The 144,179-nt window shown below is 47.1% G+C and overlaps 1 protein-coding gene across 14 annotated transcripts; it reads right to left on the bottom strand.

Annotated features, from left to right (window-relative positions):
* Positions 1–28,753: 28,753 nt before the first annotated feature.
* On the bottom strand, positions 28,754–140,149 carry STK33 (serine/threonine kinase 33). 14 transcript variants are annotated; one of them, XM_088482781.1, is made up of 16 exons: positions 139,974–140,149; positions 139,336–139,361; positions 132,422–132,463; positions 106,347–106,431; positions 70,837–70,953; positions 59,101–59,214; positions 58,443–58,547; positions 56,267–56,405; positions 50,589–50,677; positions 44,060–44,147; positions 41,634–41,709; positions 37,953–38,065; positions 36,801–36,886; positions 33,385–33,624; positions 31,783–31,866; positions 28,754–29,716 (listed from the first exon to the last, which is right to left on the bottom strand). In XM_088482781.1, the coding sequence occupies exons 2-16, from the start codon at positions 139,356–139,358 to the stop codon at positions 29,531–29,533; spliced, it is 1,587 nt and encodes a 528-aa protein (XP_088338907.1). In that variant the 5' UTR covers positions 139,359–139,361; positions 139,974–140,149; the 3' UTR covers positions 28,754–29,530. The 14 variants fall into 14 exon arrangements, with proteins under 14 accessions (XP_088338907.1, XP_088338908.1, XP_088338911.1 ...); XM_088482782.1 differs by having other exon boundaries at positions 33,400–33,624; XM_088482785.1 differs by lacking the exon at positions 132,422–132,463.
* Between the last annotated feature and the right edge of the window lie 4,030 nt (positions 140,150–144,179).

The raw sequence follows: 144,179 nt of genomic DNA, 5'->3' as shown, positions 1-144,179 counted from the left end.
AACCTCTGCATCCATTCTACACCTACCACTGCATCCATTATACACCTACCTCTGCATCCATTCTACACCAACCTCTGAATCCATTATACACCTACCACTGCAAGCGCATCCATTATACACCGTCTCTGCAAGCGCATCCATTATACACCAACCTCTGCATCCATTATACACCAACCTCTGCAAGTGCATCCATTATACACCTACCTGCATCCATTATACACTTACATCTGCATCCATTCTACACCAACCTCTGCATCCATTCTCCACCTACATCTGCATCCATTCTACACCTACCTCTGCATCCATTCTACACCTACCACTGCATCCATTATACATCTACCTCTGCATCCATTATACATCTACCTCTGCATCCATTCTACACCTACCTCTGCATCCATTCTACACCAACCTCTGCATCCATTGTACACCTACCTCTGCATCCATAATACATCTACCTCTGCATCCATAATACATCTACCTCTGCATACATTATACACCTACCTCTGCATCCAATATACACCTACCTCTGCATCCATGCTTCACCTACCTCTGCATCCACTATACACCAACCTCTGCATCCATTCTACACCTACCTCTGCATCCATTATACACCTACCTCTGCATCCATTATACACCTACCACTGCAAGCGCATCCATTATACACCGTCTCTGCAAGCGCATCCATTATACACCAACATCTGCATCCATTATACACCAACCTCTGCATCCATTCTACACCAACCTCTGCATCCATTCTACACCTACCTCTGCATCCATTCTACACCAACCTCTGCATCCATTCTACACCAACCTCTGCATCTATTATACACCAACCTCTGCATCCATTCTACACCAACCTCTGCATCCATTCTACACCAACCTCTGCATCCATTCTACACCAACCTCTGCATCCATTCTACACCTACCTCTGCATCCATAACACACCTACCTCTGCATACATTATACACCTACCTCTGCATCCATTATACACCAACCGCTGCATCCAATATACACCTACCTCTGCATCCATGCTTCACCTACCTCTGCATCCACTATACACCAACCTCTGCAAGCGCATCCATTATATACCTACCTCTGCATACATTATACACCTACCTCTGCATCCATTATACACCAACCTCTGCATCCATTATACACCAACCTCTGCATCCATTATACACCAACCTCTGCAAGCGCATCCATTATACACCAACCTCTGCATCCATTATACACCAACCTCTGCAAGCGCATCCACTATACACCTACCTCTGCACCCATTATACACCAACCACTGCATCGATTATACACCAACCTCTGCATCCATTCTACACCAACCTCTGCATCCATTATACATCTACCTTTGCATCCATTATACACCAACCTCTGCACCCATTCTACACCTACCTCGGCATCCATTCTACACCAACCTCGGCATCCATTCTACACCAACCTCTGCACCCAATATACACCTACCTCTGCACCCAATATACACCTACCTCTGCACCCAATATACACCTACCTCTGCACCCAATATACACCTACCTCTGCATCCATTCTACACCAACCTCTGAATACATTCTACACCTACTTCTGCATCCATTCTACACCTACCTCTGCATCCATTCTACACCTACCTCTGCATCCATTCTACATCTACCTCTGCATCCATTCTACACCAACCTCTGCATCCATTCTACACCAACCTCTGCATCCATTATACACCTACCTCTGCATCCATAATACACCAACCTCTGCATCCATAATACATCTACCTCTGCATCCATGCTTCACCTACCTCTGCATCCACTATACACCAACCTCTGCAAGCGCATCCATTATACACCAACCTCTGCATCCATTATACACCAATCTCTGCATCCATTATACACCTACCACTGCAAGCGCATCTATTATATACCGTCTCTGCAAGCGCATCCATTATACACCAACCTCTGCATCCATTATACACCAACCTCTGCATCCATTCAACACCAACCTCTACTTCCATTCTACACCAACCTCTACTTCCATTCTACACCAATCTCTGCATCCATTCTACACCAACCTCTGCATCCATTCTACACCAACCTCTGCATCCATTCTCCACCAACCTCTGCATCCATTCTACCCCAACCTCTGCATCCATTCTACCCCAACCTCTGCATCCATTCTACCCCAACCTCTGCATCCATTCTACACCAACCTCTGCATCCATTCTACACCAACCTCTGCATCCATTCTACACCAACCTCTGCATCCATTCTACACCTACCTCTGCGTCTATTATACACCAACCTCTGCATCTATTATACACCAACCTCTGAATCCATTATACACCAACCTCTGCATCCATTCTACACCTACCTCTGCATCTATTCTACACCAACCTCTGCATCCAATATACACCTACCTCTGCATCCATGCTTCACCTACCTCTGCATCCACTATACACCAACCTCTGCAAGCGCATCCATTATATACCTACCTCTGCATCCATTATACACCAACCTCTGCAAGCGCATCCATTATACAGCAACCTCTGCATCCATTATACACCAACCTCTGCAAGCGCATCCATTATACACCAACCTCTGCAAGTGCATCCATTATACACCTACCTCTGCATCCATTATACATCTACCTTTGCATCCATTCTACACCAACCTCTGCACCCATTCTACACCTACCTCGTCATCCATTCTACACCAACCTCTGCACCCAATATACACCTACCTCTGCACCCATTCTACACCTACCTCTGCACCCATTCTACACCAACCTCTGCACCCAATATACACCTACCTCTGCATCCATTCTACACCAACCTCTGAATACATTATACACCTACTTCTGCATCCATTATACGTCTACCTCTGCATCTATTCTACACCTACCTCTGCATCCATTCTACATCTACCTCTGCATCCATTCTACTCCAACCTCTGCATCCATAATACATCTACCTCTGCATCCATGCTTCACCTACCTCTGCGTCTATTATACACCAACCTCTGCATCTATTATACACCTACCTCTGCATCCAATATACACAAACCTCTGCATCCATGCTTCACCTACCTCTGCATCCACTATACACCAACCTCTGCATCCATTATACACCTACCTCTGCATCCATTATACACCTACCTCTGCATCCATTCTACACCAACCTCTGCATCCACTATACACCAACCTCTGCAAGCGCATCCATTATACACCTACCTCTGCATCCATTATACACTTACATCTGCATCCATTATACACCTACCTCTGCATCCATTATACACTTACATCTGCATCCATTATACACCAACCTCTGCATCCATTCTACACCAACCTCTGCATCCATAATACATCTACCTCTGCATCCACTATACACCAACCTCTGCAAGCGCATCCATTATACACCTACCTCTGCATCCATTATACACCTACCTCTGCATCCATTATACACCTACCTCTGCATCCATAACACACCAACATCTGCATCCATAACACACCAACCTCTGCATCCATTCTACACCAACCTCTGCATCCATTCTACACCTACCTCTGCGTCTATTATACACCAACCTCTGCATCTATTATACACCAACCTCTGCATCCATTCTACACCTACCTCTGCATCCATTCTACACCTACCTCTGCATCCATTCTACACCAACCTCTGCATCCATTCTACACCTACCTCTGCATCTATACTACACCTACCTCTGCATCCATTCTACACCTACCTCTGCATACATTATACACCTACCTCTGCATCCATTATACACCTACCTCTGCACCCATTCTACACCTACCTCTGCATCCATTCTACACCTACCTCTGCATCCATTCTACACCAACCTCTGCATCCATTATACACCAACCTCTGCATCCAATAAACACCAACCTCTGCATCCACTATACACCAACCTCTGCAAGCGCATCCATTATATACCAACCTCTGCAAGCGCATCCATTATACACCTACCTCTGCATCCATTATACACCAACCTCTGCATCTATTATACACCGACCTCTGCATCTATTATACACCAACCTCTGCATCTATTATACACCAACCTCTGCATCTATTATACACCAACCTCTGCATCCATTCTACACCTACCTCTGCAAGCGCATCCATTATACACCTACCTCTGCAAGCGCATCCATTATACACCTACCTCTGCAAGCACATCCATTCTACACCAACCTCTGCAAGCGCATCCATTCTACACCAACGTCTGCAAGCGCATCTATTCTACACCAACCTCTGCATCCATTATACACCTACCTCTGCATCCATTATACACCTACCTCTGCATCCATTATACATCTACCTCTGCATCCATTCTACATCTCCCTCTGCATCCATTATACACCTACCTCTGCAATCCATTCTACACCAACTTCTGCATCCATTATACACCAACCTCTGCATCCATTCTACACCAACCTCTGCATCCTTTCTACACCTACCTCTGCATCCATTCTACACCAACCTCTGCATCCATTACATACCTACCTCTGCATCCATTATACACCTACCTCTGCAAGCGCATTCATTATACACCGTCTCTGCAAGCGTATCCATTATACACCAACCTCTGCAAGTGCATCCATTATACACCTACCTCTGCATCCATTCTACACCAACCTCTGAATACATTATACACCAACCTCTGCATCCATTCTACACCTACCTCTGCATCCATTCTACACCTACTTCTGCATCCATTATACATTTACCTCTGCATCCATTCTACACCTACTTCTGCATCCATTATACATTTACCTCTGCATCCATTTTGCACCAACCTCTGCATCCATTCTACACCTACCTCTGCATCCATTCTACACCTACTTCTGCATCCATTATACATTTACCTCTGCAAGCGCATCCATTATACACCTACCTCTGCAAGCGCATCCATAATAGACCTACCTCTGCAAGCGCAAGTATTCTACATCAACCTCTGCAAGCGCATCTATTCTACACCAACCACTGCAAGCGCATCTATTCTACACCAACCTCTGCGAGCGCATCCATTCTACACCAACCTCTGCAAGCGCATCCATTCTACACCTACCTCTGCATCCTTTATACCCCTACCTCTCCAAGCACATCCATTATACACCTACTTCTGCAAGCGCATCCATTCTACAGAGATTGGTGTAGAATGGATGCGCTTGCAGAAGGAGGTGTATAATGGATGCGCTTCCAGAGGGAGGTGTAGAATGGATGCGCACACCTACCTCTACAAGCGCATCCATTCTACACCTACCTCTGCAAACGCATCCATTATACACCTACCTCTGCATTCATTATACACCTACGTGCATCCATTCTACACCTACCTCTGCAAGCGCATCCATTCTACACCTACCTCTGCAAGCACATCCATTATACACCTCCCTCTGCAAGCGCATCCATTATACACCTCCCTCTGCAAGCGCATCCATTCTACACCAATCTCTGCAAGCGCATCCATTCTACACCTACCTCTGCAAGCGCATCCATTCTACACCTACCTCTGCAAGCACATCCATTCTACACCTACCTCTGCAAGCGCATCCATTCTACACCTACCTCTGCAAGCGCATCTATTCTACACCAACGTCTGCAAGCGCATCTATTCTACACCAACCTCTGCAAGCGCATCCATTCTACACCTACCTCTGCAAGCGCATCCATTATACACCTACCTCTGCAAGGGCATCCGTTATACACGTACCTCTGCAAGCGCATCCGTTATACACGTACCTCTGCAAGCGCATCCGTTATACACGTACCTCTGCAAGCGCATCCATTCTACACCAACGTCTGCAAGCGCATCTATTCTACACCAACGTCTGCAAGCGCATCTATCCTACACCAACCTCTGCAAGTGCATCCATTGTACACCTACCTCTGCAAGCGCATCCATTCTACACCTACCTCTGCATCCATTATATACCTACCTCTGCATCCATTATACATCTACCTCTGCAAGCGCATCCATTATATACCTACCTCTGCATCCATTATACACCTACCTCTGCATCCATTCAACCCCTACATCTGCATCCATTATACATCTACCTCTGCATCCATTATACATCTACCTCTGCATCCATTCTACACCTACCTCTGCATCCATTCAACCCCTACATCTGCATCCATTCAACCCCTACATCTGCATCCATTATACATCTAACTCTGCATCCATTCAACCCCTACATCTGCAACCATTAAACATCTACCTCTGCATCCATTATACATCTACCTCTGCACCCAATATACACCTACCTCTGCACCCATTCTACACCAACATCTGAATCCATTCTACACAAACTCTGCATCCATTCTACACCTACCTCTGCATCCTTTCTACACCTATCTCTGCATCCATTCTACACCAACCTCTGCATCCATTCTACACCAACCTCTGGATCCATTCTACATCTACCTCTGCATCCATTCTACACCTACCTCTGCATCCATTCTACACCTACCTCTGCATCCATTCTACACCTACCACTGCATCCATTATACACCTACCTCTGCATCCATTATACATCTACCTCTGCATCCATTATACACCTACCACTGCAAGCGCATCCATTATACACCGTCTCTGCAAGCGCATCCATTATACACCAACCTCTCCATCCATTATACACCAACCTCTGCAAGTGCATCCATTATACACCTACCTCTGCATCCATTATACACTTACATCTGCATCCATTCTACACCTACCTCTGCATCCTTTCTACACCTATCTCTGCATCCATTATACACCTACCTCTGCACCCATTATACACCTATCTCTGCATCCATTCTACACCAACCTCTGGATCCATTCTACATCTACCTCTGCATCCATTCTACACCAACCTCTGCATCCATTCTACACCTACATCTGCATCCATTCTACACCTACCTCTGCATCCATTCTACACCTACCTCTGCATCCATTATACATCTACCTCTGCATCCATTCTACACCTACCTCTGCATCCATTCTACACCTACCTCTGCATCCATTGTACACCTACCTCTGCATCCATTGTACACCTACCTCTGCATCCATTGTACACCTACCTCTGCATCCATAATACATCTACCTCTGCATCCATAATACATCTACCTCTGCATACATTATACACCTACCTCTGCATCCAATATACACCTACCTCTGCATCCATGCTTCACCTACCTCTGCATCCACTATACACCAACCTCTGCATCCATTCTACACCTACCTCTGCATCCATTATACACCTACCTCTGCATCCATTATACACCTACCACTGCAAGCGCATCCATTATACACCGTCTCTGCAAGCACATCTATTATACACCAACCTCTGCAAGTGCATTCATTATACACCTACCTCTGCATCCATTTTACACCTATCACTGCAAGCGCATCCATTATACACCGTCTCTGCAAGCGCATCCATTCTACACCAACCTCTGCATCCATTCTACACCAACCTCTGCATCCATTCTACACCAACCTCTGCATCCATTCTACACCTACCTCTGCATCCATTCTACACCTACCTCTGCATCCATTCTACACCAACCTCTGCATCCATTCTACACCAACCTCTGCATCTATTATACACCAACCTCTGCATCCATTATACACCTACATCTGCATCCATTATACATCTACCTCTGCATCCATTATACATCTACCTCTGCATCCATTCTACACCTACCTCTGCATCCATTCAACCCCTACATCTGCATCCATTATACATCTACCTCTGCATCCATTCTACACCAACCTCTGCATCCATTCAACCCCTACCTCTGCATCCATTATACATCTACCTCTGCATCCATTATACATCTACCTCTGCACCCAATATACACCTACCTCTGCACCCATTCTACACCAACATCTGAATCCATTCTACACAAACTCTGCATCCATTCTACACCTACCTCTGCATCCATTCTACACCAACCTCTGCATCCATTCTACACCAACCTCTGCATCCATTCTACACCTACCTCTGCATCCATTCTACACCTACCTCTGCATCCATTCTACACCTACCTCTGCATCCATTCTACACCTACCACTGCATCGATTATACACCTACCTCTGAATCCATTATACACCTACCACTGCAAGCGCATCCATTATACACCGTCTCTGCAAGCGCATCCATTATACACCAACCTCTGCATCCATTATACACCAACCTCTGCAAGTGCATCCATTATACACCTACCTCTGCATCCATTATACACTTACATCTGCATCCATTCTACACCAACCTCTGCATCCATTCTACACCTACCTCTGCATCCATTCTACACCTACCTCTGCATCCATTCTACACCTACCACTGCATCCATTATACACCTACCTCTGCATCCATTATACATCTACCTCTGCATCCATTATACATCTACCTCTGCATCCATTCTACACCAACCTCTGCATCCATTGTACACCTACCTCTGCATCCATTGTACACCTACCTCTGCATCCATAATACATCTACCTCTGCATCCATAATACATCTACCTCTGCATACATTATACACCTACCTCTGCATCCAATATACACCTACCTCTGCATCCATGCTTCACCTACCTCTGCATCCACTATACACCAACCTCTGCATCCATTCTACACCTACCTCTGCATCCATTATACACCTACCTCTGCATCCATTATACACCTACCACTGCAAGCGCATCCATTATACACCGTCTCTGCAAGCACATCTATTATACACCAACCTCTGCAAGTGCATCCATTCTACACCAATCTCTGCATCCATTATACACCTACCACTGCAAGCGCATCTATTATATACCGTCTCTGCAAGCGCATCCATTATACACCAACCTCTGCAAGTGCATCCATTCAACACCAACCTCTGCATCCATTCTACACCTACATCCATTCTACACCAACCTCTACTTCCATTCTGCACCAACCTCTGCATCCATTCTACACCAACCTCTGCATCCATTCTACACCAACCTCTGCATCCATTCTCCACCAACCTCTGCATCCATTCTCCACCAACCTCTGCATCCATTCTCCACCAACCTCTGCATCCATTCTCCACCAACCTCTGCATCCATTCTACACCAACCTCTGCATCCATTCTACACCAACCTCTGCATCCATTCTACACCAACCTCTGCATCCATTCTACCCCAACCTCTGCATCCATTCTACACCAACCTCTGCATCCATTCTACACCAACCTCTGCATCCATTCTACACCAACCTCTGAATCCATTCTACACCAACCTCTGCATCCATTCTACACCAACCTCTGCATCCATTCTACACCTACCTCTGCATCTATTCTACACCAACCTCTGCATCCAATATACACCAACCTCTGCAAGCGCATCCATTATATACCTACCTCTGCATCCATTATACACCAACCTCTGCAAGCGCATCCATTATACACCAACCTCTGCATCCATTATACACCAACCTCTGCAAGCGCATCCATTATACACCAACCTCTGCAAGTGCATCCATTATACACCTACCTCTGCATCCATTCTACACCAACCTCTGCATCCATTATACATCTACCTTTGCATCCAATCTACACCAACCTCTGCACCCATTCTACACCTACCTCGTCATCCATTCTACACCTACCTCTGCACCCATTCTACACCTACCTCTGCACCCATTCTACACCAACCTCTGCACCCAATATACACCTACCTCTGCATCCATTCTACACCAACCTCTGAATACATTATACACCTACTTCTGCATCCATTATACGTCTACCTCTGCATCCATTCTACACCTACCTCTGCATCTATTCTACACCTACCTCTGCATCCATTCTACATCTACCTCTGCATCCATTCTACTCCAACCTCTGCATCCATAATACATCTACCTCTGCATCCACTATACACCAACCTCTGCAAGCGCATCCATTATACACCAACCTCTGCATCCATTATACACCTACCACTGCATCCATTATACACCTACCACTGCAAGCGCATTCATTATACACCGTCTCTGCAAGCGTATCCATTATACACCAACCTCTGCAAGTGCATCCATTATACACCAACCTCTGAATACATTATACACTTACCTCTGCATCCATTTTGCACCAACCTCTGCATCCATTCTACACCTACCTCTGCATCCATTCTACACCTACTTCTGCATCCATTATACATTTACCTCTGCAAGCGCATCCATTATACACCTACCTCTGCAAGCGCATCCATTATAGACCTACCTCTGCAAGCGCAAGTATTCTACATCAACCTCTGCAAGCGCATCTATTCTACACCAACCTCTGCAAGCGCATCTATTCTACACCAACCTCTGCGAGCGCATCCATTCTACACCAACCTCTGCAAGCGCATCCATTCTACACCTACCTCTGCATCCTTTATACCCCTACCTCTCCAAGCACATCCATTATACACCTACCTCTGCAAGCGCATCCATTCTACAGAGATTGGTGTAGAATGGATGCGCTTGCAGAGGGAGGTGTATAATGGATGCGCTTCCAGAGGGAGGTGTAGAATGGATGCGCACACCTACCTCTACAAGCGCATCCATTCTACACCTACCTCTGCAAACGCATCCATTATACACCTACCTCTGCATTCATTATACACCTACGTGCATCCATTCTACACCTACCTCTGCAAGCGCATCCATTCTACACCTACCTCTGCAAGCGCATCCATTCTACACCTACCTCTGCAAGCGCATCCATTCTACACCTACCTCTGCAAGCGCATCCATTCTACACCTACCTCTGCAAGCGCATCTATTCTACACCAACGTCTGCAAGCGCATCTATTCTACACCAACCTCTGCAAGCGCATCCATTCTACACCTACCTCTGCAAGCGCATCCATTCTACACCTACCTCTGCAAGCGCATCCGTTATACACGTACCTCTGCAAGGGCATCCGTTATACACGTACCTCTGCAAGGGCGTCCGTTATACACGTACCTCTGCAAGGGCGTCCGTTATACACGTACCTCTGCAAGCGCATCCGTTATACACGTACCTCTGCAAGCGCATCCATTCTACACCAACGTCTGCAAGCGCATCTATTCTACACCAACCTCTGCAAGTGCATCCATTGTACACCTACCTCTGCAAGCGCATCCATTCTACACCTACCTCTGCATCCATTATATACCTACCTCTGCATCCATTATACATCTACCTCTGCAAGCGCATCCATTATATACCTACCTCTGCATCCATTATACACCTACCTCTGCATCCATTATACACCTACCTCTGCATCCATTCAACCCCTACATCTGCATCCATTATACATCTACCTCTGCATCCATTATACATCTACCTCTGCATCCATTCTACACCTACCTCTGCATCCATTCAACCCCTACATCTGCATCCATTCAACCCCTACATCTGCATCCATTATACATCTACCTCTGCATCCATTCAACCCCTACATCTGCATCCATTATACATCTACCTCTGCACCCATTCTACACCAACATCTGAATCCATTCTACACAAACTCTGCATCCTTTCTACACCAACCTCTGCATCCATTCTACACCAACCTCTGCATCCATTCTACACCTACCTCTGCATCCATTCTACACCTACCTCTGCATCCATTCTACACCTACCTCTGCATCCATTCTACACCTACCACTGCATCCATTATACACCTACCTCTGCATCCATTATACATCTACCTCTGCATCCATTCTACACCAACCTCTGAATCCATTATACACCGTCTCTGCAAGCGCATCCATTATACACCGTCTCTGCAAGCGCATAAATTATACACCAACCTCTCCATCCATTATACACCAACCTCTGCAAGTGCATCCATTATACACCTACCTCTGCATCCATTATACACTTACATCTGCATCCATTCTACACCAACCTCTGCATCCATTCTACACCTACATCTGCATCCATTCTACACCTACCTCTGCATCCATTCTACACCTACCACTGCATCCATTATACATCTACCTCTGCATCCATTATACATCTACCTCTGCATCCATTCTACACCTACCTCTGCATCCATTCTACACCAACCTCTACATCCATTGTACACCTACCTCTGCATCCATAATACATCTACCTCTGCATCCATAATACATCTACCTCTGCATACATTATACACCTACCTCTGCATCCAATATACACCTACCTCTGCATCCATGCTTCACCTACCTCTGCATCCACTATACACCAACCTCTGCATCCATTCTACACCTACCTCTGCATCCATTATACACATACCTCTGCATCCATTATACACCTACCACTGCAAGCGCATCCATTATACACCGTCTCTGCAAGCACATCTATTATACACCAACCTCTGCAAGTGCATTCATTATACACCTACCTCTGCATCCATTTTACACCTACCACTGCAAGCGCATCCATTATACACCGTCTCTGCAAGCGCATCCATTATACACCAACCTCTGCATCCATTCTACACCAACCTCTGCATCCATTCTACACCAACCTCTGCATCCATTCTACACCTACCTCTGCATCCATTCTACACCAACCTCTGCATCCATTCTACACCAACCTCTGCATCTATTATACACCAACCTCTGCATCCATTATACACCTACATCTGCATCCATTATACATCTACCTCTGCATCCATTATACATCTACCTCTGCATCCATTCTACACCTACCTCTGCATCCATTCAACCCCTACATCTGCATCCATTATACATCTACCTCTGCATCCATTCTACACCAACCTCTGCATCCATTCAACCCCTACCTCTGCATCCATTATACATCTACCTCTGCATCCATTATACATCTACCTCTGCACCCAATATACACCAACATCTGAATCCATTCTACACAAACTCTGCATCCATTCTACACCTACCTCTGCATCCATTCTACACCAACCTCTGCATCCATTCTACACCAACCTCTGCATCCATTCTACACCAACCTCTGCATCCATTCTACACCTACCTCTGCATCCATTCTACACCTACCTCTGCATCCATTCTACACCTACCTCTGCATCCATTCTACACCTACCTCTGCATCCATTCTACACCTACCACTGCATCCATTATACACCAACATCTGAATCCATTCTACACAAACTCTGCATCCATTCTACACCTACCTCTGCATCCATTCTACACCAACCTCTGCATCCATTCTACACCAACCTCTGCATCCATTCTACACCAACCTCTGCATCCATTCTACACCTACCTCTGCATCCATTCTACACCTACCTCTGCATCCATTCTACACCTACCTCTGCATCCATTCTACACCTACCACTGCATCCATTATACACCTACCTCTGCATCCATTCTACACCAACCTCTGAATCCATTATACACCTACCACTGCAAGCGCATCCATTATACACCGTCTCTGCAAGCGCATCCATTATACACCAACCTCTGCAAGTGCATCCATTATACACCTACCTCTGCATCCATTATACACTTACATCTGCATCCATTCTACACCAACCTCTGCATCCATTCTACACCTACATCTGCATCCATTCTACACCTACCTCTGCATCCATTCTACACCTACCACTGCATCCATTATACATCTACCTCTGCATCCATTATACATCTACCTCTGCATCCATTCTACACCAACCTCTGCATCCATTGTACACCTACCTCTGCATCCATAATACATCTACCTCTGCATCCATAATACATCTACCTCTGCATACATTATACACCTACCTCTGCATCCAATATACACCTACCTCTGCATCCATGCTTCACCTACCTCTGCATCCACTATACACCAACCTCTGCATCCATTCTACACCTACCTCTGCATCCATTATACACCTACCTCTGCATCCATTATACACCTACCACTGCAAGCGCATCCATTATACACCGTCTCTGCAAGCACATCTATTATACACCAACCTCTGCAAGTGCATTCATTATACACCTACCTCTGCATCCATTTTACACCTACCACTGCAAGCGCATCCATTATACACCGTCTCTGCAAGCGCATCCATTATACACCGTCTCTGCATCCATTATACACCAACCTCTGCATCCATTCTACACCAACCTCTGCATCCATTCTACACCTACCTCTGCATCCATTATACACCTACCTCTGCATCCACTATACACCAACCTCTGCATCCATTCTACACCTACCTCTGCATCCATTATACACCTACCTCTGCATCCATTATACACCTACCACTGCAAGCGCATCCATTATACACCGTCTCTGCAAGCACATCTATTATACACCAACCTCTGCAAGTGCATTCATTATACACCTACCTCTGCATCCATTTTACACCTACCACTGCAAGCGCATCCATTATACACCGTCTCTGCAAGCGCATCCATTATACACCAACCTCTGCATCCATTATACACCAACCTCTGCATCCATTCTACACCAACCTCTGCATCCATTCTACACCTACCTCTGCATCCATTCTACACCTACCTCTGCATCCATTCTACACCAAACTCTGCATCCATTCTACACCAACCTCTGCATCCATTCTACACCAACCTCTGCATCCATTCTACACCAACCTCTGCATCCATTCTACACCTACCTCTGCATCCATAACACACCTACCTCTGCATCCATAACACACCTACCTCTGCATACATTATACACCTACCTCTGCATCCATTATACACTAACCTCTGCATCCAATATACACCTACCTCTGCATCCATGCTTCACCTACCTCTGCATCCACTATACACCAACCTCTGCAAGCGCATCCATTATATACCTACCTCTGCATACATTATACACCTACCTCTGCATCCATTATACACCAACCTCTGCATCCATTATACACCAACCTCTGCATCCATTATACACCAACCTCTGCATCCATTATACACCAACCTCTGCAAGCGCATCCATTATACACCAACCTCTGCACCCATTATACACCAACCACTGCATCGATTATACACCAACCTCTGCATCCATTATACATCTACCTTTGCACCCATTCTACACCTACCTCGACATCCATTCTACACCAACCTCTGCACCCAATATACACCTACCTCTGCACCCAATATACACCTACCTCTGCACCCAATATACACCTACCTCTGCACCCAATATACACCTACCTCTGCATCCATTCTACACCAACCTCTGCATCCATTCTACACCAACTTCTGCATCCATTCTACACCAATCTCTGCATCCATTCTACACCAACCTCTACTTCCATTCTGCACCAACCTCTGCATCCATTCTACACCAACCTCTGCATCCATTCTACACCAACCTCTGCATCCATTCTACACCAACCTCTGCATCCATTCTCCACCAACCTCTGCATCTATTATACACCAACCTCTGCATCCATTCTACACCAACCTCTGCATCCATTCTACACCAACCTCTGCATCCATTCTACACCAACCTCTGCATCTATTATACACCAACCTCTGAATCCATTCTACACCAACCTCTGCATCCATTCTACACCTACCTCTGCATCTATTCTACACCAACCTCTGCATCCAATATACACCTACCTCTGCATCCATGCTTCACCTACCTCTGCATCCACTATACACCAACCTCTGCAAGCGCATCCATTATATACCTACCTCTGCATCCATTATACACCAACCTCTGCAAGCGCATCCATTATACACCAACCTCTGCATCCATTATACACCAACCTCTGCATCCAATCTACACCAACCTCTGCACCCATTCTACACCTACCTCGTCATCCATTCTACACCTACCTCTGCACCCATTCTATACCTACCTCTGCACCCATTCTATACCTACCTCTGCATCCATTCTACACCAACCTCTGAATACATTATACACCTACTTCTGCATCCATTATACGTCTACCTCTGCATCTATTCTACACCTACCTCTGCATCCATTCTACTCCAACCTCTGCATCCATAATACATCTACCTCTGCAAGCGCATCCATTATACACCAACCTCTGCATCCATTATACACCTACCACTGCAAGCCCATCCATTATACACCGTCTCTGCAAGCGCATCCATTATACACCAACCTCTGCATCCATTACATACCTACCTCTGCATCCATTCTACACCTACCTCTGCAAGCGCATCCATTATACACCAACCTCTGCATCCATTATACACCTACCACTGCAAGCCCATCCATTATACACCGTCTCTGCAAGCGCATCCATTATACACCAACCTCTGCATCCATTACATACCTACCTCTGCATCCATTATACACCTACCTCTGCAAGCGCATTCATTATACACCGTCTCTGCAAGCGTATCCATTATACACCAACCTCTGCAAGTGCATCCATTATACACCTACCTCTGCATCCATTCTACACCAACCTCTGAATACATTATACACCTACCTCTGCATCCATTCTACACCTACCTCTGCATCCATTATACATTTACCTCTGCAAGCGCATCCATTATACACCTACCTCTGCAAGCGCATCCATTATAGACCTACCTCTGCAAGCGCAAGTATTCTACATCAACCTCTGCAAGCGCATCTATTCTACACCAACCTCTGCAAGCGCATCTATTCTACACCAACCTCTGCGAGCGCATCCATTCTACACCAACCTCTGCAAGCGCATCCATTCTACACCTACCTCTGCATCCTTTATACCCCTACCTCTCCAAGCACATCCATTATACACCTACCTCTGCAAGCGCATCCATTCTACAGAGATTGGTGTAGAATGGATGCGCTTGCAGAGGGAGGTGTATAATGGATGCGCTTCCAGAGGGAGGTGTAGAATGGATACACTTGCAGAGGAATGGATGCGCTTGTAGAGGTAGGTGTATAATGGATGCGCTTACAGAGCATGGTGAAGAATGGATGCGCACACCTACCTCTACAAGCGCATCCATTCTACACCTACCTCTGCAAACGCATCCATTATACACCTACGTGCATCCATTCTACACCTACCTCTGCAAGCGCATCCATTATACACCTCCCTCTGCAAGCGCATCCATTATACACCTCCCTCTGCAAGCGCATCCATTCTACACCAATCTCTGCAAGCGCATCCATTCTACACCTACCTCTGCAAGCACATCCATTCTACACCTACCTCTGCAAGCGCATCCATTCTACACCTACCTCTGCAAGCGCATCTATTCTACACCAACGTCTGCAAGCGCATCTATTCTACACCAACCTCTGCAAGCGCATCCATTCTACACCTACCTCTGCAAGCGCATCCATTCTACACCTACCTCTGCAAGCGCATCCGTTATACACGTACCTCTGCAAGCGCATCCGTTATACACGTACCTCTGCAAGCGCATCCGTTATACACGTACCTCTGCAAGTGCATCCATTCTACACCAACGTCTGCAAGCGCATCTATTCTACACCAACGTCTGCAAGCGCATCTATCCTACACCAACCTCTGCAAGTGCATCCACTGTACACCTACCTCTGCAAGCGCATCCATTCTACACCTACCTCTGCATCCATTATATACCTACCTCTGCATCCATTATACATCTACCTCTGCAAGCGCATCCATTATATACCTACCTCTGCATCCATTATACACCTACCTCTGCATCCATTATACACCTACCTCTGCATCCATTCAACCCCTACATCTGCATCCATTATACATCTACCTCTGCATCCATTATACATCTACCTCTGCATCCATTCTACACCTACCTCTGCATCCATTCAACCCCTACATCTGCATCCATTATACACCAACCTCTGCATCCATTCAACCCCTACATCTGCATCCATTATACATCTACCTCTGCATCCATTATACATCTACCTCTGCATCCATTATACATCTACCTCTGCATCCATTATACATCTACCTCTGCACCCAATATACACCTACCTCTGCACCCATTCTACACCAACATCTGAATCCATTCTACACAAACTCTGCATCCATTCTACACCTACCTCTGCATCAATTCTACACCTATCTCTGCATCCATTCTACACCAACCTCTGCATCCATTCTACACCTATCTCTGCATCCATTCTACACCTACCTCTGCATCCATTATACACCTACCTCTGCATCCATTATACATCTACCTCTGCATCCATTCTACACCAACCTCTGAATCCATTATACACCTACCACTGCAAGCGCATCCATTATACACCAACCTCTGCATCCATTATACACCAACCTCTGCAAGTGCATCCATTATACACCTACCTCTGCATCCATTATACACTTACATCTGCATCCATTCTACACCAACCTCTGCATCCATTCTACACCTACCTCTGCATCCATTCTACACCTACCACTGCATCCATTATACATCTACCACTGCATCCATTATACATCTACCACTGCATCCATTATACATCTACCTCTGCATCCATTCTACACCTACCTCTGCATCCATTCTACACCAACCTCTGCATCCATTGTACACCTACCTCTGCATCCATTCTACACCAACCTCTGCATCCATTGTACACCTACCTCTGCATCCATAATACATCTACCTCTGCATCCATAATACATCTACCTCTGCATACATTATACACCTACCTCTGCATCCAATATACACCTACCTCTGCATCCAATATACACCTACCTCTGCATCCATGCTTCACCTACCTCTGCATCCACTATACACCAACCTCTGCATCCATTCTACACCTACCTCTGCATCCATTATACACCTACCTCTGCATCCATTATACACCTACCACTGCAAGCGCATCCATTATACACCGTCTCTGCAAGCACATCTATTATACACCAACCTCTGCAAATGCATTCATTATACACCTACCTCTGCATCCATTTTACACCTACCACTGCAAGCGCATCCATTATACACCGTCTCTGCAAGCGCATCCATTATACACCAACCTCTGCATCCATTATACACCAACCTCTGCATCCATTCAACACCAACCTCTGAATCCATTCTACACCTACATCCATTCTACACCAACCTCTACTTCCATTCTGCACCAACCTCTGCATCCATTCTACACCAACCTCTGCATCCATTCTACACCAACCTCTGCATCCATTCTACACCTACCTCTGCATCCATTCTACACCTACCTCTGCATCCATTCTACACCTACCTCTGCATCCATTCTACACCAACCTCTGCATCCATTCTACACCAACCTCTGCATCCATTCTACACCAACCTCTGCATCCATTCTACACCAACCTCTGCATCCATTCTACACCAACCTCTGCATCCATTCTACACCAACCTCTGCATCCATTCTACACCAACCTCTGCATCCATTCTACACCAACCTCTGCATCCATTCTACACCAACCTCTGCATCCATTCTACACCAACCTCTGCATCCATTCTACACCAACCTCTGCATCCATTCTACACCAACCTCTGCATCCATTCTACACCAACCTCTGCATCCATTCTACACCAACCTCTGCATCCATTCTACACCTACCTCTGCGTCTATTATACACCAACCTCTGCATCTATTATACACCAACCTCTGAATCCATTATACACCAACCTCTGCATCCATTCTACACCTACCTCTGCATCTATTCTACACCTACCTCTGCATCCAATATACACCTACCTCTGCATCCATGCTTCACCTACCTCTGCATCCACTATACACCAACCTCTGCAAGCGCATCCATTATATACCTACTTCTGCATCCATTATACACCAACCTCTGCAAGCGCATCCATTATACAGCAACCTCTGCAAGCGCATCCATTATACACCAACCTCTGCATCCATTATACACCAACCTCTGCAAGTGCATCCATTATACACCAACCTCTGCATCCATTCTACACCAACCTCTGCATCCATTATACACCAACCTCTGCAAGTGCATCCATTATACACCAACCTTTGCATCCATTCTACACCAACCTCTGCACCCATTCTACACCAACCTCGTCATCCATTCTACACCAACCTCGTCATCCATTCTACACCAACCTCTGCACCCAATATACACCTACCTCTGCATCCATTCTACACCAACCTCTGAATACATTATACACCTACTTCTGCATCCATTATACGTCTACCTCTGCATCCATTCTACACCTACCTCTGCATCCATTCTACATCTACCTCTGCATCCATTCTACTCCAACCTCTGCATCCATAATACATCTACCTCTGCATCCATGCTTCACCTACCTCTGCATCCACTATACACCAACCTCTGCAAGCGCATCCATTATACACCAACCTCTGCATCCATTATACACCAACCTCTGCATCCATTATACACCTACCACTGCAAGCGCATCCATTATACACCAACCTCTGCATCCATTACATACCAACCTCTGCATCCATTATACACCTACCTCTGCATCCATTCTACACCAATCTCTGCATCCATTATACACCTACCACTGCAAGCGCATCTATTATATACCGTCTCTGCAAGCGCATCCATTCTACACCAACCTCTGCATCCATTCTACACCTACCTCTGCACCCATTCTACACCAACCTCTGCACCCAATATACACCTACCTCTGCACCCATTTTACACCTACCTCTGCACCCATTCTACACCAACCTCTGCACCCAATATACACCTACCTCTGCACCCATTTTACACCTACCTCTGCACCCATTCTACACCAACCTCTGCACCCAATATACACCTACCTCTGCATCCATTCTACACCAACCTCTGAATACATTATACACCTACTTCTGCATCCATTATACGTCTACCTCTGCATCCATTCTACACCTACCTCTGCATCCATTCTACACCAACCACGGCATCCATTCTACACCAACCTCTGCATCCATTATACACCAACCTCTGCATCCATAATACACCAACCTCTGCATCCATAATACACCAACCTCAGCATCCATAATACACCAACCTCAGCATCCATAATACACCAACCTCTGCATCCATGCTTCACCTACCTCTGCATCCACTATACACTTACATCTGCATCCATTCAACCCTTACATCTGCATCCATTATACATCTACCTCTGCATCCATTATACATCTACCTCTGCATCCATTATACATCTACATCTGCATCCATTCAACCCTTACATCTGCATCCATTATACATCTACCTCCGCATCCATTCAACCCCTACATCTGCATCCATTATACATCTACCTCTGCATCCATTCTACACCAACCACTGCATCGATTATACACCAACCACTGCATCGATTATACACCAACCACTGCATCGATTATACACCAACCACTGCATCCATTCTACACCAACCTCTGCATCCATTATACACCTACCTCTGCATCCATTCTACACCAACCTCTGCACCCATTCTACACCTACCTCTGAATCCATTATACACCTACCACTGCAAGCGCATCCATTATACACCGTCTCTGCAAGCGCATCCATTATACATCTACCTCTGCATCCATTATACACCAACCTCTGCAAGTGCATCCATTATACACTTACATCTGCATCCATTCTACACCAACATCTGCATCCATTCTACACCTACCACTGCATCCATTATACATCTACCACTGCATCCATTATACATCTACCACTGCATCCATTATACATCTACCTCTGCATCCATTCTACATCTACCTCTGCATCCATTCTACATCTACCTCTGCATCCATTCTACAGCAACCTCTGCATCCAGTCCACACCAACCTCTGCATCCAGTCCACACCAACCTCTGCATCCAGTCCACACCAACCTCTGCATCCAGTCCACACCAACCTCTGCATCCAGTCCACACCAACCTCTGCATACATTATACACCTACCTCTGCATCCAATATACACCTACCTCTGCATCCAATATACACCTACCTCTGCATCCATTCTACACCTACCTCTGCATCCATTATACACCTACCTCTGCATCCAATATACACCTACCTCTGCATCCATGCTTCACCAACCTCTGCATCCACTATACACCAACCTCTGCAAGCGCATCCATTATACACCTACCTCTGCATCCATTATACACCGACCTCTGCATCTATTATACACCAACCTCTGCATCTATTATACACCTACCTCTGCATCCATTCTACACCTACCTCTGCATCCATTATACACCTACCTCTGCATCCAATATACACCTACCTCTGCATCCATGCTTCACCAACCTCTGCATCCATTGTACACCAACCTCTGCAAGCGCATCCATTATACACCAACCTCTGCAAGCGCATCCATTATACACCTACCTCTGCATCCATTATACACCGACCTCTGCATCTATTATACACCAACCTCTGCATCTATTATACACCAACCTCTGCATCTATTATACACCAACCTCTGCATCTATTATACACCAACCTCTGCATCTATTATACACCAACCTCTGCATCTATTATACACCAACCTCTGCATCTATTATACACCAACCTCTGCATCCATTCTACACCTACCTCTGCAAGCGCATCCATTATACACCTACCTCTGCAAGCGCTTCCATTATACACCTACCTCTGCAAGCGCATCCATTCTACACCAACCTCTGCAAGCGCATCCATTCTACACCAACGTCTGCAAGCGCATCTATTCTACACCAACCTCTGCATCCATTATACACCTACCTCTGCATCCATTATACATCTACCTCTGCATCCATTCTACACCAACCTCTGCATCCATTCTACATCTCCCTCTGCATCCATTATACACCAACCTCTGCATCCTTTCTACACCAACTTCTGCATCCATTATACACCAACCTCTGCATCCATTCTACACCAACCTCTGCAAGTGCATCCATTATACACCGTCTCTGCAAGCGCATCCATTATAGACCTACCTCTGCAAGCGCAAGTATTCTACATCAACCTCTGCAAGCGCATCTATTCTACACCAACCTCTGCAAGCGCATCTATTCTACACCAACCTCTGCGAGCGCATCCATTCTACACCAACCTCTGCAAGCGCATCCATTCTACACCTACCTCTGCATCCTTTATACCCCTACCTCTCCAAGCACATCCATTATACACCTACCTCTGCAAGCGCATCCATTCTACAGAGATTGGTGTAGAATGGATGCGCTTGCAGAGGGAGGTGTATAATGGATTCGCTTCCAGAGGGAGGTGTAGAATGGATACACTTGCAGAGGAATGGATGCGCTTGTAGAGGTAGGTGTATAATGGATGCGCTTACAAAGCATGGTGTAGAATGGATGCGCACACCTACCTCTACAAGCGCATCCATTCTACACCTACCTCTGCAAACGCATCCATTATACACCTACCTCTGCATTCATTATACACCTACGTGCATCCATTCTACACCTACCTCTGCAAGCGCATCCATTCTACACCTACCTCTGCAAGCGCATCCATTATACACCTCCCTCTGCAAGCGCATCCATTATACACCTCCCTCTGCAAGCGCATCCATTCTACACCAATCTCTGCAAGCGCATCCATTCTACACCTACCTCTGCAAGCGCATCCATTCTACACCTACCTCTGCAAGCACATCCATTCTACACCTACCTCTGCAAGCGCATCCATTCTACACCTACCTCTGCAAGCGCATCTATTCTACACCAACGTCTGCAAGCGCATCTATTCTACACCAACCTCTGCAAGCGCATCCATTCTACACCTACCTCTGCAAGCGCATCCATTCTACACCTACCTCTGCAAGCGCATCTATCCTACACCAACCTCTGCAAGTGCATCCATTATACATCTACCTCTGCAAGCGCATCCATTATATACCTACCTCTGCATCCATTATACACCTACCTCTGCATCCATTATACACCTAACTATGCAAGCGCATCCATTCTACACCTACCTCTGCATCCATTATACAACTACCTCTGCAAGCGCATCCATTCTACACCTACCTCTGCATCCATTATACACCTACCTATGCAAGCGCATCCATTATACACCAACGTCTGCAAGCGCATCCATTCTACACCAACCTCTGCATCCATTATACACCTACCTATGCAAGCGCATCTATTCTACACCAACGTCTGCAAGCGCATCTATTCTACACCAACCTCTGCAAGCGCATCCATTCTACACCAACCTCTGCAAGCGCATCCATTATACACGTACCTCTGCAAGCGCATCCGTTATACACGTACCTCTGCAAGCGCATCCGTTATACACGTACCTCTGCAAGCGCATCCATTCTACACCAACGTCTGCAAGCGCATCTATTCTACACCAACGTCTGCAAGCGCATCTATCCTACACCAACCTCTGCAAGTGCATCCATTGTACACCTACCTCTGCATCCATTATATACCTACCTCTGCATCCATTATACATCTACCTCTGCAAGCGCATCCATTATATACCTACCTCTGCATCCATTATACACCTACCTCTGCATCCATTATACACCTAACTATGCAAGCGCATCCATTCTACACCTACCTCTGCATCCATTATACACCTACCTCTGCATCCATTATACACCTAACTATGCAAGCGCATCCATTCTACACCTACCTCTGCATCCATTATACAACTTCCTCTGCAAGCACATCCATTCTACACCTACCTCTGCAAGCGCATCCATTCTACACCTACCTCTGCAAGCGCATCTATTCTACACCAACGTCTGCAAGCGCATCTATTCTACACCAACCTCTGCAAGCGCATCCATTCTACACCTACCTCTGCAAGCGCATCCATTCTACACCTACCTCTGCAAGCGCATCCGTTATACACGTACCTCTGCAAGCGCATCCGTTATACACGTACCTCTGCAAGCGCATCCATTCTACACCAACGTCTGCAAGCGCATCTATCCTACACCAACCTCTGCAAGTGCATCCATTGTACACCTACCTCTGCATCCATTATATACCTACCTCTGCATCCATTATACATCTACCTCTGCAAGCGCATCCATTATATACCTACCTCTGCATCCATTATACACCTACCTCTGCATCCATTATACACCTAACTATGCAAGCGCATCCATTGTACACCTACCTCTGCAAGCACATCCATTCTACACCTACCTCTGCAAGCGCATCCATTCTACACCTACCTCTGCAAGCGCATCTATTCTACACCAACGTCTGCAAGCGCATCTATTCTACACCAACCTCTGCAAGCGCATCTATTCTACACCAACCTCTGCAAGCGCATCCATTCTACACCTACCTCTGCATCCTTTATACCCCTACCTCTCCAAGCACATCCATTATACACCTACCTCTGCAAGCGCATCCATTCTACAGAGATTGGTGTAGAATGGATGCGCTTGCAGAGGGAGGTGTATAATGGATGCGCTTCCAGAGGGAGGTGTAGAATGGATGCGCACACCTACCTCTACAAGCGCATCCATTCTACACCTACCTCTGCAAACGCATCCATTATACACCTACCTCTGCAAGCACATCCATTATACACCTCCCTCTGCAAGCGCATCCATTATACACCTCCCTCTGCAAGCGCATCCATTCTACACCAATCTCTGCAAGCGCATCCATTCTACACCTACCTCTGCAAGCGCATCCGTTATACACGTACCTCTGCAAGCGCATCCGTTATACACGTACCTCTGCAAGCGCATCCATTCTACACCAACGTCTGCAAGCGCATCTATCCTACACCAACCTCTGCAAGCGCATCCATTATATACCTACCTCTGCATCCATTATACACCTACCTCTGCAAGCACATCCATTCTACACCTACCTCTGCATCCATTATACACCTACCTCTGCATCCATTATACAACTACCTCTGCAAGCGCATCCATTCTACACCTACCTCTGCATCCATTATACACCTACCTCTGCATCCATTATACACCTACCTATGCAAGCGCATCCATTATACACCGTCTGCAAGCGCATCCATTCTACACCTACCTCTGCATCCATTATACACCTACCTCTGCATCCATTATACACCTACCTATGCAAGCGCATCCATTATACACCAACGTCTGCAAGCGCATCCATTCTACACCAACCTCTGCATCCATTCTACACCAACCTCTGCATCCATTCTACACCTACCTCTGCAAGCGCATCCATTATACACGTACCTCTGCAAGCACATCCGTTATACACGTACCTCTGCAAGCGCATCCGTTATACACGTACCTCTGCAAGCGCATCCGTTATACACCAACGTCTGCAAGCGCATCTATTCTACACCAACGTCTGCAAGCGCATCTATCCTACACCAACCTCTGCAAGTGCATCCATTGTACACCTACCTCTGCATCCATTATATACCTACCTCTGCATCCATTATACATCTACCTCTGCAAGCGCATCCATTCTACACCTACCTCTGCATCCATTATACACCTACCTATGCAAGCGCATCCATTATACACCAACGTCTGCAAGCGCATCCATTCTACACCAACCTCTGCATCCATTATACACCTACCTATGCAAGCGCATCTATTCTACACCAACCTCTGCAAGCGCATCCATTCTACACCTACCTCTGCAAGCGCATCCATTATACACGTACCTCTGCAAGCGCATCCGTTATACACGTACCTCTGCAAGCGCATCCGTTATACACGTACCTCTGCAAGCGCATCCGTTATACACGTACCTCTGCAAGCGCATCCATTCTACACCAACGTCTGCAAGCGCATCTATTCTACACCAACGTCTGCAAGCGCATCTATCCTACACCAACCTCTGCAAGTGCATCCATTGTACACCTACCTCTGCATCCATTATATACCTACCTCTGCATCCATTATACATCTACCTCTGCAAGCGCATCCATTCTACACCTACCTCTGCATCCATTATACAACTTCCTCTACAAGTGCATCCATTCTACACCAACGTCTGCAAGCGCATCCGTTATACACGTACCTCTGCAAGCGCATCCATTCTACACCAACGTCTGCAAGCGCATCCGTTATACACGTACCTCTGCAAGCGCATCCATTCTACACCAACGTCTGCAAGCGCATCTATCCTACACCAACCTCTGCAAGTGCATCCATTGTACACCTACCTCTGCATCCATTGTACACCTACCTCTGCAAGCGCATCCATTCTACACCAACGTCTGCAAGCGCATCTATCCTACACCAACCTCTGCAAGTGCATCCATTATATACCTACCTCTGCATCCATTGTACACCTACCTCTGCATCCATTATATACCTACCTCTGCATCCATTATACAACTACCTCTGCAAGCGCATCTATTCTACACCAACGTCTGCAAGCGCATCTATTCTACACCAACCTCTGCAAGCGCATCCATTCTACACCTACCTCTGCAAGCGCATCCATTATACACCAACCTCTGCAAGCGCATCCATTCTACACCTACCTCTGCAAGCGCATCCATTGTACACCTACCTCTGCATCCATTATATACCTACCTCTGCATCCATTATACAACTACCTCTGCAAGCGCATCTATTCTACACCAACGTCTGCAAGCGCATCTATTCTACACCAACCTCTGCAAGCGCATCCATTCTACACCTACCTCTGCAAGCGCATCCATTATACACCAACCTCTGCAAGCGCATCCATTCTACACCTACCTCTGCAAGCGCATCCGTTATACATCAACCTCTGCATCTATTCTACACCTACCTCTGCAAGTGCATCCATTATATACCTACCTCGGCAAGTGCATACATTAATTATATACCTACCTCTGTATTTAAGACTTCTTGGAGACCACTACATTCCAAAGATGCATCCATATTAAATCCATAAATCCATATAAAACCTGTGTTTTCCTGGGAGACTGGCATGCAGACTCTCCCACACATGCATGCATCCATATTAAATCTGTGTCTTCCAGGGAGAATGGCAAGCAGAACCTCTCACACATGCATCTATATTAAACCTGTGTCTCCCAGGAAGACTGGCATGCGGAACTACCCACAGACCCATCCACAAAATGCTGTTTTGTTTATATTCATATTAATCTCGTCAGTACAGTACCACCTTTATTACGGTGTACTCATGGATATGGTCAACGGAAACTCTTTACCTAGTGTATAAATCAGTAATTAAAACAAAAATCCAAACCGCTTCTTACACAGAACATGCACTAATCCCCTGACAGGTCAGCACATGCTCTTACCTGTGCCCCTCATGCAAAAGTACCATACCAGGCTCTGGTCCCCTGGAGGACAGTGACCGGGAAAGGTAACGTATATTGTACATATGAATGGACTGGCCCTAGGTGAACGGACATCAGCGAGCACCTTCAGCTGCCAGCAAACCCAGGTAAGTGACCCTGTATGTACAGTATAACCAGATGGCTCACCCGGCTTTATTACACATGTATCCTCGTGTGTGTGAAGTATTATAGTAGCTTATTCTCAGTGCACCGAGAAATGCGCTTCTCAGCTGTAGTGCGGCCAGGAGGTGTAAGATGCTTCATCATAACATATTAGAACGAAGCTCAGAGATCCCCACCACCCAAATTCCAGTGGTCTTATTGTTATATAGAAACAGCTGCACAACACGGGTGGTCTCTCAATGCTGCCCTACTGTGTATGCAGCAAGGATTGGTCGTCACCATCCCGCCTATCCCAGAGCTGTAACCCGCTCTGCACGGTTCACGTGGCAGGATCAAACACTGCGCCACGGCTGTGCTGTGCTTGGTAAATGTACGTGTTTGTATATATGGATGTGTAAGTGCTTTGGGGCCAGGCAAACACATTACAGTAACGTCGCAGATCAATGCTATTATTACACAGAACTCCGGGCAGAGGACACAACTGCAGGTCACTAAATAGTTGCAAGAAAATCTCAAGTCTTTAATGGGAAAAGAAAATCTGAAGCGGTAACATGTTAAAATAAAACTAATTGTTACAAGTAACGAGTCAGAGGTCCAGCATATGCCGCTATTAATTACACGCCCAGCGGTTAATAATCAGATTTCACTTAACACCATTTTAGCAGCACAACGTAGGATCAGACCGCACTATTCATAGCAGACCAGCGTCTGACGGCAAGCTCTGCAGTCCCAGTCCTTTATCGGGATTGGTTTCCCAAGGTAGTTAATGACGTTTGGTGAATTCCCATTTTTGCACATGAAAATGTATCTAAAAATAGACAAAAGGTCTGTGATGGGAATATAAAAATGAATTGGTGGAGATAAAAAGGGTAACGCAGAGATTAGGCTGCTGCGTTATCTCCTACCACGTTCTAGGGAATGAACATACTGTATAAATACATCATTTAGGCACAGTAATTAGGTATAACAGGAAATAGGATGTGTGCCAGTCATATTGAGCCGATGGTCCATTTTAGGACCCTAACAAGGATCTGGCATATGGGGTCTTCTCTCCATCCCATGAAGACCACTGGAAGCGCCAATTCTCCGTAACATGCTCTGCCAGGCTGGAGGTGTAAAAGGGTCCACAGAAGGAAACCTTAACGGCTTCTCTAAGGGGTCAAACAATTCGGTCGGTTACAGCGATAACACTTGGCTGAGGAGACTGAACGCTATCTCCTGTGTACGACTTCCCTGCGGATTAGTTCTCATCACTTTGGCACCACGACAAAGTTCCACAGCTCCTAAAATGTCTTTTTGAACCGGGGAGTGGTGGCTGCTCCGTGCGACAGCCTCTGTCCCAGGCCGTGGCTTGCGGTCACGCAGAATCTGCTGGACTCGCCCTTCCCCGTGGTGTGTTTTGTGGAATATTCTTTACTGTCCGCGGCCTGCCGGGGCTTTTGCTGCGGAGAGCTTTTTCTTTCCACTGGCTACACTTAGAAGAGACAGAATGTATTTCATTAAAGCAATAATAAAGATGTACAAGATACTGTTTAGGGTTCATTTAATGGTAGCTGAGGGTAAACAGGGGGTCAGACTTAGAATAAGACCCCAAGTTACAAAGCGAGACTCTATGCCCCCAGCACTCCGCACATACTGCCGGGATGTAGTTTGGAAGCCGATGGTCTAAATCCCGACCGCCGGCTTCCAGACGTTCTAATCCCGGCGTGGTACTAATGACAGGCGTCTAAATCTAGACGCCTGGCATTAATCAGATGCCGGAAGACCGACGCCTGGTATCCAGATCGAAGTGATGCCGGGCGCGGACCGGTGGGGGGGAGGGTTAGGTTTAGGGGTCCCGGGGGGGACAGGGTTAGGCACCCCCCCTGGGAGGTTAGGGTTAGGCTAGGGGAAGGAGGAGTTAGGGTTAGGCACCTCCCCGGGGGACTTAGGTTTAGGCGGCAAGGAAGGGGGGGGGGTTAGGTTTAGGCACTTGGGGGGGAGGTTAGGGTTAGGGGGGAATTAAGTTAGCCATACTTACCTTAGGGACGATCGGGATTTTCACCCTTGCCAGGCTGCCGCGGTCGAGATTTGAACCGCCGGACGCATTCTACACCCAAACTGCCCACATACCAGGGACGTAACTACTGTAGGTATTTGAAGACCCCATAGCAAAAGTTTGTAAGGGTCCCCATGTACCACCCAATGAGCTCTGGGCCCCATAGCAGTTGCACCCCTTACACCTATGGTAGTTACGCCCATGCCACATATATTGTAACAAGGCACAATTATTCCTTTATTATTCCATCGTTTAGCTGCCTCCTCATTCTGCTTTCCTGCCGGCTGATTCCTAATTTATGCTGATGAGGGGGAGGAGGAAGAATCGGCAAAGATGAGCGGCGTAAGATAACAGGTGACTGATGCTATTTCTGGTTTAAGAAGCAGACTGAAAATTATTTGGAGATTATGGCGTAAATTTACTAAAATGGGAGTTCTATTAAGAAGTGATGTTGCCCATAGCAACCAATCAGATTCCAGGTATTTCCTTCTAGAAGGTGCTAGACAAATGAGAAGTAGAATCTGATTGGTTGCTACAGACAACATCACTTCTCAAATAGAACTCCCATCTTAGTAAATTTACCACTATGTAACAGATTAAGGGGTGATTTACAATCCTCAGCAATGTACCTCTGACACTGTATAGAAGATTTCTTACCGTAATAAGCAGTAATGTGCTCAGCAGGAAATGTGGTTGCATACCATCTTGACCTCTAAGTTAGGCAAATACATATTGGACACTTTACAAAGCATTATGGGCCTGATTCAGGTTAGCATGTAAACCCGACAATGGTTCCCGATGGTGGGTGAATTGCGCATGTGCAGAACGAGTCCTGCAATCACAATCGCAGTGCCCGTTTGGGAAGGGGGTGGCGCCAGCCTGCGTTCATGAAAATGGGGCGTGATGCATCTGTTATTCTGGGGGTTCCGAGGCCAGGCTCTGCGTCATAAGACGCCGATTTCCTGGCCCGGCAACCTGGAACAAGTAACATGTTAGGGAGACAAAAATAGAGGAGCTGAAATAAGTGCGTCACATACGCATGTGTCCTTTTTGCGCCATATGACACAAGACGCAAGGCACGGGTAACATTTCCCGGATTTAATTGTTTTTCTTAAATGTAGCATAATATTCACACCGCCGATGCTTACAGTGTACTAGGCACTAGGATTAGTGTTTTTATCGCAGTGGGAGTGGTAAAAACACAGATTATGCACAACGATACGTGGCGTGTAGCAGGTGAGCATACGATGCAGCACCAGTACCCAGGGAACCTGGCATAGTAACTCTGTCACATTAGCGACGTGACTAAGATGCATATTTTGTGATAAAGTCTGTGGCGAACAGCATGGCGCGGTTTAGTCGCAAAGGCCCCAAGTGCACCAAACAGAGATATTTGGAGAGATTTGAGGATAGGTGTAGGAGGTTAAGCTGTTCAGTAACCTACAGGCGACAATATCACCGAAAGATCTAGGTCAACACTACACCGGAGGTACTTACCGCGCTGCAAATCTTAAGATTCGTATTCGAATTCCTCTTCACAACGAATCCGTTTGAGAGCGAGAGACTCTTTTTCTTACCAACCTAAGAACATAAAACTGTATGTTAGAATGCACCAGACCAGGAATAGGTTAAAGTCTTAGGTAACCAGTCCATTTTCTTCGCAATATATTTAGCATAACATAAATTGATGAGACCGGTCAGGATCTTTGCTCCACGCTGGTCTCTCACAGCACTACAAATACATCTCACTTACGGTCATATGTGGAGACCCAGTTGAAATAACTAATACTAAACATATAATTGCCCAGTCTGTGGCCTTGAGTTTCACTGAAACCCCTATTAGGTAGTTCTAATAGACCTAGAAACATGAAAATTGGGGAAATATTCCTTCCATGACTTAGGTGCCCACTAAGAAGAGATTTTTCTAAATTTGATTCCTTAGGGGCCAAAAATGTTTCCTCCTCCTGTGCATTGTCCTGACTGAATATGAACTGTGCTGCAGCCACGATGAGTCAGTCAAACACAAACGGTCATCCCAAGTGCTGCCAAACATAATTTGAATAGTGAGGGAAGGAAATGTGTTACTACAAGAGCGAGAGAGGGGAATGTGTTACTACAGGAGTGAGGGAGGGGAATGTGTTACTACAGGGGCGAGGGAGGGAAATGTGTTACTACAGGGGTGAGGGAGGCATTGTATTCCTACACAGGTGATAGCGGGCAATGTCGAATGTGTTACAACACGGGTGAGGGAGGGAAATGTGTTACTACAGGGGCGAGGGAGGGGAATGTGTTACTACAGGGGCGAGGGAGGGGAATGTGAGCAGGGGGTAATGTGTTACTACAGGAGTGAGAGAGGCAATGTATTTCTACACAGGTGAGATAGGGCAATGACGAATGTGTTACAACACGGGTGAGGGAGGGAAATGTGTTACTACAGAGGTGAGGGAGTGGAATGTGTTAGTATACAGGTGAGGGAGGGTAATGTCTTACTATAGCAGTGATGCATTACTATAGAGAGGTAAAAGAGCAATGTGTTATTGGAGTGGTGGGATGGAAATGGAAACGGTAAATATCTAAGGTCTACCCATGTGAAATCGGGTTGATCAGCTAGTATTATATAATATATTTGACAATTAGAGGATCAAAAAACAGATTCTGTTAATCTACTGGAATTCTGACGCACAGCTGGCAGCGCCCTTCTATAATTAGTAAAGTCATGTTATTATCCCTTCATGTTACATGGGAACTGTGTACACTCAGCAATTACTGGCAGCAGCATCTACCCCAACTAACGAGTTTCTGCGCCCCCAGAAAATTATTTGTCAGAGCACGACATTTACAGCCCAGTAAAAAGGACTTCTAAGATGTCTTTTGTATATGCAGTTCATTTAAAAGAAATATTAAAATTGCTTTACAAATAGTAAAATAAAGTTTATGGAACAATAAACATTAGTCACTAAATGGAATCTCATCTGGACTGTAATAGTCCAGTGTCTTTTAATGTTATAGGGAAGGATTGTACTTCCGCTGTGAATCTCAGATACATTATTAACTACAGAATATACTTTGTAGAGGATTAATTATTCTACAGGGCAGGACCTGCGTCTTCTCTACCGGTTTTGTCGGCGTAGACGGTTTGCTGCTGCAACTGTCGGTCTCGGAGGTCCCGTTACTGCTGTCTAGACTTGTCCGATCCTCTGCGGTGTCTAACGTTGCGGTCTGCTCCCCGGAAAGGCCATTCACCTCCTCCTCTACGTGTTCCTCATTGTCCAGGCTGTTTTTCCAGGTCTTCATCATCTCCAGCACATTGGACGGCCTCTGCACAGTATTGGTTTTCCCCTAGGATGTTAGAAGACGTTACACTGAAATAGGGCTAATTACTGTATAGATACAATGGGAGACCCATGAAATTGGCTCTCCCTGAAAAAATTGGCAGAAGATTTTTGCCGAAAACACTGTAAAAGATATGAACAACTTAATGCAAAAAAGCCCAAGTTAGTTAGGAAAAAATCCCACTAAATGGGAGAAATGTGCACCTGGAAATTTGCCCTTATGTTGTGATGTACATAAGGGCAAATGCAATTTATCTTTTGTGGCTAATATATTGGCTGCACTTGCATGTAGCACATACATGTTGGTAAAAGGATCCCTTGTGTTGGTGCTCAATTTGGATCCCAAAGATTATCATTATATTGAGTTTAACACTTATGAAGAAGGTGCCAGGTGCCCTGAAACGCGTTGAGCAGATTGCTGATGTGACGGGTCTTGTAGACCTCAACAGTTATTGTTACGGGAGACTCCAAAGTAAATATCTCTGCTCCGCAGATATCCGTAACCTTCCTTAAAGCCAGTGCACCCTTTTCATCAAACCTGCTGCTACAAAAGATACTGTTGCCCCAAGCCGACAAGCTACCTGGCGATCATCGAGAGCTGGTCCCCACATTGCTGGAGCCTGTGACTGCTATTAAGGCAGACTTCTCCAACTAGCTTGCACCAGAGGTCTGCAACCCCAAAGAGCCTGTGGCTGCAGAGTGGGCTGTCGGTTCCGTCTAGCTCGCCCCTTATCCCTGCAGTCCCTGAGAGATCCATCTGAGCTACAGGATACATGTTCCTGGATGCACTGCATGAGCCGGCAGTTCATCACATCGGAGCTGGTGAGCGCCAGACATCGATACAGCGAACCACATCCAGAGCCATCGACATGCTCTATCGCTAACAAGAGAACATAACTGCCAGCGTGATATCGACAAGCTCTGGGAAGTCTTGTTCATTACGCAGCAGCATCTACATACTGCTGCAATGTAGAGCCTATGCGGGTGGACATGTATGATGCTTGCAGCACAGTAAGATCACATTCTCACTATTTCATAGATGCAATGACTTCATATTGTAACGTTAGAGGTACTTCATCATTTACCCCAGCGATTGAGACAAAGGAATAATCCAGACTCTTTATTACATCAGTATACCTATATTAATATGTGGATGTGCGTTTAACTTATTATTGACTATTCATTTATAGATCATATTTTATAATATTGTTCAATATAAATGTTTAAAAAAATAAAATAAAATCTTACAGGAGACTTGGAAGCATGAGACGCTCTCTAGCTAGTACCTCCGGAGCACCTCGTTCACCACAGTAATACATCTGCCCATATGTAATGAGCTGGAGCACCCTCGTGCGTCTGCGTAATACATCTGCCCATATGTAATGAGCTGGAGCACCCTCGTGCGTCTGCGTAATACATCTGCCCATATGTAATAAGCTGGAGCACCCTCGTGCACCACAGTAATACATCTGCCCATATGTAATAAGCTGGAGCACCCTCGTGCACCACAGTAATACATCTGCCCATATGTAATGAGCTGGGGCACCCTCGTGCGTCTGCGTAATCCATCTGCCCATATGTAATGGCCTGGGGCACCCTCGTGCACCACAGTAATACATCTGCCCATATGTAATGAGCTGGGGCACCCTCGTGCACCACAGTAATACATCTGCCCATATGTAATGAGCTGGGGCACCCTCGTGCGTCTGCGTAACACATCTGCCCATATGTAATGAGCTGGGGCACCCTCGTGCACCACAGTAATACATCTGCCCATATGTAATGAGCTGGGGCACCCTCGTGCGTCTGCGTAACACATCTGCCCATATGTAATGAGCTGGAGCACCCTCGTGCACCACAGTAATACATCTGCCCATATGTAATGAGCTGGGGCACCCTCGTGCGTCTGCGTAATACATCTGCCCATATGTAATGAGCTGGGGCACCCTCGTGCGTCCGCGTAATACATCTGCCCATATGTAATGAGCTGGGGCACCCTCGTGCGTCTGCGCAATACATCTGCCCATATGTAATGAGCTGGGGCACCCTTGTGCGTCTGCGTAACACATCTGCCCATATGTAATGAGCTGGGGCACCCTCGTGCACCACTGTAATACATCTGCCCATATGTAATGAGCTGGGGCACCCTCGTGCACCACAGTAATACATCTGCCCATATGTAATGAGCTGGAGCACCCTCGTGCGTCTGCGTAATACATCTGCCCATATGTAATGAGCTGGGGCACCCTCATGCGTCTGCGTAACACATCTGCCCATATGTAATGAGCTGGGGCACCCTCGTGCACCACAGTAATACATCTGCCCATATGTAATGAGCTGGGGCACCTTCCGTATGTAATTCATGTAGAGGGGCTTCTGTCGCCCACCCCAGTGAGACAGGCTAACGGAAGAGTGGAACTCTAGCAGTAGTTTTAGGCGATTTATGCTGTGTAACGTGGGACATTCTTGTCCTCATGGGAAATTAAATATAGCGAGTTAAGGAACAGAGCCCTGAGACTCGACACAATGTGAGAAGAATATGGTGCGGTAACAGACAGAGGACTTCTGCTGCTGGTAATTCCCAGTCTAACCGCTCTCGTCCTCTTCTAGGGAATGAGAAGGGCACAGATTTGTCCTCCTACCAGCCCCACAGCCGGAGGGACGAGAAAGGAGTAGACACCCTGCACTTACCCTTCATTAATTCAACGTGCACATATTTCACCTACAATACTGGCCGGTGTGGGGTCATTTGTCTTTGACATTACTAATTAGAGCGACTGCTTGTATTACACGTAATATGAGGAGCAGAGAACGTCCCTAATTGCACCCTTATCGTCCCCTTTATGTCATTTTAATATGAAATCTTATGTCTGCATTTCTCCAAGGATAAGGCCAAAGGGACGTTCTGCCTCCACTAAACTCCTCCCACACTCGGGGCAGGTTTATGCTCCTCCCCAAGCGCCATTCCTTTCTATATCCCAAGAAGCATATGTCCCAAAACTATCACAGGCAATGTTAAGAAATGCTCCACCTTATACTGTATATGCCCCCACTCTGGGATCAACCATCGATAAAACAGAGCGGGCACAGTTCTCGCCTCTGGCCTAGAATTAGGACAGGCAACTTTGCTTAAACACCAGGAAAAACGGTGTGCGCATGTAATGCAATTAGCGGGATACATACTGTGATCCAGGGATCATCAAGCAGCTCGTTAGCAGTAATCCGGTCAGCGGGATCCACTCTCAGAAGTTTCTGCAGAACGTCTTTGGCTATAGAAACAAATATATATATATATTTTAATATGAGAAATTACAAACAGAAAACTACAGGGCTGATTTGTGGTTTGGACACAAACTCTCCATAATTGCAGCCACATTGCGCGCTGGTACGGTACCAGCATGCACGCTGTATATAATGTGCGCTCCTAGGCGGTCAGACCACCCCTATCAGTATTACTGGTTTGATATCAGACATCATCATCGCGGACGCCAGGCTCATCAGACATTTTCATGCGCAGCTCTGCACAGCCCGAAATTCCGGACACCCTCGCTAGACTCGGACGACGTCCACTTCCCATGATCACCCAGTTACACCCCTTCGCCCACCAGAGGAGGATGAGAGTGAGCTGCATAGGACGCTGCCTTGCCCGTAATGGCGTAGACTGGTCTCCCGAGACAGCGCAGTGCGAAAACACGCTAGATACATTCGCAAAACCGCCTCGCATTGAAAAACCGACTTTTCCTGCATTGCAAATTAAAAAATGTAAAAATAAAGAAAAGTTCTGTAGCGTACAGGAGTTTTATACATATATTTATGACCGAGTTCCTGCTTCACATCAGATCACCTTTGATTTTTTCCGGTTTTGTAACAATGGCTTCCTTTTCCCTTTCATAGGACAACTCCAGAGGGGAGCAAGGGAACAGCCGGTAATGGAAATGATGGTTTCCAATAAATAGCAGCATACAACTGTTCCTCAACGAGCGCAAATGCATTAAAAGTTCTGTAAGCGTGAAGCGAGGACTGAACACACCAAGCCCATGCCATTTCCCCCACTATGATACTGTCTAATAAAATGAACAGCGCTGTTCCCCATTGTAAGGACGCAGGACTAATGTAATCAATCAATATCAAACCTTTTTCTAAGTCAGCTTCCTTGTAAGCAGAACAATGCCGTGTCGTGCCGCGGTGTTTCGGCTGGTAAAAGGCCTTTTATTTTGCTGTCCCTGGAGCGCAGTCCGGTGCTGGGACTCTAACCACTATTAAAAGCCCTTTTCAGCGACACACATGCTGGTTCTGCCCGTAAACAAGAGCTTGTCAGCCTGTGCAGGCACTTACCAGCGTCGCTAACTGTGTCCCAAACGGAGTCTGAAAACGTTAACTTCCCTTTCTTTATGTGCTGGAAAAGTTTCTCTTCAGAGGTCCCCATAAAAGGCGGATTTCCGGATAGCCTTAAGACAAACAGATACAGTATGACTTACGGGTGGGCGTGTTAGATGTGCCACGATTCTTATTGGAGAAAATCACTATATAAATATAATTATTATGAAATTGTTATTATCTTCTGGGGTGGTATAGCTAGATGTCCACATGACCTCTCTGCGCTGACCGTTACAGTTTAAGGTCACACCATCAACGCACTGCGCCAACTTTATACACTTTGGGGTGAGATGTACCGAGTCACCTGAAGAGTAAAAAAGTAGACAAGTGAACAAGCAACCAATCAGCTTTTACCTATCATTTTATAGAATATACCTGAGAAATGATAGCTGGAAGCTGATTAGCTGCTATGATTAGTTGCTATGGGCAATGCTTCCACACTTTAGGAGGTTTGAAACATCTCCCTCTTTGTACCTTGTACCTCGACGGCTCGGTCACTAGTTCCCAGTGAAATGAATAATGTTTCAGCTGAATTAATTGCTGCCACCGTCGTGTTGGTGACATGTACACTAGAAACGATTGCTCTCCGTCTCTCTTGCAGACCTATTGTGCGCTTCCAATTACAGGAGTAATTGCTAATCAGTATTCATTACTTTGCCGCAGTCCTCCATTGCATGTGGCAGTATATATTTCTCTTTTACGTAATTTGCAATCACCCTTACATTAAACAAAAGGACATCGATGATAAACTAGAACATGCTAATGTAATATACAGACAGACTAAATCCGGGTAATCAAAGCTATAGGATCCACATGTTGTTACACAAGTATATTTATTCAAGGATTTTCTAATGCTTAAAACTCTGCACAGCCCGGCTCAAAAATATACTGTATTCCCCTATGTCCCCTTTCTCCGCCTCCCCCTGTGGTTGTAAAGTGCAAAAAATAAAAAAGCGTGATACAGATGTGTCGGTAGCGCAGAGCGACTTTTTACCTACAAATGCGTCTTATTAGCACAGCGATGCCAATAGCTAGCACAAGCTTCTGCTGATTAAAATGATATGCGGCATGCCTATATTCTGTGAGCGACTGCGGGTGTCTCTGCATGCTAAACGCTACGTTACACTGTCAGTGGCTGTAACACTGTAATGTAGCATTTCGCCTACAGATACACCCGCAGTTACACAGAGAACATAGACATGCTGCATATCATTTTAATCAGCAGAAGCTGCTTGTCCTAAATATTCACATCACTGTGCGAATAAGACGTATTTGAAGGTAAAAAGTAGCACGTAAAGACGCTCGGTGCTACAGAGTCACATGGAGTTCCCGCGCTATTTGTAGTGCGACTTGTAGCGCACGCAGGACACATCTGTAGATGTTAGGGGATGTGGAGTACAGGGTGGACGTGGAGATACATCAACATGTAATTTGGGGAATAAGGGGATGGAGGGGGTAAAACGGTCCAGGGACCAAGGAGGCTGCAGCAGATTCCCAATGGGGCAGACAGGAATAAACCAGGTTTATGAATTTATAAAACCTTGTTGCCCTTAGCAGCAAAGGAATTAAAAGATAACATGTTGCAACAACATCATAAGATCATAAGTCGACATCTACACGGCCCAAAGGCGCACGGAAGTCGGTTTACGTGTCCACAAGACGTAACAGTTCCGTACTCAGTAACCGTCTATTTACTGAGAGAGTTCTCCACCGATGGAAGGATCGGTATGTGTGCACCAGCGGTATCCATCCTTGTGCGTATGCCTCAACCAGCGCATGCGCAGACGCCGGATTCTTTCATTGGCGCACGCTGAAATCCGCAAGATCCTTCCGCATTTCCGTTTGCCCCGAGCTCAGATTCAGGCCCCTCATCCGCAAACACTGAGTGCCAGTGACTTATAGATCTTAACCCAGGGCTCGACAAATTTTTGTAAAATCTAGGAGCCAGACCATCGTCCATTACCAAAATATATGAAAGCTTGTATAGACCACCACACATGCCCTTTCAGTGCCCCTCAACCTAGTAGTAAGCCCCCTGCAATAGTGCCCCCAGTAGTAAGCCCCCTGTAATAGTACCCACAGTAGTAAGCCCCCTGTAATAGTGCCCACAGTAGTAAGCCCCGTAATAGTGCCCCTGTAGTAAGCCCCATGTAATAGTGCCCCCAGTAGTAAGTCCCCTTTAATAGTGCCCCCATTGAGCACCTACTCGACGGGTAACCAATTCCCCCCCGCCCCCCGCCCCCCGCCCCCCCCCAGGCAAACCCACCCCTTCGCAGCCACACTGTGCAGTTATTCTTCCCCCCCACATTGACACATTACTGGGGGGGGGGCACAATGATCCCAGAGTGAGTTAACACATTACGGGGGGGGGGGCACAATACCCTGCACGGCCGCAATCCAGGGCCATACATAGAGGCTCTTACCAGAGTGCAGAGCAGTTTATTACACTGTAACTTGTGATAATAATTACATCACCGCTAAAGCAATCCCGGAGCCCACCCTTCTATCACAAGCTCCTACCGGAGCTCTGTGCAGCCAGCCAGACGGGAGAGGGAGCAGGTGTCAATCAGCGCACGTATGATATGGCCGCCCACGAACCTCCGCTGGGGAACTGTTTCCTGGGATCATCCCTCCCTCAAATCTGGTCGCCAGGCAGCAAAATCTAGTCGCCATGGCGACCCGGCCCCCGGGATTTGTCGAGCCCTGTCTTAACCAATCAACGTTCTACAATATTTGTACATCGTTGTCAGAGAACACGTCTCGCCGGGAAGGGATTACAAATGGCAGCCTTGCAGAGGAAGCGGACGATCTGTAGGGGGCCCGAAACTTCTCTGATTAACTTTATTGACTAATAAATGTTCTAAAAAAACAAATGTCATTTTCCAGCAGGCTATTATTCCAGCGTGGAGTGTAACCCAATTCCACAACTGTCACTGAGCACTCCATTACATAATGATACTCATCAAAATGCAAATTCCTTTTATTGGTTTTGCAGACATATAAAGATATTATAGGCGGAATAATGAAAATTACAATTAGTTACTTGAAAGAACAGAGAAATGTGTCGAGATTTATTTATTGTTTCCACTTTATGATCCGGGTGCTTAGAAAAAAAAAAATAGAATAAAAGAAATCTCTGTCTTCAATGACGTACTCAGGCGATTAATCTTATCGGGGGGGGGGGGATTTTAATTGAAACTGCAGCTCTGGAAATAATGATAGGACACAATGCTTTCAAATTAAACTATACGATGCACATATTATTCTTAGCTGCAGAAGTCTAATTTCACAATGCAAATATAAACGCCAACAGGCTTCTTCTGAAATGTATTACGATCCCGTACGCAGTATAATGACTCTGGCGTCTCGGTAGCGGCTGCCAATCTGCGCAACCACATAGGGTTGCTCAGAAGTCCGATTATCGACTGATCTGCCGGCCAAACTGGGCCTTTGTACGCGGTCGCTTGGATTTGCGAAGCCGCTGGCGGGCAAATCTCGGCGGCTGCAACATTTGCGCATTTTCCGGCAGCCGCTGCGTACAAATTTCTCTGAATCAGGCCCTTTGTGCCCGGAATATCGGCTCCACCCACAAGATGGCTGACTCCGCGCCAGTACCATAGAGGACGACCAGTTACTTACAGCATGTACATAATTACGCCGATGCTCCAGATATCGCACTGCTGACTGTAATCGTGGTTGTTGATCACTTCGGGAGCTGCCAGTAAAAAAGGACAAACGCTAATATTAATAATACACAGAACACTTATAAATGCTTAAACACACCGTGCAGCCAATGTGCTGATGGGGCGTAATTTATTCCCAGATGACAGACAAAGGCAGCAGATGTTTGAATGAATTATGTACAGACTTCTGCAGTTCACGGTTTCCCCCCATAGAAGTGATGACTGGCTAAATATCGAGATGATAGGTGACTTTTTAATTGTTCTGAGTGACTGTGCAGCCAGATGGGGCTCGGTACAAAAGGTATTTTAAAGATCACTTTTTACATCTTTGATGTGCCGGCTGCTGGTGCTGCATCAGACTGGATTGATCTCGGGCCCAGGCGTACTTAGATTTATTCATATACACTGCTGGAATTTGCTGGCGTAACCGGACGCCCTATTAAAGAAAGAACCTAAAGAATCAGACCGGCTCAAATGAAACTTCTGAGTACAAAGCTCGAAACAAACAGACAGAGCTCCTTGTGATGTCAAGCATTTAGACTCAACACCCTTTGACCCTCCCTCCCCCCCCTCATACATCTACACACTGCAATTCTGATGTCCAGCCTGGATGTTGTAGATCTACTGGTAAGTATCCTATTGCTCCCCTCTCTCCCCCCCCAACCCTCCTGTGGGTGTGCCTAACCTTAACCTCCCCCTGGGGGTGCCTGACCCCTAGCCTAACCCCCCTCATACATCTACACCCTGGAATTCTGATGTCCAACCTGGATGTTGTAGATATACTGGTAAGTATCCTAATGCTCCCCTCTCCCCCCCTCCTAACCCTCCCTTAGGGGTGCCTAACCCTAACCTCCCCCCAGGGGTGCCTAAACCTAACCCTCCCTCCCTGCTCCCTAAACGTAACCCTCCTGGGGGGTGCCTAATCCTAACCTCCCCCTGGGGGTGCCTGACCCTCCCCCCACAGCGCGGCTAACAGGATCAGACAGCCGGCTTACCTACGTTCAGTATGCCGTCCGATGGAATTTCGGCATGGGGCTGATGATGGGCGTCAGTGTTTAGACACCTATCATTAGTCCCATGCTGGGATGTCACAGTCGGGAAGCCGGCGGTCGGCATTACGACTGCCGGCTTCCAAACCACATGCCCTTTATATGTCATTAGGAAGCAGAGAAAAAACAAATGGTCAGGTAAGGAGCGCCATCATGGTCTAGTGCACACACTGTGCCACGTACTGTAAGATCTGGGCATCCTGAGCCGAGCGCAGAGATAGATTAGAGGTTCTGCTCATGCAAGGGGCACCACTGGAGGAAACCGGGGTAATAAAAGGCTTGTAACAGAATACTGTACAAAGAACAAATATATATATATAATGTATTTCATAGCAACCAGCCAATAACAGCTTAGATCTGGTCAATGATGCTTTAACAACGGGGGCAGCCACAAAGGGTGCCCCAACACATAGGGGGACCACACTCATAGCTACATCATCAGTGTGGAGGGTGCAATGGAATAATGTGAATTGGGGGATCTATGTGACACAGGGCCTGATTCAGAGCCGGTCGCTCCGACAGAGCTCTCGCTCTGAATCAGGACCGTCCTTGTTTTTCAGAGCGGCCTCCTGGCCGCTCGCATAGCTGTGGGTAACCACCCACAGCTATAGCGAGCGGCCAGGAAGATGGTCGCGATGGTCAAGTCCATCACGACCATCGGGCTTGCAACGAGACCCTTGTGGTAGGGTCTACTTGCTGCAAGCCCTGGAGTGCTTTCGGCTCTACCTGAGCCGAAAGCACTCCCACTGATATCACTTGTGATGTCAGTGGGGCCGGCCCCAGACGGTAGGCGTTCCCATGGGAGCGCCTCCGTCTGGAGAGCCATGCCCCTGGCATGCCCACCAAAGGGGGCGTGCCGTCACTCAACATCTACAGCACGCCCCCTTTGGTACAAGACCCGGAGCGACGGTTTGCCCGTCGCTATCCGGGTCGTGCGCATGCGCACTGGGCCACCATCGACCCGCTTGCGAGCGCATAGCGCTCGCGAGTGTGTCTGAATCAGGCCCACAATGTGAACTGGAGGGCATTACAGTGTGGGTTCAACAGATTTGTGGTGCAGGGAGTATTTACACATTATACTTTGTAATACCAAAGCCAGTATATCATTTTAACAGTTTCATTAGTAGAGGTTCCCACAAGTGAGTTGTCCTGGGACTCCCACAAGCTTTAATCTGGCATTGGATCTAGTGCAAGTTTTGAAGCCATCTGGATATTCTGGGTAACATCAGATTTATGCGACGTGTAACCCTTTATTACATCAGCCTTAATAAATTTATGTATGTAAAGTAAAATGGTAATAAGCCAACCTGACTAGTTCCACGTCTGTGCTTACCCATGTATATAGGGGTCCCGCAGGTAGATTGCAACATGTTTTCACTGCCAACTCCCCCTTTCTGCACGGCCAAACCAAAATCTGTTACCTACCGGGAGAGGAAAAACTGGCATGGTTACTCCAGACACAAAATTCATGTAGTGTCCACATACATCTATCCCCCATGCACTACTAGCCACGCTACACATAACGCGGGAGCACCGTGTGACTCGGTAGTGCCGAACGTCTTTTTGTGCGACTTTTTACCTTCAAATGCATCTTATTCGTACAGTGATGTGAATAGATAGCACAAGCGACCTCTGCTGATTAAAATGATATGATATCATTTTAATCAGCAGAAGCTGCTTGTGCTACCTATTCACATCGCTGTGTGAATAAGACGCATTTGTAGGTAAAAAGTCAAACAAAAATTAGAGTTATGGTAGACTTACCTAGATAACTCCTTTTCTTCTAGGTGCATAGGGTCCACAGGGATACCATAGGGAATATTATGGTTGCAGACCAGGCATCAAACAGTTAAAGCTTCAGCTCCCAGGATGCCTCGGGTCCTCCTCAACATATACCCCGCCCCTAGCCATTGGACTTCAGTTTAGTTAACAAGCCTCGAGGCAGGAGAAGGAAAGAGGAGAAGGAAGAGCAATCGTACACCAGAAACACTCTAATGAGGGAATCTGTGACCGAAAAAAAAATTACCCATGCAGCCAGGTGTGTCAGGGTGGGTGCCCTGTGGACCCTATGGACCTCGAAGAAAAGGAGTTATCTAGGTAAGTCTACCATAAGTCTAATTTTCATCAGGGTCCACAGAGATACCATGGGGATGTCCTAAAGCAGTTCTCCTAGGGTGGAGGACGCTCCTGAGCAGAAAAGGAGAACTTGTCACCCAAAGGAAGCATCTTGAGAGGCAAAAGTATCAAAGGCATAAAACCTAAGAAAGGTGTGGACAGAAGAGCACGACTAAATGCCCACGATGGCCCTACAGATCGAGTAAAATGTGCTGTCACCGTGCTTGGGACAGGGAGATCAGCCTGTGTGTACACCTGAGATATAGTCATACGTAACCATCGAGACAGGGTCTGCTTGTTGGCTGGCCATCCTCTTTTGTGAAAACCATATAGCACAAAAAGAGCATCTGAGTTCATGGATATACATAGGTACGGAGACCACGAACTACATCCAGGCAGGCTTCACCAACAGAAAGGTCTGGAGCCTGAAAAGCTGGAACTACAATTTCTTCTTTCACATGAAAATAGGACACTACCTTAGGAAGGTAACCCTCCCTTGTACGAAGAACAACTTTATCCTGGTGTAAAATCAAAATTGGGGCGCGACAAGAAAGCGCTGCCAAATCAGAGACTCTGCGAGCAGAAGAAATAGCTAGAAGTAAAAGTGTCTTCGCTGTCGACCATTTAAAATCGAGTCCAGAGGTTCAAATGGGGGAGCCTGTAGCCCCTTAAGAACCAACGACAAATCCCACAGTGTTCCCGGTGGAACAAAAAGGAGACTGAACTCGCAGAATTCCTTGGAAAACAATTCTAACATCTGGTAATGATGAAATCTTCCTCTGGAACCAGACTGACAGTACAGAAACCTGCAATCTCAAAGTAGCCAGGCGGAGACCACGGTCTAAACCTGGCTGAAGAAAAGCCAATATCCTGGAAATCCTAAACACCTTAGGATCATACTTTCTGACCAACAGCATGCCAAACTCTGTAATAGATGCGGACAGAGGCAGGCTTCCATGCCCTAAGCATTGTTTTAATTACAGAATTGGAAAAACCTTTTGCTCTTAGGCTGGAAGACTCAAGAGCCAGGCCCGTCAAAGCCAGACGAGGTAAGTCCGGATGCCGGCTGCGGCCCTGCGTTAGCAGATCCTGCCATAGAGGAAGAGGATATGGACTGTCTATTGACAGATTGTGTATGTCGGTGAACCAATGACGCCTGGGCCAAGCCAGAGCTACCAGTATTACTGTTCTGCCTTCCTGCTTGAATTTCCTGAGATCTCTTGGGAGGAGGGAGATAGGAGGGAAGAGATATGCCATCTTGAAATCCCATCTTACTGCCAGTGTGTTCACAAAAGTTGCTGATGGGTCTCTGGACCTGGACCCGTACCTGGGGACCTTGCGGTTGTGACATGACGCCATGATATCGCTCTCTGGCAGACCACATTTGTTTACCAGGAGTTGAAACACTCCCGGATGGAGATACCACTATCCGGCGTGTATGTCCTAGCGACTTAGAAAATCTGCTTCCTAATTGAGTACTCCCGGTAAGAATATTGCCGAGATGGCCGGAAGATGATGTTCTGCCTAAACCGGAACCCTTGTCACTTCTTTCATGGCTGCGTAACTTCTTGTGCCTCCCTGATGACTGAGATAGGCCACTGTAGTCGCACTGTCGGACTGGATCTGCACCGGCTTGCCCAGGATGAGTGCTTTGTATACTGCTCGCACAGTGTTCGCAAATATGCGCTATGGCATGTATTTTACCAACTAATGAGGACCGGGGGACTAACATTTTCAGAATGGGTGAGTCCCCGGGGACGTGCTCTGCTGCCGGCCACTCCTCGGCTCCTGGTAACATGATTGATATCTCCCCTGGCCCAGCTGCGGGAAGACATCAAAAAGGAGGTGGAGCCAGCCTTTACATGCCTGTAGATGCTGCAGCTCACTCAGCAGTCAGCGTGACTTGAGGGGACTGCCCCGGCGTGATGAAGACTGCGGGCTGCCTCCCCTCCCCGGCGTGATGTAGACTGCGGCCCACCCATCACGATGTGCAGAAGGCTGCGGGCCGCCTCCCATCCCCCGGCGTGATGTAGACTGCGGGCTGCCTGCCTCCCCTCCCCGGCATGGAAAAAACTGCGGGCCGCCTTCCCCGGCGTGATGAAGACTCGGGCTGCCTTTCCTGTCCTCCCTCAGCATTTACAAGACTGCGGCCCGCCCCCCTCTCCTCTGGTGTGAAGACCGTGGCCCAGGCCCCGACTTGAAGACGACACCCGGCACCCTAAAGCAGGTAGCACTGCGGGTGGGCTTGGTGTTGTCCGGGGCGGGGGTAGGGGGAGGAAGGAAGGGTAACAGATGTACCGCTGTCCGGCTAGAAGTGCATGCAGACGAGCGGCCCGCCCCCTCCCCCCTGCCTGCAGTCTGGGGACATTCATTCAGTGACAGTTTCAGTCAATAGCCAGCCGGGCGCCTGCTGTGAATGTGGAAGTAGAGTACAGCAGTGCGCCTGGCCCCAGCTATCCCGGCTTTCTGCCTCTAATCCCTGCCTCCCCTCCACCCGGTGATAAGCAGCCCCAGTCCCAGCTTACTCCTCGTCCCCAGCTCCTCTCCACCTCATCCTGTCTGCAGCTCCTCTCCTCCTCTAATACCCAGTGGCACCCAGCCCCTTCTCTAGTCCTTGTCTACCCCCCTCCAGCTTCTGTCTGCAGCTCCTCTCCTCCTCTAATACCCAGTGGCACCCAGCCCCTTATATTGTCCCTGCCTACCCCCCTCCACCTCCTGTCTGCAGCTCCTCTCCTCCTCTAATACCCAGTGGCACCTAGCCCCTTCTCTAGTCCCTGTCTACCCCCCTCCAGCTTCTGTCTGCAGCTCCTCTCCTCCTCTAATACCCAGTGGCACCCAGCCCCTTATATTGTCCCTGCCTACCCCCCTCCACCTCCTGTCTGCAGCTCCTCTCCTCCTCTAATACCCAGTGGCACCCAGCCCCTTCTCTAGTCCCTGTCTACCCCCCTCCAGCTCCTGTCTGCAGCTCCTCTCCTCCTCTAATACCCAGTGGCACTCAGCCCCTTCTCTAGTCCCTGTCTACCCCCCTCCAGCTCCTGTCTGCAGCTCCTCTCCTCCTCTAATACCCAGTGGCACCCAGCCCCTTATATTGTCCCTGCCTACCCCCCTCCACCTCCTGTCTGCAGCTCCTCTCCTCCTCTAATACCCAGTGGCACCCAGCCCCTTCTCTAGTCCCTGTCTACCCCCCTCCAGCTCCTGTCTGCAGCTCCTCTCCTCCTCTAATACCCAGTGGCACTCAGCCCCTTCTCTAGTCCCTGTCTACCCCCCTCCAGCTCCTGTCTGCAGCTCCTCTCCTCCTCTAATACCCAGTGGCACCCAGCCCCTTATATTGTCCCTGCCTACCCCCCTCCACCTCCTGTCTGCAGCTCCTCTCCTCCTCTAATACCCAGTGGCACCCAGCCCCTTCTCTAGTCCCTGTCTACCCCCCTCCAGCTCCTGTCTGCAGCTCCTCTCCTCCTCTAATACCCAGTGGCACTCAGCCCCTTCTCTAGTCCCTGTCTACCCCCCTCCAGCTCCTGTCTGCAGCTCCTCTCCTCCTCTAATACCCAGTGGTACCCAGCCCCTTCTCTAGTCCCTGTCTACCCCCCTCCAGCTTCTGTCTGCAGGTCCTCTCCCCCTCCAATACCCAGTGGCACCCAGCCCCTTCTCTTGTCCCTGTCTACCCCTCCACCTAGTCTGCAGCTCCTCTCTCCCTCTAATACACAGTGGCACCCAGCCCCTTCTGTAGTCCCTGTCTACCCCCCCCCCCCCCACCTCCTGGCTGCAGCTCCTCTCCCCTCTAATACACGGTGACACCCAGTAACCCTGACATAATCAGTTACTAGCCACTTTGGCATAGATCGGGATTAGAAACGGAAAGGTATATTTCCCCTTCTGTATCTGTACCTGGAAGTGACTTGGGTGAGGGCGGAAGTGCGGTTCCCTGCCCACACAGTTAACTAAAAAAGAAACCTGTCCCCTCGCATCCTTGCCACAAAATTGTATTCCCCCTCTATGCCCACTTGGATGGTAGGGAATGACATTGGACTGTCGCTGATGACGTCAGGGTACAGAAACTGAAGGGGATCTAGCTGTAACCGAATAGAAGCCTGTGGCGAGCGAAGTGAGCACGAAAGGGTACAAGTCTCTACTATCGGTGGCCAGATACTCCAGCTGAGACAAAGTATCATCACTGTGAGGTCCTGGAACTGCATTTCTGCCCTCACTCCACATCACGTCCAGTTCCTTAGGATGAAGGGGAAATAAAATTAACCCTTACTCCTGTCCCTGCCTACCCCTCTACCTCCAATGCCTGGTGGCACCCAGAACCTTCTCCTTTCCCTGCCTACTCCTCCTGTCCCTAGCTACCCTCTTCTTTCTCCTGTACGTGGCTCCCCGCCACATCCCAGCCCCTTCTTCTATTCGTGCCTACTCCTCCTGTCCCTAGGTACCCTCTTCTTTCTCCTGTACGTGGCTCCCCGCCACATCCCAGCCCCTTCTTCTGTCCCTGCCTACTACTCCTGTCCCCAGTTCCCCTCACCTATAATCTGACTCCCTGAATCTTCCTGTTCCCGGCTCCCCACCTCCTACTCCTGTTCCCGGTTTTTAAAAAAATTATTCAGGAACTACAGTTTTTGCATCATTTTATGTATCACTGCGATGTAAGAACAGTCTAATGCAGAAGATTTCATAGAACTCTCCTGCACAAGGCTACTACCGCAGCAGACCGCAGTCCCCATTATTGTCAATGGGTACTGCAGTCTGACCTCTGTGTACAAAACTGATGCTATTGGGGCCTTCTAGGGGTATGTGAGAAAGTGTGGTGGCATGTTTGGAGATCTGAGGGGCATATGGGGAGCTCTTAAGCATAAATTATGATGGGACCCAGAAATGGTCAGGTAGGACCCCATTTTTTTTAAAGTGCCGGGTCCCTGGGACCCACGTATCTTGCCGCTCAGCGCGATCACTGTTGCAGTTCCAGAATTTTTTTTTGCCAGATGACTTTCCTGATTTGTCCATTTTCCCTGAAAGGTGCGATGACCTGTCACTGCTCCCCATCCGCGAAGACTGGCGTCTTGTGGTCAGAAGCACCCAATTTGGAATCCAGAATGGACGCCCTTTGTTCAAATGATCCTTTCACAGCCGCCACAGGAGGGAGTGACGAACCTCTGGAGTAAGAAGGATCCTCTGGGACTTTATGCGATGATACTGTCCGTTTCACTTGGAGAGAATCAATCTTTACAGAGGCCTGGAATGGAACTGAGCATACCCAACCCCGTCGAAGGTGGATACCATTGATCCCAGGACTTGCATTGCTAACAGAATGGATACCCATCCCTGTTCACAAGGACACACAGGGAGGGAAACCATACACAGGGACATACTGGGAGGGATGTTATACACAGGGACATACTGGGAGGGATGTTATACACAGGGACATACTGGGAGGGATGTTATACACAGGGACACACGGAGGGATGTTATACACAGGGACACATCGGGAGGGATGTTATACACAGGGACATACTGGGAGGGATATTATACACAGGAACACATCGGGAGGGATGTTATACACAGGGACACATCGGGAGGGATGTTATACACAGGGACATACTGGGAGGGATGTTATACACAGGGACACATCAGGAGGGACGCTGTATACAAGAACACACCGGGAGGGACGCTGTACACAGGGCACATAGGGAGTCTGAGAATTTAGTTATTGAAGGTGATGAGAAGCAGATTATACAACGTATACCGTGTCTCACCTTAATGTTCAGCATCATTTCCTGGCCGTCTGCTTGGTCATTACTCCTCACTAATATGTTCTCTAGTTTCAGATCCCTGTGCACGATATCTGCAATAACATGGGAATAAAGTGATGCAGCTTATGTGATCTCTCACCCAGGAACAGTGTGCAGATAACAGAGGGACATTACAGCAGATTCATACATCTACCAAATCTGGGCTCCAAGGTCCTTATACAACAGCTCACACGGAAGTGTTCAAATATACACATTGTTTAGAGAAGCTCTAACACATAGCAGGGTATATGCAGGGAGAATTGGGAAACAGGTACATGTTCTAGAGTTTTTCCCTCTTGTATAATATTTTTTTATTCTGAATAATTCTGAAAATTGCCCATATTTACAAAATGTAACGTGTTTAAGGGTTCCTTTTTTTTTTCTCTTTACTAATAGATCTCCATTAAGTTTGTGAATTCCCAGAGGTGTGCGCCTGTCTCAGTGACTTTGGGGAGGAGAACAGAACCTTATTGCTCATTCATGTAAAGGTGCAGACATTTCTGTAAATGCGCCCCGTTTTGACAGTCAGCACATGGATCTGCGCGGCAAGATGGCGGCAGCAGCGATACAGGTGCAGAACTGTACATCTCTTGGCGGGGAAGAGCTGGACAGATGCGGCAATAATTGCAGGCCCGGCGACAGGGGGATACAAAGGGTAACCCCCGTCCCGGGCCTCGGGGTTTAGGATGGGCCCTGAGGATCAAAGCCGCAAAACTGGGCGCTAGAGTGACGCCGACCCGAGTAACCCTCTCGGTAACTCCTCCCCTGTGAGAGGCCCCTCCCCCAGCTACCCTTGTCATACTAATTGCTTTGCCTGATGACGCTGCGGCGCGATTACGCACAACGCTGCGCCGTCCTTCTGTCCTTGCCTCCGTGGTAGAGACTATTTCCACTTCAGATTCTGTACCTGGAAGTGACGTGGACTGAGGGCGGAAGTGTAGTTTCCTGCCCACACAGTCCACCAAAAAAAGAAAGTTAACCGCTCGCCACGCTTCAGGCATGGTGGCTTGCTACGCTCGCCACATGGTTATATTCCCCCTCTATGCCCACTTGGATGGTAGGGAATGACGTTGGACACTGGCTGATGACGTCATGGTCAATCTACGGAAGGGGATCAAGCTGCTTCCGTGCCTCCTTCCCTGCAGCATTGGAAGGATATACGCAACCAACCAAGGGGTTAGCCGCGGCCACCTAAGAGGAGGCAAGGGAAGTTGCAGCAGTGCAAGCCCAAGCAGCAAGCATAGCAGCAGTACCAACAGTGGGCCTGATTCAGAGCCGGATGCTCTGAACGAGCGCCCGCTCTGAATCAGGGCATTTTTTTTTTATTTTTTTTTTAGTGGCCTCTTGGACGCTCGCATAGCTGTGGGTTACCACCCACAGCTTATGCCAGCGTCCATGATGATGGTCGCGATGGTCAAGACCATCGCGACCATTGGGCTTGCGACGAGATCCTTGCGGTAGGGTCTCGTTGCCGCAAGCCCCGGAGTGCTTTTGGCTCTATCAGAGACAAAAGCACTCCCACTGACATCACTAGTGATGTCAGTGGGGTCGGCCCCAGACGCCACGCCCCCGGCACGCCCACCAATGGGGGCGTGCTGTCACTTACCATCAACAGCAAGCCCCCTTTGGTGCGAGACCCGGAGCGACGGCTTGCCCGTTGCTATCCGAGTCTCAAGCATGCGCATGACAGAGCAACCTCCGTAGTGCGCATGCGCACTTGCCCAACATCGACCCGCTTGCGAGCGGGTCAAGATAGAGAGATATATATATATAAATATATATATATATATATACATATACACATATATAGCAGAGAAGATAGGCAGCCCTCTGCATAAGTGTGTCTGACGATTTTGTTTTAATAACCTTCTTCAAGGGTAGAAGCGTCAGACACACTTATGCTGTGACAGTGTGGTGATTTTTTTTTTTTTTGTAAAAGCCCCTTGAGTGCCGCCCATCTTCTCTGCATTTGTTTATTACTTTTGGGAAGGCACCTGGGCATCTAAACTGCTCACTGTAGTGCCGCACTTTGTGCATTTATAATCAATATACATATATTAGCAGACTCAGAGGAGGGATATGTGCTGGCCGAGGGTAGTGGGACCGAGGGTGGGGAAGGGGGCCCCCCGGAGACAGTGTACCAGGCACCAGGCCCCAGGATTTCTGTTGCCGGCCCTGGTAACAAGATGTAATGTTAAATAATTAGGTGACATTAATAGCGTGCTCCTGCAATGTCTCAGAGGCACCAGCAGAGGGCGAGCTATAGGTGAAGATCTTTCACTGCAATTCTTCCCACTGCTCACTTCCCACCGTCGCCTCACTTTGACCTTAATGCATTGGATTTTTTTATAGTTTCTGAGTGTTGTCTTCTTTTTGCGATTGTGTGTGTGTGTGTGTATATATATATATATATATATATATATATATATATATATATATGCTTAGTATATGTGAGCCCTGTATATTGTAGGGTGCTATGTATGTGTATAGCATAATGCACAGTGATGTGTAGTGCAGTATTGTTCAATTTTGTGTGTAATGTGTGCAGCATAATATTGCCCTGTGCTGTGTATACTGTACAATGCTCAGTATATTTTTGTAAAGCTTCGTCATACCAATTGTAAATAAATACTGGGATTATCCAATATATTCAAGTTCAATGTTAATTACCCTGAGTGGTGGTAGACATGCCCCATAGCACAACACACCCCTCGATGGCATGCTGCAAGTGGCAGACTGGCCGTAGGCATCACCGGGAAGTTCCCTGGGAGCTGCTGTTGGCTGGGTGACTTTTTTTTTTTTTAAGATGTGGACTAGAGCGAGATGTGTATACTGTGTACTGTACATACACCAGCCTCTATATCCTCCTTTGGTGCAGCTAGTGGCAGGAACACTTCCATTGTTATTCTGACAGGTACCCCCTTCTCCCCTGTACTCTCTCCCACTGGTCCCTTAACCCCTGCAGCCTCTCCCCCTTCTCCCGTGCACTCTCTTCCACTGTCCCTTTCTCCCCTGCATTCTCTCCCACTGGCCCCGTAACCCCTGCAGTCTCTCCCACTGTCCCCGTTTTCTCATCTGTACCTGTGCCCCCTCCTCATTTGTGCCTATGCTCCCTACCAGCATGATTGCATCTGCCCCCTTACCGCATGGCTGCGATCAGATCTGGCATGGATGGACGGTTCATATTCAACAACACAAAATTGAACCTAAGGATTGCAGGTAAGCACAAATTTCTGTTACTACGGGGCATATTTATCACAATACGCATTTTTAATGCGGATGCGATAAATATTTTACACCAAAGGCTCAATGTGTAAATTAATATTTTCATTCAAACTTATTAAAATCCTCTTGTCTGGAGACAAGCTCTGATAAGAGCCTGCCCGGGTGAAGAGCTGGAAGCTATCTGGTTTGGTCTGTGCATATATCACCAGGGGCCAACGGAGAGGGATCCGGAGCACCCCTCTCCAGAAGAATTTGCTAATTGTAGCCCATAGGCTTCTATAGGGTAATGCCATCTGGACATGGCGTTAACCTAACGGGGCCAAGCTCGGGAGTGTTTCACAATGTACTAGTAAAAAACCGGGGCCACTTGCTTGTGTTTGCCCCCCAGGCTGAAAGTTGCCAGCCAGCCCCTGAGCAGAGCAGTGATGATATTAGTGATGTAGCTGTCACTAGTGTATAGAGCATGTGTGGAGGAAGGATTAGGTGTATGACACAGTAATGTATGACAATAGGGAGCAGAGCAGTGATGATATTAGTGATGTAGCTGTCACTAGTGTATAGAGCATGTGTGGAGGAAGGATTAGGTGTATGACACAGTAATGTATGACAATAGGGAGCAGAGCAGTGATGATATTAGTGATGTAGCTGTCACTAGTGTATAGAGCATGTGTGGAGGAAGGATTAGGTGTATGACACAGTAATGTATGACAGAAGGGAGCAGAGCAGTGATGATATTAGTGATGTAGCTGTCACTAGTGTATAGAGCATGTGTGGATGAAGGTTTAGGTGTATGACACAGTAATGTATGACAATAGGGAGCAGAGCAGTGATGATATTAGTGATGTAGCTGTCACTAGTGTATAGAGCATGTGTGGAGGAAGGATTAGGTGTATGACACAGTAATGTATGACAATAGGGAGCAGAGCAGTGATGATATTAGTGATGTAGATGTCACTAGTGTATAGAGCATGTGTGGAGGAAGGATTAGGTGTATGACACAGTAATGTATGACAAAAGGGAGCAGAGCAGTGATGATATTAGTGATACAGCTGTCACTAGTGTATAGAGCATGTGTGGAGGAAGGATTAGGTGTAGGACACAGTAATGTATGACAATAGGGAGCAGAGCAGTGATGATATTAGTGATGTAGATATCACTAGTGTATAGAGCATGTGTGGAGGAAGGATTAGGTGTAGGACACAGTAATGTATGACAATAGGGAGCAGAGCAGTGATGATATTAGTGATGTAGCTGTGACTAGTGTATAGAGCATGTGTGGAGGAAGGATTAGGTGTATGACACAGTAATGTATGACACAGTAATGTATGACACAGTAATGTATGACAAAAGGCAGCCGAGCGATGTCGATTTTAGTGAAGCGTCCATGAAAAAACGGACGTCTGAGCATTTTATTGATTTACGCTGCCTAAACCATTAAAGATCTATCACATCGGCTTTATTTTATACCATGTAGAGATTGATACATATTATCCGGTCTCTCCAGAAAATTTGATGTAAGTCCTGTTTACTCATACACAATGTCAGTTTTTCCCTCTTATTACCGTTCCTATTTAATTTATGTGAGAAACGGTTCTTTAATTTCAAATGCGTCCAATTCCCGGTAAAAGTCGGCTTTGGCATGATGGTAAGTAACGCACAGGGACAGACACGTAACGTGGCTGGAGGTGACCTGAGTGTAAACAATTTTTCTCATGGACAACTTTACGTGCGTCAAAAAAACAGGGATTTTTCGCCCACATTTTTTTTCTCCATATCCTATTATTTCGGACAAAATAATAGGATATTTCGGGCCGAAAACACATAGGATCCGGACCTATGTGTTTTCGCCTTTGCAGTGCTGAAAAAAAATTTCACTTTGTGGATTTTTTTCGGGACACATCAGGTTCCGAAAGAATAAACCCACAATAAGTGCCAGCGTCGGGCGGCACTTTGGGGCTATTTGAATAGCCCTGGGGGATCCATTAGCGCCTGAACAATGTTAGGGGCTAATTGGATACCGCCTAAAATCTTATCTTTATCGCGATAAATAAAAAATTGCTCCAGTGCGAAGCTGGCGTGGGTCGCTAGTCTTATTATAAATAAAACAGTTCATTTTCGCTCTCCGCCCGGCCCGCCCTCTCACTCACTCGTTCTTTTAGGTTTATATCGCTGATTTCCATAAGCCATGCCAGGCAGCGCCTCCATTCCTCCGGAAAACAGCGTTGTGGCGTCATCACATAGATGGCGTTTTTGGGGTTTTTTTACATCATTTTAGGTCTGATGTACGTATATTACTAACCCGGGGCGGATGGGGCCATCTGAGATGTCATGCTTACTTTCCATAAGAAATCTCTTAACCTGATACTTTTTATAAACGGTTTTTCCACGAACAATCATTGGTCGGCCGCGCAAAATACCTTTCTTGTGAAGATAGGCTATGGCGGAGGCCAGGCTGTGAATGGCGTGTCTCGTCTCACTCTCCGGCAATCGCGTCCTGCGTTCCAGAATATCCCGCAGCTCCCCACCCTCACACAGCTCCATCACCAGGTACATCCGCTGCAAAACAAAGGCCTCAGTTTGAGAGTGAGGAATAGATCACGTGACTTAATGCACCTGAAGTAAGATGTCAGTAAAACAATTAAGCAAGGGCCTCATGGATTACTGTGGATCACACAACTGCTTTTGGACCATAGTTAGATTTGGCAGAAGACTCGCAGCTCGTGCTAAAGATGAGAGTCTGTAATATCCTTTAATTTCTGCTAGTCCAGACTGAACAAGCCTTTGACTAAGCAGAGGCTGATTTACAATGCCATTGGGGCCTAGGCAACACAGTCTGGGGCATCCAACCTAATGGTTATCAATAAAGATCCCATAAAACTGGGTTAGATTCAGGCCCCTCAGGACACACCGGGCCCTGGGCAGAAGCCTAGTTTGCCTAATGGATGATTCGGCTTGGAGGGGGAAGAACTGAATTTTATATGCAGCAACTTTTTCAAAAAGACCTTTCAAAACCAAGCAGGAAGTTCACTGGGGTTTGCGATGGACGAGACCCTACCACAAGGGTCTCGTCGCAAGCCCGATGGTCGCGATAATCGCGATCATCGCCAGGCCGCCCGCACAAGCTGTGTGCGCACAGACTCTGGTGGTTATTGTCGCTTGCAGCCTATATTACATTGTCTGGGGAGAGTAGTCACACTGCTACTTTGTGTGTGTATTGATGACTAGTGATGTGCCGCTGTCTGGTGTTAGCAGACCACCACATAGAGACCACCCAAGTGGGAATCCTGGATGACCCTGCATGTCTCCAATATCAGTCTATTGAGGCTGATCTACATCATCCATTCATTAAACGCTTCTGGATTTGGGTAAGGAGATTAGTTTACCAGCTCGCTAGTAGCAACAGTATGCCCCTCTTACCCCTGAGTGAGCTATTTGGGGATCCTGCTACCAGGCATTAGGGTACCCCCAAAAGAAGCGCGTAAGAGCAATATGCAGATGTGGAACCAGAACTTTTCTCGCGCTTTTCAGTGGTTTCAAGATGAATTATATATTGCTTTTCGCATGGATGGGCTTGTGGCTTCAGTAGGATCAGTGCACTCCGAGACTCTATGGTAGATGGGAAACTTATCAACATAACTCACCAACCGTCTATCAGGGAACAAAGAAGAAACTGCTTTAGGTCTATTCTATGGTATGAAGCATGGGAGGCTTATCTGCTAGACCCCACAATCTTGTGGTCTTGTCTCCAGTCCTTTTGTGCCATATTCTGATCCTTGTACTGATAATGTTCATACGCCTATGTATATATTGTACCATACTTATTGATCCAATACCCGTCGTGTGTGTCTCATTTCTGTATTGCTTTATATCATCCAATTGGATATTGTCTTTCATTTTTCTCTGCATGGAAGGCTGTATTAGTGGATATTTTGTTATTTAGCTTCAATAAAAATGTTTTTGAAAAGTAAAAAGGCACATTTGAGCTTAGCATCAGTAGAATAAGGCGTCAGCTCTAAGGGTGAGCTATTGCCTCCTGTTAGAAGTCACTGCAGATGCAGTGTTATGACAGAGGCCGGCATCAGGAAAAAACACTTCCCCCATTATCACAAACTTCAGTGATAATAAGGTTCTGCTCATCGGTGGAGGAAGGTTCATTGGGAGAAATGGTGCAGAACAAAATGTGACACCGGCACATCATACATTTATTATCCTGGACAACCTCCGAACAGAGGACAAGAGCTGGCTATCGTGTTCTGTAATAATAGCTTAATGCGTCCAGCAGCTGCCCATCCTAAACACAGGTTACAACCAGCACTAATAAACTCTGGAGCTGCTCCAATTCTTCCAACAAACCAAAGCAACAAAATCAGGGAAGAGGTGGAAATCAGTAGGAGGTGGAAGCAGGTAGCAGGTGGAAGCTGGGCAAGATAGATGCTTTCATTGGTGAAAGTGGGTAACAGGTGGATGCAGGACCAGGTAGACGCATTAATGCGTGGAAGCAGAGACCTTGTGGAAGCAAGGCAAGGTAGATTATGTAATGGGTGGAAGTAAGGACGAGGTGGAAGTAGGGAGTAGCTGGGAACAGGACCTAACCTTGGGAGTCTCAAACACTTCCTCCAGGTGGATGATGTGATCATGATTTACAATTTTCAGTATGGAAACTTCCCGTTCCAGCAGTTTCACGGCAGAGCTTCCAGCCTTAAAGAGAAACAGAAACAAATAGTAAGTATAATCTACAAGGAATCTCATTGGAATATCAGAATCTTCTAACAAGTACATGGTTGTATTCTCTTCGCTTCTTATTGTATGTTGTTAACTGCGGTCTGAAACTGATCACTAAGAGATATTAGGGCAGTCACCTTCCAACTGCACTAACAGGCCCTGGGGAAGCTGGCTATTCATGCCAAGGTGCCAATCATCCAACTGGCCTTCAATTCATGTGTTTAGCCATAATGGTCTCTGATGCAGCCCGAGGACCAGTAGCAGGGCCGGCATTAGATATATCAGTCCTTACAATAGTCCCACCCACCATTGGTGAGAGGAAAGAGGTTACACCGGGGGGGGGCTATGGGGCTATTCAGGCACTAGATTAGATTTGTATAGATGCCCCTGAGTCTGTGCCCTGCAGGGAGGAGATTACACAGCTGCACTGTAACACTTAGTCATGGAGACCGCTCACTACCAGCCGCTATAAAATACCAATGAAGCTTTATACAATAAATACCGTACAATCATCTATTTATTTTTTTACCTTTTCTCGATTAACTTTTTTAATTGCCCATTTCTTGCCGGTATCCTTGTGAGTGGCTTCGTTCACCACTCCGAAGCTCCCTTGCCCCAGTTTCTTGCCAAAGGTGTAAATTTGCTGAAACATAAATGTAATATCAGCAATGCAGTTACAAAGAGAAGTAACATTGTATCAGGTTCTATTTACAATGGAAAGGATACAGGAGCATTATATACTCTCTAACATACAGCACTATGTTCTGGGATTATTTGCTCAGGTGTGGCGATTGATGGAAATACAGATCTGTCTTATATACAAACACTTTTGTGGAAGGCTGAGAGTTTGCTCGGACGAGCCTGGGTACTGGGGGGACTGGCCACAGGAGGGGCCACGGCTGTGCCACGTCCTGGTGTACATTGCTTTGGGCACGGTTGTGGACCAATACAGATGCCTGGTAAATTTGTGCCCCTCCCCCTGTGTGTGGCCCTCTGTGGCCCCTTCTGCTTCCAACTTCACTCTTCTCCCTTCCCTGCTCCAGCCCTCTAAACGAAAGACTGATAATCAAGTCAAGTACCCCGGAACCAGGGTTGCATAAAATTGGATTTTTAAAAAGAAAAAATCAAAAAATGATTTATTTGATTTAAATAGCTTTTTTCATTACATTTTTTTTTTTTTTTAAATAAACGTTTAAGAATTTAAAACGTTTACTTAAAGAAACATTTTAATAAAAAAAAAATCATATTTAAATCCAAAAAAACTGATTTAAATCAAATAAATCAGTTTTAAATTTTTTACATTTGTTTTTTAAATCCAATTTTATGCAACCCTGCCAGGAACCTATTTAAAAGTATTCACAGACGTGCCCTCATACATCACGCCATGCCGTGGCGTGACTTGGTGCAACTTTTTACCTTCAAATGAGGCTTATTCGCAGAGCATTGTGAATAATGCAGCATGCTTATGTTCTATGTGTGACTGCCAATGTATCTGCATGCGAAACGATACGTTACTGTATCAGCGGCTGTAACACTGTAACGTAGCGTTTCATATGCAGATACACCCGCAGTCACACATAGAACATAAGCATGCTGCATATCATTTTAATCAGCAGAAGCTGCTTGTGCTATTCACACCGCTGTGCCAATAAGATGCATTTCAAGGTAAAAAGTCTCACTAAAAGACGCTCGGTGCTATGAGTCACACGGAGCTCCTGCTTTATGTCGCGTGACTTGTAGCACACAGAGGATAGATGTATGTGGACACATCTGTATACTTAGAAAGAGCTTTATAATGTAATTAATTAAATAAAATGGCTAAGCATTAAAAATAAATGGTGTTTTATAACCTTTAAGGAAAATTTTGGTACTTCTACATAAGGACACAAATCTTGATATCCTCAAAACCTGAACTGCCATATATTGTTTCTACTTCAGGGTCCATAGGGGTCCACAGGGTGACCTTGGGGGTATAGCTGGATCCTGGATCCTCGGGCACCACGGAGTTAAAGCTTTTAGCTGCTCCCAGGATGCACTTGGGTCCATCCTCCCCTATACCCCGCCCCCGAGCCACAGGCACCTCAGTTTAAGATGGTGCCCGGCCGGAGTCGGGTCACCCTGCGGGGGGGCTGCAGGAGCAGCCCCATAAAGCTTTTTATTTAACTAGGTTAAATTTATTTATTTTTTTTACTTTAGTTTTGTTCTCCAGAGCGGCAGCGATGGGCTGTCTGTACAGACGCCCACGCTGCCGCTCCTTCTCCCTGCTGGCGCCACGACGCCAGCACTGAACTGGGGATCGCGGCGGGGGAAGCCAGAGTCTGTACTAGCCGGACTCAGGTTTCCCCCGGGACTGCTGTCGGAGACGCCGGGGAGATCAAGGTAAGCCGGTGCGCGGGTTCCTTTTAAATGCAGTCCCATGCCCCCGGTCTAGGGGACAGACCGGGGGTGCTAGCGGTGGCGGCGGGCCCCCCCTCCAGCGGAGGCATACCCCACCAGACCACTAGACCACCAGGGTAAATAAACGGCAAGCGGGATGCCGGCAACCCGGGGGTTAAATTTGCTAGCCAGGGGAGGAAGCCTTCCCTGTCTAGCGGCTCCTCCCCTCAGCTCAGCGCGCCTTTCAGCTAGTAGTCTGGCGTCGCTGAGCTGCAGATTCCTCGGCCACTCCTCCTCTGAGGTCTCCATAGCCATTTCCTCCAAGTGGCAGCGCAGATCTTCAGGGAGCACGCGGACCGGTCCCCCTGTGTACCTCTCCCCTGCAAAAGGACAGTGTACACAGCACTATAGCCCTCCCAGACACTGAATCTGGGAGGTTGATTGTAGTGGAAAGGTGCAGTGAGTATATCTTCCTGCATGGTATGTGACTTTTGCTAGTGCTGCCTGTCTGTTTCTTTTTTCTACTTACTGTCAGCCTATACCTATCCCTTTCCTTCTCCTACAAGCCCTACAGGTGTGCGGGGGAAGGGTGTTTCTACTGACATAGATCACGTATTTGTGAGGTCCGTCACATACAGTTGTGTGCTACACACGGGTGAGTGCGCACGTTTTCTACCTAAGTCATGTCTGAGGAGGAGATTGAGCACTCTGGGGCTCCGGTATTGTTCTCCTGCAGGCGCTGTTCTGCAGGAGTGGATAGGGAGGATTTGTCACAGGACGGCCTGTGCGGACGGTGCCAGGCGCTCCCTGGTATGTCTAAACCTCCTATGTCGCAGGAGCCACCATGGACGATGTTCTCCCAGGTGCTGGTGTCCATCGCGGACCGTCTGTCGGTCCCGACTGCCGCCCCTACTAGGGCGTTGCCCCAGCCTGCCATCCCCCATTCCCCGGGTGTCCCACAATTATTGCAGACTCCCCCGGGTTCTCAGCCTGTTGGTCCCTATGCGGGGTTGCCAATGTATATACAGTCCACCCCTGTGGCGCAGCAGGCTGTGGTGCCGTTTCAGGCTCCTGGGGCAGCTCCTCCACCCTGGGTGGATGCGCTTTCCCACACTGTCCAAGATTTGGCGACAGCATCTTCGGCTTTTCAGTCGATGTTGCGCAGTGACGTGCCCTCCAGGGTGTCTAAACGCACAGTTATGGCGCAGGCTGCGCACTTTTCGGACTCTGAGGGGTCCTCGGATGATGGTGAGGTGCAGGATGACTCAGCCTCAGATGCCTCAGTCCAGGAGGTAGACACTAAGTCTTCCATCAATGTGCGGGCTCTGGTTAGGGCGTTGCGGGCCATTCTTCTGATTGAGGATGAGGCACCCGCTCCCAAGTCGAGGTATCCTAGTTTTAAAAAAGCTATGGTTCCTTCTGCAGCGTTCCCCTTGTCTGATCAGTTGACTGATCACATGGCGGTGGCCTGGCAGACGCCCAGTAAGCGATTCCTGCCACAGAAACGCTTGGCGTCCAATTATCCATTTCCAGAAGCGCATTGTAAGAAATGGGAAACTCCGCCTGCGGTCGATTCCCATGTAACACGCCTCATCAGGAGTGCTACTTTGCCATTGCCGTCTATATCCTCGCTGAAGGATCCTACGGACAGGAAGGTGGAGACTTGTCTAAAGTCTATTTATTCTCTCTCAGGGGCTGTAGCCCGGCCGTCCATGGCCATCTCCTGGGTGGCCAAGGCCATTGAGAGGTGGGCCAACGCCTTGGAGGACACGTTTACGGATGAAGCTCCGGATGTCCAGAGGGCGTTGTTAGGACAGATGAGAGATGCCGCCTCCTACATTGGAGAAGCATCTTTGGATGCTAGCCTGCTGACCTCTAGGGTTTCGGCGGCAGCAGTGTCTGCTCGCAGATCCTTGTGGTTGAGGTCTTGGAGAGCAGACGCGGATTCAAAGAAAGGCTTGGAGGCCTTACCTTTTAATGGAGAGTTACTATTTAGTCCGGACCTGGACAAAATAGTAGATTCCCTGGCAAAATCCAAGTCAGCCTTCCTCCCTTCAGCTGCTACACCTGCTAAGGTCCGGAGCTCGGCCTTTCGTTCCTTTCGGGTTCAGGGCAAGGCAAAGGGTCAGTCCTTCCCGAGGCAGTCAACACCCAAGACCGCCTCAAAGCCAAAGAAGCAAGCCTGGAGTGCTAGGCGCCCTTCTTCCAAGCAAGAAGATAAGCCTTCTGCGTGATGGGACGGGCCTCCCTCTGGGGGACCCCAGAGTGGGAGGCCGACTTCTTCAATTCGCCCAGTGCTGGCACAATACCACCACGGATGCCTGGGTGCGAGAAGTGGTCTCCCAGGGGTACGCCCTGTCTTTTCGGCACAGGCCGCCTCGCCAGTTTTTTTGGACAAGTTCTTCTCAGGACAAAACCAAGGCCTTGCAGGTTCAGGAAGCCATAGAGGCCTTGCTGACGGTGGGGGTCATTATACCCCTACCACAGTCTCAACGTGGGATGGGGTAATACTCCACGCTGTTTCTGGCGCAGAAACCCAATGGCTCTCATCGCCCCATCCTCAATTTGAAGTCCCTGAACAGGTTTCTCAGGGTTCCCAAATTCAGGATGGAAACTTTGCGTTCCATCATTCTGGCGATGGAACCGGGGGATTATATGGTCTCCCTGGATATCCAGGACGTCTACCTCCATGTGCCTATAGCAACATCGCACCATCGGTTTCTGCGGTGGTGCGATGTTGCTATAGGCACATGGAGGTAGGCGTCCTGGATATCCAGGGAGACCATATAATCCTCCGGTTCCAACGCCAGAATGATGGAACCGGGGGATTATATGGTCTCCCTGGATATCCAGGACGCCTACCTCCATGTGCCTATAGCAACATGGCACCAACGGTTTCTGCGGTTTGCTATTCTCCACAACCACTACCAATTCAGGGCTCTACCCTTTGGTCTCTCCACGGCACCAAGGGTATTTACCAAGGTGATGGCGGTCATGGCGGCTCACCTTCGGAGCCAGGGGATACGGTTGCTACCGTATCTAGACGACCTCCTCTTGCTGGTGAGCTCCCCAGAGGTACTGATCCAGCATCTCCACCTGACGGTCGCTTGTCTACAGGCGCACGGCTGGTTGATCAACTGGAAGAAGTCCTCCCTCATCCCATCACAGCGGATGGTTCATTTGGGGGCCCTGCTGGACTCTCGTCAGCAACGGATTTTTCTGACTCCAGAGAAGGTCTCCTCCTTACAGCTGCGGATTCACAGTTGTCTGAGCAGTGTCAGAGTGTCGGTGCACTCAGCAATGAGAGTTTTGGGGTCCATGGTGTCGGCATTCGACATGGTGGAGTTTGCCCAGATCCATTCCAGGCCCCTGCAGAGGCTGATTCTTTCGGAATGGAACGGATTGCCACACAGGATCCGCTTTCAGATGCTGGTGTTGTCCTCGGAGGTGCGTCTGTCCCTGGCCTGGTGGCTACAGACGGCTCATCTCCTCGAGGGGCGCCCCTTTTGGATCCCGGAATGGGTTCTGCTCACGACAGATGCCAGTCTCCGGGGTGGGGGGGGCGGTGACAGGCTCCTTGTCACTTCAGGGTCGTTGGAGGAAGAGATTCTTCCCATCAACATCCTGGAACTGCGGGCAGTATACAGAGCCCTGCAGTCGTCCGGCACCGCTCTTCACGGAAGGGCCGTTCAGGTGCAGTCAGACAACGCCACCACGGTGGCGTACATCAATCACCAGATAGGGACTCGCAGTCGAGCTGCGATGTCGGAGGTGTCCCGCGTCCTGGCTTGGGCGGAGCACTATCTTCCAGCTCTCTCGGCAGTCTTCATCCCGGGAGTCCTCAATTGGGAGGCAGACTTCCTCAGCCGTTACGACGTGCATCCCGGGGAATGGTCGCTTCATCCAGAGGTATTCCAACTACTTGTGGACAAGTTTTGGGCGGCCAGAGCTGGACCTGATGGCGTCCCGTCACAATCACAAGCTGCCTGTGTACGGGCCAAGGACAAGGGACGCAGGCGCAAGTCTGATAGATGTGCTGTCGGTGAGATGGCTGTTTCAACTGGCTTACTTGTTCCCTCCGATATCTCTGCTGCCTCGGGTCCTGCGCAAGTTCAAGCAGGACGGAGGCACACTGATCCTGGTGGCCCCAGCGTGGCCCAGAAGGCCGTGGTACTCCGATCTGCGGAGCCTGTCCATCGACGCTCCGTACCTCCTACCTCAACGGCGGGACCTGTTGTCTCAGGGGCCCTGTCTTCATCCGGATCTGGGTCGACTATCTTTGACGGCGGGGCTCTTGAGACAGCCGTCCTGAGGTTTCGGGGCTTTTCTAGCTCCGTTATTACCACCATGCTGAGGGCGCGCAAGCCTGCTTCCGCGAGGATCTATCACAGAGTGTGGCACACTTACTTTCAGTGGTGCGAGGCCAGAAAATATGATCCCCAGGTGTTCCGGGTTTCGCGTATTCTGGCTTTCCTTCAGTCGGGTTTGGACTTAGGATTACGTCTTTCCTCACTGAAGGTGCACGTGTCTGCTCTGTCGGTGTGGTTCCAGCGCAGGATTGCTGCTATGCCGGACGTACACACCTTTTTCCAGGGTGTTTTAAGAATCCAGCCTCCCTTTGTGCCACCTGTGGCCCCGTGGGATTTGGCGGTGGTTCTTCGGGCCTTACAGGGTCGCCTTTTGAGCCCTTGGAGTCAGTGGAGCTCAAGTGGCTAACTTTTAAGACTGTTTTCCTCTTGGCAATTGCTTCTGCCAGGAGGGTTTCAGATTTGGGGGCGCTTTCTTGTCGTCCCCCTTTTCTGATTTTTCATCAGGACAGAGCGGTGCTTCGCACTCGTCCTGATTTCCTGCCTAAGGTGGTTTCCAGGTTCCACATTAATCATGAAATTGTTGTACCAGCCTTTCAGTCGCCTGATCTTTCGGCTGGGGAGACTTCCTTAGACGTTGTCCGTGCACTCCAGGTTTATGTGGACCGGACTAGTTCTGTGAGGAAGTCGGATTCTTTGTTTATCCTCTTTGGTTTTCACAAGAGGGGTTGGCCTGCCAACAAACAGACTCTAGCCCGTTGGCTTCGTTCTGTTATTATTGAGGCTTATATGCAGGAGGGTTTACCTGTTCCAGCCTCTGTTAAGGCTCATTCCACTCGGTCTGTGGGCCCTTCTTGGGCTGCTAGCCGTGGCGCCTCTGCTGTTCAGCTATGTAAGGCGGCCACCTGGTCTTCCATTCAGACCTTTTTGAGGTTCTATGCGTTTGACACCTTTGCCTCTCAGGATGCATCCTTTGGGCGCCGGGTTCTCCTATCAGCACAGGAGCGTCCCCGCCCTTAGTTGGACTGCTTTGGGACATCCCCAAGGTCACCCTGTGGACCCCTATGGACCCTGAAGAAGAAAACAAGAGATATGGTAAGAACTTACCTTTGTTTCTACGAAGTCCATAGGGTCCACAGGGCACCCGCCCTGACGCACCTGGCTTCATATGGGCTCTGTGACTGGTCACCGGTTTTCCGTCTCCCATTTCTGTGAGTATGGTTCTTATGTGTTCCAGTCTTCCTTCTCCCTGTTTCGTCTCCTCCTCCGGCCTGGGCTGCTTACCAACTGAGGTGCCTGTGGCTCAGGGGCGGGGATTAGGGGAGGATGGACCCAAGTGCATCCTGGGAGCAGCTAAAAGCTTTAACTCCGTGGTGCCCGAGGATCCAGGATCCAGCTATACCCCCAAGGTCACCCTGTGGACCCTATGGACTTCGTAGAAACAGAGATAACAAAAGGTAAGTTCTTACCATCTCTCTTGTTTTCCGTCCTCGCTTCACTGAAGATTAATAATAATTATTAATTATATTAATGGGGCGTGTTAAAAAAATAAAATAAAATAAAAAAATAAAAGGCCAATCCCTCTAAATTATAGAAACAGCATCAGTGCAAATGAACCTATGACGCAAGAGCAGATAAGGGTTATCCATGCCCCGAGAGGTACAGCAGGGTCATGGGGCAGCTATTCTGTGTGTCTATACAGCATGACACATTGCATGAAAGTTTACTGCCACAATCACTGGCACCATTTACCAACGCGGTCACCAACCGAGGCCGAGATGACCCACCACTGTCTGTGTGTGTGTGAGCAAGGAAAGACTCCATACAGATCATCATCGGTCATTTACAGGGTCCATGAACGGAACAATTGACAACGCAATGACAGCTGAACTTCTATTGTTATGTACTTATATTCCCCTCATCCTGTTACACCTGGGAAGTGTGTTGTGCTGTGTTACTGTGACAATTTCTGTAGACGGAGGACACACAATGGGCACCATCCTGTGAGTTATCACTACGTAGATGAGCCCTACGGCTCCTATCAGGGAATTAAACAATGGACTCAAACAGCCAACAAGTGTTTTACCAAATTCCACTCTGCACATAAACGTGGTCACAAATGATTCTAGATTAAATGAGCAATATTGTGAGAAGTGTTTTCACATATTTACAGTATGTCATCCATACAGGTCCATGTGTGGCTGTTAGTGATTTGTGTGTTAGACAAAATCACTGACAAAAAGGCAATTTAAACAAACGCGATCCACATTAAATAGGGCAGCACTTAGAACAATGGTGATTATCACTTAATCACACTAAACAGGCAAAAGAAAAAAAGTTTCAGTGCGCTCCCATTGGGAGCGCACTGAAACTTTTTTTCTTTTGCCTGTTTAGTAAAATCACTGACAAACCTACAGCCCATCATACATACAGATCCATAATACACACACCTGGCCATGTGGTGTCACTGATCTATGTATATAGCCACAGTCACTGACATACCTACAGCCCGTCATACATATAGATCCATAATACACACACCTGGCCATGTGGGGTCACTGATCTATGTATATAGCCACAGTCACTGACATACGTACAGCACATCATATATACATACAGATCCATAACACACACACCAGGCCATGTGCTGTCACTGATCTATGTATATAGCCACAGTCACTGACATACCTACAGCCCGTCATACATATAGATCCATAATACACACACCTGGCCATGTGGGGTCACTGATCTATGTATATAGCCACAGTCACTGACATACGTACAGCACATCATATATACATACAGATCCATAACACACACACCAGGCCATGTGCTGTCACTGATCTATGTATATAGCCACAGTCACTGACATACCTACAGCCCATCATACATACAGATCCATAACACACACACACCTGGCCATGTGGGTTCACTGATCCATGTATATAGCCACAGTCACTGACATACGTACAGCACATCATATATACATACAGATCCATAACACACACACCAGGCCATGTGCTGTCACTGATCTATGTATATAGCCACAGTCACTGACATACCTACAGCCCGTCATACATACAGATCAATAACACACACCTGGCCATGTGGTGTCACTGATCTATGTATATAGCCACAGTCACTGACATACCTACAGCCCGTCATACATACAGATCAATAACATACACCTGGCCATGTGGTGTCACTGATCTATGTATATAGACACAGTCACTGACATACCTACAGCCCGTCATACATATAGATCCATAACACACACACCTGGCCATGTGGTGTCACTGATCTATGTATATAGCCACAGTCACTGACATACCTACAGCCCGTCATACATACAGATCCATAATACACACACCTGGCCATGTGGTGTCACTGATCTATGTATATAGCCACAGTCACTGACATACCTACAGCCCATCATACATACAGATCCATAACACACACACCTGGCCATGTACTGTCACTGATCTATGTATATAGACACAGTCACTGACATACCTACAGCCCGTCATACATACAGATCCATAACACACACACCTGGCCATGTGTGGTCACTGATCTATGTATATAGCCACAGTCACTGACATACCTACAGCCCGTCATACATACATATCCATAACACACACACACCTGGCCATGTACTGTCACTGATCTATGTATATAGACACAGTCACTGACATACCTACAGCCCGTCATACATATAGATGATCCATAACACACACACACCTGGCCATGTGGGGTCACTGATCTATGTATATAGCCACAGTCACTGACATACGTACAGCCCGTCATACATACAGATCCATAACACACACACCTGGCCATGTGGTGTCACTGATCTATGTATATAGACACAGTCACTGACATACCTACAGCCCGTCATACATATAGATCCATAACACACACACCTGGCCATGTGGTGTCACTGATCTATGTATATAGCCACAGTCACTGACATACCTACAGCCCGTCATACATACAGATCCATAACACACACACCTGGCCATGTGGTGTCACTGATCTATGTATATAGCCACAGTCACTGACATACCTACAGCCTGTCATAGATACAGATCCATAACACACACACCTGGCCATGTGGGGTCACTGATCTATGTATATAGCCACAGTCACTGACATACCTACAGTCCATCATACATACAGATCTATAACACACACACAGACTGTGTTAATAAACAAATCAAGCAAATGCAGTGAACTAATACTGATAGACACATGCTGGGGACGAATGCAGGTTTCATGAGGGGTGCAGGGTGGCACAGAGAGGGCATGGCGAGAGGACAGAGCTTGGCGGGGAGGAAGTGGTGGCCATGGAGAGGGCAGAGCTGGGCGGGGAGGAAGTGGGCACAGAGAGAGGGCAGAGCTGGGCAGGGAGGAAGTGGTGGGGACAGAGAGAGGGCAGAGCTGGGCGGGGAGGAAGTGGTGGGCACAGAGAGAGGACAGAGCTGGGCGGGGAGGAAGTGGTGGGCACAGAAAGAGGACAGAGCTGGACGGGGAGGAAGTGGTGGGCACGGAGAGAGGACAGAGCTGGGCGGGGAGGAAGTGGTGGGCACGGAGAGAGGACAGAGCTGGGCGGGGAGGAAGTGGTGGGCACAGAGAGAGAGGACAGAGCTGGGCAGGGAGGTAGTGGTGGGCACAGAGAGAGGACCAGGCGGGGCGGGGAGGAAGTGGTGGGCACGGGGAGAGGACAGAGCTGGGCGGGGAGGGTGGTGGGCACAGAGAGGGCAGAGCTGGGTGGGGAGGAAGTGGTGGGCACAGAGAGGGCAGAGCTGGGTGGGGAGGAAGTGGTGGGCACATAGAGGGCAGAGCTGGGTGGGGAGGGTGGTGGGCACAGAGAGGGCAGAGCTGGGTGGGGAGGAAGTGGTGGGCACAGAGAGGGCAGAGCTGGATGGGGAGGGTGGTGGGCACAGAGAGGGCAGAGCTGGGTGGGGAGGAAGTGGTGGGCACAGAGAGGGAAGAGCTGGACGGGGAGGAAGTGGTGGGCACAGAGAGGGAAGAGCTGGACGGGGAGGAAGTGGTGGGCACAGAGAGGGCAGAGCTGGGTGGGGAGGAAGTGGTGGGCACAGAGAGGGAAGAGCTGGACGGGGAGGAAGTGGTACTTTTGTGGCCATTTGGGACAGGTTAGACAGGTGAAAAACAAGGAGACTGGGGAAACATTAATAAGGGAGTCTAACAAACCGCTCCAAATGTAATAGGAAACAATGAGGAGGGGCTGGAATATCGGCCTCTCCCACAATTTATGTGTGAGATAATTGCAGGGGAACCACAGATGACTGATGTCTATAACAGGAGCTGTGAACGTGTCCAAACACAAATGTAAACTTCAGTGTAATAATAAAGCTGCCCAGTATATGTGGGTCACATACAAAAGCAGCCGGTATTTACCCTGCATGCAATATGAATAAGTGTATAATAACTGCGCCCCCTGCATTGCAGCATGGTTTGTTCCAGATAAAAAGTTACTCGTTTTTTTTTTTTTTTTTCGCTTTGCTCCCAACACAGAATGAGGCCCAACGTGACCATCTGAGGGGGACATCACATTATACCTGAATTGCAGCTTCGTCATCCATCCGTGTGTGCGGAACTTTGTTCTCTGCGCTACTGCTGCGTGGCCATTGCGACGCCATCTTCCTACAAGCATCTCGTCCGTCTGGGTTCAGCATCTTAAACAAAACAGCAATGGTGGCATTAACGCTCTGCGACTGGGACATGCTGAGGGGAAATCACCACACTGCAGCGCTGAGACCATGATCTGATCAGCGGGAAAGGTTTATGGGGCAGCTCATAGGGGTACGATTTCTTCCTGTACCCTACACCAGCGTGAGCCTTGGTGCTACAGATCTGTCCGAATGATTTCTGCGTACACATAACACTATATATCCTGCAATTCCTCCAGTACACATACGACACTCGCCCACAAAAAAACGCTCAGCCTACGTGCAAATGCCCCAGTTTACACCCAATCAGCCGACACTGAAGATCTGCATGACTCTGGGCTGCCCGCCAGGCTCGCACACTCTCAAAGTCTGTCTGCAAAGTGGAGTTGTGTGCTACTCTGAATCAGAATCAATGTTTGGCGCACTGGTAAACTAAGAGGGGATTGTCATACACACGGGATCACCAAACACCTCCCGCCCATAGTTACTGTGAGGAGCACTGCTAAACTAAGAAGAGGGGATTGTCATACACACAGGATCACCAAACACCTCCCACCCATAGTTACTGCGAGGAGCACTGCTAAACTAAGAAGAGGGGATTGTCATACACACGGGATCACCATACACCTCCCACCCATAGTTACTGCGAGGAGCACTGCTAAACTAAGAAGAGGGGATTGTCATACACACGGGATCACCATACACCTCCCACCCATAGTTACTGTGAGGAGCACTGCTAAACAAAGAAAAGGGGATGGTCATCCACACTGGATCACCAAACACTTCCCACCCATAGTTACTGTGAGCACTGCTAAACTAAGAAGAGGGGATGGTCATACACATAGGATCATGAAACACTTCCACCCATAGTTACTGTGAGGAGCAGTGCTAAACTAAGAGGGGATGGTCATACACACGGGATCACCAAATACCTCCCATCCATAGTTACTGTGAGGAGCAGTGCTAAACTAAGAAGAGGGGATTGTCATACACACAGGATCATCAAATGGGATGTAGTCGGCATCCCGGTGTGCGGGATGCTGACGGTCTAAACACCGGCTCCGAAATCCCGACACGTCGGGATCCCGGCACCAGTATCCCAACTGCCGGCATGCTGAAGGTAAGTATCGGGGTGTTAGGGTGCGGGATAAGGCACTAGGGGGAGGGTTAGGGTAGGGGTAGGAAAACACTTACCTTTCTTCCCTATGAGTGTCGGGATTCTGGCTGTCGGTATGCCACTGTCTTTATTCTGACCAGCGGCATCCCGACAGCCGGGATTTCATACTCAACCCCATCAAACACCTCCACACATAGTTACTGTGAGGAGCACTGCTAAACTAAGAAGTGGGGATTGTCATACACACTGGATCAAACACCCCCATCCATAGTTACTGTGAGAAGCAATACTAAACTAAGATAGGGTTTCATACACACGGGATCATCAAACACTTGTGCCCACAGTTACTATAAGCACTGCTAAACTAAGAAGAGGGGATTGTCATACACACAGGATCATCAAACACCTCTTCCCATAATCACTGTGAGGAGCACTGCTAAACCTTAAGCTGGCCACACATCTAAAGATTATCTGTCCAACCAGCCAACTAGTTGATTGGTTGGAATGAAAATCTGGTAAGGTATGAAAGCAAATGACAATCAGCAATTTGCTCCCAAACGCCGGAAACGGACAAAAACTGTTGTTTGAACAAATTGTTTCGATTAAACATTTAACAAACTTGTCTGACCGACCATTTTCATCTGTTTTCTGGCATTTAGGAGCAAATTGCTGATCATCAGTTACTCCCATACGTTACCAGATTTTCATTCCAACCAATCAACTAGTTGGCTGGTTGGACAGATAATCTTTAGATGTGTGGCCAGCTTAAGAAGATGGGATCATACTACACACAGGATCATCAAACACCTCTTCCCATAATCACTTTGAGCAGCACTGCTAAGATATTTAAGAAGGAAGCATATGTAACGGGCAGTATGAGGATATTTGTATATGGAACATGGCACATTTTGTACACAATGTTGATATTTTGAAAAAGAAAATGTGTTATTGGAGAAGACTCGCGGCCACCGACATTCCGTATAACAGATTCCATACCTGAATCATGGAATGTTTCATTTCTGTTCATATAGGGAGTTAATTATATTCTGGTCTTAACACAAACACTTCCCACTAAACAGAATGATAGATTACAGTATGAGGCACAGGTAATGTTTATACACGGCTGCGCAGGTTATGTCCCATGCACTGTGCCGATGACCCATCCAGCGCCTTGTTACTTGCGGATCACCAGGTAGGAATGTGACGTACAATCCACTTTATACTGAATAAAGGAAATAGTTCAGGTGCAGAAAGCTTACTGTAGCCTGTCCATAAACAGTTACCTATTAAGATGCATCTCCTGGCCTCACTGGAATTCGGGTTTTATTGAGGAATGTTAATTAAAGCTCCTCAGCTGAGATAATATTCTCCTAAATGACCCCTCTGCTGGTTCTCCAATACAGAACTGGTAAATCTCTCTTTACATGGGGGCGGAGGGCGGGGGGGGGGGGGGGGGGGGGGGGGGAGAGTGGATTTGTCCTTCACCCCACACTGTTGGCCCGGGGGTTGTATGAAAAACAGAGGACTGCAAACAACTGCACAATGAAGCCTGTGTGGCTCCCGATGACAGGGGCCACATTTGTATATTATTATTTCCCTAGGTGGTGTTGCACATTTAAGACTCAGGGCCGTAATCAATTTTGCAAATCCCTATTTTTGGCTAAAAATGTGGGGATTTTTTTCAGAACCCTTTGGACACCCCCCCTAATGATATTACCAAAATCGTAAGTTGCGTACTTTGGCGAAAAAGTACAGCAAAAATTTTGGGGAAAAAAAAAAAGAGTTGAAAATGGCTTTAATGTATTGGATCTGATTTTTCGGGGGACGGTATGGATGGTTCAAGTATTTTAAACATCGCAAGTGGTCGCAGCAGGCGGTTTTTCAATATTGCGTTTTTACGACAAGAAAATATACTTGCATCCATTTTAACGTACCCCCAACTTAGGTGGAACAGTCATTTTCTGGAAACAAAATAGCTTTCTATCTTTTTTTTTTAAAAAAAATTTCGCCCAAAATTTGTGTGGTCGTTTTTCTCCAAAGCACGCAACTTACGAAAAAAATATTCTGGTAATTTATCATTAGGTGGGTGTCCAAAGGGTTCTGAAAGAAATCCCCACATTTTTATTCAAAAATAGGGATTTAGCTTTTTTTTTTGTTCTCCAGTTTTTTGGAAAAAATTATGTTTTGTTTTGGTTTTTTTTCAAAAACGTCCCTCAGTCTACAAGAAGCCACGTGCTCAGAAAACAGATAGAAGGTGTACAGTTATTTATAGACCTGTATAGAAGTGATGACAGCACTGAACTCTCCCCACACCAGAAAGCAGCGGTATAAAAGTATACATATCAGTAATAATCCACCACTCCCACAGCAAAGCAACAGCTTGGGCGAATTGTAAGAACGAAACGAAACGGTCAATGAGGCAGATGTATGAAGCTCTGGAAAGTGATAAACGACCAACCAATCAGCTCCCAACTGTCATGTTACAGACTGTGTTTGAATAATGACAGTTGGGAGCTGACTGGCTGGTCATTTATCACTCTCCACTTTATCACCTCCCAGAGCTTCATACATCTACCCCATCATCCTTTGCTGTGTAGGTCATTAGACATAGGGCATCCATGAAGAAAGTCCCTATACAGGTTTCACAGCACAGATACAGCAACCAATCGTCTTTCCAGGAAGAAGTGGGACAGACATGGCGTCCGCTCCGTCTCATAGTCCAGGGAGGGTCAGATATGAAGCCTAGGAGCAGCTTGATGTGTGCTGGGTGGTCCATCTGGACACAATGGGGTAAAACGGAGGAGCCAAGTGCGAGTCTCGCCCTTCTCACTTAAATCTACCTGCTGGGGACCGACTCATCATTGCAGCTTTCATATAAAAGACCGCGCACGGACACACTGCCAGGGACATACCGCGTGTGAGAACATTTTTTAAAGCGAGAACCTTAAATGAACTGGTTACTGCAGAACTCATACCCTGCATTCATAATAATACCCTGCATTCGTAATACTACCCTGCATTCATATAAAAAAATAAAACCACAAGGAAGATTTTGTAATTTTAATAAACAAAAAACAAACAGAAAAGCAACTTCTGCCAGTCAGTAAAACTGACTTAGACATAAACGAGGCAGCTTGTACGCATCCTCGGCTTGTGGGAGCGCCATAAAATGATCAGGATAAAATGACGCCCTGTCATGCAGTTACTTTCCTATATCACCTAGCTCTTCCAAAGGGACTGCTGCTGTTATTAGGAGAGTGACAGCCCCTCCTTACCAACCTCTAACCCCCCACAAATGGATAGGGGAGAGAACATGACCCCAGTTGGATACAGAGTTCTCATTTAATCCTAACTTTTAAACCTGAGAGCGTATACGAAAAAGTTCAGAGCGTCCAGTCTCCTCTCAGTTAATTTATAGAACAGACATTAAGTAACTGTGAGATTGTTCATAAAAAGTAATATAAACGCCATCTGGCCGACCTGCCTGCTGCAATAACCGCGGCACTTTCTGTCCTAGTGTCGAGGCAGCTGCATGACAGGATAACGGGAAATCTAATAGAGAGAAAGGGCTCTATGAAACAAACAACTTTAACTTTGTAAAAAAGTTGCAGAAGAGAGAGGTTGCGTTGTAACTCCTCCAGCTGCAAGACAGCCGGGGAAGTAATACCAAGACATGGAACAGGGGCTCAGGAGAGGTTTTATTACTAAGTTATCCAGTACTAAAGATAATCAAACAATAATATAATGCGCACAGGAATAGAAGATCTTTATAAACAGAGCGTTCCGATGTCCTCACTCCAAGTTTATTGTTTAGTAGGAAAACTTGTGTATTATAACACAGTCAAAAGGTCGACATCAAACATGTTGCAGAGCCGTCACTAGACTTTTTGGTGCCCTGTGCCAGGGAGAGCATTGGCACCCCCTCTCCAATTTTTAAATAGGGACATAAGATAGTGCACCTGAAAACGGTCCATGGCCTCATAGGGAAGGGCCAGTGAGAGATAGGGGAGGCCAGGAGATGCTGGGGATAAAGCAGGGGTGGGGAACCTTTTTTCTGCCGAGGGCCATTTTGATATACATAACATTATTCGTGGGCCTGGTGCAGGCCATGCCCCTTCCGTATGACATCACAGGGGGCGGGACCACAATCGTAGGTGATTACAGCAATGCCCAGAGCATCCTGAGGATGCTCCGGGGAGCTGTAAGGGCAGCGGTGTGACCGTCTGAAGCATCCTAAGGACTCTCCAGGCGGCACTGCTGCATAGATCCTGGCTGCAGGATACCATTCTAAGCACCCTGGTAAGGCTAGCAGAAAAAAGCTCCAAGGGCCAGACCCAATTATTCTGGGGGCCTTATACGGCCCCCGGGCCTGAGGATCCTCATCCCTGGGATAAAAGAAGAGGACGCTACAAGTGAGAATGATAATAAACAGGAAAATTTACAGGCCCAAACAGCGCCCCCTGCCCTGCGGTGCCCTGGCACTGGTCGCACTATCCTAGTTACGGTACTGACACGTTGACACTAAAATGTTAGCACATGGTTTTTACATGATATTTAGGGTTTCAAAAAAATAAAATAAAAAATAAGTGTCGACATGTTAAATGTCTACCTTTTGACTAAGTTGACCATTTTACCCTGTCAATCATGTCTACAGAATGGCGGTCGACCTAAAGATCATGTCAACCTTTTTACTGTCGACATTCAGAACCAGTCGACCTTCTGAATGTCTATTTTTTTTTTTTTATACCACACCCTTCAACCCTTCCCAGGGACTGTTTTTCATTTTGTTATCAGCTATTAATGATGGTCACAAAGGCAGCGGATGGCTGTATATGCTGCATTGGTGACATACGGGGATATTGCAGAAGAAATGACTAAAAGGGAGGATGAGAACATTCACTAAATATAAAATCAGCAGAAGACGATCTATGTAACCAAATACTTACAATAAAAATTAAATACTACATTTTTTTTTTGCAGAAGTTACAAACGTGTGTATCTGTTCCCAATGCAATATGAAGCCGCAAACAATTATTTTTAGTCTTCATTCTAGCACCCTGCACCTGTCACAACCAGTGTAGTTCCTCGGTGTCGCTCTCTGCTCTGGTGCTTCTAGCACACTCAGCCGATGCAACATACTGCTGAGATCAGACCAGAGTGTGCTAGAAGCACCAGAGCAGAGAGTGACACCCCAGGCAGCAAAGAGGAACTGCACAGGTTGTGACAGGTGCAGGGTGTTAGAATGAAGACTAATATTTATAAATGACTTTGAAAAAAACTAATAAAGAAGGGTTATACCCATTACATAACAGGCTTAAATGTCCGTCACAGACGCAGTAAGAGACGGGAAGGAGAGGATACAAAGAAATCCTGCAACCCTGAATGAAGGGTCCTAAATACTAGTTTTATTAAAATCACAGTTGGGCCCTTATTCACACTGGACCCCCTGATGTTTTTTATTCCATAAAGCATTAGGAAAACAAGTAACATAGGAAAAACCTACACAAACACAGGAGGGGGGGGCATACAAACTCCACACAGATAGTGCCCTGGTCAGGAATCCAACTGAAGACACCAGTGCTGTGAGAAACCCCACATGCAGCACACTACATCAGGGTGCAATATGTACGCTTATACCTGAAATGGTGTATTTGGGGGGGGGGGGGGGGGTGTTTTCTGCCAATTTTTTTTTTTTTATAAGATCACAGTAAACTAAAGTGTAAAACGTTTCATGCTTGGGTCAACCTATTTACAATTACATGCAGACTTACATCTTACTTCCTTGCGCGTTAATCAGCCCTTCTGGTGGCGCCATGCTGTGACTCGGCAGCGCTGAGTCTTTTCGTGCAACTCTTTATCTTCTTATTCTTAGTCGCTGTGACATTGCGACGTAGCATTTTGCATGCAGATAGACCCGGTCACACACAGAATATAGGCATGCCACGTATCATTTTAGCAGCAGCTTGTGCATCCTATTCGTATCCATGTGCGAATAAGATGCATTTGAAGGTAGAAAAAAATTGCACAAAAAGTTTTGGCGCTACCAGGAGGCTCTGCGCTCACGCTTAGGGGTCTATTTACTAAGCAGTGTTAGGAGACAGAGTGAAAAGTGAGAAGGTGCCAGCCAGTCAGCTCCCAACTGTCATCTCACAGGCTGTGTTTGAAAAATGACAGTTGGGAGCTGATTGTGGATAGTACAGATGACTCCATACACATCTTACCTCCGTGCGCTACAAGTCACGTTAAACATTATGGGGTCTATTTACTAAGCAGTGATAGGAGACAGAGTGAAAAGTGATATGGTGCCAGCCAATCAGCTCCCAACTGTCATTTTTCAAACACAGCCTGTGAGATGACAGTTGGGAGCTGATTGGCTGGCTAAACGGAAATCCTGAGCGACGGACACTTCGTAAGCAGCCAGTGAGAAAGCAGAGAACAATTCTTTACTTACAGCAGATAGCTGCACTGAAATATAAAATTCTGCCTTAAAGCATACTGTAAGCGGTCTTGTGAGGAGGAAGTGTTTTTACTGATCGAAGTTAGTTCTTGGGCGCAAAATCTACTTTTCCCATTTCAAAAATTAATTATGTATAGTTCAACTGTATATATACTAAGTTTCCAGACTTCTCAACAGAAAAGTACCATCCAGTGAAATAATCAATGTCTTTTCTTATTGCCCCACAAGGTGGCAGCACCACTCCACTGTTTTCCATTAGAAGCTGCATTCAAGTTTTTTGTCAAACACAAAATGACAAAGAGAATTAATTAGATCAACGTAGGATAAAGGTTATTAAATATTAGCATAAGACTGCAAATAGTGAGACATTTTCCCTGGCCTTTGTCAATGTAATTTAAACATTTGTTGGATTAAAAATTCACCAAGTAATGAGTATTAACATTAAATAAGACTGGATAACCTGCAAAATATTGTGTTACCGAGTAGACTGCAAGTGGTACAATGAGAATCACATTCACAATAATCCTAAAAACAAACCCTTAACCTCTTGGCGACATCTCTCACACACACACACAATCCATTAGGAAGATTGTATTTACATAGCGTGACTCTTCTGCAGGTAATTATTATTCCTGGCCTCTGTTCATGCAGAGGAAAAGCACCAGCTTTCAGTCACTGCCCTACATCAGACCCTGGACGAGAAGAATTACCAGACAAGATTATTGTTATAATAAAGTGTTGGTTGAACAGGTAATACTGTGCACACAAGTGAAAATAGGGCTGCTGTAGTTTGGGGAATGGAATTATATATTACAATGTATAGGTGCGACAATATAATATAATAAATGGATGCAACAACTAGTATTACCCTAGAAAGATTACAAGTGCAGTATGTTACTGAAGGACTGAATTACAGTGTTAGATTATATGGAATCAGCTCTAAATGTGAAAGAGAAGAGAATGGTTCTACAAAATGCTAGCGCAGTCTTCTGCCCATAAGTCCGTCACATAAACACTCTCGGTAACAAGCCGGTGCCCTTTCCAGATGAATGTCCAGCAATGAAGTCTGATACTGGTTCACAGCCAGATAGAGCAGGTTGCTGAGTGACGTAACTGAGTGAGGGCCTGTTACCTTCTCCATCTTCCAAAGCACGTGTCTTGCTGAAGTATTAGTGTAACAGTATAAGTCACAGAAACTCAGATCCTCTAGATCACAGGGGTCTCTACCTCACTGAGGTCCTGTACACTCTGCTAGATCACAGGGGGCTGACACCTCACTGAGGTCCTGTACACTGCGCTAGATCACAGGGGTCTCTACCTCACTGAGGTCTTGTACACTCTGCTAAATCACAGGGGTCTCGTTACCTCACTGAGGTCTTGTACACTCTGCTAAATCACAGGGGTCTCGTTACCTCACTGAGGTCCTGTACACTCTGCTAGATCACAGGGGGCTGACACCTCACTGAGGTCCTGTACACTGCGCTAGATCACAGGGGTCTCTACCTCACTGAGGTCTTGTACACTCTGCTAAATCACAGGGGTCTCGTTACCTCACTGAGGTCTTGTACACTCTGCTAAATCACAGGGGTCTCGTTACCTCACTGAGGTCTTGTACACTCTGCTAAATCACAGGGGTCTCGTTACCTCACTGAGGTCCTGTACACTGCGCTAGATCACAGGGGGCTGACACCTCACTGAGGTCCTGTACACTGCGCTAGATCACAGGGGGCTGACACCTCACTGAGGTCCTGTACACTGCGCTAGATCACAGGGGTCTCTACCTCACTGAGGTCTTGTACACTCTGCTAAATCACAGGGGTCTCGTTACCTCACTGAGGTCTTGTACACTCTGCTAAATCACAGGGGTCTCGTTACCTCACTGAGGTCTTGTACACTCTGCTAAATCACAGGGGTCTCGTTACCTCACTGAGGTCCTGTACACTCTGCTAGATCACAGGGGTCTCTACCTCACTGAGGTCTTGTACACTCTGCTAGATCACAGGGGGCTGATACCTCACTGAGGTCTTGTACACTCTGCTAAATCACAGGGGCCTCATTACCTCACTGAGGTCCTGTACACTCTGCTAGATCACAGGGGTCTCTACCTCACTGAGGTCCTATACACTCTGCTAGATCACAGGGGGCTGACACCTCACTGAGGTCCTGTACACTGCGCTAGATCACAGGGGTCTCTACCTCACTGAGGTCTTGTACACTCTGCTAAATCACAGGGGTCTCGTTACCTCACTGAGGTCTTGTACACTCTGCTAAATCACAGGGGTCTCGTTACCTCACTGAGGTCTTGTACACTCTGCTAAATCACAGGGGTCTCGTTACCTCACTGAGGTCCTGTACACTCTGCTAGATCACAGGGGTCTCTACCTCACTGAGGTCTTGTACACTCTGCTAGATCACAGGGGGCTGATACCTCACTGAGGTCTTGTACACTCTGCTAAATCACAGGGGCCTCATTACCTCACTGAGGTCCTGTACACTCTGCTAGATCACAGGGGTCTCTACCTCACTGAGGTCCTATACACTCTGCTAGATCACAGGGGGCTGACACCTCACTGAGGTCCTGTACACTGCGCTAGATCACAGGGGTCTCGTTACCTCACTGAGGTCTTGTACACTCTGCTAAATCACAGGGGTCTCGTTACCTCACTGAGGTCTTGTACACTCTGCTAAATCACAGGGGTCTCGTTACCTCACTGAGGTCTTGTACACTCTGCTAAATCACAGGGGTCTCGTTACCTCACTGAGGTCCTGTACACTCTGCTAAATCACAGGGGTCTCTACCTCACTGAGGTCTTGTACACTCTGCTAGATCACAGGGGGCTGATACCTCACTGAGGTCTTGTACACTCTGCTAAATCACAGGGGCCTCATTACCTCACTGAGGTCCTGTACACTCTGCTAGATCACAGGGGTCTCTACCTCACTGAGGTCCTGTACACTCTGCTAGATCATAGGGGTCTCTACCTCACTGAGGTCTTGTACACTCTGCTAGATCACAGGGGTCTCATTACCTCACTGAGGTCCTATACACTCTGCTAGATCACAGGGGTCTCTACCTCACTGAGGTCCTATAAACTCTGCTAGATCACAGAGGTCTCATTACCTCACTGAGGTCCTGTACACTCTGCTAGATCACAGGGGGCTGACACCTCACTAAGGTCCTATACACTCTGCTAGATCACAGGGGTCTCATTACCTCACTGAGGTCCTATACACTCTGCTAGATCACAGTTGGCTGATACCTCACTGAGGTCCTGTACACTCTGCTAGATCACAGGGGTCTCTACCTCACTGAGGTCTTGTACACTCTGCTAGATCACAGGGGTCTCTACCTCACTGAGGTCCTATAAACTCTGCTAGATCACAGAGGTCTCATTACCTCACTGAGGTCCTGTACACTCTGCTAGATCACAGGGGTCTCTACCTCACTGAGGTCCTGTACACTCTGCTAGATCATAGGGGTCTCTACCTCACTGAGGTCCTGTACACTCTGCTAGATCACAGGGGTCTCTACCTCACTGAGGTCCTATACACTCTGCTAGATCACAGGGGGCTGACACCTCACTAAGGTCCTATACACTCTGCTAGATCACAGGGGTCTCATTACCTCACTGAGGTCCTATACACTCTGCTAGATCACAGTTGGCTGATACCTCACTGAGGTCCTGTACACTCTGCTAGATCACAGGGGTCTCTACCTCACTGAGGTCCTGTACACTCTGCTAGATCACAGGGGTCTCTACCTCACTGAGGTCCTGTACACTCTGCTAGATCACAGGGGGTCTCGTTACCTCACTGAGGTCCTATAAACTCTGCTAGATCACAGAGGTCTCATTACCTCACTGAGGTCTTGTACACTCTGCTAGATCACAGAGGTCTCATTACCTCACTGAGGTCTTGTACACTCTGCTAGATCACAGGGGGCTGATACCTCACTGAGGTCCTATAAACTCTGCTAGATCACAGGGGTCTCATTACCTCACTGAGGTCCTATACACTCTGCTAGATCACAGGGGGCTGATACCTCACTGAGGTCCTATACACTCTGCTAGATCACAGGGGGCTGATACCTCACTGAGGTCCTATACACTCTGCTAGATCACAGGGGTCTCATTACCTCACTGAGGTCCTGTACACTCTGCTAGATCACAGGGGTCTCATTACCTCACTGAGGTCCTGTACACTCTGCTAGATCACAGGGGTCTCATTACCTCACTGAGGTCCTGTACACTCTGCTAGATCACAGGGGGCTCATTACCTCACTGAGGGGGGTCTATTCATTATGTTAATTATCAAGGTCTGGGCAGACCCTGATAATTAACATTCCTACTTGCGGTGAGCGCCGCGGAGACAGCAGATCCAAAAATTATTAGTGTATGGGGACAGCGGGCCATGCCGGGAGAGAACAGTAAGTGATATCTGTGATTTCTCATAGAGAGTCTTCCCAAGCAGGATCAACCTCCTCTCTCTCTCTTTTGTTTACCCTTCTTTCTCTTCCCTTTCCCTCTTTATCCCTCATAACTGATGCTGGCCACACACAGCGATATTTTACCCGATCTGCCCGATTCCAACACATTGGAATGACACATCATGTAAAATATGGCCAAATCCTGAGTAAATTGTGAGTCCCCACTCACGATCACAATGTGATGCGCCTCCCTGCTGGTCGCACATCGCATCGTCAGATCTGCTGTGCAGTAGGGCAGATCTGACAATCTAGGAGGCGATGAACTGTGAAAGTCTGACTGCAGGAGAGATCGTATGGAGATTGGACACCAAATCGTGTGCAGAGCTGCCGGGGAGCGTTTCAAGGGAAATCGTACACAAACCGTACACATCGGCTGATCGTGTGCACATCGCTGTGTGTGTGGCCAGCTTAAAGTTCTAAAATAATTACCGGCGATCCAGCGATGTTATCGCACCTGCGATAATTTATCGCCGATTTTTCATTGAAAAAGGGTTTTGAAAGAAAGAAATCCACACATTATTACCCCAAAACAAGGGTTTTTCACATTTTTCGTGCCTGCCCTAGGCAGGAGAAAAGTTTTCTTCACTTTTTAGGTGAAAATCGGTCCTTTTTCGCTGTCGTTGGCGATGTCGGCCGATTTCGTCTCTAATTGAATTCCTCCCATAATTGGAACAACATTTGTAACCATGTGTTCTGTATCTTATTGTGACAACTATGTATATTTTTTGAAATGTCTAAAAGGGTTTTTTTTTTTTTTTTTTTTTTAAATAAAATATGTAAGAAATCTGCCTGGAATCTACGGGTTACTGCGCGTTAGCTACAGGGCTTACTGCGTGAGAAAACAGAATGCTAATGGAATGGCTCTGGGCGTTAAACCTATGAGCTGTAGCTGTGCGGTACGTCCTGCGGCTTAATTGAGTTCCCCCCATAGGGGTAGAGACATATAGCATGTAGCTAACTGGGTGTAAATTACAAACAGAAAAAGAAAAAAAATGCAAAAAAAATTCCACATTACCGCCCATATGCAGCGTTATACACAGCGCACGGCATGTACATCACCACATTACACGCAGCGAGAAGCAGAAATCTTGGATTATATAAAGCCCATTAATAATAACATCTATATTATTGTTTTTCGTTTGTTTTTGTTAATTCCCGGCAAAAGGAAAACCCTTAGTAAGGGAGGAACACTGAGCCACCGATACATGACTAAGCTGCACAAACACACGCGTATACATCACACACGGCTGCATAGCTAAATACACGCAACGTGACCTCACTTTGTTTCTCTAATCCCAAAAACAAGACCAGGAAACGGGGCTGGATTGTGCCTCTATATCCCAGCATTAGTGCGGTATGACACACACAAAAGCCCCAACAGTCACTGGAACCCTCAGAGCAGAAACCACCTGGCAGGACATCGTGTATTACTGGCTTATTAAGACCAGGTATATAATCATGGTATAATTCAAAAGGATCACTAAACCACAAGACTCAGTGTTCAAATATGAACCATGGCCCTCATTCAGAGCCGTTCGCTATTTGCGGTCGTTCGTTTAAAAACAAGGGGTGGCTATTCAAATGATCCGTACGCACATTGCAGTCTGTTCACACCTCTAAGTCTGAACGAACGAGCAAAACATACGCTCGTTTATTTGTTAAAAACGCCCCCTGGCCGCACGCATCCTACGTCATGTCCGCTATTTATTAGATTAATCGAGTACATCGACCAGCGTATGAACTGCTCGCTATTCTTGTGGTTGGTGTTTGCTACCACAAATTTGCGAGCAGTTCTGGCTATAAAATAACCCAGTGACGTGGTCAATGACGCTGCTGTTTTAAATATACACACCCATAAAACGCCCGTTTTGACCTTTAAGCACGCCTGCGTTCGGATCTCCACTCCCCATTTTCAAGCACCTTCCCCTGTTACCACCCACATACGCCTCATTCTGTCACTCAAAATAGCAGGCACTCGCTATATAGCGTACAAAGGATTTTCGGCCGCACTGACTGGTTCGCGCATGCGTACTAAAAAGCGTACGCATGCGCAGATGTGCAAACATCGCTCGGAACGAGCGTACTGCCGCTAACGAGCGGCTCTGAATGAGGGCCCATGAACACACTGTTCAGCGTGACCCCGACATTCTGCTGTAGCTCGGTCATAAAGCATTAACTTCCCTGCTCCACCGCACACACCCCAGACTACACCCACATCTGATTGGGCAACGTCCCAATGGGATCAGATAAAGATCAAACAGCCAAGGCCAGCTTGCTGTATATCACTGGTCAGGCCCCTGTGGTTGAATGAACCAATCCATACTGTATATGCACAGCGAATTCACCAAAGCTGTCAATCACACTCTGCCTGCTCAGATAAAGAACCTCCACCCCCTAATAACTGGACTGTTACAGAGGAGAGTTGGTGGGGATGACACATACTTAGTTACATATGAACACTGCAAATATTTTAAGTACATAAATTCAGATACGCAACACCAGCCCTCCTAACCGTTTAGATTTTGGAGGGTCGGTCCACTTTTGCGCACTGTCCCGCCGTGTGCATGTGTGGAGGAAGCCGAAATTTTTCTCTTAATTTGCGCACACACACACCGATTTTTTGAACGATTATCGATAACGATATCGTTTAGTCGTTGTAAAAATCTTTCACTTTCGGAGTGAAAACGATGAACGATTATCGTTCATGCGCCTTCTAGTTTGTAGTTCAGTCAGACTGACCAACGATTTTCAGTAAGGGAAATAATTTGTAGTTCAAAAAATCGTTCATTACATTTAGTAAATGAACGATTTTAGTAAACGATTTTCGTTCATTTTTTCAAGGGAAAAATGACCGAAAATCGTTTACTAAAATCGTTCATTTACTAAATCGTGTGTGTATGCAGCTTAAGTATTTGGAATAATATCTGATGCAGAGACCATTCTCTGAGAACAACTTCCCTTCGCGAAGTGCAAATTTTAAATTTGAGACTGGACCTAAAATTAAATTCATATCTTATAATATATATTTATTGAAACAATTTTTTTTAATTGTAGTATAAAAATTAGGTCTTATAACAGATAAAACCTTAACATACCAAGGATGGCGGTAATCACTTGGCTACAAATAGCTGGCACAATATTGTGTTATCTAAGGGTTTGGTTTGGTACATAACTATAGTTCCACTCCAGTCTCAAACTTGAAATGTTCACAGTAGCTTAGTATCATATAGATCTCTACTTGCGGCAAAAACTTTTTTTTTTTTTCTTTGTTTGACAGGAGATATTTAGGCCTAAAATAGGTCTTTTTGGGGGGTGAGGTGGGGGGGAGAGAAGCCTCATTATCAAAGTGTCATCATTTCAATCATTTTTAGTTATTAAAAATTGAGATCATGTAAAAATGTGGCCCAGACTTTGCGGAGAACAATGGTTTTAATCCCAAGGCTTTAACCAGCTCCCAGTCCTGAGATATTTGCATTCGTGTAAACACCCACAAACATGAAAGTCATTGTCACGATTTAAAGATGGCCGCCATTTCTGCCGCCATTTCTGTAAGGAAGCGAGGGTAAGAAAAAATATTTGTGGTTTAAACTATTGGTATTTAGGGCTGATAACTGGAAAGCAAATAAATAAAATGCATTTTCTTTTCCAACTGGTCGTGCACCCTGTGTTAGTCATCTTGTGGTCCCCCGAGTTCAAACCATCATTAATCTCGGGTGCTTTAATGGGCTACACAGAGGTAGAAGGAATATGCTCCCTATGTCTATAGCCGCGTTTCCCAACCATGACGGAGTCTGAATCTGTATATTACCAAGTGCTACCACGCAGTGGCCGCAGCTTTTGTTGTGCTTCGTATTCAGTGTCGCACATCAGGTTAATCAGCGCAGTCTCGTGAAGCGGTTTCTTCCATCCAATTGTGACGGAGATGAATTTTCAGGCAAAAAACATATATGCGAAAAAGGCGATTGGCGCAAGCAGAGTCACGCGGACCAGGGGGCTCACACGCACCGCGTACTGCGTGTACGAGGACACATCTCTGGTTAGCAGGGTTTGATAAGACTTTTGTTACAAGTGTAGGAAGATAAAATAGGATAATTAGGGAGTTATACCAGAGATAGGCAGGAAGAGGAAACGGTCCCTGATGTTACTGATAAAGGAGGAGAAAATCCGTCACCCCGCGTTGTACACTGCCTGGGGTCATCCTTACTGAGCTGTTAGCGGGGATAGAATCATTGCCGATTTATCAGCTGTTTGCAAACCTGGTCTCCTTCAGTTTCTCAGTGTCCAATCCATTATTCATCTGTATCACTAAGTTATTCATCTGTGTAACTCTACCCATCATCCTCTCCTCCCTCTTATCTGCACCCTTATCCCATCTTCCCTGTCCTTACCCACTTCAGCCTACCCTATCGCCGCTTCAGCCTATCCCTCTACTGGCTTCAGCCTAGCCTTCTATTGGCTTCAGCCCACCCCTCTCGCCGCTGCAGCCCACCCCTCTATTGGCTTCAGCCTAGCCTTCTATTGGCTTCAGCCTACCCCTCTCGCTGCTGCAGCCCACCCCTCTATTGGCTTCAGCCTATCCTTCTATTGGCTTCAGCCCACCCCTCTCACCGATGCAGCCCACCCCTCTCACCGATGCAGCCCACCCCTCTATTGGCTTCAGCCTATCCTTCTATTGGCTTCAGCCCACCCCTCTCGCTGCTGCAGCCCATCCCTCTCTTGGCTTCAGCCTATCCTTCTATTGGCTTCAGCTCACACCTCTCGCTGCTGCAGCCCACCCCTCCTCCCACCTCTTCTGCTATCTGCCTGGCACCATAAAGTACAATGTCCCCTTATATCCCATTGTCTCTTATTACGCTCTTCCTCTAGAACAGGGTTTCTTAAGCAGGGTTATCTGTACTCGCTGGAGGTGAGAAACATTCCTGCTGGAGGCACGTGACAAGCCACAGTACATGGCATCATACACTGCCCTCTCGTTGCAGCAATGCCACCAGAGTTGCACCCCGAGAACATTTACTTTGTAGCGCTTTGGACACTGGTGACACAGGTGTGTATTGTTGTAGAGTGGCGTTTGTGGGATCAGACTGATATCGTCACGTGTTCCCTCTATTACTATGGTGTATCATTGTGATAAATACAGTAGAGGTTGTATGAAACAAAGAATGAGGTGCTATTTATCATCAGCAAGAGAAGGAGCACTAGCAATGTGTGTGTGTACTGTATATCATAGGGGGAGATGTACTAAGCTCTGGAGAGTGATAAACGACCAACCAATCAGCTCCCAACTGTCATGTTACAGGCTGTGTTTGAAAAATGACAGTTAGGAGCTGATTGGTTGGTCGTTTATCATCACTCTCCACTTTATGACCACAGAGCTTCATATAGCTGCCCCATGTTTGAAGTACATCTCTCTGCTTTTTTTATATGAATAAAATGGTGAAATTATTATTGCAATTTTAATGTTCTTGACAGCAGGAATTGGGGGAAGGGTGATTTTTGTATATGTGGATTTACTTATTTTTTGGTAAATTAGTCACTGAGGTTAGGACGGATGCTTAATTTCCTGCAGCAAAATTATAATTAATAATAATTAATTGGTATGGGTACAATAAAATATTAAACTGAAGGGGTAGAAGCTCAATAATCACAGGCAGGGCCCTCGACCCCATGTCTAATGTCTGTTCACTCTGTATTACTCAAATGTCCCATCATGCCTCATGCAGGATGGTTTGTGTATGCCATGTGATTTGTAAATTGTGCACCCATGCATTTATTATACTGCATCTCTGTGTTTATGTAAGCCATACTCGCCCTACACTCCCGAAAGTCGCCGGAGGCTCCCGATTATTCGGTAGCCCCCTTCCCCCAGAAGAGTAGGCAGATTTCCCACTTCCTAGTGAAGTGGGCAGGATGGGGAGATTTTACAGAATCTGCAGGGTCCGTAGGGAGGGGGTGGGGCTACATTTATGCTATTTAGCCCTGCCCCCTCCGTGTGGACCTGCGAATCTTTGACTTTTCCCAGAAAGGGGTGGGGCCTGGTGACGTATACAGTACACCCCCCGAGCAGTTTTCAGAAGTCAGTAAGTAGGATTTACGTTCAAGGGCCCTCATTCAGAGCCGCACGCTCTGAGCAGAGCGCACGCTCTGAATTAGGGCCGTCCTCCATAATTATGGAGCGTCCTCCTGGACGCTCGTATAGCTGTGGGTCACCACCCACAGCCTATACGAGCGTGCAGGTTGATGGCCGCGATGGTCTTGACCATCGCGACCATCGCCACTGCGAGCCGGAGCCTGCGGTTGAGTTTCTCAACCGCAAGGCCCGGGGTGATTTTGGCTCTATCAGAGCCAAAATCACTCCCACTGACATCACTAGTGATGTCAGTGGGCCGGCTTCTGACGGTAGGCGTTCCCTTGGGAACGCCCCCGTCTGGGAGGCACGCCCACCAAAGGGGGCGTGCTGTCAATCAACATCGACAGCACGCCCCCTTTGATCATACACAACGAGTGAAGGAAAGTCCTTCGCTCGTCGCGTCTGGCGCATGCGCACGACAGAGCTCCCTCCGTCGTGCGCATGCACAGTGCACACCATCGACCCACTTGCGAGCGGACAGCCGCTTGCGAGTGGGTCTGAATCAGGCCCAATGTTCACTGGTCTTTATTAGCATGTTCCTATTAGCAAAACGTGGACTTCTATTAATAACATTGCCCTTTTAAATCTTGGGCTTAAAGCAGAGGTTCCCAAACTCCGCCATTACACTCCAGGTTTTAAGGATATCCATGATCAAGCCCAGATGGTTAAATAAAATTTACTGAGGTACTAATTAAGTCGCCTGTGCTCAAGCATGTATTTCCTTAAAACCTGCACTGTAATGGTGGAGTTTGGGACCCTCTGGCTTAAAGATATCAGGAAGCATTGGCTTTTATAAGTCGCTGCTGAGTAAATAAACCCAGCACACTGAGGATCCCTCCTATGGCATACAGTAATGAACCAAAGGTTTCACATATTGCTTTATCATTCCTCGAGACCTTCCTCCAGTCTCCAGTATTCCCCTACTCAGAGATAGCAAAGAGAGACAGGGGAAGAGCAGGGCGCGCAATATACTATTATATATTCAGGAACATTCTTATTATCTACCTGCCTCCACCTGACGCGGAAGGGTGCTACTGGCTGCCATGGAGGACTGAAGGGGAAATTGGTGTTTTCTGTGACCGCTGTAACTGGTCCCATGTATTGAGCAAGGTCCCTGTTATGCTGGCCATACACGCTACAATTATCGGGGCGATCCGCCTGATATCGGCGGATCGCCCCCATAATTGTAGCGTGTGTGCGGGCGACCGAGGGTTAAATATTGCTCAGTCGGGCATACAGGATTGTCCAGCATGACCGTCCGATGCGATATTTACCCGGTAAACTGTCGGCAGCATCGGGCAGTGCATGCGCGGCCGACAGAAAGACATTTCCTGTGTTCCTTCCTAGGAAGGAACAGGGAAATGTCTCCTCCCCCGGGGGCGGAGCGCGGATGTCGGGCTATACACTGTGAGAGAAATCTCACAGTGTATGCCGGCGACATCTGCGGCTGGCAGGCTGCCAGATAAAATGTCTGTATTAGGAGGACAAATGTAAATCCTATTTTTCAAAAACTATATGTAAACAACTTTTATTTCTTTTTTTTTTTTTATCTTCAAAATAAGAGATCACTTGTCAGAGATATAATATATATATATATATATATATATATATATATATATATATGTCGCATCTAGTTCAGCATAGTCATCTCCCGCATTATTACACCTCTCAGGCATTATTACACTCCCCTGCACATGTTGTAAGGTGCAGGTGTTGTGCATAGCACCCACAGAAGCCATTTCCCTCTGTATTTACGTTGCTATCATCAATATGAACATTGTTACACAGTTATTTCTTCAGCTAACTGACGTCAATGAGAGAGTATCAGACAAAACATAGGGAGTGTGATTTAATATTTGTAGAAGCAGCTAAACAGTAGTAAGAGAGCGTTCTTTCTGTAACGTACCATATCAGGCAGGCCACTTACACTGAGATACAAGGGCCTAAGGAGCAGTGCAGAGAGTAGGGAAATGGAGAAGTTGCCTATAGCAACCAATCAGCTTCTACCTATGATATTATAGAATGTATAAATGATAGGTGAGGCTGATTGGCTGCTATAGGAAACTTCTCCACTCTTTTCACTACTTGATACATCTCCTTCATAAAGAGCCAACTGGATATGTCAGCTTGCTATACAGCTGCATCTGATCGTACAACCTTCTGTATCAGTGTGACAAGGAGCTCTGTCTGATCCCTGTTCCTCCCACTATTTAACTCTCAGGCTGTGGCTTCCTGCTGCCTCCATTCCCCTCCTCACATCATGTCACTGCTCCTGTCACATGCAGCCCTGTCCTCACTAACACATCACTCATCTCCTGATATACTCTGTGCTGCTGGGGACCCTGCTCCTCCCACTATATAACTCTCAGTATGTGGCTTCCTGCTGCCTCCATTCCCCTCCTCACATCATGTCACTGGCCCTGTCACATGCAGCTCTGTCCTCACTGACACATCACACATCTCCTGATATACTCTGTACTGCTGGGGAACCCTGCTCCTTCCTCTAAACAGCATTTTATTTAGTGGGACCTGATTATTGGAATGAGATAAAGGGATGAAGATGGTATTGTATTAGAGTTGTCCCTTGGTACATGGAGGGGGGCAGAGTTATTTCCAATCCACAATACGGTATTAACATTGCTTTAGCTCAGAGCTACCAGAGATGGGGGTTCATCCTATACTTTTAATGGGAAACTATTTTTTCCTCTGTGTTGCAACCATCCAGCACAGAAGTGTAACATTTAATACAGACAGACCCATTGTCCACTCACTCTCATGACAAGTGAAATACACAGACAGTACCGATGTCCCCTCACGCTCAGGACACACATAATGCGTAGTCCAGATTCCCAATGTCCACTCACTACCAGGACATGTTATACAGGCAGTCCCAGTGTCCCGTCACTCTCAGGACATGTTATACAGGCAGTCCCAGTGTCCCCTCACTCTCAGGACTCATGAAATACAGACAGTCCTGGTGTCCCCTCACTCCCAGGACACATGTAATACCAGCAGTCTCAGGACACATATAATGAAGACTGTCCCCATGTCCACTCACTCTCAGAACATGTTATACGGGCAGTCCTCGTGTCCTCTAACTCTCAGGACACATGTCATACAGACAGTCCCGATGTCTGATCACCTTCAGGACACATGAAATACACAGCCCCAGTGTCAATTCACTCTCGGGACACATGAAATAAGAAAAAAACAATGTCCCTTCACTCTCAGGACACTTGTAATACACACAGTCCTGGTGTCCCCTCACTCTAAGGACATGTAATCAGACACTCCCAGTGCCCCCTCTCTCTCAGGACACGTGTAATACAGACAGTCCCAATGCCCCCTCTATCTCAGGACACATGTAATACAGACAGTCCCAGTGCCCCCTCTATCTCAGGACACATGTAATACAGACAGTCCTGATGTTCCATCACTCTCAGCACACATGTAATACAGACAGTCCTGATGTCCCCCTCACTCTCAGCACACATGTAATACAGACAATCCTGATGTTCCATCACTCTCAGCACACATGTAATACAGACAGTCCTGATGTTCCATCACTCTCAGCACACATGTAATACAGACAGTCCTGATGTCCCCTCACTCTCAGCACACGTTATACACACAGTCCTTATGTCCCCCTCACTCTCAGCACACATGTAATACAGACAGTGCTGATGTCTCCCTCACTCTCAGCACACATGTAATACACACAGTCCTTATGTCCCCCGCACTCTCAGCACACATGTAATACACACAGTCCTTATGTCCCCCTCACTCTCAGCACACATGTAATACACACAGTCCTTATGTCCCCCTCACTCTCAGGACACATGTAATACCACACAGTCCTGATGTCTCCCTCACTCTCAGCACGCATGTAATACAGACAGTCCTTATGTCCCCCTCACTCTCAGCACACATGTAATACACACAGTCCTGATGTCCCCCTCACTCTCAGCACACAGCATACGCTGGCCAGAACGTATCTGGGCCTCAGTCATGAAGCTCACCAATGTATCACACCGCTGTGTACAATGCCTACTCTGGCCAGAACGTATCTGGGCCTCAGTCATGAAGCTCACCAATGTATCACACCGCTGTGTACAATTCCTACGCTGGCCAGAACGTATCTGGGCCTCAGTCATGAAGCTCACCAATGTATCACACCGCTGTGTACAATACCTACGCTGGCCACAACGTATCTGAGCCTCAGTCATGAAGCTCACCAATGTATCACACCGCTGTGTACAATACCTACGCTGGCCAGAACGTATCTGGGCCTCAGTCATGAAGCTCACCAATGTATCACACCGCTGTGTACAATGCCTACGCTGGCCAGAATGTATCTGGGCCTCAGTCATGAAGCTCACCAACGTATCACACCGCTGTGTACAATGCCTACGCTGGCCAGAACGTATCTGGGCCTCAGTCATGAAGCTCACCAATGTATCACACCGCTGTGTACAATGCCTATGCTGGCCAGAACGTATCTGGGCCTCAGTCATGAAGCTCACCAACGTATCACACCGCTGTGTACAATGCCTACGCTGGCCACAACGTATCTGAGCCTCAGTCATGAAGCTCACCAATGTATCACACCGCTGTGTACAATACCTACGCTGGCCAGAACGTATCTGGGCCTCAGTCATGAAGCTCACCAATGTATCACACCGCTGTGTGCAATGCCTACGCTGGCCAGAACGTATCTGGGCATCAGTCATGAAGCTCACCAACGTATCACACCGCTGTGTACAATACATACGCTGGCCACAACGTATCTGGGCCTCAGTCATGAAGCTCACCAATGTATCACACCGCTGTGTACAATGCCTACGCTGGCCAGAACGTATCTGGGCCTCAGTCATGAAGCTCACCAACGTATCACACCGCTGTGTACAATACATACGCTGGCCACAACGTATCTGGGCCTCAGTCATGAAGCTCACCAATGTATCACACCGCTGTGTACAATGCCTACGCTGGCCAGAACGTATCTGGGCCTCAGTCATGAAGCTCACCAACGTATCACACCGCTGTGTACAATACCTACGCTGGCCAGAACGTATCTGGGCCTCAGTCATGAAGCTCACCAACGTATCACACCGCTGTGTACAATGCCTACGCTGGCCAGAACGTATCTGGGCCTCAGTCATGAAGCTCACCAACGTATCACACCGCTGTGTACAATACCTACGCTGGCCAGAACGTATCTGGGCCTCAGTCATGAAGCTCACCAACGTATCACACCGCTGTGTACAATGCCTACGCTGGCCAGAACGTATCTGGGCCTCAGTCATGAAGCTCACCAACGTATCACACCGCTGTGTACAATGCCTACGCTGGCCAGAACGTATCTGGGCCTCAGTCATGAAGCTCACCAACGTATCACACCGCTGTGTACAATACCTACGCTGGCCACAACGTATCTGGGCCTCAGTCATGAAGCTCACCAACGTATCACACCGCTGTGTACAATGCCTACGCTGGCCAGAACGTATCTGGGCCTCAGTCATGAAGCTCACCAACGTATCACACCGCTGTGTACAATGCCTACGCTGGCCACAACGTATCTGGGCCTCAGTCATGAAGCTCACCAATGTATCACACCGCTGTGTACAATGCCTACGCTGGCCACAACGTATCTGGGCCTCAGTCATGAAGCTCACCAACGTATCACACCGCTGTGTACAATGCCTACGCTGGCCACAACGTATCTGGGCCTCAGTCATGAAGCTCACCAACGTATCACACCGCTGTGTACAATGCCTACGCTGGCCACAACGTATCTGGGCCTCAGTCATGAAGCTCACCAATGTATCACACCTCTGTGTACAATGCCTACGCTGGCCACAACGTATCTGGGCCTCAGTCATGAAGCTCACCAACGTATCACACCGCTGTGTACAATGCCTACGCTCTCCACAACGTATCTGGGCCTCAGTCATGAAGCTCACCAACGTATCACACCGCTGTGTACAATGCCTACGCTCTCCACAACGTATCTGGGCCTCAGTCATGAAGCTCACCAACGTATCACACCGCTGTGTACAATGCCTACGCTGGCCAGAACGTATCTGGGCCTCAGTCATGAAGCTCACCAACGTATCACACCGCTGTGTACAATGCCTACGCTGGCCACAACGTATCTGGGCCTCAGTCATGAAGCTCACCAATGTATCACACCGCTGTGTACAATACATACGCTGACCAGAATGTATCTGGGCCTCAGTCATGAAGCTCACCAACGTATCACACCGCTGTGTACAATGCCTACGCTGGCCAGAACGTATCTGGGCCTCAGTCATGAAGCTCACCAACGTATCACACCGCTGTGTACAATGCCTACGCTGGCCAGAACGTATCTGGGCCTCAGTCATGAAGCTCACCAACGTATCACACCGCTGTGTACAATGCCTACGCTGGCCACAACGTATCTGGGCCTCAGTCATGAAGCTCACCAACGTATCACACCGCTGTGTACAATACCTACGCTGGCCAGAACGTATCTAGGCCTCAGTCATGAAGCTCACCAACGTATCACACCGCTGTGTACAATGCCTACGCTGGCCAGAACGTATCTGGGCCTCAGTCATGAAGCTCACCAACGTATCACACCGCTGTGTACAATGCCTACGCTGGCCAGAACGTATCTGGGCCTCAGTCATGAAGCTCACCAACGTATCACACCGCTGTGTACAATACCTACGCTGGCCACAACGTATCTGGGCCTCAGTCATGAAGCTCACCAATGTATCACACCGCTGTGTACAATTCCTACGCTGGCCACAACGTATCTGGGCCTCAGTCATGAAGCTCACCAACGTATCACACCGCTGTGTACAATGCCTACGCTGGCCACAACGTATCTGGGCCTCAGTCATGAAGCTCACCAATGTATCACACCGCTGTGTACAATGCCTACGCTGGCCAGAACGTATCTGGGCCTCAGTCATGAAGCTCACCAATGTATCACACCGCTGTGTACAATGCCTATGCTGGCCAGAACGTATCTGGGCCTCAGTCATGAAGCTCACCAACGTATCACACCGCTGTGTACAATGCCTACGCTGGCCACAACGTATCTGAGCCTCAGTCATGAAGCTCACCAATGTATCACACCGCTGTGTACAATACCTACGCTGGCCAGAACGTATCTGGGCCTCAGTCATGAAGCTCACCAATGTATCACACCGCTGTGTGCAATGCCTACGCTGGCCAGAACGTATCTGGGCATCAGTCATGAAGCTCACCAACGTATCACACCGCTGTGTACAATACATACGCTGGCCACAACGTATCTGGGCCTCAGTCATGAAGCTCACCAATGTATCACACCGCTGTGTACAATGCCTACGCTGGCCAGAACGTATCTGGGCCTCAGTCATGAAGCTCACCAACGTATCACACCGCTGTGTACAATACATACGCTGGCCACAACGTATCTGGGCCTCAGTCATGAAGCTCACCAATGTATCACACCGCTGTGTACAATGCCTACGCTGGCCAGAACGTATCTGGGCCTCAGTCATGAAGCTCACCAACGTATCACACCGCTGTGTACAATACCTACGCTGGCCAGAACGTATCTGGGCCTCAGTCATGAAGCTCACCAACGTATCACACCGCTGTGTACAATGCCTACGCTGGCCAGAACGTATCTGGGCCTCAGTCATGAAGCTCACCAACGTATCACACCGCTGTGTACAATACCTACGCTGGCCAGAACGTATCTGGGCCTCAGTCATGAAGCTCACCAACGTATCACACCGCTGTGTACAATGCCTACGCTGGCCAGAACGTATCTGGGCCTCAGTCATGAAGCTCACCAACGTATCACACCGCTGTGTACAATGCCTACGCTGGCCAGAACGTATCTGGGCCTCAGTCATGAAGCTCACCAACGTATCACACCGCTGTGTACAATACCTACGCTGGCCACAACGTATCTGGGCCTCAGTCATGAAGCTCACCAACGTATCACACCGCTGTGTACAATGCCTACGCTGGCCAGAACGTATCTGGGCCTCAGTCATGAAGCTCACCAACGTATCACACCGCTGTGTACAATGCCTACGCTGGCCACAACGTATCTGGGCCTCAGTCATGAAGCTCACCAATGTATCACACCGCTGTGTACAATGCCTACGCTGGCCACAACGTATCTGGGCCTCAGTCATGAAGCTCACCAACGTATCACACCGCTGTGTACAATGCCTACGCTGGCCACAACGTATCTGGGCCTCAGTCATGAAGCTCACCAACGTATCACACCGCTGTGTACAATGCCTACGCTGGCCACAACGTATCTGGGCCTCAGTCATGAAGCTCACCAATGTATCACACCTCTGTGTACAATGCCTACGCTGGCCACAACGTATCTGGGCCTCAGTCATGAAGCTCACCAACGTATCACACCGCTGTGTACAATGCCTACGCTCTCCACAACGTATCTGGGCCTCAGTCATGAAGCTCACCAACGTATCACACCGCTGTGTACAATGCCTACGCTGGCCAGAACGTATCTGGGCCTCAGTCATGAAGCTCACCAACGTATCACACCGCTGTGTACAATGCCTACGCTGGCCACAACGTATCTGGGCCTCAGTCATGAAGCTCACCAATGTATCACACCGCTGTGTACAATACATACGCTGACCAGAATGTATCTGGGCCTCAGTCATGAAGCTCACCAACGTATCACACCGCTGTGTACAATGCCTACGCTGGCCAGAACGTATCTGGGCCTCAGTCATGAAGCTCACCAACGTATCACACCGCTGTGTACAATGCCTACGCTGGCCAGAACGTATCTGGGCCTCAGTCATGAAGCTCACCAACGTATCACACCGCTGTGTACAATGCCTACGCTGGCCACAACGTATCTGGGCCTCAGTCATGAAGCTCACCAACGTATCACACCGCTGTGTACAATACCTACGCTGGCCAGAACGTATCTAGGCCTCAGTCATGAAGCTCACCAACGTATCACACCGCTGTGTACAATGCCTACGCTGGCCAGAACGTATCTGGGCCTCAGTCATGAAGCTCACCAACGTATCACACCGCTGTGTACAATGCCTACGCTGGCCAGAACGTATCTGGGCCTCAGTCATGAAGCTCACCAACGTATCACACCGCTGTGTACAATACCTACGCTGGCCACAACGTATCTGGGCCTCAGTCATGAAGCTCACCAATGTATCACACCGCTGTGTACAATTCCTACGCTGGCCACAACGTATCTGGGCCTCAGTCATGAAGCTCACCAACGTATCACACCGCTGTGTACAATGCCTACGCTGGCCACAACGTATCTGGGCCTCAGTCATGAAGCTCACCAATGTATCACACCGCTGTGTACAATTCCTACGCTGGCCACAACGTATCTGGGCCTCAGTCATGAAGCTCACCAACGTATCACACCGCTGTGTACAATGCCTACGCTGGCCACAACGTATCTGGGCCTCAGTCATGAAGCTCACCAACGTATCACACCGCTGTGTACAATACCTACGCTGGCCAGAACGTATCTAGGCCTCAGTCATGAAGCTCACCAACGTATCACACCGCTGTGTACAATGCCTACGCTGGCCAGAACGTATCTGGGCCTCAGTCATGAAGCTCACCAACGTATCACACCGCTGTGTACAATGCCTACGCTGGCCAGAACGTATCTGGGCCTCAGTCATGAAGCTCACCAACGTATCACACCGCTGTGTACAATACCTACGCTGGCCACAACGTATCTGGGCCTCAGTCATGAAGCTCACCAATGTATCACACCGCTGTGTACAATTCCTACGCTGGCCACAACGTATCTGGGCCTCAGTCATGAAGCTCACCAACGTATCACACCGCTGTGTACAATGCCTACACTGGCCACAACGTATCTGGGCCTCAGTCATGAAGCTCACCAATGTATCACACCGCTGTGTACAATTCCTACGCTGGCCACAACGTATCTGGGCCTCAGTCATGAAGCTCACCAACGTATCACACCGCTGTGTACAATGCCTACGCTGGCCACAACGTATCTGGGCCTCAGTCATGAAGCTCACCAACGTATCACACCGCTGTGTACAATGCCTACGCTGGCCAGAACGTATCTGGGCCTCAGTCATGAAGCTCACCAACGTATCACACCGCTGTGTACAATGCCTACGCTGGCCAGAACGTATCTGGGCCTCAGTCATGAAGCTCACCAACGTATCACACCGCTGTGTACAATGCCTACGCTGGCCAGAACGTATCTGGGCCTCAGTCATGAAGCTCACCAACGTATCACACCGCTGTGTACAATGCCTACGCTGGCCACAACGTATCTGGGCCTCAGTCATGAAGCTCACCAACGTATCACACCGCTGTGTACAATGCCTACGCTGGCCAGAACGTATCTGGGCCTCAGTCATGAAGCTCACCAACGTATCACACCGCTGTGTACAATGCCTACGCTGGCCACAACGTATCTGGGCCTCAGTCATGAAGCTCACCAACGTATCACACCGCTGTGTACAATGCCTACGCTGGCCACAACGTATCTGGGCATCAGTCATGAAGCTCACCAACGTATCACACCGCTGTGTACAATGCCTATGAATGGTGGACTTTCCAGAAACACTAAAAGCTGAGCAGTCAAACGAAATTCCGGGAGAGTGAAATCAGAGCGAGGAAAATTGGGGTCTGACTGGAATTAAGGGCCTGATTCAGACCCGGACGCTATTTGCGGCCGCTCGCTGGCTAAAAGGGGACGGCTGTTTAAATCATGTACTCGCACTGCGTCGCGTAAAGCCGCCCACTAAGTAATAGCGAGTGGCCGCATTATGCGCTCACGCCTGTATAAAGACGCCCCTTTGCCACTCGCAACACACGTCATCTCCGGCAGATGTAGGATTAATCGGGAACATCAAGAGCCATCGGAGCTGCTTGCGCCGCTTGTGGTAGCCTTTTCCCACCACAACAATGCGAGCAGTTCTGGCTAAAATACAACCCAGTCACGTGTGTAATGACGCAACTTTGCTAATTATGCACACCCATTAAACGCCGTTCTGACGGTCGGGCACTCCTGCGTTCGCACATCCACACCCCCGTTTACAAGCACCTTCCCCTGTTACCACCCAAAAACGGCACTGTCTATCACTCAAAATAGCGGCCCGACTGCGGGCTACGGGCGAGCACTTTCCCATCGCAATGACTGGTTCGCACACGCGCATTGCGAATCGTACGCAGATTGCGAAAAATCGCTGAATGCGAGCGAGCGCAGCATAGCGTCCAGGTCTGAATCAGGCCCTAAGCTCAAAGCACATTTGTGCCGAGAACAGGGATATAAAGGAGGGAGGTATAGAGGGGGAGGATTATATTACAGTCCTCATGGTTTTAGCAACACCATGATCCAGTAGTAGCTGACCCTACAGCCACTCCCCGGGGAGTACAAAAAGCCAATTCTCCTATTCACAAGTAAAGCGCAGAATGCACCATATAATAATTGCGGTGACAAGGTCTCTGTAAGGACACGGATTCATACTACAGCACGCACATGTAAAGTCTCTCCACACAGTGTCACCTGTAGCCAGAGCCCTCCCATGTTCTCATAGAGCCCCAGGTGTGACCACAATCATAGCAATACAAGGACAATGGGAGAACACGTCAGTCTTATCAACTGCTGGAGCCTGAGGGCAAATCACTAGACACACAATACACTACCCAGGGAGGCTGCAGTAATTACCACACAGAGCCTATACTGTATGTACAGACAGTTCAGCCCCTGACGGTCACATGAGGAGACCCTGCAGGGTCACAATACTATTATATCACATTATTATTATTCTATATTTGTAGCACGCATCGCAATGCTCCACAGCACCTGACAGAGAAACAGACAATCAGTAGCCAATTGAAAGTAGAGAGTGCCCTACTCACAAGAACTTACCAACTAGGGCAGGGGTGGGCAGGCAAGTGGCCCACCAGCTGCTGTGGCACTGCAAATCCCAGCGTGCCCTTCCACAATTTTTCTATCAGAGCATGCTAAAACTGTGATAGGGTATTCTAGGATATGTAGTTCAGCAGCAGCTGGAGAACCGCTTATTGCCCACCATATTAACCCTCTGAACAGGCGATATATTAATAATAATAGTAGTCAACAAACATCAAAGTCAACATTTTCTTTGCTATAGTACTAAGGTCTAACCCTAGGGTGACTATTGTTTGGCTATTTCTCTCCTCTACCCCATGATAATCCAGCTCATGGGGGTGGCAGTAATCACATCTGTGTAACAATCACTTCAGATTCAGGGGCCTATTCATCAACACTAAAATAACGTTTTTAAGGACATTTTCCTTAAATAACGTTATTTTGGTATTCATGAACAGACTTAACACAGGAGATATCACAGATATCTCCTTGCTAAGTTCCCCTGCGTTAATTTCCACACTCCCCATACATTAGTATGGGTATATTAGTACATTAGTATGGGTATATTAGTACATTAGTATGGGTACATTAGTATGGGTACATTAGTACGGGTATATTAGTACATTAGTATGGGTACATTAGTATGGGTATATTAGTACGGGTATATTAGTACATTAGTATGGGTACATTAGTATGGGTATATTAGTACATTAGTATGGGTACATTAGTACATTAGTATGGGTACATTAGTATGGGTATATTAGTACATTAGTATTGGTACATTAGTATGGGTACATTAGTACATTAGTATGGGTACATTAGTACATTAGTATGGGTATATTGGTACATTAGTATGGGTACATTAGTATGGGTATATTGGTACATTAGTATGGGTATATTAGTACATTAGTATGGGTACATTAGTATGGGTACATTAGTACGGGTATATTAGTACATTAGTATGGGTATATTAGTACATTAGTATGGGTACATTAGTACATTAGTATGGGTACATTAGTATGGGTATATTAGTACATTAGTATTGGTACATTAGTATGGGTACATTAGTATGGGTACATTAGTACATTAGTATGGGTATATTGGTACATTAGTATGGGTACATTAGTACATTAGTATGGGTATATTGGTACATTAGTATGGGTACATTAGTACATTAGTATGGGTACATTAGTATGGGTATATTAGTACATTAGTATGGGTACATTAGTATGGGTATATTAGTACATTAGTATGGGTACATTAGTACATTAGTATGGGTACATTAGTATGGGTATATTAGTACATTAGTATGGGTACATTAGTATGGGGATATTAGTACATTAGTATGGGTATATTGGTACATTAGTATGGGTACATTAGTACATTAGTATGGGTACATTAGTATGGGTATATTAGTACATTAGTATGGGTACATTAGTATGGGTATATTAGTACATTAGTATGGGTACATTAGTACATTAGTATGGGTACATTAGTATGGGTATATTAGTACATTAGTATGGGTACATTAGTATGGGGATATTAGTACATTAGTATGGGTATATTAGTACATTAGTACGGGTATATTAGTACATTAGTACGGGTATATTAGTACATTAGTACGGGGATATTAGTACATTAGTATGGGTACATTAGTACGGGTATATTAGTAATTAGTATGGGTATATTGGTACATTAGTATGGGTATATTGGTACATTAGTATGGGTACATTAGTATGGGTACATAAGTACATTAGTATGGGTACATTAGTACATTAGTATGGGTATATTGGTACATTAGTATGAGTACATTAGTACATTAGTATGGGTATATTGGTACATTAGTATGGGTACATTAGTACATTAGTATGGGTATATTAGTACATTAGTATGGGTATATTAGTACATTAGTATGGGTACATTAGTACATTAGTATGGGTACATTAGTACATTAGTATGGGTACATTAGTATGGGTATATTAGTACATTAGTATGGGTACATTAGTATGGGGATATTAGTACATTAGTATGGGTATATTAGTACATTAGTACGGGTATATTAGTACATTAGTACGGGGATATTAGTACATTAGTACGGGGATATTAGTACATTAGTATGGGTACATTAGTACATTAGTATGGGTACATTAGTACGGGTATATTAGTAATTAGTATGGGTATATTGGTACATTAGTATGGGTATATTGGTACATTAGTATGGGTACATTAGTATGGGTACATTAGTATGGGTACATTAGTACATTAGTATGGGTACATTAGTACATTAGTATGGGTATATTGGTACATTAGTATGAGTACATTAGTACATTAGTATGGGTATATTAGTACATTAGTATGGGTACATTAGTATGGGTATATTAGTACGGGTATATTAGTACATTAGTATGGGTATATTGGTACATTAGTATGGGTACATTAGTACATTAGTATGGGTATATTAGTACATTAGTATGGGTATATTAGTACATTAGTATGGGTATATTAGTACATTAGTATGGGTACATTAGTATGGGTATATTAGTACATTAGTATGGGTACATTAGTACATTAGTATGGGTACATTAGTACATTAGTATGGGTATATTAGTACATTAGTATGGGTACATTAGTATGGGTATATTAGTACATTAGTATGGGTATATTAGTACATTAGTATGGGTACATTAGTATGGGTATATTAGTACATTAGTATGGGTACATTAGTACATTAGTATGGGTACATTAGTAAGGGTACATTAGTACATTAGTATGGGTACATTAGTATGGGTATATTAGTACATTAGTATGGGTACATTAGTATGGGTATATTAGTACATTAGTATGGGTATATTAGTACATTAGTATGGGTACATTAGTACGGGTATATTAGTACATTAGTATGGGTATATTGGTACATTAGTATGGGTATATTAGTACATTAGTATTGGTACATTAGTACATTAGTATGGGTACATTAGTATGGGTATATTAGTACATTAGTATGGGTACATTAGTATGGGTATATTAGTACATTAGTATGGGTACATTAGTACATTAGTATGGGTACATTAGTACATTAGTATGGGTACATTAGTATGGGTATATTAGTACATTAGTATGGGTATATTAGTACATTAGTATGGGTACATTAGTATGGGTACATTAGTAAGGGTACATTAGTAAGGGTACATTAGTATGGGTACATTAGTATGGGTATATTAGTATGGGTATATTAGTATGGGTATATTAGTATGGGTATATTAGTACATTAGTATGGGTACATTAGTATGGGTATATTAGTACATTAGTATGGGTACATTAGTATGGGTACATTAGTACATTAGTATGGGTACATTAGTATGGGTATATTAGTACATTAGTATGGGTACATTAGTACATTAGTATGGGTATATTAGTACATTAGTATGGGTACATTAGTACATTAGTATGGGTACATTAGTACATTAGTATGGGTACATTAGTACATTAGTATGGGTATATTAGTACATTAGTATGGGTACATTAGTATGGGTATATTAGTACATTAGTATGGGTATATTAGTACATTAGTATTGGTACATTAGTACATTAGTATGGGTACATTAGTATGGGTACATTAGTATGGGTACATTAGTACATTAGTATGGGTACATTAGTATGGGTATATTAGTACATTAGTATGAGTACATTAGTATGGGGATGTGGAAATTGTGGTATTCATCAAATTCCGAAAATTATGAATTTTCGGAATTTGATGCAGTTACTATTCGCCACTGTGAGGTGGCGAATAGCAGAATCCACTTACCTGTATCAGTGTGTGCAGGTCCCCCGACGAGTCCCTCCGGCGCTCTGCTCGGCTCCGGAGGCTGGTCGGACATGTGTGCTCCCCAGCAGAGCACAAGAAAGTTTAGAAAAAGAAAAAAAAAATGTATTTTTTTTTTGTAATCTGTCATGCGGTCTGCTGGGAAACCATATGACAGACCAGCAGGACGGAGCCGGAGGCTGCTGCGCGGACAGGTAAGTCGGGAGGGGGGAGGTGAGCGGAGGGGGGAGGGGGGGAGGGGGGGTACGAAACTTAATGCATCTGTAGGCAGTGCTGCGCATGCGCTGGTTTTACAGATGTAACAGCGCATGCGCAGCACTGTTTCCAGATGCGATAAGGTAGTGTAGGCATCGCAAAAATGACAGCTTTTCGGAATAGATACTTAAGAGGTGGAATGATGAATTCCACCTATAATTAGCTAGAACTCCATGAGAGTTCTAAAGCTAATTATCTCCATTGAATTTTTACGTTTAATGAATAGGCCCCACATTACAGAATATAGATGCAACGACGTCGTTATCGTGCAATCGTTGAAAAAAATCGTTCAGTTTCTGAGTTATAACGATGAATGATTATCGTTCATGCGCGTTCCCCTTTGTAGTTCATTCTGACTGACCAACTGAACGATTTTCATTAAGGGAAGTTACAAAAATCGTTTGTAGTTCAAAATATTGTTCATTACACTTTAAAAAAATCTGACAGAAAATCCTTCATAAAATCGTTGGTAACAATCGTCGTGTGTGTATGCAGCCATCGGGAATGCACATCGTTCAAACATGTCAGATTTTTCTTCAAATATGAACAATTCAACGATTTTTTAAATCGTTATCGTTCAGATCTGAAGAAAAATCTGACCGTGTGTATGCTCCATTAGACAGTAAAAAGGTAGACAATGTCTAGATAGACACCAGATGTTAGACTGGCAATAGGTCGACAGGGACAAAAGATTGACACACTAAAGGTCGACATGTAAGAATAGCAACAGGTACAAATGGTCGACAGTGTCAAAAGGTCAACATGCATATGGTCGACATGACGACACGTGTTTTGGGGGCTTTTTTTTACCCTAATCTTCACCCTAACCCTCTCCTTGGTGCCGAACCCTAACCCTCCCTCCTGGTGCCTAACCCTAACCGTCGGGGTAGGTGCCTGAACCTAACCGTCCCTTCTAGTGCCTAACCCTAACCCTCCGGTAAGTGCCTAACCCTAACAAAAAAAAATAATAATAATGTGTCAACCATTTTCATGTCGACCTTTTGACCATTTGTAACTGTCGATATTCTTACATGCCGACATTTAGTGGGTCGACCTTTTGTTCCTGTCGACCTATTGCTTGTTTAACATCTGGTGTATCAAGACATTGTCTACCTTTTTACTGTAGAACTTTAGACGGGATACCAGTAGAAAACACACACACACACACACACACACACACACACACACACACTTATGTATAGAATGAAAAGTCAGACCTGCTCAATGTGTCCGGCTCCTGTGTCTTTGTGAAGGAATGCAGAGACCGTGCACTTTACTAGCAGCAACAGGGGGCATCGGACCCTGCAGAGGGACAGAATACAGAACAAACCCCTTAGCGGTGTATTCCTGACAGGACAGCGGAGAATCGGGAAGCCCGGTGTGAGGTGTGGGACGGGCTGGTGGATACGTTACATGGAGAGTGCTTTCTCAGTTTAGGCTCTATTTCAAAAAGTGGCATCTTTTGAAAAACAGATTAATTAAGAATAATCTTTTCCCTACCATTGTTAGATTTTTGTCATATGACAATACATAGACCCCAATAGCGCCACTCCCCGTTCCCGTCATATTATGGATTGATTTAGATACATGGCATGGTATCTAACCAATACAGGTTCTGATGTACTTGGAATTGCATTAATCACCATCATGGTATATTAGTAAAGCGCCACTAATTACGCAGTGCCGCACAGTCAGTAAAGAGGTTACATCAACACAAATTAAAATCAAGCATTAAAAACAGTCATTATGTGGCCAGCTTTGTGCTCAGATCTTTTCAGCTCTTCCCTGTGATGAGCTGATGAAGAGATTGTTTCACAAAAGGTAAATTCCAGCTAAACTATAATTTAGCCTTATTACATTATCCACAACAAAACCACGTAACCACCAGGCCGAAAACTGCTAAAAGATGTAAATCCATAGCACCCCCTACTGTCCGCACTATGGTTATTGGTTGTGACATACACACTAGACCAGGGGTCTTCAACCCGTGGCCCACCGATGGTTACTGTAGTGCAGACCGCAGTAAGTGCAGTCTGCACTACAGACAGAAATAAACACACTGCCGCGGGCACCGGCAGCAGTGTGTTTGTTTTGACAGCCAGCCAATGAGAGCCAGACAGACTCTCATTGGCTGCCGTGCCCACTACAGCAGTCGAACTAGAGCTCACTCATGAGCTCCATCTTCCGGCTCCCGCAGTGGGTAATGGGAGAGACGTCATGATGTCATGACATCTCTCCGATAATTCAGAGCGGGCCAGCCAGGGAGGACGGAGGAGAGGACGGCGGATGGAACGGGAGCGGGGGTTCAGGTGTTTGTTTTTCATTTTTTTCTTTACGTGTGTGTTTGACTGCAATGCTGGGGGGGACAGACTACTGCTGGGGGCACTGCATCGGGGGGGGGCACTACTACTGAGGGCACTGCATATGGGGCATCACTACTGGGGGCCTGCATAAGGGGGACTACTACTGGGGGCACAGCAGGGGGGGGATTACTACTGGGGGCACTCCATAGGGGGACCACTACTGGGGGCACTGTATAAGGGACACTGCAGATGGGAGCAGTTACGGGACATAATTAAAATTGTAGAAGAGTGCAGTTATGGGTCATAATTGTGTGAGGAGGGGGAATAGTTTAAATACCGCAGTATAGCTTAGTGGCTTAGCGGCTTCGTCGAATATTTTAATGTGGCCCACACTGCCTTAAAGGTTGAAGACCCCTGCACTAGACGTGTAGGGGCGCACACACTAGACGATGTGTGTTGTGAAAGATATTTATTTATTACCAGTTATTTATATAGCGCACACATTCCGCATCTGTCCCTGCCCCAGTGGAGCTTACAATCTATATTCCCTATGATATGCACATACACACTATGGTCAATTTTTTGTAGGGAGCCAATTAACCTACCAGTATATTTTTAGAGTGTGGGAGGAAACCAGAGTACCCGGAGCAAACCCACGCAAGCACTGGGAGAATATACAAACTCCACACAGTTAGGGCCATGGAGGAAATCGAACCCATGACCTCATTGCTGTGAGGCAGTAACGCTAACCATTACACCATCTGTGCTGCCCAGATATTGGTGAAAGATTTCCCTTGAACTTTCCATAGTGCAGGACAAGCGATATTGGGTGTACACACTGACAGATATCGTTCAGTGACGTCATCCTGCCATATCCCTGAACAGATATCGTCAGATTGCAATACATGTTTGGTAGCTGCTCAATCACTTCAGTAATATCACTCAGGTGTATGTAAGGGTGTAAGGGTATACTAGAAACAACAAGTATTCCCCAGCACTCAGAGCCGCGTCACGGCTTCTCTGACACTGGAGGTCCCTAATACTTGGTCACAAGATCCAGCCAGCAACGCAAGTTGCAAGCTAGTGCTGCCCGACTTACTCATGATCAATTTGTGCTCTGGGCCCAAGTTCTGGAGTATAAAAAAAATAAAATCAATTGTCTTTTTTTCTAATAATTGTCCGTGTGTCTGTGCGTGTTAGGCTTAGCCGCACAAGATCTAGCAAGTCGGCAATGCAACCTAGTGCTGCCCGACTCCAGTCGTCACCAATCTGTGCTCTGGGCCCAAGTACTGGACTCGAAAAAAAATAAATAGTGTCTTTTGTATATTTTTTTTTCTGTCTGCGCACGTCTGCACGCGTGTGAATTTTGTAACCGCACCTTGGCTACACTACTGGTGCTTGTGACACTGCTTCAAGACCGCAGAAAATATGGAGGGCTGTCACATGACAGGAGAGCAAGGCCTATACCTAAGTCTGCCGGGGGGGGGGTGCCTAACCCTAACCTCCCCCCCCGGGGGTGCCTAACCCTAACCCCTCCTTCCCCTAGCCTAAACCGAACCTGAAAACTGGGTTTTACTGCATTTTTCCTTTAGTACATCCCGGCCATAGTATTTTAAATATAAAAAAAACATGCATTAGATGCTCAATGCAGAGTCTGGGGTGCAGAACTCCAAAACACAGGGGCAGCCCAGAGAAGCACACCAGTGAAAGACTAAAGTGTTAATAAGAATAAAGCAACAACTATGTGTTAATAGGTGATACATAGGTGAAAGGTGTAATTAAAATGCTAAGAAAAAAAAAGGAAATAAATAATAATCATCAGATTGGGCCTGGATGTCTGCACGTCAGCAAACGTCAATAACGACCAGAGGGAGCGGGCATCGTTGGTCGCTTGTTGTATACACACTGAGCGATATGAACGATATATCGTTGAACAATATCGTTCACTTTTATCGTCTGGTGTGTATGCCCCCTAAGTAAAAGAAAGAATTCTGTTGTTTATAGCAATTAGCGCACATGTAAAGTGTTTATGGTTTCACCAGGATAGAAGCCCGCTCAGGTCACTGAGTCCAAACAGAGAGTAAACACACGCAGGAGTAGGCCTCCCCAATTTAAGACTCTTGTGGTAGTATAAATACTTCCTCAAAGACCACGTGACAGGCACCCAGTGCCAAGCATGCACCACTAATGCACAGCCTGTCCTGCAGCAGAACCCTGCATGCCCACTAGGGGGTGCAAGTCAGAGAATGGAATTTCTGTGGAGCCATGACGAGATAATCTTACACTGAAGGCAGCCATGTTGTGGGCTGTACCATTATTCATGAGAATGGCGCCTTGAATCAGTGACACGACTGAGGCAGTACACGCCATAGGGCACGTACACACAGGAACGCCTTACCAGTCATATGCTGAACAGACGTCTCAAATAGGGCTCACTCATCCTCATGAAGTACGCAGAAGCCTTAACAGTGAACCTTGGATTGATCAGGACCCAGAGCATTCGCATGCACTGTGGGCAAGTTCTTCATAGGGTTCATTTAGCCCAATCTGATAGGTCGGTTAAGCTGTGATCATCAAGCAGTTATTACAGCCGAGCCGGGATAGAATATGTATCACCCCCATTACAGTGGCCGATAGTGGGCCGGACGAGCTGGCCCTTGTTATGGGTGACAGCAAGTCCAAATAACAACTGACCCACAGAGGCCATGATTTGTGTGTGGTGTAAGGTTTTATGATTTTCTAAATCTGTTTTTATTAAAACTATGTATTAATGGAGTGTAAACAAACTGATTGATTTTATTGGGTGTACTCCGATATCAGGGTCTTCTGATAGATCAAATAGGAAGCCCCATCTTCATAACAAGGCCTAAAGTAAGACACAGTGTTAGGAGACAGAGGGCCTGATTCAGAGCCGCTCTTAAGCGGCCGCTCGTTCGCTACGAGCGATGTTCGCACAACTGCGCATGCGTATGGGTTGTAATACGCATGCGCGAACCAGTCATTGCGGTCGGAAATTGTGTGCTCGCAAAATAGCGAGTGCCTGCTAATTTGAGTGACAGGATGAGGCGTTTGTGGGTGGTAACAGGGGAAGGTGCTCGAAAACGGGGAGTGGTGATCTGAACGCAGGCGTGCCAAACGGGCGTTTTAAGGGTGTGCATAATTAACAAAGCAGCATCATCGGCCACGCCACTTGGTTCTCTTTTAGCCTGAACTGCTCGCATGATTGCGGTAGGAAAATCCAACCACAAGCACTGCGAGCAGTTCAGACGCCTTTCGATGTACTCGATTAATCTAATAAATAGTGGAGATGACGTATGAAGCGAGCGGCCAGGGGGCGTTTTTTACAAAATAGCGAGCGCATGTTTCGTTCGCTCGTTCAGACATAGAGGCGTCAACAGACCGCAAAGAGCGAGCGCTCTATTTAAATATCCGGCCCCTTTTTCTGAACGAGCGAGCGCAAATAGCGTCCGGCTCTGAATCAGGCCCAGAGTGAAAAGTGATAAGTCTGTGATAAGGTGCCAGCCAATCAGCTCCCAACTGTCATCTCACAGGCTGTATTTCAAAAATGACAGTTAGGAGCTGATTGGCTGGCACCTTATCACTTTTCACTCTGTCTCCTAACACTGCTTAGTAAATAGACCCCTTAAGGTTGATATCTTGAAACAGATCCAACTTGGTACCACCCCCAAGACCAAGGATTTGACTTGGGAAACAGCAGCCTTTACGCAAAGGACATTTTTACTTAACTGTATCGTGTATGTATAAAATTGATTGATTGAGATTGAGATATATATATATATATATATATATATCTCAATCTTTTATCTGTTGCCATTAAGTTTTATTTTGCACAAGATAACTTATTGTTGGATGTCTGCCAGATACACTTTTCCATCTGAGGGCAGCTTTGCGGAACAAGTACTAACGAACATATTTTTATATCTAATACACATGGTAATGGTAATTGATCACCTTCTGATGATTCAACATAATCACACTATGAATGTCAAGGTGTTTCTTAATGTTTTGTCACATTATGGTTTTTGCCAGGCTTCCTTCGGTCGCTGTCCTGGCAGGGTGACGTCATTTCCGGTGGGTGGAGTCACCGAAACCGTAAGTGGGTCCCCTGGACGCTGGGCTGCCATGCAGAGTGACCAGGGCATCTGAAAGGGTGAGTGTTACTATTTAAGCACTGTATTTGCACTGTTTTGTTATGTTGTATATCCTGAAGAAGGGATTTTAAAGTCCCGAAACGTAGATTAAAAGCACTAAGTTTTTCACTATTTCTACAAAAGTCTTCTGAGCGCCGGCAGTTCTTCATTTCTACATTGTGGGGGATTCGTACCCCAGTGGAGGGCACCAGGAGCAAGCTGTCCTTTGACATTGGAGGGGAGTGCTAGGCCGAAACTGGACTTATATATATAAATAAATAAAAATCTTTTATCTGTTGCCTGTAAGTTTTATTTTGCACAAGATAACTTATTGTTTTGTATTTGCCCGATACACTTTTCTATCTGAGGGCAGCTTTGCGGAACAAGTACTAACAGAAGTTGGGTAACGACACTTGATTTAGAGTGCAACACCTGCAGCAGAGCAAAACAATAGCAGTCCGCAGGCCATACACCGCCCTTAAGTGGGTTTGGAAGCCATTGTCTGTGCACCAAGCAACGAGCAAAACACACTGGGGGCAAAATCCTCTATTTCGGTTGCTAAGTGTGTAACACAAGAGGACATTTTATAAATCACAGCAGATGTTAATGGAACACAGGTATTTCAATTCCTAGCATTGACAGGCAATGAGCCGGATCGACGGACGCTTAACGTGGTACACAACGAACAGTCAAGCAGAGCAAATGAAGGTCATATAACCTGGGTTTACTGGCACAGGTGGTCACAGACAATATATCGCGTTACTAGGGTGACATTCTGGAAGATAAGGATCGTGGGAGGCAGGCGCTTAATGAAGCCGATAAATATTTAACACAATATCACCTGTATAGTAGGCAATTAGGCATGAAATAGACACCGCCACACAGAAACAAATATAAAATGTGTATATATTCCGCATCCTGCGGTAAACCTGGCCACTATCCATACGGACTTCCACCAGCTCTATACTTGAAGCAAATGATACGCCTAGACATAGGTGTATTTTCACTTACGTCCAGGTCTGTACAGCCTGCAGCTTGGTCACCATAGCCGCGTCAGTCCTCAGCGTAAATGCACTTGTATTGTATGTGCTCAGTACCACAACATACGCAGTGCAAACATCAGCAAAGGTTCAACTACGCAAGTTCAATTGACTTGCTGCCACACGCGAGGAACTCGCCCTCCTTGCTGCTTACACTATGGGGCTACGAACAATAATCTGCGAGTCCGGAGATACCGTAAGTCAGGGCTCGACAAATTTTTCTAAAATCTAGGAGCCATCTTAAAAGTTTAGGAGCCAGAACATCGTCCATTACCAAAATTATGAAAGCTGGTATAGACCACCACACATGCCCTTTCAGTGCCCCTCAACCTAGTAGTAAGCCCCCTGTAATAGTGCCCCCAGTAGTAAGCCCCCTGTAATAGTGCCCCCAGTAGTAAGTCCCCTGTAATAGTGCCCCCAGTAGTAAGCCCCTTGTAAAAGTGCCCCCAGTAGTAAGCCCCTTGTAAAAGTGCCCCCAGTAGTAAGCCCCCTGTAATAGTGCCCCCAGCAGTAAGCCCCTTGTAATAGTGCTCCCAGTAGTAAGCCCCTTGAAATAATGCCCCCAGTAGTAAGCCCCTTGTAATAGTGCTCCCAGTAGTAAGCCCCTTGAAATAATGCCCCCAGTAGTAAGCCCCTTGAAATAGTGCTTCCAGTAGTAAGCCCCTTGAAATAATGCCCCCAGTAGTAAGCCCCCTGTATTAGTGCCCCCAGCAGTAAGCCCCTTGTAATAGTGCTCCCAGGAGTAAGCCCCTTGAAATAATGCCCCCACTAGTAAGCCCCCTGTATTAGTGCCCCCAGCAGTAAGCCCACTGTAATAGTGCTCCCAGTAGTAAGCCCCCTCTCATAATGCCCACAGTATTAAGCCCCCTCTAATAATTACCCCAGTAGTAAACCCCTTGAAATAATTCCCCCAGTAGTAAGCCCCTTGTAATAGTGCCCCCAGTAGTAAGCCCCCTTGAATAGTACCCCCAGTACTAAGCCCAGTCTAATAGTGCCCACAGTACTAAGCCCCCTCTAAGTGTGCCGCGCACACATACACAAAAGGAGTGAGCTCCGGCTGCAGCTGCGGGGAGTCGGGTGCCCGCTGGTAAAATTTCAGCGGGCGCCAGTCAAATGGAGCTTCTCGTTGGCGGCAGGGGGGAGGGGGGGGTAGTGGCTTGGAAATCCCGGTCACCAGGTCTAAAAATCCTAGTCACCATGGCAACCTGGCACCTGGGATTTGTCGAGCCCTGCCGTAGGTGCAGCATATAATCGCACCTAATTGAATTCCCCCCAATGTCTCCTTGGAAAGACATTTTGGACTGCAAACCAAGTCCAGGGGTAGGCAACGCCTGGCACTCCAGGGGCTGTTCAGCTTTACATCCCAGCATTCCTTATGGCATCTTCAGCATGTCCTAACAGTAAACTGTGGCAAGGCATGCTGGGATGTGTTGTTCAACAGCAGCTGCAGTGCAGCACGTTGCGTACCCCCAATATACTGTAGTCTACATCCCTTTGAAAAAGCTACACTAATGCCGGGTACACACTAGAGCTAGACGATGTCTAGTGTGTACGGCAGCGGCGAGACCCGGCATCGGCAAGTGCGTACACACTTGCCGATGTCAGGAGCAACGGTGCGACAACGGGGGCGATGCTGCATTCGGATATCACCCGGCGGACCAATGGACGATGTCCCTGAAGAAGCGCGAGTAAACACTGCCGGATGGGACGACAAATCGTCTAATGTGTACCTTGCTTAAGGGGTCTATTCAATTAGGTGCAACTAAGTTGCACCACATGGCTGCATACAAAAATCCACGAGAACAGGGTCGAGATTGGGCCGCCAGGGGAGCGGGGTCGTTGGAGGAGTGTCCATGCTGTAACAATGGCACCTCGCCCCCCTCGCATGTAATTGAATTGACCACTACATTCTGAATTTTATATTAGAAGTACTTCATATATTTATCTGGAAATAAAATGTTAATCATCCTTTTGCGCCTAGTTATTTTCCCAGAACTCCTTTCTGAGACCACGTGAAAAATCCGCAACACAAACTGATGGAGTCACATCCCGAATCTCTACCCCATGGGAACAGGAAAGGGAGCAGGAAGGAACAGATACAAGTTGAAACATGAATTGCTGATACTTGAGCACTTTGAAAATAGTTTATAATTTCACAAGAGTCCTGGCCCAAAGTTATGTAACTACAATAAACTACAAAGCACCTACATGCCAAACACCGGCCTGGGGTCATTCAGTAACTATGAGCATCACAGGACGGAGAGCGGCATCTCTCAGAGGTCACAAGTACGGCCGTCTTATGGAGCCAAACCAAAAATACATCTTACATTTTATTACTTATTATATTTGCAAATATTTATTAGATAATCTCCAAGACGTTTAATAGATCACTTTATAAAGAGTTCACTGAAGAAACACAATCTCCTGATCACTTACCACTTCCAAACCATTAACCCCAGCACAATGGAGGTACATAGCACAAATCCATCAGACTGTTACAATAGATGAAGAGAATCGCTGCGTTTGAAACAAAAATCTTCACCAGAAACAGGTTTTCCATAAGTGAAATTAACAATAGATCCTCTTATCAACAAGGAACTCGCCCAACTAGACTATAAACAAGGAACGTGTATCTGTACTCACATTACTGTAGGAACGTGTGAAGTCTAAGCCATCACTTCCCTCTCACAGTCTGACAGTCCAGTGCTCAGCTCTCAGTAGTGTCCCGAGTAGGAGTACTGCCCTAATCCTCCATAGGCACCTCCCTTATCAACCTGCCCCTTCCTGACTGAGACCTGCCTGGCCACCTTCCTTCCCCAATATATAACCTGCCTGGCCACCTTCCTCCCCCAATATAAAACCTCCCTGGGCATCTTCCTCTCCCCAAAAAACAAACCTCCATGGGCACCGGCCTCCATCCCTAAATAAAATGTTTATGGGCATCTTCCTCCCTCCAAATATTACCTCCCTGGCCACCTTCCTCCTCCCTAAATATAACCTACCTGGGCACCTTCCTGCTCCCGAAATATAGCCTCCCTGCCCACCTTCCTCCTCCCTAAATATAACCTCCCCAGGCACCTTCCTCCTCCCTAAATATAACCTCCCTGGGCACCTTCCTCCTCCCTAAATATAACCTCCCTGTGCACCATCCTCCTCCCTAAATATAACCTCCCTGTGCACCATCCTCCTCCCTAAATATAACCTCCCTGTGCACCATCCTCCTCCCTAAATATAACCTCCCTGTGCACCATCCTCCTCCCTAAATATAACCTCCCTGTGCACCATCCTCCTCCCTAAATATAACCTCCCTGTGCACCATCCTCCTCCCTAAATATAACCTCCCTGTGCACCATCCTCCTCCCTAAATATAACCTCCCTGTGCACCATCCTCCTCCCTAAATATAACCTCCCCGTGCACCATCCTCCTCCCTAAATATAACCTCCCCGGCCACCTTCTTCCTCCCTAAATATAACCTCTCTGGCCACCTCCCTCCCCCCTATATAGAACCTCCCTGGCCAATCTTCTCCTTCCCTAAGTAGAACCTCCGTGGCCACCTTCCTCACACATCAATGATGCACTTACGCCAAACTGCTCCTCTCGGTGCATCAGGTCCCGTGCAACTCTGCTAGCATCGGGCATCGATTTTGTGTCTTATATGCTGAAAATGCGTCTTATCACAATGCGATGCAACTAGGATATATCAGGAGACTGTGATGATTAATTTGATATGTGACACTTGTATATCTGTGTACAACCGAGTCTCTGGATCTGTAAATGAAGTACTACAATGCAGCAGCTGTGGCTCTTTTCCACGCCAAGTTCCATTGTGCTTCGTATACAGCTGCACACAGATATACAGGTGTCACATATCACATTACTCAGCGCAGTCTCCCATATACAGACTCAGGAGCACACATATATACAGGTGTCACATATCACATTACTCAGCGCAGTCTCCTGTATACAGACTCAGGAGCACACAGATATACAGGTGTCACATATCACATTACTCAGCGCAGTCTCCCATATACAGACTCAGAAGCACACAGATATACAGGTGTCACATATCACATTACTCAGCACAGTCTCCCATATACAGGAGCACACAGATATACAGGTGTCACATATCACATTACTCAGCGCAGTCTCCCATATACAGACTCAGTCGCACACAGATATACAGGTGTCACATATCCCATTACTCAGCGCAGTCTCCCATATACAGACTCAGGAGCACACAGATATACAGGTGTCACATATCACATTAATCAGCGCAGTCTCCATATACAGACTCAGGAGCACACAGATATACAGGTGTCACATATCCCATTACTCAGCGCAGTCTCCCATATACAGACTCAGGAGCACACAGATATACAGGTGTCACATATCACATTACTCAGCACAGTCTCCTATATACAGACTCAGGAGCACACAGATATACTGGGGTCACATATCACATTACTCAGCGCAGTCTCCCATATACAGGAGCACACAGATATACAGGTGTCACATATCACATTACTCAGCACAGTCTCCCATATACAGACTCAGGTGCACACAGATATACAGGTGTCACATATCACATTACTCAGCGCAGTCTCCCATATACAGACTCAGGAGCACACAGATATACAGGTGTCACATATCACATTACTCAGCACAGTCTCCCATATACAGACTCAGGAGCACACAGATATACAGGTGTCACACATCACATTACTCAGCACAGTCTCCATATACAGACTCAGGAGCACACAGATATACAGGTGTCACATATCACATTACTCAGCACAGTCTCCCATATACAGACTCAGGAGCACACAGATATACAGGTGTCACATATCCCATTACTCAGCGCAGTCTCCCATATACAGACTCAGGAGCACACAGATATACAGGTGTCACATATCACATTACTCAGCACAGTGTCCCATATACAGAGTCAGGAGCACACAGATATACAGGTGTCACATATCCCATTAATCAGCGCAGTCTCCCATATACAGACTCAGGAGCACACAGATATACAGGTGTCACATATCACATTACTCAGCGCAGTCTCCCATATACAGACTCAGGAGCACACAGATATACAGGTGTCACATATCACATTACTCAGCACAGTCTCCCATATACAGACTCAGGAGCACACAGATATACAGGTGTCACATATCACATTACTCAGCGCAGTCTCCCATATACAGACTCAGGAGCACACAGATATACAGGTGTCACATATCACATTACTCAGCACAGTCTCCCATATACAGACTCAGGAGCACACAGATATACAGGTGTCACATATCACATTACTCAGCACAGTCTCCCATATACAGACTCAGGTGCACACAGATATACAGGTGTCACATATCACATTACTCAGCACAGTCTGCTGGTGCATCCTAGTCGCAATTTTTGCAAAAACTATGCATATAAGTGGCCCGACATAGGCAGAGCTGCATGGGTCCTGGCAGCTCACTTGCGCCAGTCATCTTGCGCCACATAGTGTATTGCGGCTAGATGTGTGAGGACACATCTATATTACCATCCGTCTGCCAGCAGGTTATACAGGATATGACCATTACCAACCATCCGCAGACAAGGTATTGCCGATACCGGACATGACTATTACTATCTGTCCACAGACAGGTTGTTGCCGATACCGGATATATGGCTATTACCATCCATCCGCAGAGGGCAAACAATGCGAAATCAGAATTTACAGACGTCCTCCGCTATACAGTGGGGGTCGCTTCTGAGTCACACTGCTGCGAATGTGTTGCATCTTCTGCTGTAGTCACATCTGTGACTAAGTTATAATAATAAGTGTTGAATCACTGACTATGCCCAGGAGCTTACACTCTTTACAGTAATAAAGGACCCGATTCAGTAATAAAGGACCCGATTCAGACGTGGATGCTAATGTCATCGCAGCAGCGTTTTCTCAGGAATCGCAATTTGCAAAACTATGCTAATGACCCATTCGCCATCCAGTGCTTAGGGACATCCACTGACAGCATCTCATATCTGCCACTCCTGCACAAAACCGAAAACCTGGAATGCAGATCAGCCGGCCATCAGCCTCCTGAGTAAGTCCAAGCTGCCGCAGACACGGCGGGTCTCCAGACTTGCAGAGAGCTCTCCCGCTGTGAGCAAGAACTTTGCTAATCTACGGACGCCCACAAAACATTGTTTAAACTATCGGACGGGCCTGCGTTTTTCTAACCCCTCCCCCTTTACCTCCCCCAAATGCTGATTCCCTGTCACTCATTTTGCGAATGAATCCTCCGTTTGTGCAAGTGTAATCATAAAACAATCTCAGCATGTAAGCCGCACTGCACACGTGCAAACAATCGCTCAATCGGCGCTAACATCGGCATTGATGCACGGTCCACTGCAGAGCAGGATCTTACACGCCATATAGAATAGATAATGGGAGATGAATAATAGCCAATACAGTACAGTCGTTACAGGCGCAATTCATAACCTACTTGTAGTAATGCCGCGGAATTAGCGCCCATCTCTAAATCATGCCCTATATTCCATATTATCCATCTCTCATGATTTATATATAATGTTATTAGAGGCAGAGGCCCAGTCAGTAATACAAGCAGGTAGAGCAGTGGTGACAGCATAAAAAATGAATGACGTATTTAGGGCCTGATTCAGAGCCGGACGCTATTTGCGCTCGCTCGTTCAGAAAAAGGGGCCGGCTATTTAAATTGAGCGCTCGCTCTTTGCGGTCTGTTGACGCCTCTATGTCTGAGCGAGCAAACGAAACATGCGCTCGCTATTTTGTAAAGACACCCCCTGGCCGCTCGCATCCTACGTCATCTCCGCTATTTATTAGATTAATCGAGTACATCGAAAGGCGTCTGAACTGCTCGCAGTGCTTGTGGTTGGATTTTCCTACCGCAATCATGCGAACAGTTCAGGCTAAAAGACAACCAAGTGACGTGGCCGATGACGCTGCTTTGTTAATTATGCACACCCTTAAAACGCCCATTTTGACCGTTTGGCACGCCTGCGTTCGGATCTCCACTCCCCGTTTTCAAGCACCTTCCCCTGTTACCACCCACAAACGCCTCATCCTGTCACTCAAATTAGAAGCACTCGCTATTTAGCGAGCGCTCGATTTCCGACCGCAATGACTGGTTGGCGCATGCGCATTACGACCCATATGCATGCGCAGATGTGCGAACATCGCTCGGAGCGAACGAGCGGCCGCTTACGAGCGGCTCTGAATCAGGCCCTTAGTACGGGCATTGGGTAGGGTTCTGCAGAAGTACAAGGACCGTACTGAGATATAAGGATATTTGGGGTTATGCTGGGTACACACCTAACAGATCGATCTGCAGATATATATCGGATGATGGTTGCTCATACACACTGAACAACCATCATCGGTCATATGGCTGCGGATCCCACTGGCCCGGGGGCATGTTGCGCCCACTCTCCGCGGACTCTGTTGCACAGCCGACGTGATATATATATATATATGTCTGAACAGCGTCGTTCACAGACTTACCGCTGGTACACACTGGCCGACGTACACAAGATATATTGGGCGATCAATTGATCAGCCAATATATCTGCCAGTGTGTACCCGGCATAAATCAGCAGGCTGATGATACAGGAGATTCGCCTACAATGCACGCAATGATTTGCTGGTTTCTGGCCTTCTGCTGGCTACACCGAGGACATGGAGTCTCTGGCAGAGCTTGCTCTATGAACAGGCGCAGAGGGTCAGAGAAGGTCCCTGTGATAACAGAACGGATGAGATGAAGGCGATTCTCCAGCTGGATGGCGACCAAACCACCAGATTACTGAGCACAATGCACGGTGCATATTGTATACAGCGGATTTCACACCCAGGTCACTTTGTTCTCGCTGTACAAATGCACAAATGACACAACTGCATTAACCCTGCGGACTGACATTTAATCGCAGTAGGCGTAAAAGTCATCTGGATCTGTGTTCTGATACATGGTGATTAAAGTGACATAGGGATCAGATACACAGAAACAAGGTGTCCACTAGTCACACACTGCAGGGGGCCAACACAATTTATTGCTCCGAGACAGGGGCTCGCGCACAGTTGGGCATCAATAACAGCATAAAATACACTGGGGAAAAAAAAAAAAAGACACTTTTTGTTGAGGTTGGATCTCAAGATGTGTTCTGCTCAGCAAGGATAGAAAGAACAGTAGTATATGTGCCTGGGTTACACCAGGAGAGAACAGCAGTATATGTGCCTGGGTTACACAGGAGAGAACAGTAGTATATATGTGCCTGGGTTACACCAGGAGAGAACAGTAGTATATATGTGCCTGGGTTACACCAGGAGAGAACAGTAGTATATATGTGCCTGGGTTACACCAGGAGAGAACAGTAGTATAGGTGCCTGGGTTACACCAGGAGAGAACAGTAGTATATGTGCCTGGGTTACACCAGGAGAGAACAGTAGTATATGTGCCTGGGTTACACCAGGAGAGAACAGTAGTATATGTGCCTGGGTTACACCAGGAGAGAACAGTAATATATGAGCCTGGGTTACACCAGGAGAGAACAGTAGTATATGTGCCTGGGTTACACCATGAGAGAACAGTAGTATATGTGCCTGGGTTACACCAGGAGAGAACAGTAGTATATGTGCGTGGGTTACACCAGGAGAGAGCAGTAGTATATGTGCCTGGGTTACACCAGGAGAGAACAGTAGTATATGTGCCTGGGTTACACCAGGAGAGAACAGTAGTATATGTGCGTGGGTTACACCAGGAGAGAGCAGTAGTATATGTGCCTGGGTTACACCAGGAGAGAACAGTAGTATATGTGCCTGGGTTACACCAGGAGAGAACAGTAGTATATGTGCCTGGGTTACACCAGGAGAGAACAGTAGTATATGTGCCTGGGTTACACCAGGAGAGAACAGTAATATATGTGCCTGGGTTACACCAGGAGAGAACAGTAGTATATGTGCCTGGGTTACACCAGGAGAGAACAGTAGTATATGTGCCTGGGTTACACCAGGAGAGAACAGTAGTATATATGTGCCTGGGTTACACCAGGAGAGAACAGTAGTATATGTGCCTGGGTTACACCAGGAGAGAACAGTAGTATATGTGCGTGGGTTACACCAGGAGAGAGCAGTAGTATATGTGCCTGGGTTACACCAGGAGAGAACAGTAGTATATGTGCGTGGGTTACACCAGGAGAGAGCAGTAGTATATGTGCCTGGGTTACACCAGGAGAGAACAGTAGTATATGTGCCTGGGTTACACCAGGAGAGAACAGTAGTATATGTGCCTGGGTTACACCAGGAGAGAACAGTAGTATATGTGCCTGGGTTACACCAGGAGAGAACAGTAATATATGTGCCTGGGTTACACCAGGAGAGAACAGTAGTATATGTGCCTGGGTTACACCAGGAGAGAACAGTAGTATATGTGCCTGGGTTACACCAGGAGAGAACAGTAGTATATGTGCCTGGGTTACACCAGGAGAGAACAGTAGTGTATGTGCCTGGGTTACACCAGGAAAGAACATTAGGGTCATTCTATGTCAGTACAACCAGGTATGGCCACCACTCATCTCAGATTTTTATGACATATTTTTAGTTGAAAGGATGTCAGAAAAACTATTTCTGCCAAATAACTCGACTGTCGGACCGTTTGTTTCCGAAATATTGATTTTCAATTAAACTATTTACTAGTCGCAACTTATTTATTCAGTTTATTTGAAGTATCACAGGTGTTTATTAAGGGATCACCACGAAATTTGGCCTCCAAGGTAACTTTTCCTCCCAAATCCAAAAATCTAAACCAAATTACTTTATCTGCCTTACGTTTGAATTACAGCAAAAATTTTGGAACACTATTAAAAACACAAGGTTAAATCAACATTAGATAACCAAATTCTTTTTAGGTGATTAACAAAAGGTATACCTTACTCCCGCACACAAAAAAAAATATCAGCATGGTCCTCGGTTTCATAGTGGATAAGAAAAAGTTGACGTTGGATTACTGTTGTACCGCATACATAATTTACACAAGAAGCCATGAAATGTAAAAACTTAAACATAACTGAGTCAACAATAACATTATTTTCCACTAGTAACGGTCTGTAATTTTCCTTAAAGTGTCAACAGTACCTTGGATAGTAGGCACACTTATCCCTTGAAGGCCGGAATAACACATTTGTTGATTGGTTCGGTGCTAGAGTTAATATTTTTATTACTTCTTGTGGTGGCTTTTCATATATGGGTGATTCTAGTGATGTGCTTGGAAGGGACAATTCTTGAGTAAGCTTCTCTAGAATGGCTTTACTTGCCTGCTCTTTCTTTTAGTGTAGGCCTCCTGGTGTCTTCTCATTACCCGATGCAATGTCACTGGTGTACAACCAAGCTTTCTAATACTTTCATTCAGCTCATCTGTTTCTGCAGGCAGAGTTAAACTCCTCACCGGGGATTCAACTTCTTCTGTTGGCATATCTCTGTTTGTTCTTTACAGTGTGACAGGTGAATTCTGCATTTTGGGCAAAGTTTCTGTCCTGGCTTAATAACATATTAAGTTAACATTTTGGCCGTGATTCAATTCAAAGCGATGATGTATAGCCCCGGGAGGGAGCTCCCGGTGTTATTCAATTCAGTGCGATGTTTGGTCTGACTACAAAGGGGGCTGTATTCAGAGGTGGCCGTACGGTGTACGACCGCACGGCCGCCTTCGATGTTTGTCTAGTGCGCATGCGCACGAGGGAGCCGGCTCCTTCGTGCGCATGCGTGAGACCCGCTACGACCGACAGCGCTGGTCGTAGCGGGTCTCTTTCCAAAGGGGGCGAGCTGTCGATGTTGATTGACAGCTCGCCCCATTTGGAAGGCGGGCCGGGGGGGTGGCAGCCCAAACGGAGGCGTTCCCATGGGAACGCCTGCCGTTTGGGGGAGGCCCCACTGACATCACTAGTGATGTCAGTGGAGAGCTTCCGGCTCTGACAGTGCCAGAAGCTCTCCGGGGCTTACGAAAAGTGAGACCCTACCCTAGGGTCTCCTCGTAAGCCCCGATGTTCGCGATGGTCAATGACCATCGCGACCATCACCCTAGCGGTCGTTAGAGCTGTGGGTGTTAACCCACAGCCTAACGACCGAAACAGAGGCGGCCGGTCAGGATGCCCAGTTTCTGAGCGACCGCTTGCATCCTCTGAATGAGGCCCAGGGTCTCTTCTCGCACCTCCCTGGGCGAGCGAGAAATCCAACAAAAGTGCCGGCCACGCAGCTGTTTGCCGGCTTAGCCTGGCGCTAACAAGCCCGTATTCAAAGAGGCAAAAAGTCGGAAAAGTTTTGCCTGTCCGACTTTCCGCCTCCTTCGCCTGTTTCAGATGCGGAAACTTTACGCCCGCGTCCCCGCTTTTCTCCCTATTCAATTGCTAAACAGGCGAAAACTGAAAGCGGCGAATGCGGAACAGGCGGAAGGTCCTGTCAGAATTGGGGAAATCAGTCTGTACCCCAAAATAAGTTGCACTAATATAGGGAAACTATGTAAATGTGTACTATTAGCCCTAATAAAAGTGTTTGGGGCACTTAAGTTGTTTCAATTGCTTCTGATTAGCGTCTATGCAAAAGTGGTGAAGAATGGCATAAAGCTGTATTTTTTGGTTAAAATAAATAGTCCTGTCAAATTTGCAATCCCAAAATCACTTGGCCCCTCCTTGCAGCACCCCAAGAAGTCTATTTTGCTAGTTTTTATAGTTGTCCCCCACTTTTTACTTTTTCACACCCAAAGAGAAAGTACTTTTTATGGGGTGTTTGGATATTTGTTTGTTTTTTTTAATTTGGTTGATTTGGCCTTTGGGGGCTGTCCCAAGGTTCTGAGTCATTTCCCCATGTTTGCACCCCAAAATAACGATTTTGCACTTTTTCTCACCTGCTATTCATAGGAGATACTTTTCCGCCTATTACATTGCATTGACTTTCCGCTTAGGCAAAATCGTTCTGGAATTGAATACGGAGATACTTTGAAAACAGACGGAAAGTCCGAATCCGCGGAAACTTATCGCCAAACGGCACTTTTCGCCTCTAATTGAATCCGGCCCTTAGTGCTAAATTGAGAATCTGGTTCAAGTGGTAAATTGACAGTTTGCTGAAACGGTGACCAGCAACCTCCTGCTCCGTCCCCCAAACACTTGGGGGGGTCTGCAAGAGTAATCTCAGGACCCGTTCTGCACATGCGTAGAACGGGTCCTGCGCAGGCACGGAAACATCGTAGATGTACGTTCATCATCGGATGAATGTACATATCTAAGTCAAGCCCTGTGTCACTATTACTATCTAGGAGAGAAACAAGACGGTAGGCTTTAAATAACGGAATGGCCGCGCAGACTCCACACTTACACCTACCAACTGATTGTCCGATCCTGTGATCGGATACGCCGAACGGTGGCTATCGATGTTTTGCGATCGGTCGGCGGATCAGTGTAATTATACATAATAAATTTCACCAATTTGCAAATCATATTTTGATCATGATCGGCAAATCAGCGAAATCCAACTTCACCCATCCTCCAACCAAGCATCTCTGTATGGAGATGCTGGTGCTCGGGATCCCGGCTGTCAGAATACCGACGCTGGCATCCCGAAAGGGCTAGCATACCGACACTTGTTGTTCAGTATGCTAACCCTCCCCTAACCCCCCACCCCACCCCGTGCCGTGCCTAACCCTAACCTCCCCGGTACCTAAACATAACCCTCCCCCCTTAGTGCCTAATCCTAACCCTCCCCCTAGTTCCTAACCCCCCCGATATTTACCTTCGGGCTGCTGGCATTTGGTATTTTGGAGCCAGGGTCCCGACTGATGACGGGATTCTGGCGTCGGGATATAGGGCCTTATTCAGACCCGGTCACAAGTGAAGAGCGCTCGCAACCGGGTCAATGTGTGCCCACTGGGCATGCACACGTCGGAGCCGGCTCCGATCTGCGCATGCGCGAGACCCGGCTAGCGACGGGCACTCCGTCACTACAGGTCTCGCACCAAAGGGGGCGAGCTGTCGATGGTGATTGACAGCTCACCCCGTTTGGGAGGCGGACAGGGGGGGTGGCCGGCCAAACGGAGGCGTTCCCGACGGAACGCTTGCCGTTTTGGGGGCGGCTCCACTGACATCAGCAATGATGTCAGTGGCGAGCTTCCTGCTCGATCAGAGCGGGAAGCTCCTTGGGGCTTGCGCTTGCCGAGAGCCAACCTTAGGGTCTCGTCTCAAGCCCCGATGGTCGCGATGGTCCTGACCATCGCGACCATCAACCTGGTCGCTTGCTAGAGCTGTGGGTGGTAACCCATAGCTTAGCTAGCGACCAGGAGGCTGCACTTCACACCACAAGCGGCCGCCCACATACAGAGCGACCGCTTGTATCTAGCGATCGACTCTGAATGAGGGCCATAGTCTGTTGGCATTCCGTGTGGAGGGGTGTGGACTACATCCCCTCTGTATTGCAGGATTGTGACAATCCGTCGCTAGTGTATGGGGGCCATTACACCCCATGGAGATGGTGCGGGAAGAACCGGAAAGAAGGGTGAGAGCTACGCAGCCTACAAGTGCAGCAAATCTGTAGGTATTTCTGTAACAGTGCTGGGAGGAACTTCCCCAACAATTTCCATTGGCGAAAGATTGTCCCGAGTGCGCTCGGCGGTTATATCTGCAGAAAGCGGCTGCTGTGAGGAGTCCTAAATCAGATAACATTTTGTTAAAAAAAAATAAAAAAATCATAGATGCATTTAGTTTATTATATGCTTTAATATCAGAGCACACAGACATTAAACTGCATACTTTTCAGTAAAAAAAAAAAATGTCACTGGTAGTATACATCCTTGTCTGTGTCTGAACAGTGTTAGAAGTAGATAATATGTTGCACTTACCATGTGACATGCAATTAAATATAGACACAAATGCAACATTAAAGTACTAATTAAATTTATTTTCTTTAAAAAAATAAAAATCAAGTAGGAAATTTATGCAGCGGACAGATTGCGTCAAAGAAATAATGTAGAGAGACTGCAGCAGCCACACTAATAATAAAAATAGTATTGGGGGGCCGGATTAACGCACAATTTGCACCAAATGAAATATCAGTGTTTACACAAAACTCTTCATCTACCCCACAGTATCACCATTAGGTACCAATGGAACAGCGACATCTAGTGGCCTTTTATTAAAAAAAATGGTGCAAGGCTGTGTTACCAAGACATTTGGAGGGGATGTAGTTATGAATCTCGACAAGGGATTTAAGATAGGCATCGAAATATCGACACTGGAACGCCGAAGGACACCGGACCGAATGAGGCAAGTCCGGCCGTCCTTAGCATTACCCGCGGGGGGGACCTAGGGGGTTAGCTTTAGGGAGCGTAGCAGGGTTAGGCTTAGGGTTTTTTTGGGGGGGGGAGGTGTTTGATTTAGGGGGCGATAAGTGGAGGTTAGGGTTAGGCACCCCCGGGGGAGATTAGTGTTAGGTACCACTAAGGGAGGGTTAGTGTTATGGTTAAAGGGGGGGGGGGAGAAGAGGGGTAGGGATAGGGTACTCACCTGCCCTGTCTGGATCTTCTCCCTTCGGGCTGCCGGTGTCGGGATATGAACCGGTGGCTATTCAGCTTCATACCCATTCCATTTGGAGGCCCATTTATTAATTATCTGGATTTTGTCCCGATATTTAGAATTTCTTATTGCCGCTATTTGCGGCGGGAAGTTTACTTTGATAAATAGGCCCCTTAGAGCAAAAGTGTGTAACTACTTTGCTAATAAGTATAGAGTTCCTCTGTAAGGTGAATATTTTGTGTAACATTCTGTATTTATAAAGGTTTAAAGTGCACCTCTTACATGCAGGAATGAAGTTACAGAGCGATATATACATTGAGCTGCGGATGCAAAAACAGTCATCTATGGAAACAGTCTCTGTAATACTGCACTTACTACTATACAACGTTTATCACCACCAAACGCAGCCTTATAAAGGTGCGGATGAACTGGAGTTGGAGTTATGCAGTTAAAAACATAAAATGCGTTTTTTAACTCAAGTTTAGAGCATGTAACTGGATGTACCAGAAAGATGTGTGTGTGTGTGTGTGTGTGTGTATTATATATATATATATATATATATATATATATATATATATATATACATACATACATATATATATATACACACACCACATGAGATGATACAATTAAGCCTATAAAATTCATATCTATGTATCAAACGCCAATCTTTATTTGTTTTGCTTTTAGGAAAGTATAATATATGGGAGCAGGGTGCCCAGGGGCTGTGCGCATAGAAAACACTTGCATCCATTATTCATATGCGTAGCGTTTCCGCTAGGCTGTTTTAGCGGGGAGCCACGCCCTGCCCCATTTTAAAAGGACAGAATGCCCTCTGCCCTTATGGTGGCGCACCGCTAAAACAATTGCTGGGTGCCATCCCCACCCGCACGGCATTTATTCACAATGAAGGGAGAGCTTGGGGGGCAGCAGCATGTCTGTAAGTGCTGGGCACACCCCCAAGATTGGTGAAAAAATGAAGCGTCTGAAAGACGTGGACCCTTTTCAGATGCGCGAGGTCACTGCCCTGCGCCGGACCTAGAATGAGCGCTAATGCGGTGTGCCTCTGATAATAAGGATTCCTTATCGTCACGGAAATAAGGAATCCTTAATGGCTTGAATGTGTTATTACTGAATCACTGGGACAGGGGCTCAGATAAGAACCCGTCCCAGCGATCAGTAGAAGTAAACCGATCGCATCCGCAATCACTTTACTTTCCGCTTAGGCCAGCTGCGCCGATAAACTCTGCCAATTTAGCCCATAGGCTACAACGGGCTAACGCCATCTAAAGACCGTGTCAGGGGCTTGGTAAATCCGACAGCCAGCAGCCCCCATAGAAAGCTATAGGGGCTGCTTCTGCTGTCGAAGATGGAGGGACTGCGGCAGATGTCAGCGATATCTGACGCGGTACCTCCAGGGGATCCTGAATATTTACATGTACCCCTCAAAAACGGGTGTTTTCAGGGGATATCCTGAAATTATTATTTGATATATAGGCCCCTAAATCTTATCGAATCGCTAGGTTAAATTCTCATCAGTACAGTCCACAAAATGGCTGCCCGCGTAGGGTGCACTTTAACAGATCTCCAACGTCAACATTTGTTCTGTTTATTGACAACGTGTTTCCAAGTATTTCCGATTTACTACAGCACTAATGTCATTAACAGTGGTAAGAGATACCATGCGGCAATGCTACAGCCAGCCAGGTTGGACCCATTACAATTAGAGAACAATAGGATTGCGGTCATTAGGTTGCATGGTGCAATAATGTCTGATCTCGCTTGGAATGTAATAGTAATAAAACCGCTTCTACTGTGCGTGACGGCTGCTCCAGACCAGTAAATGTGACGACTGGCACCAGCCCAGCCATCCAACCCACCGCACAGGCTTAGTCTGTGCCCAGCTCATGCCAGGGCCTGCATGACTGCTCAGTATTATTATGCGGTGTATATTTCTTATATAACATTGCACAGACCTGCCAATATGACCAACCTTCTGCAACAGTTATTCCAAGTTATATTCTAATTCTGGGCCAAATTCATTACTGACAAGGGTTTTGTCCGCCTTTGTAACCCCCTGCCATTTAAACTTACCTACCCCATGCCACCCCCTGCTGTCAACCTGGCAATAGTGAGTCTCTGAGGGAGTGAATAAGAGACGTCTAAATAGTAGCGGCAGTGGAAAGGAGAATAAACCCTTAATCTTCTTCCCCCCAGGTTACTGCATTCAGAAGATGAATTAGGAAAACAACAACAGAACATTATTGCATTGTCATTACTAATTTTAGCAGGTCAGGGTTTCATGTCCTTAAAGGGACATTATACTGTTACATTTCAAAATATATTCACTCCTATGTGTGCGAGATACCCACAAACAAAGGAGACTTTAGCCCGTGTTTCATGGGACTTAGTGGCTGATACACAGACATAATGAAACTGAGCCAAAGTTGGATAAGCAGCCAAAAAAAAAATACATGGTTGCCCAGCAGGTGGAGCAGATTTAGGGGAGATTTAATAAAGCTTGGAGAGAGATAAAATTGGAGGTAAATAGCACCAACCAATCAGCTTCTGTCATTTTTCAAACACAGCCTGTAACATGGCAGTTAGGAGCTGATTGGTTGGTGCTATTTACCTCCAATTATATCTCTCTCCAAGCTTTATTAAATCTCCCCCTTAAAATGTACTGAAATATTGGGACGGGAGTGTCCTAGCTGTACACTAATACCCTCTATCACACATAACACCATGGAAATAAACAGGTCCGACCCGAGTCCATCAACCCAGACATCAGCTACAAACCCCCTTTCATACTACACCAAAAACCCGGGAAAATCCTGGGTGAACCCCCACTGAGGACTCTGCTGCGTGTGTTCCCCGTCATGTGATCCGGCGCAGGCAGTTTATGTCATCTGCAGGCGCACCAAACAAATACCCTTTTCTGAGCAACCTGGGTCTAAAAAGCCGAGTCACGTCCATTCACACTACAGGCAACCCGGGTCACTCCTCCTAAAAGCCCTAGTACCAAGCAGGGTCGCGGACCTAGGTCACCAGACCCGGGTCGGGTCTGTGCACACATAGCCAATACCTGGGTCGAGCCTTGCATGGAAAAACATTAAATGTATCTGCACCCCCTGCACTGCAACATGGTTTGTTCCAGGAGCAAAGATGCTTTTTATTTTTTTCCAACTCGGCCACAAAGTATACTGTGGATAAATGATACACACTGCAACATTATCATCCCCTGACTGTTCCAGCAAGATACACTTCACTCTCCCCATCCAGCCAATGAGCGGACTTCATGGAGCGCCCGTGTTATGTTTGCATATAGTACATGCCACACAATCTGGCAGACGTTAGGAAACTGAATCACTATGTACTTATCTGTCAGACCCGGTAATTAACATTCCACAACACTTCATGGCCGTAGCCTGTAACTCCAGACTGACAACTCCAGCCAAACATTAATTAGTGGAACGGTTTTCTGAAGACTGGCCAAATAAAATAGACACAGAAGCCAAATGAGCACTGTATCTGGTGGAGGCTCAGGGCGGCCCGGGATTGGCGAGATGTTCCCTGTGACTGACAACTCCAGCCTCCTCCTCCTACATTAATATATTCAGGTTCTACTTATTAAAGATATATAAAAGATAAGGAAGAATTTTCTGGAGTTGTCTTTGGAAGCAAGATGGTGTTTGTGATATATGGTTGGAGAAAAGAGACCAGTGCTCCAACCTTTGTGTTCCTGCCCTCCGAGAGGTTGCCTGCAGTGCGCTGCCATAGAACTAAATAGGAGGCGAGATTATCTGACGAGATGCGATTTGACAAAATCACAGAAATAACAGATAACCGGTGTAAGCAGCGATTTTAGTAAAGGGACAAAGTTTGCCTTTAATAAGATGAACTCTATAATGTTGGAAGGAGTGCACTCCTGCAATGCCTCCCCCCAACATCCTGTAGGTGGGGCAGAGTCGGCGGTCACTAGGACGCGGCGCAGCTCAGTCAGGAGGAGTCCTACCTCTAACATATGCTACGTCTCAGCGCGTCTGTACTCCCCTGCGTCCATAAAAACAGGACGGATTCCAGAGGCTCCCAACGGAATGCATGTCAGTACAGTCAGTAACAATTACAGCATGAACCCTCTACCACCACAGGATGTAGTCAGGAAACAGACCGTCTAAATGCCGACCGCCGGCTTCCCGACTGTCTAATCCAGGCAAGGTACTAATGACGGGCATCGAAATCCAGAGGTCTGTCATTAGACCTACGCCGGGAGCCCGACGGCCGGCATACCGAACGAAGGACAGCCACGCGGGGGGATTTAGGCTTTAGGGCTCCCAGGAGGACAGGGTTAGGCACCCCCTGGGAGGGTTAGGCTAGGGGAAGGGGGGGGGCTAGGGTTAGGCACCCCCGGGGGGAGGTTAGGGTTAGGCACCCCGCCGGGAGACTTGGGTTTAGGCTGCGGGGAAGGGGGGGTTAGGTTTAAGCACTTAGAGGGGGGTTAGGGTTAGGCCCTCCTAAAAGAGGGTTAGGGTTGGGAACTAGGTTAGCGGTACTTACCTTAATTAGCGATCAGGATCTTCACCCCTACCGGGCTTCCGCTGTAGTAATAGCTACTGCACCCACCACCACAGATACACAAAGGGACTTTGGGGCTATCCTCCATCCGTACATTCGCCCAGCATTACCGTAAGCACCAGCCTGCTATATTACACGCAGACTGCCTATCCCTGTTACACCTGTGATATCCCTGTGTTTTATGCTACTTGCTCTTCTACCAGATTACAATAAAGGTATGTACTGATCTGGAGGACTGCTGCACCAAGCACAATCCGCTACAGTACACTCTGCTATCACCCCACTAATGGGATCATCCACGCCCCACAGCATAGAGTACGTCAGCGAGTTTTTTCCTTCTCGGGGCCAACTGTGAGGCACATTCATAAATACACAAGACCCACCACACGAGACAAGGGGCAAATTGGACACCCATGGCATTCCCACAAACCTGCCCATAGACAACCAGGCAGGAATACACTCCAAAATAAATAATGTGTGAGGAAAATAGAGGCGGCTTTGAGAAAAATTAAACCGCTTGGAGGCTTTAAATGTGAGGAATATTAGTATAAAGAGATTAAGGGGCTGACACAATGGGAGTAAATTACTGTAAAACCAGAGTGCATACAAAAATAAGGCAATTTCATCCATATGCAGAGCCATACGTACTGCGTGATACGAGCCAGGCTCTGCGTTGGCGCCATTTCAACCCTATTAATACAAAGTCATCATCATTAGCGTGTATATGCACACACCCTGTAACACGTACAAAGATACGCCTCTTAGTCCTGCAGGATTCACAAACGCATGAACTATCGGTATTGGGCCTATGTCAGACTTCCCCCGTTTCGCCTCTACAGCCATCAGAGGAACTGCAAGTCCCAGAATCATGCAAGTCTGCATTGGGGCACATGGAAATCGATCCCAACAGGACAAAGAGACAGATGTACTAAGCTCTGGAAAGTGATAAAGTGCAGAGTGATAAACGACCAACCACTCAGCTCCTAACTGTCATTTTTCAAACACAGGCCCTGATTCAGAGCCGCTCGCTCTGAATCAGGGCCCTCCTCCATTAAAATGGAGCGCCCTCCTGGACGCTCGTATAGCTGTGGGTCACCACCCACAGCATATACGAGCGTCTAAAAAGATGGTCGCGATGGTCTTGACCATCGGACTTGCGAGGGAAACCCTGCGGTCGGGTTCCAGCCGCAAGGCCAGGAGTGATTTTGGCTCTGTCAGAGCCAAAATCACTCCCACTGACATCACTAGTGATGTCAGTGGGGCCGGCTTCAGACGGTAGGCATTCCCATGGGAACGCCTCTGTCTGGCCGCCACGCCCCCGGCATGCCCACCAAAGGGGGCATGCTGTCAGTCACCATCGACAGCACGCCCCCTTTGGTGCGAGACCCGGAGCGACAGCTTGGCTGTCGCAGTCCGGGTCTCGCGCATGTGCACGACGGAGCTCCCTCCATCGTGCGCATGCGCAGTGGGGACCATCGACCCACTTGCGAACGTACTCCCGCTTGCGAGTGGGTCTGAATGACCCCCACAGCCTGTAACATGACAGTTCTGCTGGGTACACACTAAACGATTTATCGCCGATGATGTCATTTTCGCAGGTTTGACTTATCCCTGTATTCAATTTCCCCGACTTTTCGCCGGTGCGGAAAGTCAGAGGCTCGAACCCAGCAATGAAGTATCACCCATGAATAGGTGGCGAGAACAAGTGCAGAATTGGGGTTTTGGGGTGCAGACTGACAAAATACACCCTGCACCCCTTGGACAGTCCCCCAAAGTTATTCTGTGTCAAAAAAAAAAAAATTAAAAAAGGACCACAGGACACCCCAAAAAAGGTACTTTCATTTTGGGGGCGAAAAAAAAAGTTGGGGGGACAAGCTTCTAAACTAGCGAAATACTCAGGGGGGGTCCCCAAGTATGCGGCAGCTGTTTTTTTATTGCAGGTGGTTGCGGCAGGTGAGTTTTACACGATTTTCAAAACTTCACATTAGCCACTTTAAAATATGCTAGTCCCCATTTTCATGTACCCCAAATTTGATGGGACTTTTCACAATGAAGTTACTAAATGCTATTCGTCACCACTTTCCCAAAGACGCTATACAGCACCTATTGAGACCGTATAAAGACCCCACATACCTTTAGCAGGGCAATTTGGGGGTACCCATAGTGAACCCCCATGTCAGAGCATCTTTTGGGGGGTGTCAGGCTGATTTCCCCAAAAATGACAGGACTTTGACGATTTCCTTTTTGCAGGGCCCCTTTTTCGCCTAAATTAAATTGAATACGGGGAATAGCGGGGACAAGCGCGATACTTTATGTGGCAAAACCTCAGATGACGGCGAAAAGTTCGCTCCAAATTAAATATACCCCATAATATGCATATTATTAACACTTATATAGAACCAGCATATTCCATTGTGCTTTAGAATTTATATTTTCATTATACTTGATATTTTTATGCCTTTTCTTGTATACATTTAGGTCATTTAAACTGCAGGGTTATGCATCCAGCCCTGTATATTTTCCCATATATACATTTACTGAGAATTTGCTCTTCTACCTGTGATGTTACTGTACTTACATATCTTTCTGAGACTGGAGATCATTACAACTATGCTTCCAGCTACCTTCATTCTGACTATTTCTTATTGCCCTGATGCTCTGTGGAGGGGGACACTATCTGGGGGCATTCCTGATAAAGATTACCTCCTCGGACCTGGTGTAGTCACTGCCAAGATCCTACCGTGATTCTCTGTATCCATCCCTGAGCCCATTTCCTGATTATTTTATACATGGGAAATATAAAGTCCTGTACTCATGTGTTTGTGTGTTCAGTAGGCCATGTAGGGGGCACCTTATTTTGGGGTTATGTCTCACTTAACAGAACCAAGTAGTTAATGGTGATCCAGTACTTGGGAAGCTATGGCGCCTCTCGCTCTTATCTATAACTCTGCATTTATGGCTGACGGACGTGTGCACCGCAGGAATTTCACTGATCACAGACAGTCACCGATTTCCTAAGCCGGTCCTACCCTGTGCGATGTGTTTACACAGTATAAAGATGCACTTTAGTAGTTATTGGGTAGAATACCACAGTTCATTTTAATTGTTACAAATGTTCAAACAGTATTACTTACCCAGGAATGTAATATTGCAGATCAACCCTACACCCCCCCACTCCCGCACATATTATAATTACCCCGACATCTCGTATGTGCCATTATTTACTAACAGTGCAAATGTGCATTCACCAATATCAAGCAGGTGCGCAGATGTCTGCCTTCAATGGATAACCTGCATCAATCGGAGCTAATTGGTTGCTACGGAAACTGCACGACACCCCAAACAGAAAGTGATGGCCGCACCTCTGTACACACTGAGGCAACAGGCATCGTGGGGGATATATGCAAACATGGGCCAAGTCTACAGTAGTGCAGCCACAGTAACCACTCAGACAAGTTCCCGCACCATACACCCAGGCATGACTACAAACTGTCCCAGCGGCCTAAAACTTAACGCTCCCATATGGGATCACTTGTCAATTACTTATACCCCCTTTCACATCGCAAACCCGGGTCGGACCCGGGATTTGAACCCGGGTCAGGGCCTTCCACATCGCCATAATAACCTGGGTTATTCCCGGGTTATTGCAGATTTGGTGCCTTTTAACTCAACCCGGGTTGCCCATGTTAAAACAGTGTGATGTAATTTTTAAAGGATTTTATTGGCTCACAATTATGACAACGTTTTCAGTAAAGAAAAAGAAGGGGCTGAGGAATGCTCGCAGTGCAGCAATCATGGCCGACAGAGCACATGTCACAGATGCAAAGCGTGCAAAGGGCCCGATTCAGAAACGGACGCTCTGAACGAGCGCTCGCTGTGAATCAGGGCGTTTTGGTTTTTTTGTTCGGCCTACTGACTGCTCGTATAGCTGTGGGTGACCACCCACAGCTATTGTGAGCGGCCAGGTTGATGGTCGCGATGGTCAAGACCCTTGCGACGAGACCCTTGCGGTAGGGTCTCGTTGGCCGCAAGCCCCAGTGAGCTTCCGGCTCTAAATAGAGCCGGAAGCTCACCACTGACATCACTAGTGATGTCAGTGGGGCCAACCCCAAACGGCAGGCGTTCCTTCGGGAACGCCTCAGTTTGGCCAGCCACCCCCCCTGCCCGCCTACCAAACGGGGCGAGCTGTCAATCACCATCGACAGCTAGCCCCCTTTGGTGCGAGACCCGGAGCGCCCGTCGCTAGCCGGGTCTCACGCATGCGCACGACGGAGCCGGCTCCGTCGTGCACATGCCCAGTGGGCAAACATCGACCCGGTTGCAAGCGCTCAGTGCTTGCAACCGGGTCTGAATCAGGCCCAAAGTGTGCAGTGCTGGACAGTAATGTAAATACAGAGACATGTGCTCTGTGTGCAGGCTGGTCAGATGACTGGAAAAAGCCAATCAGCACTATTTTCTCAGACCCGGGTCGAATATACCGGGTCTGTATCATTTAAGAGCTAAATAACCCGGGTCCGACCAGTGTTTGACCCTTCTTTTAACCCGGGTTATTCATTTTGGTGCAAGGATCTAATCATTTGGCAAGTGGATGGTGGTGGAATCACATGGCAAGCAGAGAAGTGTAGGGAACGCTCATATGTCATATCCCCTGGCAAGTGGAGGGAGGAGATCGCTCCCATATGCTAGGGATCACCTTGCAATTGGTGGGGGGGTATTGTTCCAGTGTGAGATCACCTGGCAAATGTAAAAGGTAAAACGTTTCCGCATGAGATCATGTGGCAAACAGAGGGGAGGGATAACGCTCATGCGTCAGATCCCCAGGTAAATGGAGGGGGGAGATCACTTCCGTGTAGGAAGAATCACATGGAAGGCGGAGGGGAAACCACTTGTGCTGGAATCTGGCAAGCTGGGGAAGGAAGACTGTGCCCATGTGCGATCACATAGCAAGCAGAGGAAGGAAGACTGAGCCCATGTGCGATCGCATAGCAAGCAGAGGAAGGAAGACTGAGCCCATGTGCAATCACATAGCAAGTAGAGGAAGGAAGACTGAGATCATGTGCGGTCACATAGCTAGCAGAGGAAGGAAGACTGAGCCCATGTGGGATCACATAGCAAGCAGAGGAAGGAAGACTGAGCCCATGAGGGATCACATAGCAGGCAGAGGAAGGAAGACTGAGCCCATGTGCAATCACATAGCAGGCAGAGGAAGAAAGACTGAGCCCATGTGCAATCACATAGCAGGCAGAGGAAGGAAGACTGAGCCCATGTGCAATCACATAGCAGGCAGAGGAAGGAAGACTGAGCCCATGTGCAATCACATAGCAGGCAGAGGAAGGAAGACTGAGCCCATGTGCAATCACATAGCAAGCAGAAGAAGGAAGACTGAGCCCATGTGCAATCACATAGCAGGCAGAGGAAGGAAGACTGAGCCCATGTGCAATCACATAGCAGGCAGAGGAAGGAAGACTGAGCCCATGTGCGATCATATAGCAAGCAGAGGACGGAAGACTGAGATCATGTGCGGTCACATAGCTAGCAGAGGAAGGAAGACTGAGCCCATGTGCGATCACATAGCAAGCAGAGGAAGGAAGACTGAGCCCATGTGCGATCACATAGCAAGCAGAGGAAGGAAGACTGAGCCCATGTGCGATCACATAGCAAGCTGAGGAAGGAAGACTGAGCCCATGTGCGAACACATAGCAAACAGAGGAAGGAAGACTGAGCCCATGTGCGATCACATAGCAAGCAGAGGAAGGAAGACTGAGCCCATGTGCGATCACATAGCAAGCAGAGGAAGGAAGACTGAGCCCATGTGGGATCACATAGCAGGCAGAGGAAGGAAGACTGAGCCCATGTGCAATCACATAGCAAGTAGAGGAAGGAAGACTGAGCCCATGAGGGATCACATAGCAAGCAGAGGAAGGAAGACTTAGCCCATGTGCGATCACATAGCAAGCTGAGGAAGGAAGACTGAGCCCATGTGCGAACACATAGCAAGCAGAGGAAGGAAGACTGAGCCCATGTGCGATCACATAGCAAGCAGAGGAAGGAAGACTGAGCCCATGTGCGATCACATAGCAAGCTGAGGAAGGAAGACTGAGCCCATGTGCGAACACATAGCAAGCAGAGGAAGGAAGACTGAGCCCATGTGCGATCACATAGCAAGCAGAGGAAGGAAGACTGAGCCCATGTGCGATCACATAGCAAGCAGAGGAAGGAAGACTGAGCCCATGTGCGATCGCATAGCAAGCAGAGGAAGGAAGACTGAGCCCATGTGCAATCACATAGCAAGTAGAGGAAGGAAGACTGAGATCATGTGCGGTCACATAGCTAGCAGAGGAAGGAAGACTGAGCCCATGTGGGATCACATAGCAAGCAGAGGAAGGAAGACTGAGCCCATGTGCGATCATATAGCAAGCAGAGGACGGAAGACTGAGCCCATGTGGGATCACATAGCAAGCAGAGGAAGGAAGACTGAGCCCATGTGCGATCATATAGCAAGCAGAGGACGGAAGACTGAGATCATGTGCGGTCACATAGCTAGCAGAGGAAGGAAGACTGAGCCCATGTGGGATCACAAAGCAAGCTGGGAATGAATGGGGGACCTAGAACATACCCACCTAGGATCATCGGGCAGTTTAAGGGGCATATTGTTCCCGCGTGAGATCACCTACCAATCTAAGAGGTAAAACGCTTCCATGTAAGATCAAGTGACAAACAGAAGGGAGAGATCAAACCAACAGGCAAGTGGAGGGGAGTGATCGCTTCCGTGTGCAGAGGTTCAAATAGAACATTGATGGGGTGGAAATCGCTCAAGCCTAGAAGAAGTGGTGAAAAATAGAACTTAGATTTAAAATAAATAACTATTGCTATTAAAATTGAAGGGCATGCAAATGGGGGTAAGCATTTTTTTAAGTCCCTAAAGTGATTTTTTTTTTTTTTTTTAAATTCTGCAAAAATTCACCTGCCGCTACTCCCGCAGTGTAGAAAACACCTGCCGCTTACTTGGGGACCCCTCTGAATTTAATTTGGCTATTTTAGAAGTGGTTTCCCTATTTTATTTTTTTTTACCCCCAAAATGAAAGTTAATTTTTTTGGGGTGTCCCGATTTTTATTTATTTTTTTTACTTTTTTTGACACAGTTTATTTTTAAATGACATTCCCAGGGGTGTAGGCTATTTTTTTTTTTAAGCCTGCACCCCTAAACCCCAATTCTGTACTTTTTTTCGCCACCTATTTCAGTGGTGAAAAGTTATTGCCGTTTTTTTTTCCAAAACACTTCTCGAACCTGCAAAAAGTCTTTGAAATTGAATACGGAGATAATTCAAATAGGCGAAAATGTCTTTTCACTCCCTAATTGAATACGTCCCTAAACAGCAAACCTAGAACACACGTGGAAGCCAGAGAGAACATGCATGGGTATGATAGGATATACATAGAACATACAACACACATTGTACATGGAACCCGCAAACAACATACATGGGCGCCACACAACATACATGGAAACTAGTGAAAAAAAAAAAAACAGTAACATGGGTCCCACAAAACATAGAACATACCTGCTGACCATAAGGAAACACATGTGCTACAAAACATACAGAGAACACGTGTTACAATATACATGTAACATACATGGTGCAAAAATAAAGCCTGCTGCATGGAACCCACAGGTGAGAAGTGCTCGGGGATCACAGGTGAGAAGTGCTCGGGGATCACAGGTGAGAAGTGTTCGGGGATCACAGGTGAGAAGTGCTCGGGGATCACAGGTGAGAAGTGCTCGGGGATCACAGGTGAGAAGTGCTCGGGGATCACAGGTGAGAAGTGCTCGGGGATCACAGGTGAGAAGTGCTCGGGGATCACAGGTGAGAAGTGCTCGGGGATCACAGGTGAGAAGTGCTCGGGGATCACAGGTGAGAAGTGTTCGGGGATCACAGGTGAGAAGTGCTCGGGGATCACAGGTGAGAAGTGCTCGGGGATCACAGGTGAGAAGTGCTCGGGGATCACAGGTGAGAAGTGCTCGGGGATCACAGGTGAGAAGTGCTCGGGGATCACAGGTGAGAAGTGCTCGGGGATCACAGGTGAGAAGTGCTCGGGGATCACAGGTGAAGCTTTGCCAGCAGCTCAGGTCACCATGGCAACCAGACAACTCAGGCTGTGCGGCCTAGAGCCGGCTCCCCGCCCGCCAGTACCATCTTACCGTCAGGCAGTCCGTAGTGGGGTACAGCAGGGGGGGGTGTCCGCTCTCTCCCGCCTCCGCCGCACCCGGGACTCTCAGCGACAAGTCCCAGGCATCACCCGGACCGGCAGGAGCAGAGTACGCGAGGCACACACATCCTCCAATCCCGTCACGGGGGGGGCGGGGCCGCACTCATCCTCAATCCAATCACATGATGAGGGGGGATGACCCGATGTGCTATTGCCGAATCCTGAGCTGGGGGGTGGGGCCATAGAGCTCAGTCAGATTATTAATCTATGCATGCAGTTATGTCACGGCAGACACACAGCCCATATCATGTAATAATAACATGTAATATATGTCACGGCAGACAGACAGCCCTGTATCACATCATGTAATAATAACATGTAATATATGTCACGACAGACAGACAGCCCTGCATCACATCATGTAATAATAACATGTAATATATGTCACAGCAGCCAGACAGCCCTGTGTCACATCATGTGATAATAACATAATATATGTCACAGCAGACAGACAGCCCTGTATATCACATCATGTAATATTAACATGTAATATATGTCACGGCAGACAGACAGCCCTGCATCACATCATGTAATAATAGCATGTAATATGTGTCACGGCAGACAGACAGCCCTTTATCACATCATGTAATAATAACATGTAATATATGTCACAGCAGCCAGACAGCCCTGTGTCACATCATGTAATAATAACATAATATATGTCACGGCAGACAGACAGCCCCGTATATCACATCATGTAATAATAACATGTAATATATGTCACGGCAGACAGACAGCCCTGTATATTACATCATGTAATAATAACATGTAATATATGTCACGGCAGACAGACAGCCCTGCATCACATCATGTAATAATGTCATAGATGTCACAGCAGACAGCCCTGTATCACATCATGTAATAATAACATGTAATATATGTCACGGCAGACAGACAGCTCTTTATCAGATCATGTAATAATAACGTCATAAAATGTCATGAAAAAAATAATGGATAACTTAATGACATGGTATAATGTGGTGTTATCTACTAGAATGTAATATAAAATTATATATGTGAGGTAAAAATATAAGGGTAACGGTGAAATCTGGACCGGATCAGATTCCGGAATGCCAGACTGGACCGGCTCCCTGCAGTGACCTCTGCCACTGAGGAGCTGTGAAAGCGTGTTCCCATTCGGGGGTGTGTCAGTGAAAGGCTGTCACCAGGGAGAAGGGTAGGGGGAGCACGGTGATTGCTGCCAGAGCTATAACCAATCTATGTTTAGGTGGGTACACACTAGACAATGTGCTCACGATGCGATATCGTGAGTGATTTCCCTTGAACGCTCCCTGGCACTCCAGGACACGATATGGTGCTAAAAAGTGTCCAATCTAACCAAAGAATCGTGCGTCCTTAACGATATCCAGTGCGTCGTGTACGAGATTGGCAGAAATTGCCTGCTGTAGGCAAGGTCAGAAGATGCGATGTCATCGTTGCCAACTTTCTGGCTGCTCCTTCCAGGAGGGAGCAGCCAGATCGGCAGGGCAGTGGGGAGGGCGTGGCCAGCAAAAAGAGGGAGTAGTGTGGCCGATGACTGCCATTTGTGGGCGTGACAGGGGACGGGGCCACGCGATCACATAATTTTGCCCCCATCCCCGCGACACAATGCCGATAATACAGGCGGGGGGTTCACAGATAATCGCAGGGGGGATTGGCGGGAGGCTTGCCTGTCTTTCTGGGGGGCCGGGAGCTGCACCCGATTATCGGGAAGCTCTCTGCCGAATCGGGAGGGTAGGCAACCCTGTGCGATGTACGACACGCGGATCCGCGTGTCGTACATCCGCATCGTGATCGGAAGTGGACACTCACGATTTGGACATATTTTACACGATTTATCGTTCTGATGCGTCGAAATCAGGTGAATCTTGCAAATTATTGTCTAGTGTGTACGCACCTTAACACTTGCTGCATACGGGGAGGAGGAGAGGGGCAAATGTTTTAATGCAGTTTTAGATACAGTATGTAATGTAATGTTTGGGGGGTATGACCTGAGTGATTGGGAATCAGTTTATTGATTTAAATAATAAAAACAAAACTCCATTTCTTGTGCAGAATGTTCCACAATTGAACTTTTGACTATTTCAATAATCAATTATTCCAGCCAGAATGGGGCACAGACCACCTTTCCAGCCAGGCTGAGTGCCGGAACAGGGAGCTGACCACCTTATATAGCTGTTCCGGGTGCTCGGACAGCGAGCTGACCACCTAGAATAGCTGTTCCGGGTGCCGGAAAGGGGCACAAACTAACTTAGGTAGCCGTTCCAGGTGCGAAAACACACATACATTGGCCCCCACAGGAATAAAACGCACATACATTGGCCCCCACAGGAATAAAACACACATACATTGGCCCCCACAGGAATAAAACGCACATACATTGGCCCCCACAGGAATAAAACGCACATACATTGGCCCCCACAGGAATAAAACGCACATACATTGGCCCCCACAGGAATAAAACGCACATACATTGCCCCCACAGGAATAAAACACACATACATTGGCCCCCACAGGAATAAAACGCACATACATTGGCCCCCACAGGAATAAAACGCATACATTGGCCCCAGAGAAATAAAACACACATACATTGGCCCCCACAGGAATAAAACGCATACATTGGCCCCAGAGGAATAAAACACACATACATTGGCCCCCACAGGAATAAAACGCACATACATTGGCCCCCACAGGAATAAAACACACATACATTGGCCCCCACAGGAATAAAACACACATACATTGGCCCCAGAGGAATAAAACACCCATACATTGGCCCCCACAGGAATAAAACACACATACATTGGCCCCAGAGGAATAAAACACACATACATTGGCCCCCACAGGAATAAAACACACATACATTGGCCCCAGAGGAATAAAACACACATACATTGGCCCCCACAGGAATAAAACACACACATTGGCCCCCACAGGAATAAAACGCACATACATTGGCCCCAGAGGAATAAAACACACATACATTGGCCCCAGAGGAATAAAACACACACATTGGCCCCCACAGGAATAAAACACACATACATTGGCCCCAGAGGAATAAAACACACATACATTGGCCCCCACAGGAATAAAACACACAAATTGGCCCCCACAGGAATAAAACGCACATACATTGGCCCCCACAGGAATAAAACGCACATACATTGGCCCCAGAGGAATAAAACACCCATACATTGGCCCCCACAGGAATAAAACACATACATTGGCCCCCACAGGAATAAAATGCATACATTGGCCCCAGAAAAATAAAACACACATACATTGGCCCCCACAGAAATAAAACGCACATACATTGGCCCCAGAGGAATATAATACATACATTGGCCCCCACAGGAATAAAACACACACATTGGCCCCCACAGGAATAAAACGCACATACATTGGCCCCAGAGGAATAAAACACCCATACATTGGCCCCCACAGGAATAAAACGCATACATTGGCCCCCACAGGAATAAAACGCATACATTGGCCCCAGAGAAATAAAACACACATACATTGGCCCCCACAGAAATAAAACACACACATTGGCCCCCACAGGAATAAAACGCACATACATTGGCCCCAGAGGAATAAAACACACATACATTGGCCCCCACAGGAATAAAACACACACATTGGCCCCCACAGGAATAAAACGCACATACATTGGCCCCCACAGGAATAAAACACACACATTGGCCCCCACAGGAATAAAATGCACATACATTGGCCCCAGAGGAATAAAACACACATACATTGGCCCCCACAGGAATAAAACACACACATTGGCCCCCACAGGAATAAAACGCATACATTGGCCCCAGAGAAATAAAACATACATACATTGGCCCCCACAGAAATAAAACACACACATTGGCCCCCACAGGAATAAAACGCACATACATTGGCCCCAGAGGAATAAAACACACATACGTTGGCCCCGACAGGAATAAAACACACACATTGGCCCCCACAGGAATAAAACACACATATATTGCCCCCCACAGGAATAAAATGCACATACAGTACATTGGCTCCCACAGGAATAAAACACACATACATTGGCCCCAGAGAAATAAAACATACATACATTGGCCCCCACAGGAATAAAACACACACATTGGCCCCCACA

The sequence above is a fragment of the Taudactylus pleione genome, unplaced genomic scaffold (genome assembly GCF_031769625.1).
Source record: "Taudactylus pleione unplaced genomic scaffold, aTauple2 ptg000295l, whole genome shotgun sequence".
In the NCBI taxonomy this organism is placed as follows: Eukaryota; Metazoa; Chordata; class Amphibia; order Anura; family Myobatrachidae; genus Taudactylus; species Taudactylus pleione.
Note: the sequence above shows the minus strand (reverse complement) of the source record. Positions and strands in the feature narration are given on the sequence as shown.

Coding starts and splice junctions, on each gene's coding strand:
- STK33 (XM_088482781.1), bottom strand. CDS start 139,358: ATGTGTTTCCTTATGGTCAGCAG. Junction 56,406..58,442: donor AAGTGTTTGAGACTCCCAAG/GTTAGGTCCTGT, acceptor TTTGTTTTGCAG/CGGATGTACCTGGTGATGGA. Junction 50,678..56,266: donor AGCCTATCTTCACAAGAAAG/GTATTTTGCGCG, acceptor ATGTTATTGCAG/ATATCGTGCACAGGGATCTG.